The 141,477-nt window shown below is 42.2% G+C and overlaps 9 protein-coding genes across 12 annotated transcripts; 5 read left to right on the top strand and 4 right to left on the bottom strand.

The window, feature by feature from the left end:
• Positions 1–1,253: 1,253 nt before the first annotated feature.
• Positions 1,254–14,455, bottom strand: polr2a (RNA polymerase II subunit A). Its single transcript, XM_062444336.1, has 28 exons — positions 14,138–14,455; positions 13,200–13,332; positions 12,956–13,092; positions 12,659–12,832; positions 12,222–12,503; positions 11,929–12,090; positions 11,564–11,784; positions 11,319–11,451; positions 11,071–11,195; positions 10,703–10,913; positions 10,407–10,616; positions 10,151–10,319; positions 9,938–10,032; positions 9,608–9,811; positions 9,098–9,504; positions 8,657–8,828; positions 8,448–8,553; positions 7,809–8,014; positions 7,458–7,721; positions 7,161–7,368; positions 6,972–7,072; positions 6,779–6,883; positions 6,501–6,683; positions 6,190–6,393; positions 5,893–6,079; positions 5,644–5,757; positions 5,399–5,548; positions 1,254–5,050 (listed from the first exon to the last, which is right to left on the bottom strand). The coding sequence occupies exons 1-28, from the start codon at positions 14,222–14,224 to the stop codon at positions 3,900–3,902; spliced, it is 5,901 nt and encodes a 1,966-aa protein (XP_062300320.1). The 5' UTR covers positions 14,225–14,455; the 3' UTR covers positions 1,254–3,899.
• A 13,167-nt stretch (positions 14,456–27,622) lies between these two features.
• On the top strand, positions 27,623–42,588 carry zbtb4 (zinc finger and BTB domain containing 4). The gene is made up of 2 exons (XM_062444289.1): positions 27,623–27,731; positions 33,859–42,588. The coding sequence occupies exon 2, from the start codon at positions 33,875–33,877 to the stop codon at positions 39,383–39,385; it is 5,511 nt and encodes a 1,836-aa protein (XP_062300273.1). The 5' UTR covers positions 27,623–27,731; positions 33,859–33,874; the 3' UTR covers positions 39,386–42,588.
• A 1,557-nt stretch (positions 42,589–44,145) lies between these two features.
• shbg (sex hormone-binding globulin) lies at positions 44,146–49,142 on the top strand. The gene is made up of 8 exons (XM_062444290.1): positions 44,146–44,392; positions 45,313–45,410; positions 45,854–46,043; positions 46,318–46,479; positions 47,644–47,800; positions 47,998–48,134; positions 48,331–48,532; positions 48,696–49,142. Exons 1-8 carry the CDS (start codon positions 44,291–44,293, stop codon positions 48,827–48,829), a joined length of 1,182 nt encoding a protein of 393 aa, XP_062300274.1. The 5' UTR covers positions 44,146–44,290; the 3' UTR covers positions 48,830–49,142.
• Positions 49,143–51,536: 2,394 nt separating this feature from the next.
• Positions 51,537–71,593, top strand: neurl4 (neuralized E3 ubiquitin protein ligase 4). 3 transcript variants are annotated; one of them, XM_062445083.1, is made up of 29 exons: positions 51,549–51,713; positions 57,111–57,630; positions 57,722–57,787; positions 57,879–58,369; positions 59,527–59,638; positions 59,796–59,884; positions 59,997–60,069; positions 60,365–60,638; positions 61,041–61,222; positions 61,356–61,441; positions 61,533–61,695; positions 61,798–62,008; positions 62,316–62,392; positions 62,540–62,618; positions 62,777–62,946; positions 63,067–63,195; positions 64,461–64,606; positions 64,760–64,978; positions 65,591–65,689; positions 65,808–65,960; positions 66,077–66,244; positions 66,457–66,615; positions 66,748–66,927; positions 67,197–67,290; positions 67,399–67,506; positions 67,600–67,744; positions 67,847–67,959; positions 68,395–68,554; positions 69,238–71,593. In XM_062445083.1, exons 1-29 carry the CDS (start codon positions 51,549–51,551, stop codon positions 69,440–69,442), a joined length of 4,836 nt encoding a protein of 1,611 aa, XP_062301067.1. In that variant the 3' UTR covers positions 69,443–71,593. The 3 variants fall into 3 exon arrangements, with proteins under 3 accessions (XP_062301068.1, XP_062301067.1, XP_062301066.1); XM_062445082.1 differs by having other exon boundaries at positions 63,067–63,219; XM_062445084.1 differs by having other exon boundaries at positions 51,537–51,713; positions 66,457–66,927.
• A 35-nt stretch (positions 71,594–71,628) lies between these two features.
• On the bottom strand, positions 71,629–92,077 carry hdlbpb (high density lipoprotein binding protein b). The gene is made up of 28 exons (XM_062444789.1): positions 92,039–92,077; positions 88,604–88,683; positions 87,363–87,464; positions 86,723–86,874; positions 86,188–86,403; positions 84,573–84,779; positions 84,246–84,461; positions 82,070–82,276; positions 81,875–81,982; positions 81,471–81,575; positions 80,999–81,077; positions 80,373–80,512; positions 80,164–80,268; positions 79,930–80,043; positions 79,755–79,841; positions 79,453–79,584; positions 78,909–79,127; positions 78,515–78,736; positions 78,201–78,419; positions 77,815–77,956; positions 77,428–77,555; positions 77,189–77,293; positions 76,828–76,962; positions 76,384–76,527; positions 76,029–76,208; positions 75,812–75,928; positions 75,248–75,409; positions 71,629–75,134 (listed from the first exon to the last, which is right to left on the bottom strand). The coding sequence occupies exons 3-28, from the start codon at positions 87,436–87,438 to the stop codon at positions 75,042–75,044; spliced, it is 3,810 nt and encodes a 1,269-aa protein (XP_062300773.1). The 5' UTR covers positions 87,439–87,464; positions 88,604–88,683; positions 92,039–92,077; the 3' UTR covers positions 71,629–75,041.
• Positions 92,078–95,281: 3,204 nt separating this feature from the next.
• On the top strand, positions 95,282–113,500 carry arhgef15b (Rho guanine nucleotide exchange factor 15b). 2 transcript variants are annotated; one of them, XM_062445127.1, is made up of 16 exons: positions 95,282–95,555; positions 101,135–101,679; positions 103,901–104,923; positions 105,037–105,091; positions 105,381–105,448; positions 106,006–106,292; positions 107,282–107,442; positions 107,715–107,867; positions 108,212–108,341; positions 108,972–109,046; positions 109,351–109,443; positions 109,591–109,745; positions 111,008–111,175; positions 111,721–111,806; positions 111,885–111,989; positions 112,458–113,500. In XM_062445127.1, exons 2-16 carry the CDS (start codon positions 101,247–101,249, stop codon positions 112,625–112,627), a joined length of 3,162 nt encoding a protein of 1,053 aa, XP_062301111.1. In that variant the 5' UTR covers positions 95,282–95,555; positions 101,135–101,246; the 3' UTR covers positions 112,628–113,500. The 2 variants fall into 2 exon arrangements, with proteins under 2 accessions (XP_062301111.1, XP_062301110.1); XM_062445126.1 differs by having other exon boundaries at positions 111,721–111,989.
• Positions 113,501–113,725: 225 nt separating this feature from the next.
• On the bottom strand, positions 113,726–121,416 carry LOC134005542 (uncharacterized). Its single transcript, XM_062444467.1, has 17 exons — positions 121,394–121,416; positions 120,710–120,833; positions 120,423–120,563; positions 120,283–120,348; positions 120,039–120,209; positions 119,857–119,953; positions 119,575–119,783; positions 118,953–119,312; positions 118,750–118,867; positions 118,468–118,673; positions 118,268–118,385; positions 118,020–118,192; positions 117,819–117,901; positions 117,623–117,738; positions 117,391–117,540; positions 115,820–115,908; positions 113,726–114,493 (listed from the first exon to the last, which is right to left on the bottom strand). The coding sequence occupies exons 1-17, from the start codon at positions 121,414–121,416 to the stop codon at positions 113,726–113,728; spliced, it is 3,012 nt and encodes a 1,003-aa protein (XP_062300451.1).
• Positions 121,417–121,846: 430 nt separating this feature from the next.
• LOC134005541 (uncharacterized) lies at positions 121,847–125,768 on the top strand. Its single transcript, XM_062444464.1, has 18 exons — positions 121,847–121,869; positions 121,955–122,010; positions 122,129–122,176; positions 122,378–122,505; positions 122,618–122,758; positions 122,829–122,900; positions 123,009–123,179; positions 123,263–123,359; positions 123,439–123,653; positions 123,740–123,890; positions 123,961–124,169; positions 124,263–124,380; positions 124,458–124,663; positions 124,744–124,861; positions 124,937–125,109; positions 125,211–125,277; positions 125,360–125,509; positions 125,596–125,768. The coding sequence occupies exons 1-18, from the start codon at positions 121,847–121,849 to the stop codon at positions 125,766–125,768; spliced, it is 2,316 nt and encodes a 771-aa protein (XP_062300448.1).
• A 552-nt stretch (positions 125,769–126,320) lies between these two features.
• On the bottom strand, positions 126,321–131,927 carry LOC134005540 (uncharacterized). The gene is made up of 19 exons (XM_062444463.1): positions 131,905–131,927; positions 131,775–131,827; positions 131,607–131,696; positions 131,310–131,437; positions 131,023–131,163; positions 130,883–130,948; positions 130,638–130,808; positions 130,455–130,551; positions 130,156–130,364; positions 129,713–129,863; positions 129,435–129,643; positions 129,224–129,341; positions 128,939–129,144; positions 128,741–128,858; positions 128,493–128,665; positions 128,325–128,391; positions 128,099–128,242; positions 127,873–128,013; positions 126,321–126,409 (listed from the first exon to the last, which is right to left on the bottom strand). The coding sequence occupies exons 1-19, from the start codon at positions 131,925–131,927 to the stop codon at positions 126,321–126,323; spliced, it is 2,394 nt and encodes a 797-aa protein (XP_062300447.1).
• Positions 131,928–141,477: the final 9,550 nt, after the last annotated feature.

Below are 141,477 nucleotides of genomic sequence, written 5' to 3'. Positions count from 1 at the left end.
CCAAATGAAGATTTTTCTCTCTAAACTTCTCACATGGTTTCAATTCAATACATGTTCAAATGATCCAATATTTCCAAAGAGAAAAAGTGAAAAGAACCTTGTGTTTTCTTCTTTTTCTCTCACATTATTCATCTCATGACCCCTCAAATTTTTCTGGTGACCCTTTGGAGGGGTCCCACCCCTAGGTTGGGAACCACTGGATTAAACTAGCTAACTGAATATAAAGTAGTGTAAACTAGCTCCACCTCCAGCAGCTACAACAGTAACACACTGCTCTAACGCTGATGTTTCACTATTAATAATCTAATGATGTTATATATAATAATATATCAGTCAGAGGGACCAAACCACTACTAAGAGAATTAAATGATTTACCCTTAATAAAGGAGACTGGATTCGAAATAACAAGATTCAGGTTGAATTTATTTTGCTTGTACAAACGGAGCGTTTCACCAATGCAACAACAAGAGTTACAGAAGAAAAGGCTCCTCGTGGAGCGTGATCAGAGAGGCTTTATGCTGAATGATCCCAGCCCCCTCTCACAACTGGCAGGCACAGGTGGCACGTAACAGTTTCTCAGTTCCCGTAATCAGGCAAAAATCTCCCTGCCTCTTGACCTTTTCGCACCTTCTCCTTTTTGCTACAGTAATTTCAGTTATTAGGTAAAATAAGAAGTATCAAATGTCAAGAACAGTCATGTAAAAATAGGAACACACTGCATGTTTCAAGACATCTGAATTACATCATTACCCTAATTTTTATAACAACTTTAACTAAATCAAACACTTATGTATTTACCAGTAAGTACTTTTACCTAAGTAGGGTTTTTCATGCAGGACTTTTACTTGTAATGGAGTATTCTTGAATTGCTGTATTGGTACTTTTATTGAAGTAAAAGATCTGAATACTTCTTCCACCACTGCAGAGGGATCTCGAGATGATAGACTATGTAGGAAAGCAGAAAAATATAAATATGCTTCATTAATTAAGATTCATTTTTCATAGTATTTTTTTCCATGCCTTGAATATTTACTTTTTTGTGACTTATCAGAGTTTTACCTCAAACACTTATCTGAAATCATATGAGACGAAATGATGGAACTGCAAGCAATTCTAATATCTGAAACATGACAGGAAGTCTGGGATTAGTGTAAAAAAAATATTTTTTAATAAAAAATTATTTTGTTGCACAAAGGCCAAAACTGAACAGAACACATCCTTACAGCTGTGACAAAAAACAAACAAGACCGACATGTAGTAAAACTTTTATTCATTTTTTCCAAGTCAAAAAACAAACAGAACAAAGATACAGAGAATGAGATAATGAATTGATTTCTATACAGTGGCAATTTTAAGTTAAACCTTCCTTTGCCCAGACACGTGAAGTCTTTCCTCAGTTTGAAAACCCTGTCTCGCCCTCGGACGCACACACACTCAAGACATTCATACCACCTGGGAGTCCTGATGTCCTGAATTGACTGGACAGCACACAGTTAAGACAACAGGATTGGGATGCAACCAAAGTGGACAAAATATCACAATGTCTTGGGGAGGGGGGGGGGGGGGGGGGGGGGCTTCAGTCCACCACAATATTTACTAAGTGCAATTACCAAACCTGCTTTATCTCAAAAGGCCAGCAGATGGCAGTCCTTTCAATTCAAGATCATTTTGGAAGCAACATTTGTTTCACAAAAATCTGACTAATCATTTGAACATTTTCAGAACATAAACCAAAAAGATTCCTGGTGGCATTTTTTTTTTTTTTTTATCTCCTCAGGACTCCCAGTCAGATCCAACACGCCTTCCCTCCCCCCCTCCCCACGATTCCCATAGTCACAGGTACATACACTGGTAGAAAAAAAAAAAAAAAAAAGAAACACTGATTTTAGAAATGAGGATCACTTGTGGATGAAGAGGGGAAGAGGAAGGAGACCCAGCTAGTCCACGAATTTCAAAAAACTGATCAAATGGAATGAGGAGGTGAAGGGGATAAAAAAATGTTTCCATTGTCATCAGGCGGACAGACGGTTCCCTCAAACAGTCCAACTAGGTAGAGTCATGTGAAAAAGCACCCATACTCAAAGCAAAGTTCACACTAATGTAGTGGGTAAGATTATTATTATTAGTCTTTTTATTTTTAATTCAGAGGCCAAAAGTTCTGTTTCTTTGGACAATCTCTGCTTAATAGAAAATGAAAAAGGTTCACAGGAGGACAAATGTTGCCCTCTGGTGTCCCGAGAAATTGAAAGCCTTAAAATTGAGCAATGAACTTCTTTTTTTTTTTTTTTTTTTTGCCCTTTAACTGAAGCGACGTCACGACCCCGGTGACAGCATGCAACATTTTCTACAAATGTTAGTAAAAAAAGAGCAGCGAGGCGTCGCCACGGCAACTCAGCTCAGACAGACTCCGTCCTCCACCCCTTCATCCACAGTATCTGAACATGAGCCTCCGGCAAACAGGTTTACGAAGTCACCAAAAGCAGAACAAGAGAAAAGCAAAAAAAAAAAAAAAGAATCTTAATTTTTTTCTCTATTCATATTCACACAGAATAGTAGTTTTCTTAAATAAATCGAATAGTCCAAATAAGGTAAAAACCTGCATACATGTCAGCTATCAGAAATGGGACGAATATTAACGAGAAGTGGGAGGGATTGGGGAAAAAATGTCAACCTAAAGCTTGATTAAAATGTATTAACATGTGCTACTCATGCAAACAATGACAAAAGCAGCAACGCCAAACTAGTATCCCTCGTCCACGTGCGCCCCATTTCCTCCTAGAATCAAAATTAAAGACAGAATAACCATTCTGACAGTTTTGTTTTTTTAATATAAATCTTTAAATTCCCAGTGTCAAGGGAAGATTATTATCTGGAAAAGTTTTTTTTCTTTCTTTTTTTTTTTTTTTTGCTTTTGATGCACAAGTCTCCAAAATGGTAAAGAGGACAAGAGGGTGCTGGTGGGTGTTTTTCATGACATCTTTCAGGTTTGTCTTTGGGGTGTGAAGGAGGAAGAGGGGAGGGGCGATGGGTACGTAACACTTATGTAGTTAAATGATGTTCGGAGTGAAATTTATCTTCCCTGCAAGCCAGTTTCTCTCTCTTTTCTATCGTGTGTGTGTATTTCTGCTCGTCATCCAGCTTTTTCTTCGTCCGCATAGTCCGAGCCAATCTTTTAAATAGGACAAACGCTTGTCTCATCCACGACAAAAAAAAAGAAAAAAAGTCAGCAACTGTACTTTTACAAAAGCAGCGAGAGGGGCTAACAAGATACACCTTGGTGAAATATGCAGTAAACAAAGTCTAAACCTTTCAACGCCTCCGTTTTCTTTACAGCTTATGCTTTAGTGATTTACAATCCATTTCTCAAAAAAAAGGCTTTTGGCAATATGTACGCTTTCCAAAAACAGCTATACACCCAACGTTTAGATTGAGAACAAGAGAGAGACTGGATGCAGTAAACTATAAAGTTAAAAAGGGACTGTTTTTCCCCCCCTCCCCTTTTGTGTTCACCACATCTTCCTCTCCTTTTCATTCCCTCTTGGGATTTTTCAGTTTTACTTCAACACCCCGTGTGGAAATTAAAAAACTATTTCAAAAGGCAGCCTTTTTTTTTTCCTCCTTCAGGCAAAGCAGTTCAAGTCTTTCACATAATAGTTTTAACTATTTCTCAGGGTCAAAAGGGGGCAACTGCCACAGATGGTCAAGACTGGGAGGTGGAGGGCGGTTACAGAAGTCCCAAAGTGGAGATTTCCCCAAAGAAACAAGGAAAATGATCACAAATGGGACCCCTGCGGCAAAGCTCCGCCACCTCCAGCTGTCCTTAAGTCGGCCCCTGTGAGGTGACGGGGTTTCTGCAGGCGCCTCCTCAGCTTCCTCCCCTTCTTCTCCTCCGTAGCTCATCAGTTGTTCTCCTCGTCGCTGTCGTCGGGACTGATGGTCGGGCTGTAGGTGGGTGAGGTGGGGCTGTACCCAGGGGAGGTTGGGCTGTACGTGGAACCTTTAGGACTAGTTGGCGAGTATGTAGGGGATGTGGGTGAGTACTTGGGGGAAGTTGGGGAGTAAGTGGGGGAGGTGGGGGAGTATTTGGGGCTGGTTGGGGTGTAGGTGGGGGAGGTGGGGGAGTAGGTAGGAGAGGTGGGGCTGTATTTGGGGGTGGTTGGGGAGTAGGTGGGGGAGGTGGGAGAGTACTTCGGCGATGTCGGGGAGTACTTTGGCGAGGTGGGGGAGTATTTGGGAGAGGTGGGGGTGTACTCCGGGGAGCTTGGGCTGTACGAGGGTGAAGTCGGGGTGTATTTGGGTGAGGTGGGGGAATAGGAAGGGGAGCTGGGGCTGTACGAAGGGGAGCTGGGTGTGTAGGTGGGCGACTGCGGGGTGTAACGTGGGCTGGAGGGCGAGTAGGATGGCGAGGTTGGGGAGTATGAGGGAGAGGTGGGGGAGTAGTTGGGGCTGGTCGGGGTGTAGTTGGGGGAGGTCGGGGAGTAAGAGGGCGATGTGGGAGAGTAGGAGGGGGAGGTGGGGGAGTAACTGGGTGAGGTGGGGGTGTAGTTCGGCGATGTCGGGCTGTAGCTCGGGCTTGTCGGCGAGTAAGAAGGAGAGGTGGGGGAATAGGAGGGGGAGGTGGGGGAGTAGGATGGAGACGTTGGAGAGTAAGAGGGGGAGGTGGGGGAGTAAGAAGGAGAAGTGGGCGAGTAGCTGGGTGAAGTCGGGCTGTAGCTGGGCGATGTGGGGCTGTAGCTCGGCGAGGTGGGGGAATAGGAAGGGGAGGTGGGGGAGTACGATGGGGAGGTGGGGGAGTAGGATGGAGACGTTGGGGAGTAAGATGGAGACGTCGGGGAGTAGGAGGGGGAGGTTGGGGAGTAGCTGGGGGAGGTGGGAGAGTAAGAGGGAGACGTTGGGCTGTAGTTGGGGCTGGTGGGGGAGTAGGAGGGGGAAGTGGGGGAGTAGGAGGGAGATGTCGGGGAGTAGCCGGGGCTCTGAGGGGTGTAGCCACCGGGGGACCGAGGCTCGTAGGCGGGTGAGGTGGGCGAGTAGTTGGGTGACATGGCTCCACCTGAAGAGGAAAACAGACAAATTCATTGATTAATGAAGAAGAAATGATTAAATATTTAACAATTCACCTTTATTTTCATTGGCATAAAGACATATTGTAAAGATCTATTAAATATCTCACTTTTGAATGATTAAATGCCCCAAGACTCTGCTACAAAATCCTCAAATATCACACAAAACTTAAGTGTTTTTGGTATTATTTTCTCCCTATTGTTATTTTTTGTACTTAGTTTGATTTTAACATGCAGATAAATAAAGTCCACATCACCCTGTTTAGTTGATTATTAGAATTATTAGGATTTTTGCTACTCAGCTGTAACCTAAAAGATAGATATCGGCAGCGTCTAACCTGGAGATGGGATGTAGGGGCTCGCAGGTCCCGGAGATCCTGGAGACCCAGGAGTGGGAGACCAGGCGGGGGAGTAGCCCGGAGAGAAGCCGCTCGCGTCTGAAGCTGCACTCGGGGAGAAACCCGCTGCTCCGGGGGTCATGCCGCTTCCTAGAGGACGAAAAGAAAGAAAGGGCGAAAGTCAGTGAATAAAATTAAATAACAGTAAAAGGAGAAGACCTGCGCAATCTTAGCGTGCAACTCACCGACACTGGGGGACCATGCGCCGTAGGCCGGTGTGGCTCCTGTGTTCCAGGGGGTCATGGCAGGGGACATACCACTCATGGGACTTGGTACGGTGCCAAAGAACATTCCAGTGGCTGGAAAAAGGATGGAGAGAGATTTTAAACATCAGCACAACAACATGTCTCTTACTGAATTTGCATGACGGCACATTATACCTAAATATACACAAAGATCTCTGCTTTAAATCTTTTACATATTTCTCCACTTACGTCCAGCCACGCTGATTCCAGGTATGTTCGTCGGGATCTCCATGCCGTATTTGCACTTCTCCGCATCCAGCAGAAGGTCAAAGCAACCTGTTCCAGCTGGGGCGAGCTGGCCAAGCATGATGTTCTCAGACACACCCTTCATGGGGTCACTTTCAGCGTGTGATGACGCCTCCATCAACACATCCACCTGGAGAAGGAAATGGGGAAACGTCCATTATTAAAGACCCCAAAACAAAAACATAACTATTGCCTTAAAAGGGGTATATAAAAGTTTCTGTTAAATGATTATCTTCTCACCGTCTCCTCAAAGGAACACTTCATGAGCGGTCCGGTATCTTGACGGTTGATGCCGTGACGGGTGATGGCCATCAGGTGACCGCGGCAAGTCATTGTGTCGCAGAGCAACGCCAAGTGACGGTAGTTGACGTAGGAACCGTCAAAGGAGATGACGTGGTACAACTCCCTCTCCAGAGCCTTTCGCACAGCCTCGATTCCCAGCACCTACAGGAGATGAGAAGTAAGAGGTGAGGAGAAATACTCTCATTCATGCTATTAAAATAAATAATTTTATATCCGGTTCATCACGAGCCATCGGAATTATTTTGTACCGTGAAGATCTCCACGATGTCGTTGGAAGTGGTCCTGACGGGGTCGACGTCCTTCTCGCTGAGGACCCTCATGAGGCTCACTCCGTCCGTCTCAAGGATCCACTCTTGCAGGGCCTTGAACTCACCGTCTTCCGTGATGATGATCTTCTTCTTATTGTCCGTCTGGGGCAAGTGCATGTACACCTAAAGGAGTGGAGATTCACCTTTAACTTCTCTATTTGTTCCTGATGATTGAGATGGTGTGAGATCAATAATGGTCCTGTAGGGGGAAAAGTTACCTTGCTGATCTGCTCTATGCCTTGCAGGGTCATGTCTGTCAGCATGTTCGACTCGATGCACCTCAGGAAAACATCGTCGTCCATTTTGTCCACCACCTCCTCATCCTAGCCGAGAAAAATCCACAGTTATTTATTATTAATGTGAAAATTGACTAAGGTAGTTTATGGTATTGATCTTAACATTACCACTCACCTCTTGGAACTTGTTTTCATCGCTGTTCATGATTCTGATTCGCAGAACGAGCTTCTCGGCGTTGTCGTCATTGAAGATACAGTTCAAGTCATCTCCAAAACCTTGTAGAGAGAACAATAGGGACATTGAGCAAAAGCACATTGTGTCTCTGTCAAAAGCACTAAAAGAGAATATGTGAGCGCAGCCGACCTGAGTTGATCTTCTCCGCGATCTGCTCCATAGTCAGCTTGCGATCGGTCATGTGTTTGCGATCGAGCTCGATGCGCAGCAGCCATGGGGAAATGCGAGTCACGTCGAAGTCCGGCATCTCGTAGTAGACGTTGACCCACTCCTGATCCTCGGCCACCACTGTGTTCTGGGGGTTCGGGTCGTAGTAGATGGCGGTGTTGGCCGTCACCTGAGAGAAAAAGGTTTGTTTTTAGTCGCCTGTCTTAAAGACGGAGAAAATTCAGTTGTTTCTGTGAGTTATTGTATCGATTTTGACACCTTTCGCAGTGTGGTGTGCTCCAGTCGACAGAGGATGTCCTTGGCCCTCTCAGCGTCACGTGCCGCCTGACCCAGCAGGAAAACAGTCAGCGAGGGGGTCTTGGGCCTCTTGGAGATGTTGATCAACTCTTTGAGACGGGGCACACCAAGTGTTACGTTCTTGGCTGACACACCGGCGTAGTGGAAAGTGTTCAGTGTCATCTGGGTGGCGGGCTCTCCCAGCGACTGAGCAGCCAAAGCGCCAACCATTTCACCTGGATGGGCCTGAGAAAAGAGCAGGAAGTGTGAAATTAACAGAAAAATCCCCCACCACAGATCTTATCCATGTCTAGTTGAGGTTTGACGACTTACAATGGACTGGTTGAACTTGGTCTCAATCTCTCCCAGCAGCCAGTCGAAAGCCTCTGTGGAAAGGCGGAACTCCTCCGTCATGCGTTTGGAGCAGAGCGTGGAGCGAAGGTGGATGTTGAAGAGCAAAGTGGCGTTCGCCTGGGCCTGCCTGCTAAGGGGGTCTTCGCCGTTCACGATCACCAGCTTCTTACTCAGGTCGTGAACACCTGAGGAGCCACAGAGAGAATTTATCAGAGATTAATGAGGTTTCATGAATGTACAGTATATTATGTCTAAATAAAATCTAAAACATGCAAAATTTTACAGAATTGAAATCGATCCAGATTTATAATTGCTGTACTCATGACACTGCGTAATGTGATCATTTCTGCTCTCTAAAAAAGATTTTCACTGGGACTTGGTCTGTTCTACTTGTTATATAACAGGTGTGGATTCACCTTCGTCAGGCGGCTTTAGAGAGCTTTAGAGAGCGCAGAGGCCAGGTCATGACCTCTTAGCTATAATTCTACAGTACACTTTGTCCACATGCTTCTACAAAATCCTTTGACTAAGAATATGACTGGAGGAAACTCGTTGAAGGGCAACTTCACTGTACAAGCCAAGTTCACAGCACTGAGGTGTGTTTATTTCTTAGCTTACCTTCAACCACTCTTAGAGGATTGAGGTCTGTCGGGGTTCGAGTGTTGATGCGGAAGATCTTCTGAGCATTCCAGATCATTCTGGCCAAGTTGCACGGCAGCACCACCTGCAAGCGAGGAGGATGATTGTAATACATGAGTAATTTAGGTTTGTGAGAGACAGACGAAGACGCTTTTTTGAATGTGTCTTGCAGATGTGACCACACGCACCTTACTGTCCCCAGTGGGGAAGATGGCTCGGAGGATCTCTCTGTCCTCTCTCATCTTCTCAAACTCCTTCTCCAAAGAACCCTGAACGTGGGCGTTGGTCAGCACGTCTTTTACCACGTCTTCCTGCAGTGTTCGCCTCAACGCTCGCTCATTGGTGCAGTCGAACTTAAACCTGGATAGGTTATTGGAGAGGATGAGACATTTAAGTCGCTGATTCTAGTAAATTAATCACAGTTGTTTAACCACAATGTTTGGTGCTTGAATTCTGCTGCAATGATCACAAATTTGTAGGAACTGGAAGGCAGACATCAATGCAAATTATCTCAATAAATTAAGGTTATTTTGGCTACAATGTGCTACAGCCAAATATCACTAAGCTCAGGAACTACTCGTGGTCATTAAAACACTTTTAGGAAATAAAAATGCGGGTGTGTCTCTTACTTCTTTTCAAAAGCTTTGTGTGAGGGTTTGACTGTCGCCAGGTTTTGGAACTCAACGTTCTCTCCCGCAAGGCCGTCCTCCCCGTAGCGCAGCTGGACCACCTGGTTGATGGAGTTACGCACCGTTCCGTCGTACTTCACCATCACAGACTCCATAGACTTGATCAGACGACGCTGGATGTAACCTGTCTCGGCAGTCTTGACAGCTGTGTCGATGAGACCCTCTCTGCCTCCCATGGCGTGGAAGAAGAACTCCGTTGGAGTCAGACCGGCCAGGTAGGAGTTCTCTACGAAGCCTCTGCTCTCAGGGCCGTAATCATCCTTGATGAAGTGAGGCAGTGTGCGGTGTTTGAAGCCAAAGGGGATTCGTTTACCCTCCACGTTCTGCTGCCCCACTACGGCAATAACCTGAACGAGGAGTGAAGATCGGAGGTAAAGGATGTCAGGGTCAATATAACCATTCTTCATTCATCTACTGTGAGGTAATAATAGCTAGGTGGACCCTTGTTACCTGTGAGATGTTAATCTTTGACCCCTTAGAACCGGCCACCACCATGGACTTGAAGTTGTTGTACTCTGATAGAGACTTCTGGGCAGAGGATCCCGTTTTGTCACGGGCGTCGTTCAGGATACGATTCACCTGGTTCTCAAAGGTCTGCCTCAGGGTGTTACCAGGGGTTGGCTCCAGCTCGTTGTTATGGGCTTTCTCGATAACCTGGTGAAAAGAGGGTAAAGGAGATTTAAACATTTTTCTATATTATACTTCCTATGAAAAATTTGTAAAAATTGGAGTGTGTTAGCCTGAGAGTTTATGAGATGTTTGCTACTACTTTATACTTACTTCTATCACATCCTGTTTGGCTTTCTTGATGGTATTCTGGATGTCAAGGTAAGTCTTTGCGTCAGCAATGGAGTCACCAATACCAATGGAATGACCTGAAGAAAATATCAAAATAGTAAATATTAACCAACCGTATAAATTAAATTTAGGAAAACTATAACTGTTGCCTGATGTCTGTCATTCAATACTACCAGAATATATCAAATATCTTACCCTCAATGAGCAGCCAGTTGTTGACCACAGTCTGAATGTTGGAGTAGAAGAGCCTGGTGATGTCATGACCCATCTCCAGGTAGGAAATGTGGACAAGGGAGCCAGCTGAGGTTCCCAGAGACTTCTTACACAAGATGCCCATGATCAACTCACCGTTTTCCACTATGACCTGTGTGAAAGAGTTGAATGTGAGATCACCTGCAATGTATTAAATTTTCATTCTTTAATCTTAAAATAATTACTCTAGGCTTAGTACCTTTGTGTCTCCGGGTGAGATGTGTTTGTAAGGGCCGCTGTCTTCCTCGTCAGGGTGGGTGCTGTGCGTTCGGATGACGTTGATGTGTCCGGGAATGATGAGGCTGAAGATCTGCTTGCCTGTCCACAGGGGACGGGGCTTGAGGATGGCCGGCTGCGGCATTTTCCCATCCCAGGTGGAGAGGAACATGAGGAGGTTCATCACTTCACCCTGTGGTGGAGAATGTGATGAAAGTTTAGCACAGAATAACCAAAAATAACACTACATTCATGTGATTAGTATTTTAAATATCTTACCCTCTCTAAGAAGACGTCTCTTTTGGTAAATTTACGCACAGCTGTGAGGGTGTCCTGCACAATACCCATAACGGGCCTGTTGGACTGGGGTGTGACAATCATACGCGGCACCATGGCCAACTCCTGAATTTCTGCCCTTGTCTCAAGGGACTGAGGCAGGTGGAGGTTCATCTCATCCCCGTCAAAGTCAGCATTGTATGGGGTGGTGACACTGGAGGGAGATGAGAAGATGAAATGTTAGAGCTGCTACACTATTACAATCTGCTTAATTTGACACTGACAAGAATCCGAGTCAGAAAAATAACTATGATATTAGTTACAGGAAACACATGCATACAAGCAAGCATGGTTGGGTCACTATTTGATACCTGAGGTTGAGTCGAAATGTAGACCAGGGCAGAATTCGAACTCTGTGCCCCATCATGGACATTTTATGTAGTGTGGGCTGTCGGTTGAAGATGACGATGTCCCCATCACACATATGCCTTTCCACCTAAAAGAACAAAACCATCAGTTTTAGTCATGATAAAAACAACATTTTAATCACAATTTCACAGGATATATTCTTGTTCGAAGCATATTGTTCTAAAGCTATTTGTATTTTTTTTTATCTTGCCTTGTAGCCAATCTGCAAATGAAGGTCACTTGGTTTGGGGTGAAATCGCAGATCAATTCTGTCTCCGTTGTCACGAATGATGTATTTGGCTCCAGGGTACTGGCTGTTGCCTCTTCGTACGAGCTCTTGCAATCTAATAAATCATGAGAATAAATAAGGTGAAATCAAATTTGATGCAAATGGTTTTTAGTATACAGCTTTTTACACTTCACATAAAGTTTAATCGTATAATTTCTCTGTCGTACCTGTCAATGTTAAAGGGTGTGACGATTTCTGGGAAGGTCATGTTGGCTGCGATTGATCGTGGTACGCCGACTTGGTCGATTTGTAGGTTGGGGTCTGGGGTGATGACAGTTCGGGCAGAGAAGTCCACACGCTTTCCCATCAGGTTACCTCGGACTCGGCCTTCCTTCCCCTTTAGACGCTGTTTTATGGATTTGAGAGGGCGGCCAGACTTTTGCATTGCCTGGAAAAAGGAAACATTACCACAATTTAAGTAAAATGAAACATATTGATATAATTGATATGCATGTATATGAGTGTTACAATTGCCTTTTCTTATCAATCACACATAAGTATAGTTATGATTATAATATATTCATAAACACACCCTTGGCAGGCCTGGCAATTCATTGTCCACCATGGTGGCAACATGAAACTGAAGCAGTTTGACGTCCTCTGCTATGACGTGAGCTGCTGCACCACTCTGCTCGTTTCTTCTCAGTTGGTTGTTGATCTTGACAATGTCAGCCAGTTTGTGTGTCAAGTCATCCTTTAAAACAAAATAAATAATTATTTGTCATCAAGTATAGATCTAATTTTTAAACAGTTTGAAACATGCGTAGCAAACCATGTAGGTTAACAACGCAACTAAACATTAAGTCTGGGGTCATATCGTCTTACCTGGTTGCGAGCAGAGCCCTGCATGACTACAGCAGGCCTCACAGCCAGCGGAGGCACAGGCAACACTGTTACGATCATCCATTCTGGTCGGGCGAACTTGGGGTCCATGCCCAAGATGACATCCTCTTCATCTGCGATGCGCTTGAAGATCTCATGCACACGTTCAGGGCTCAGCAGGATTTTCTTCTCCTGAGAATCCTCATTAACGTGCTTCCACTCGGCATACAGCTCCAAGCCAGAGCGTCTGATACGTGGCTGGTAGCGCCCACAACCACCATGACCCTGCGCAAGTGACAAAGTAGAACATGAAAGGAACAGTGTGAAAAGTGTAAAAACAGAAGAGTTATCTCACACTTGGTGGTGAATGAGAACTGAGCAGTGTCATGAATGTTGAGAGGTGAAATACTCAATAATTTGAACAAAACTTCTCCAAATACCTTCTCCTTGGTAATGTCCTCCTCAGTCTCCTGCTGTTCCATGCCAAATTTGTTGTCCATCTCCTCTCCCCCTTCACAGATATTTTTTCCTTTGCACAGCTCGTACACATGTGTCAAACGTTTCCTTGGCTGCCCTTTAGATTTTATCAGGATGTCTTTGATCTTTGGATTATTCTGGAGGTAACCGTAATGAAAGCAAATTAAGCACCAAAATCACATAAGTGCCTCGGCCGATATATCACACTTTTTCATCCTCATGTAATGTTTGTGTAAAAGTAATGTGCTAGATATACTTACCGAATCCACTAATAGCTTGGAGCAAAAGAAGCACACACACCGTAGAACCTTCATTATCTTTGTTACAAAGCCGACATGGAAAACTGGCTTTGCCAGTTCTATGTGCCCAAAGTGTCCTGGACACTCCGTCATGTTGCCTAAGGGAAGAACAGCCATATAAGTAATATTAAGTTATGACATGAGATAGCAGTCAACTAATCAATAATATTTTTTTATAATATGAAATGTTGACATAACATCATACCTGCACATGTCTGACATCTTCCACTTCGTTCTATGACCCCTTGTCTTGGGTCCATAAGGCCACCAAGTTTAGGACGCCCACCCTCTGTTGTTTCGGGGTATTTGATCCCCCCTTCAGTAACGGACATCCGTTTCTAAGGAAACAACAATAATATATGTAAGTTGATGCTACAATAACCAGCATGTGATCATCTACTATCAGTGCTAGAGCATACATTTCCATAAATGGTTTTAAATGTCAGTGCTGCATTTCCATAACTACATCCATCATCCACATAAGTGACTTCATCTAAATTTGCATTAACCATAAACCATAAATCAAGGCTAAAAAATATGAACACTGAGTTTTAAATAAATTTAGACAATTTAAGGTGTCCAAAAGTAACAGTATGTTGTTAAGGATCTAATTTAACGTCTGACCAGAAACGTTTAGGCTCTTAAAAAAGCGTCAGTAATTATTACACTATCAATCCCGGGGTAAAGAAAACATGCATTTCTGACTTTATTGAAATTACCTTTTATTCGTTTATTGTATCAGAAAACACACCAAAGCGTACAATAGTGGTAAAAATCAAACAAGCTGTGTCTGTAACGATTAGCCATAAAGTAACTTAACCAAGATTTCTACTTACTGATGGGCTTACAAGGTACATTGCATGAATAAAAAGGGGGTTTAATTCATGTGATAGCCTGTTGATAATGTTGTGCTTTAAGTTTTTCAAACTTCCTGTAACATGCTAGTTAGCTCAAGCTCCACCAGCCTGACAAAGCTAGGCTAGGCTAGGCTAGGCTAACAGCGATCATTTGTCTTTGTAAACAGAACCGTGTCTTTGCCACATATGTCAAAACTACAAGATTAGTCGAGAAGCTATAAGAGCTGTGTATGTGTGAATTAATTTTTTTAAAAATCCCCATTTCCCCCCCCAAAAGAAAACCTACAAGCTCATCTGGGCTGATGATGCCGAACTGAACTCTCTTGATCGTGCGCAATGGGCATGCGCTGTCGCCGGAGGGCGGTCCGTGCATCCTGTCTATTCAAAGAGACGCGTCCTTCCTCGGCACGCCGCTTTGTGAGCAGGAACAGCCTTTAAAATAGTCACCACGACTCTGGTCAGGCCGCCAACGGTGACCGGAAAGTCTCCGAAGGCGATATCCCAGGGGACCTCTGATGTCGGTTGCCTTTAAAACCAGTTTATTTATGTTTTGATCCTAAATAAGCTGGCCAACAACTGTTCCCTTCCCTTTTCCTGATCTACACTCCGGAGCGCTCTGAGCGCTTCTGAGCATGAATCCAGCCAACGCTTGGTTATATAGACTGAGTGCCTGCTACGGGGTCGCTAACACAAAAGGGCAGGGACTGACTGTGCGGAAGGTGGGACATGGATCTCTGTAGTAAAACGCTCATTGGCCATTCAAGGCGCTCTTATGAATAAATAATTATGTCTCACGTACAGCCAATGACAGAGCACGTTTATCTTGTCGACGAATCAAAAGTAAAGGCGGGTGTTGATTTAATCAGAACTCGTTCCTATTGGCTTTATAAAAACAGAGTAGGCGTTGCCAAGTATATTTTGCATGTAATGTTTAAATATCCAATCAGACTGCTCTCAATTGGTCCGCTTCATCATTAATATTAAGTAGTAGAACGACGACGACCAATGGCAACAAAGATATACACCTTATTAGAATAATTTCAACAAAACCCGCCCTTTTTTCCGACATTTGCCGATGGTTGCCGATGTGAGTTTCTTCCCTCAGAGCAAAAATAAAAAAAATCTCTGTCCTCCCGTTCGTCTCGCTGTGGATCAACCTGGGCTCTAAGAAAAGAGGCTCAGGGCTTGAGGCCTGTTCAGATCCTCGATGAAACAGATGAAAACTGTCGAAATACATGAGTTTTTCCACATCGAAACATTTTATAAGGGATTATTTTCCGAGTTCTAATAGATAGACGTCGACTTTTGGGGTCCCCGTCCGCTGATTTTTTTGGATCCACGGGACTTTGTCGAAAGCCTCGGACTCGCCTGCGAGTGGTGGCCGGACCAGTGGACTGAATTCCCCGCACGCTGTATAGGAAAGTCCGGGGGAAGCCTTGAGTGTATTCTTAATGGTTATTTTTCACCTGATTTTGATATTTTTTACATCTGCATGTCCTGTGTGTAATTTTCTATAGGATTGTATTGCTTGAGCTTTGTTATGTGTTTAATATTTCAGAGAAAATCTAATTTTATATCGTAGGCCACGTTTCGAAAGCAGCCCGAAATGACTAGTTTTTGGCGGTTTAACGTTGATTTAGCGTTAATCCGCTATTTAAACCATCAGCTTTTCACTTGAATCACTTAAAAAAATGTAAATATTAACAAGTAAAACACACCGACTGGCTACATTATTAATACTTACATTAACATTTCGCTTTCTTAGCAGTAAAGCTAAGTCATTTTGGTTAATTTTAGCACAAGATAGGAGCAAAACGACCATTTATTATTACCTATTATTTTAACACATAGCTGTATAATTGTTATTTATAATAATTGAAGCCTTTAGAGCAACATTTAATGAGTTAATGTGTTGCCTGTTTAATGCTAAGGCTAGCAGCATAGTGATTTAGCCGGGAGGACAAAACGTCCAACTTAGCTGCCTAAAAAGTTAATTATTATCTTTTTAACTCTCCTAATGTTGCGAGTAGACTAATATCTCAATGTTAAGGCTTTACAGTGTTATAATCTCACACTGGTGACTATAATAAAGGCTGTAATAAGCAACATAGTTGGACGGTGTTAGCGCTCAACATGGCGGTCTTTGCTGCTTCTTGTTGTGAAGAAAGATGGAGGCTGCTATATTCTTGATGGATAACTTAACCAGCCAACTAGCTACGCATTTCCATTAATGTCGAGCCGGTGAGTTAGAAATACTGACTGAGACTGGCATTATGATATCTTAAAACTATTTATTTTTCAATGTTTTACATTTTGGGGGTGTTAGGATATAAAGTGCGGACACTGCTGGGAAGTTTGCTGGCCTGTGTTTCAGTCGTCTTGACTCTTCGTCGCTGTCGAGAGTTGAAGCCATTTTGCTATCTAACTACGTGCATATTAGTGTCTTTTTTGATAGGATACACTCGCTATTTATTCTATTATATCACACAAACAGATGGATCTCTAGTGATTATGATTATATAAGCGGTTTTATGCCACACGTCTTTATTGTCTTATTTGTTTAGTTGAAGTTGAGGGTTGAGGTGATGTTAGTATTAATCTTGTTTTCAGAGACTAGGGGATGTCATTAGCTTTTGTTACACAATAGATTTATCCGGTTAGCTCCTGTTAGTTGTACCCAAAGTAAGGTTTGTTGATGGTTTAAGTGTAACATTAGCTAAATAGTTCACTTTGGCAATGTAGGATCCTTTTGAGAGGTATACATTCCCATTGTCTCATTCAAGCAGTGCTGTGGCATTTGTACAGGGTGCTCATGACCCCCTTTTTTTAAAAAATGTTTTGTTTCAGTGCTGTAAAAAAAGGAAAAAGTGGAAGTAAATGTTATATAGTGATTCACCCACCTCTACCTCTGTGCTATAATTGCTGTGATTGCATAATGTCAATCTGTTGTTGTGTGTATGCCATGTAATGACTCAATAACAACATTTTTGTCACTTTGTTAAAACATTTTTACTGCCTTTTAATTAAATAAAGACACTGAACTGAATATGATCTACTGTGGGATTGTTTTCTTTACTGGGATTTAAACCATGATTCATTTTTGTCCATGATTCATTTAATGCCAGCACATATCAATCATGTTAAGACAGCTCATATACACAGCTGAAGAGTTTCTGTCCCTTTACCAGCATGAACATGCTTTTTTGCCAACGTCTCTTGTTGCCAGGTCCAGCAGAGGAAAGCATCAGTCAAGCTCAGAGGCCAGGATAGATGCCACATCCGCAGTATCCTTACGGAGGCAAAACTATGTTCTGAAGTTTGAGGGGGAAAAGCTACATGCATGCCAGGTTTTTTAAACTCGTAGAAGAATAAGACAGTAAATCACTTTGTTCACCATGTGCCATGTAATACCATGACTATACAAAGGATTCATTATAGACCGGTTGGCTCCCTCCTCTGGCTCATATTGAGAATGATCAGCATTGCACAACCACATTTTCAATGCGGAAGGAGATTCCACCAGGATGTGAAACGCGCTCCCTCTACTGCTTCGAGGAGCTCAGTGCATTGAGGCCTGATGGTGTCAGGTATGTTGACTGGTAGTAATTCAACAAATGGCTGTAATGATTGTTAAATGTGATTGTTACAGCATTCTCCATGCATTGCCACAACTGTTAGTGTGATGGCAAAAACACTACAACACCTGCAATTAACACAAGTTATTTTAAACATTTAGACATAACATGCAACACGCATCTCTAAAATATAACTTGTAACAGATGAAACATACTCTACATTAAATTAATGAAATTTTCCTCCTTGACCAGCTACAACTGTAATATGATGCAAACCCTTACACAGGCAATGTGCACCAGGAGGTACATATATATATCATTTTTTATACCTTAATGGGGACAACATATCCTGGTTGAGATACAACTCATAAAATCTAAAATATACAAAATATTTTTACAATTATTTGTGGAAATGTTTACTTAGGTGCAAATGAGATAACTAATGAGGTAACGTCAAAGTAAATAAAAGGAATAATTTTCACATCTCAGGGTTAATATATTAATAATAATACCATAACACTAATATCCATGATGTATAGCAAATATTTAGAAGTATATTTTGCCACTTTATGTCACTTAACTTTGCTACTTTTACTGAAGTAAAGCATCTGATTCCTTCTTCCGCTATTGTATATTCACAATATAAACTTTATGTTTATGTGGTAAACTGCAAGAGCTGGTAAAGCCATCAAAGGTGTTACAGTAGGACCTCTTAATTTCAAGGTTTTGAATACTTTTTAATACAGTTTAATCATTTAATTTATTCAAGCAGCTTCATAAGTGTCTCTGTACAACTGACTTGTGTTTTCTTACCTTCTGATGAATTTAATTAGCTTAAATTTTCAGCTCTTTAGGTCATTCTTTCCATTCTTATTAGCACTTAAAATAGTTTAATCTAAATTCATGAAACTTGGATGAACCTTGTTAACACAATGGTGGTTTGACAGTTGGATATTTACGACATGACGGGACCAGCCAGCCTGCAAGCATCACAGTGATTTAGTATTTGTTAAAAAAAAAAAGTACAAGTTTAAACTGAGGATAAATACTTATTAGTTATATATTTCCTACTGTGGCAGTTCATATTCACTTGTTGGGACTAAAATGTTTCACCCGGCCTTTGGCAGTCTAGCAGTTTGCTTTTGTCGACTAGAGGCATTCATTCCTGGAAGGGGAAGGATTCGTGTATCTAGGGGGAGCTCTTGCCTGATGATGTTAGTATGTTTTCAGGGGTTGTTGGGGAATTAGGAGTGAGTGGAGGGGAGGAGAGGGGGGTCCGTAACACAATGAAGTAGAAAATCAAGGTGGGAGGGAGAGACAGCCGGGCAGATGGAGCAGACTATTTCTTCAATGTGATTTAAATTAAATAAAATAACATGAAACTATAGCAGGACTCTAATTGTTGGAGGAATAAAATCTGCATCGTCTTTACATGTATTCAGTCAGTGAGTCTTTGCACCTGAAACAATCCACCAAAAAACTAGAATACGCCAGCTTTATCTCAAACAATTAAGTCACTGTTTTTTGAGAATGGAGAGCTTTCTAAAAAAAAAAATTAAAAAAACCAAAGAAACATGTCCTGAGGCTGTGATGCGGTTATTTGGATAAAACAAACCTGCTGACCATAAAATGGAGATTTTGTGGGTCTTATAAAAGCTTGTGAATCAGATTTAAGTCACTTATTGCTGTAAAAAATAACAATCTGTGTGTACAGTAACAGTTTTAAGTTCTGCATCACGAAACTTTTAAAGTACATGTTTTCTAGTCATGGCGGATTTGCAGCTCTTGTGCCAAAATAGGAGTGAATGGTTGATTATTACATAAAGAAGGAGAGAAAAAAATCGTTTTAAGCTGTGTTTCCCCTTAAGTTATGCATCAGGATGTTGTTTTGTAATAAAAATGGGTGACGCAGGGTCGGAGGCATGCTCTCCGAGAGCCCATTGGAACAGGCCAGCCCATTTCTGTCCACAAGAGAATGTCCTGTTCTTTGGGTGTTTGTTTTGGCTAATGTCAGCCCCTGCCAAGCGTCTTCATCTTTCTTTTATCCTTCCTTTTATCATCCACACACCCTTTCAACCCTTCCAAATTCTCATCTATTGTGTTTTACACTGAGTTTTTTCCAGGCGGCTCATTTGCAGAAAATAGTAGACATAAGTAGGAATGTTGTGTCAGCTGGAGTATTACACTCAGAGGATACTACTGGAGTTTTTTGAAAGAGATCTACGTTTTGTTAAGGTTCTTTCAGCCTCTTCCTGGAACTATCTGGGTGCTAAATTAATTGCTCTTGATCCCACCTCGCGTTGCAATCGGCTTAGTGCTAATCTGGGGTTCTCGCAGTGCAGCCAAGTCTGGTCCGGGCAACGCCGCGGCACCGAGCTGTCCGCTGCTCTCTTCTCCCGAGGTTTTGACCTCTGGCGCTGTCGTTCACGCTCTCCTTTGCCGTACAACCTATTTTTTCCCTCCCTCCACTATCAGTGTTCTCACTCATTGTTCAGCTTATTTTGTTCACCGTGAATGAACCCTGCCTACCTCTTTTTGTATTCACATGGTTGCTTGTCCTCCCTCACAGAGCCGTCTCCCTGATTGTCTGAACTTCCCTCTTATAACACTTGAGCTTTCTTCTTCGTATTTCCACCAGGCCCTCTCTCTTTAGCTGTCTCTTCCTCCCTCCCCTGCTCCGCTCCCTTCATCCCCCTCTCTGGCACACTAAGCCACAGAGACGGCTACACGCTGCCTGCAGTGGCTCTACTTCGGCCCTACCGCTCGCCCTGCCTCTTTTCCTCTTTTCTCACTTTTTTGTGTGTGTTTAGTTTCTGTGCTGTGCTGCTGTTGTGTTTTCCCCTGGCATTATGCCATTGCCTCTGACCATCTGCCTCATTTTCTTTTTTTTTCTCCCCCTTGTTCCCTTTTCACCACTTTCCTTTCTGCTCTCCTTTGATGTCAGTGCAATTATTAGAGATTTATTCTTTTATTTTTTTGATCACAGGGTAAGTTTACCTCATGCTGCCCCCGCTCGAAACCCCTTTTATGATTTTTTGTGTGTGTGTGCTTTCTTTTTGGAAAAAACTTGCCTCAGTTCCCTTGTCTTTCCGGGAGGCTCTGATTGAAGTGTCTGCGTGCTATTTAAAGAGACGTGCAGGAAAAGCAGGGTTGTTTACAGTGCCCTCAAAATACAGGCTGTCTAGAAACAGGAAGTACCATCGCCCCGAAGCGCAGCAGCACACAGCGTCAGCCAACATGCAGCCACTTCCTCCTCCTCCTCCTCCTCCTCACGGCCGAGCAGCAGCTCCAGCAAAACAAGCCTCACGCTTATCAGAGAATTATGCACCCCTCCCCTCCGCTGCCTGTCCTCCTGAATGGCGCACATACACAGCATGCTTTTCACCCCCTCCACCATGTCCTATCTCGCTTTCCCCCATTCTCTTATGTCTACAGTACCCCCCCCAAAACCCATTCCCCTCCCTCCCTCCCCGACTGTCTCTTTTCGCCAGTACAGCATGCCTGAGTAGCTGCCTGGAGATGAAGGAGCTAATTAATTTGATTTAGCCGTTCTCTCTCCCTGGCAGTGGAAAAACCAGCCTTCCGTCCCCCCATCCACACTGTATCAGGCACCCCTCCCGGATGATTTTCCACCTATCCTTTCCAGTCTCCTTTGGCAACGTCCAACACTCCGAACCCTCTCTTCCTCCTCTCCTTTGCTTCACCTCCCCCCCTCCCCTCCTCTCTTCTCCTGTTACACAACTATCTTTTGCCAGTGGTTTATTGCGTATCAAACTGATTGAATATTTCATGCCAACTGTTACTCTCTTGTGTGCCCTCCTAATTCCTTTTTTTAGCGTTTCATCTCTAAAGCGTGCCTCGGGGCAGTTTGTGTGACACAGCAGCGTTTCACAGCTCACACTAACATGCTTGTTAAAGCTCGATGGGTCTCGCTTCAGACAGTCCTGTAAGACTTTGCATAATGAAACTCCACTTCTGTCATTTGATACTCTAATGGATCCGCCCATTGAGTTTATATTAAACAAGTCTGCAGTAGTACTACTGTAAAATTGTCTACTCTAAAATAGTCAACATAACACTATTTGGGCCTTCTTGTGCTCTCATCTTGTGTTTGAGACATAATCCCAACTTTGCAGCATGCAGGTTGTGGACATCTGTTCAGGATAGTGTGTATGTGTGTGTGTGTGCATGTGTTGTGTAGTCCTTCTGTGTTGTCTTGCAGGCCAGGGGAAGGTGCAGCGCCGAACAGGTTCCACTGAAACTTAAAAAGGTGAGAACACCTGAACATTTTCTCAGCGGCTTCTTGTTAAGCTGCAGAGTTTTACACAAAGGGTCAAAGAGTGCATGTGTAAAGATTTTCTGTCCCATTTTCATGTGATCACAGGAAATCATGACAAAGGGCACTTGTTTTCTTGGGGTCACAAATATATTTTTGACACCAACAAAAGTCTGGCAGGAGTTCAAATCATTACACTGTTTTTTTTTTTTTTTAACATTTTGCTTTGTTATTTAGCTCAAAGCAACCTTAATCTCATCTACATTTAAAGAGCAACTCTGCTCTTTTAAATCTTTTATGACAGTAAAGCATTGTTGCTCTGACCTCTGGAATGAAAGTTTAAACTTTTCTGCAGTTTTGACCTGTGATCTTGTGCTCTGTCTTGTGTCCACATGAGAAAAGATGTTGCAGCACAACTCTATTTAAATTTTTATTGAGTATCAGTAAAACACATTTTATTGGATGGGGTTTTTTCTAATACTATATGATGCGTCAGGAAAAGATTTTTGAAGGTTCAAGGTTGGATTTTTTATTAGAAAATATATGAAAATGCGCTTTTGACTTATATCTGGCATATAAGAAAAGTCTGTGGAGAAATTCCGCAATACACGGCAGGACAGAAGATAACAACCCAGAAAAGCATGTCATCCGATCTTTAAAGGCTGCAGTTTAGCTAATAAATTCACTTCATGACTCATCTGGAGTAGATGAAAATTGATTATTGCTATTCATAGTGGGAGTCCTGGAAGACACACGGATGTGAAAGATTAAAAACATTTCTAGTGGTGGTTGTAATAAGAATTTGACATTACTCAACAGCTGCAGCAGGAAACCTTGTGAGAGTCCTGGACTGCGTTTGTATTGTGATGACCTGGTTAACATTTTAGACGAGACAGATATAGATTAAAGCATTTTCGTTTCACTGGGGTTGTGAAAATGTAACACCTCCACCTTAAGAAGCTGTTAAATATCAAGACACATGAGAACTGATTAGCATTAGATTTTTTTGTGAATGGGCACAGATGTGTGTATATAGCCTACATTTTGAGCGGTATCAATTTACAACATTTGTGTCTCATTATATACTTAGTTTCCTGAGAAGTCTGAGAAAGCGAGATTTGCTTGAAACATCACTTCTGCAGCACAAGTCCTTCATAGGGAGCTCATTTTCTGTTCCATATTGTTGGGCCGCTGCCTGACATTTTTTTTTATAAACAGTGGAGAAGTGTTAGCTAAGGACATGCTCCAGCACGCTCATCTTTCAGTATTTCTGGAGAGGTTTCATCCAATTACTCACTGTACCGCCCCTGTGTCTGTGAGACATTGCTGAGGGCTTAAAATCCCAGCTCGTGTGTGTGTGTGTGTGTGTGTGTCTGTGCGACTTCAAATGTAAACATGTGTCATGCTTATCTGTAGGTGTGCTTGCAGAAAACGCATGTGCTGTCATTTCCTACTGCCTTCCCGTCCAAACATTTCTGCACACATGTCGCAGAAACAGGAATTGCTGCGTCGTCTTCGTGAACCCACTGCTTCCTCTTTAAGAAACCACTGACATTTGAACCCCTCGAAAGCTGTTTGACTTCACACTTTGATCTCAGTCCAAGTCAGCTGGAGAGCAGGTTAGTCATCCCTTCTTTGAGATCATTGAGGATGTTTACCGACACTGGAGCATACCTCAGGATATATACACACACACACGTATCAGAATCCGTAACAATGCAGCCTGCATTTTAAAAAGAAAAGGACATAATGCAGACTCATGCACTGTGTTTGTCATTGTGTGGCTGTTAGTTTGCAGAAATATTGTATTTTTGGATGAAAAAGATGAAGGATCTATCAATTGAAAAACTGAAAAACGTGAGCTGAAGGAAATGCTTTTCCCATGTTGAAACAGCTGCTAAAACAGCTCAAAGCAGGCGTGACAGTATATTCTGGGAACTGACAAGGATGGTGAACTTTCCCTTTATCAGATATAAAATGACTGACTCGTTCATTTTTTCACTCGAACCACAAAGCACATTTAGTAGGTGAAAGTGGGAGCATTCAAATCCGATTAAAGGTACCCTGTGAAGTTTTCGTTGTTTGCAAACATGATTTTGCGTTTTATATTTAAAGCTTCTCACTCAAATCCATTGTGTGTCTCCTTAAGGCCATGATGAATGCATTAACTTTTTCAAAACATTTGGTTTTGTGTTTTGAAACCTCTTTTATTGGCGCATTGCAACACCACATTACTGCCGTCAACTGTTATTGTCCTCTGCAGAAGACAGGAATGTGTATCCCATCGCCTCCTGTGTGCATTCATATGTAATCTCATGCACATGCTAGTAGAGCACTAAAAATATACAATAAGAAAACATGAACTCTACAGTGCCCCAAGTGGTCAAAAAACTCCACAGGTCACCTTTAAAAGCACAATGTTATACTTTTACAAATTATCCTGACTTGAAAAGCGGTTGAGAGAGTTATTTATTGTCCTCTCTAAACTGTCAATTGCATTTCCAAACTCAAAAAAATACAGGCGTTATTCAGTCTGCCAAAGAAATGTAGGCTATTTATTCCAAAAACTTTTTAACACCTTATAAAGAAGACTCTTAGAATGAATCGTGAGCGTTTTTCTTTCTTTCTTTGGACAATAGTTTAATATTGGTGAGCTAATGGTTTGAATTTTCCACCAAGATGGCTTCCTTAGTTCCTCAATCTTTGTGTATTCAGACGTGTGTGTCGCTTGGTAGCACAGCGTGAAAAGCTATGATCACGTTTAGCCAAACATCCATGAATAGGGATGGCTGGACAACGGCGGTGCCTCTGAATACAGAGTTGGTGACTGGCTGCGGCCACGGGACAATGCTAACACACATGTGTGGATTGAGCGGCCACACTCCCAGAACACACACACACACACACTATTGTCTTTGCCAACGGGCAACCTGCTCCACTCACTCAGCCTCTGTTAAGTTTTGCGCCGTCTTTTCACACACATATAATTTTCTTCTAGTTTCAGTTTAACTTTCCTGTCCTCAAGCCACTCACTGCTGTCGTCATGTGTCCCGTCCACACACACCAGCATGCTTTGAAAACGTGCAGGAGTGCATGAGAGAGGACGCAGGGGGAGAGGGAGGGGAGAGAGAGCGAGAGAGAGAAAAAAAGTTTGTCCAACTCCAAGAGCCAGAGAGGTCACAGGAACAACACCCAATCCCAGAGCTGTTCCCATGGAGACAAGTGTGGCAGCGTACAATGAGGGTGAGAGAGAGTGATGAAAGAGAGGGAGAGAGGGAAAGGGCAGGGGAAGAGTAGGAGGAGGGCGGGTTGCTGGCGTCAAGGTTCAGTTGGTGTATACGAGGGGAGTAGGGAGGGAGGGAGGGAGGGGGGGGTGGGGTGGCAGCTCCTCTCAAAAGGACAGTGGGAAGTATGATGGTGTCGTAGAATAACAGTACCAGGACATTCTTCCACCCCTCCTCTCATTTCTTATCCATCTCGTTCCAGCTGAGAGAATACCTCCTGATGTAAGGCCGCTGAGTGGCTCGCGGCCGAAGGACGGAGAACAGAGGTATAGGGAATTTCCACTAGCCGTGACGTACGTTGCCGAAAGAGCGTAGGGAGTTTGTGTTGTTGAGACATTTTTTTGCGTGAATCAGAAGTGATATCCAGCTGCAGGCCGTGATGGTAGCGCGGTGACATTGTGTTGTTTTGGTGAGCGGGAAAATGAGGAGGTGGTGTGGGGGGGGGGTGGGGGGGGGGGGTTGGGGTGCTTTAGCCGTGCTGCAAAACAAAGCAGGAATATTGTCACTAGTAGTTTTAGTTTTGGCCGCAGTGTCAGACACAAGATACGCCCAGCGACCTAAAAGCAGTTAATTGACATGGCTGGCATTGTCGCTGATAGCACTTGAACCCTTTTAGTCGAGGGCATGAACAATCAAAGAGTGTCCCTGCCCTAGTTTCTGTCGCCGTCTGTCCACCTTTTTCTCCCTTTTTTTTTCCTTTTTAAAGGGCCACTCCACCGATTTTACACATAAAGATCAGTTTACTCTTCCATAGGGAGCCTGTGAAAACAGATGAAGAATGTCTTCTGTTGCTTCAGAGGAAGCTGTCAGAGGTCTGAGGAGAAAAGGCCATGTTCAGACAGACACCAGCGTTGCATGATGGCATTTTAGTGAACATGTCCGTGCCAACACAGAGTGCTTCAGCCAACTCCCCCCTCTCGCCTGAAAAAAAAAAGAAAAACACAGGGTTGTTTGGCATAAAAGTTGAACCTGGTTCACATTTTAATTGCAGATATCACGTTGCAAAGCAAAGAAAAAAAGACAACGCGTTTAGGACGACAACTGCTCTGCATGAAAACTACTCATTCATTTCAATGAGAGCGGCAACCGCACCAGGCCAATGCAGAGTGCTTTTGGGAAGAAAGAGGAACAAAAAGAAGTTGTTTATGTTTGACATAAAAAAGTTGAACCTGGCCCAACCTTTTCCGGTGTCATGTTTTGCAGACGCCATGTGGCAAAGCGCTATGTAAGCCAATACAAGATCAAATACGAGCAAGCGAGCGTTTCAGTTTGATTACTATGTAACACAAAAGGGCGGGGGGGTAATTCTACTGTTTATCCACCGAGCGTCGCAATGGAGGATAAGATGATTGTTATCGTGATAACCTTCCAGGGCTAAGTGAAGGTTAACAGATGCCAAAACACAGCAAAGTTGCAGTACTGTAAGGCAGGATTATACAGCAGCGATCATTTTATATTTCATTGTGTCGATCTCAAACTAAACGGTAGAACACTGGCGCTCACATTTTCAACTTATTTATCAGGAGAGTGCTTTTGAACTTATGTGATTGGCTAATGCAGTGCCTTGCCAGAAGACCCCGCATTTGCAAAAGTTAAGCCGGGTTTAACTTCTTTTTTTTTTTGTTGCAAGTAGACCGGACATTGGCATCCAACTGAGTCTGCAAACCGGCCTCATTCAAGTTGAATAAGTGGGCCTGAACACGGCCTAGTGTGGATATCTCTGCATGCGCTGTATCGATTTGCACCGTTCTTTTTTCCACCCGTCTCTCGCCTCTGCTACTCCGACTTTATCAAAGTACAGCACTCAGCCGCCGGAGTACCCCTTTAATTCCTCCATTTTTCCCTCAACTTCACTTGTTTCACAGAGTGCTCCCATCCGCCATTTGACTATGCCGCCAGTTTTGTCCTCTCACTCTGTCTCACTTTCCCGCTGCCTCTCCTCGCTCACGCTCCTCTCGCTCCCTCGCTGTCTGCCTGTCCGTCCGTCCTTGTGCCCAGGTTTTTTGAGTTGGCGTGGTTCCTGTTTGTTTTCAGCCATTTTGGGGACTTGCAGTGCTCGTAACAAACTGCTTAAATGGCGTCCTCTTGCTTGCTTGCTCTCCCACTCTGTCTCCCTCTGCCTCTCCCTCCCTCTCCCTATCACTGGGCTTTGTGTATATAAAGTAGTGTGTGTGTGTGCGTGTGTGTGTGCGTGTGTGTGTGTGTGTGTAGAGAGAGAGGGAGAGAGGAGAGAGGGAACAACACTTCCAAATAAAAAGAAGATTGGATTCAGTGGGGTGGGGGGTGGAAGGGGGAGAGTTGGCTGAGGAGGGGGGGTGCAGAGGTGGTGGTGGGGTTTGGTGAGGAGGGGGAGATTCACTTGCTGGGAAAAAAAGAGCAAAAACACTAAGAATCGTGTGTCAGAGGCAAAAACTGGAGTGAGAGAGAGAGAGAGCAAGAAAAAGGGGGAGAGCGACGAAGTTCGAGTGTGAGAATCGCTCCTGCCCTCTGTCTTCACACACTGCTGCCTGTATGTGTGTGTGTGTGTATGTGTGTGCGCCGCCTCTCCCTGCCTCTCTCTCTCTCTGCCTCTCTCTCTCTCTCTCTCTCTCTCTCTCGCTCTGCCTCTCACACACACACACTCAGACGTGCGCATACACAGACCAAGGGGGAGAGGGAGAGAGAGAGAGAGAGAGAGAGAGGGAGAGAGGGAGTGTGAGGGGAGAGAACACATCGCAGCAGAGATGCAGCAGGAGGTTTTCCGAGGTACGTTCTCTTGTATGCTTGCCTTCCTGAGAGACAGACAGAGAATAAGAGGGGAAGAGAGACTGAAATTTTGTTGTTTTCCTGCTTGTTTTTCTGCTTCACTCCGCTGCTGTGGCGGTGGTTGCTCCGCGCTTGAAGAGGAGGAAAAGGTTTTTATTTTAACCGTGCGTGTGTTTGGGGCGTGAGTGTAAGTGTGTGTGCGTGCATGTTAGTGTGTTTATGCAGTGTGGTGTGTGTTTGTGGAAGCATATTTATGTGTGTGTGTGTGTGTGTGCCTGAGCTGGGTCTGTCTGTGTGCGTGTGTGTGTGTGTGTGTATATGTGTGTGCGTGTGTGTATGTGTGTGTGTGTGTGTGTGTGTGTGCCAATAACAGGCCTCGTCTCCCTCATCCTCCCCTCTGTCGCTGGCGCACCACGCAGTTCTTTTTCAAGAGCGATGACTCGTTTTGAGATTGTGATGAAACTTTTAATTTATCAAAGCCTCTCGTGGTGTCTGTGATTCATCGCAGACACGGAGAAGGGGACGGCGGGGGGTTTGGGGAGGGGGGGGGAGGTGGAGGGGGGGGCCAGCACACGTCAGAACAGGCGTTACACATGATGTGTGCTTTGTTGTTGGGGTCTTAACATGGTGGGCCAGTCCACGACCCCTGTCCATCAACTTATTAACAACATTAGAAGAAGTGATTTTGAAGGGGGGAGAAAAAAAACTTGAATGTAGGTGATGGAAAACACCTCTAGTTCCACCGACCGGTTCTGTCTCTTATTTCGGTTTTGGGCCGCCCAGTTTGTCCTCCATTTTACCAGCCTGTTGTTTTGCTGGAGGTTGCCTCTCATAGAGCTGCAGAGGGCACATTGATGGCACCAACCCTGTTGTTGCTGCCCTAAGCTGTACTTCTTTTTTTTTTTTTTTCCAAAACAGCAGAGCATCTGCTGCCAACTACTCCACATTCCTTGTTTCCACGGATGCCAAGCCAAGCCCCTGTGCTCAATGTATGGAAAATATGATCCACAGTGCCACGGGGGTAGGGGTCATAGGTCAGACAGTAGGAAGTGTACTTTCTTGTTGCTCCGTGGTGTCACACTGATGATGTTGTCATAGCAGAGGGAAGCTCTTGTAGCTCTTATAGTTGCTCCTCTGTGTTTACGCCACACATAAGATAAATCAAGTCCGCTTATGTTTGCGTTTGGGCCTTTTTTTCTGCTATCGTGCAACTCTCACAGAGCGCAAGACCAAGTCATCTTGGCTTTCGGCCTTGTTTACATTCAGCAGTTTCTCTATAAGCCTCGAACTCAAAGGATGTTGCTGTGTGTTCAGGAAACTGGTGCAGCGCTTCATTTTGTCACCTTGCAGTATGTGGTGACCGCTGTAGCGTACCACTCTGGCTCAGCTGTGCTAATACTCAAATGTTTCTCAGTTGTTTCAGGCTGAGAACTCCAATGGGGCTTTCACACCACCTTCAATAAGGGCTGCGCGTGAAATTGAAAATGATTTGGGGGGAAATTACCTCAAAAAGGTCACTGGTGTAGTGTTACTGCTCTCTTGGGTTACTTTTTTTGGCTTTACTGTTTCCTAATGCCTCCCGTGATTCTGTTGCAGCGAGCAGAATTATGGGAATTACGTGCTGGGCTGAGAGCTAACAGACCGTGGAGAGTATGGCGTTTTAGACATGGGCAGGTTCGCTGGTGCGTGGAGCGGCATGCGAAAACACCACGATACGACAGTTTACACGTGGGGAGGGAGGTGGGGGGGCAGGGGACGAGGGGCATGCAGTCAGTCACGCTGAGGGGGATCTGAAAGACAAGGAAACCATGAAATGTGAACATGGGAGAGATGTGTTTGAAGTTACCCCTACCTCCCCCGCACACACCACCACAGCCACCGCTACCACCTCCGCTCAACCACTCCCCGACCCATACCAACCTCCCTTCCCCTCACCTCCTCCCTCCTTCCCTCTATCCCATCTGGCTGGCTCCTACACGCTCTCTTGGCCGGGGGGTTGTGGAGAGTTCAGTAGCGGTTCTTGCTAACGATGCCCCCCATCCCACCCACCCACCTACCCACACACACACACACACACACACACACTCACACCCTCCTCCTCACAGACCAACTGCTGCTCTGATAGTTGGGCCCCTCTGGCTGCCCCTCGCTGGGGAGAAAGCTCAACCGACACCTTCCTCTTCCCACATGCTCCTCGCCGCTGGCTCACCGGCTGGAACACCGAGGCCCCCCACATTCCGCCCCACAGGCACTCTTCATAACCCCTTGCACACAGTGATGGCATATCACTGTAAAACATACAGTCAACAGTTAATTCTGCTTCATCACAACTTTAATTTCATATTTTTTTGGCCATCATTCGGCTGTTCTAATAATTTTGCACTCACCATGTAAATGACTAAGATCTAGAGACACGATGACATCACTAAAAAATAAGTGCAATAAGAGGAAACCCGAGCAGTCAGGTGGTCAGACGGGTCAAACTTATTTAGAAGAGAAAAAAAACAAAGGCGAACAATAAAATAATTACCCAACCTGTCCGATCCCCACAGTGTACAGAACGACTTCCTGGCTCAGTTTATGATTTGCACTACTTCTCGTGACTGTGGGCGCACACACACACCGGTTTCCTGTGCAGCTCCTGCAATCCTGCACATTTCAGGTGTGCTCGCTGTTGTGTTCGCTGCCAAAATCAAGTGATTTAGATAATGTGGCTAAACTGTTGCTCGTTTACAACCTGCCGTCTGACCACTCGTGCTTTTTGCTTCCATCTGATTTTTCTGTGGCGACATCCCCGTGTTCCCAGATGTCAGCAATTACTTTAGTGAGCACAATTATATTATAACTGATAGAAACGAGGGACAAAATTATGAAAATTAGACGCAAGTTGTAATCAACTGGATTTATCCATTGATGCCAAGAGTACAGGGAAAGCAGAATTAACTTAGCTGGACTCAAGCATCAGTACAAATGTCAGCTGTTTACAATCACATCGAAATGTGAAAGCAAATTAAGTGGCACTAAAAGAGTATTAAAAATGTAATTTGCCATGATCAGAACTTTAATCCTCAATTAGGATAGGAGCAAATTGTTTACTTCACAGCCAAATAAATAGTTGGTTGCATGCATTTGCTTTTAAAACAACTGCATCATATCGACTAATTTAGGGATAGATTTTTGAGGTTTTTTCTTCGATATGGAAGACGTTGAAAAAAAAAAAAAAGAGCCTCGCTGTTGAATCTTAATGGTTATTTGTTTGCCAGCACAAGTACCAGTTTCAGTGTGGAATAAACAGATTGCTCAACGGCTGGTTCATGGCCTTGAGCTGGCATATCAGCCAAACTCCTCTGCCGTCCTGCCTTATGTTATGCAAGGCCACATTAGCAGTGATGCTCCTAGTGGCTGATTGTCCATTTAAATTCAGTGGATTACGAACTAATGGTTTCTAAGGTCGTAAAAAGTCATCCCTGTTTTTCAGATGGAAATGGAAAAAGTGTCTCAAAGTTAAATAGTAAAACTTCTGCTGTTTTGAACTGATCCCAAAAATTCAAGCAGTCACTATGTTAAGATGATCAAATCTGAAGATTATCCACTGTTGATTAGTTTCAAAAGGGAAACCGTGCAGAGAAAGGGAAACTAATATGCAAGTTAGTGCAATTTCTAAAGATTTAACTTTCAAAAGAGCAAAATTCCCAGAATCAAAAGCAGACAGTGTTTACTTTTGTCTCACATTTGTCATTCGATATGGAATACAAATTGAATCAGTGCATGGCTAAAAGTATGCCTCTGTTCCCCCTGCTTGTCACTGAGGAGTCGTTCTATGAAAGCCAATGCGTTTGGTATAGTATGTTTTGTGTTTACTTGAGTCTAGTTAGTAATTTGTCCTGCACCAGCTGAGCACCTGTTCGCACTGTGCGGTTTTCTAGTGCCACAAGCGTAAGTAGATGAACACTTCTTAGGCCAACCAACATGTTTGTTTGCGCAGAACATCCTGTTGCAGAGAGGTGTTGGAACAGGGTTGTTGTTTATTTAGATTTTGCTTTAGGGTCCTTGCCACATTCATGGGCACATTTGTTTGCCTATGAGTTATAGGAAAGGACGTATGTGTGCATCCACACATCTAAGCAAATAAAAAAGAGGTACAAGTGTTTTTATTTCTGCATGTCCTATGTGTTTGTGCACACACTTCTGTTTGTGTATGATTAAATCCAGCGCATTAAAAGCGTGTTTAAAGCTGCCTGTCACAGTCAGCCAGCGTGTCGTGCAGTCTCTGCTTTTGCAGCAGCTGTGTGCGTCACAGGGAGATAAAGAAAAATAGCGAGGGGGTGTCATACGCATTTTCCTGTCCGCGGCGCAAGCATCAGATGAGATGGTGAAATTTTTAGCCTAAGCACTGTCTCTCAGTGTGTCCGCCCACTTGTAGCAGGCTGGCGCTTGCCATAAGGGATTTCCTGCACAACATCTATCGCTCAGCAAATGTGAGTGACAATGAAGGCCTCTTTCAATACAGAGCGGCAAAATATTGCAAGCCTGGCGAGACAGGATTGTGCATCTTTGTTTTTAGCCACAGGTTGTCATGAACTGGTTGTCCCAGTGCACCCAACAGCATGTGTCACTGCCTGCACTAAGTACGTCATCAACAGACACTCCTGTCCTCCTTTTTCTTTCTTTTGACTACACTTAATTTCACCTGTACCCTCAATCTCAGCTTTTTTGATGTTGGTTTTGATGTCATTTCCAGGTGGGCCCATCCATGTCGAACTACTTTGTTTATACCTGTGTTTCTTGCCTGCGGGCATGTATGCGTGTATATACAGTACTGTGTACACATGAATGTTTGTTTGTCTGAGTGTACGTGCGTGGTTGTGTGTTTGCATGTGTGCTGGTTGTTCTTATGTGTGTTAGTGTTTGCCTGGGCTCCTGTCTGTCTGACGGTGCAGTGTGTCTGACTGTTCCTGTTTCAAATCCCCCCCCCCCTCCTCTTCCTCTCTCTTTTCTGTCTCTTGCTCTCTCACTAACCCTCACTCTTTTTCTCTCTCTCCCTTATTCTATCACCCTTTCAGCCTCCCTCATCCTCACCCTCTCTCTCTCTCTCTCTTTCTCTCTCTCCCTCCTCTTCCCTCTGCAATAACAGTGCTGACCTAGTTTCTGCCTGTTCAGGGCTGCCTGTGGAATTTTACAGCGGCCTGCCTTCCTGGCTGCCTTGCTGCTTGAAAACGCAGGCAGAAAAGCATGACTGAGGATTTTTCTTCTCGTCACATCATTATGGCCTTATACTGTCTCCATTCTCCCCACCAATCTGCAGACCCAAATAAATAGCCCCATTTTAAATAAGTAATAACAGAAAATTGCCTATCGCATGTGATACTGCAGCTGTAATATTTACGGAGAAATTGCAGGACGACTGCATCCGCTACCATGGCAGTTGAATTAGAATGGAAATGAGAATAGCCTGTCGCTCATCTCCTACAGCTTAGCTGAGATTGTACCGGATGCAGAGGGCGGAAAAACACCCCTTCTCTGTGCACATGCATGCAATCTCCCTCCCTTCTCCTCTTCCCCTCTTTCCTTGCCTCCTGCCTTTGCCTTCACAAATAAATGGTTAGAGTCATGCCCAGCAAACACTAGCCACTGCCAGGAATGGCTAACAAGGCTCTTGCTCAAATAGCAAGAGAGCGGGACTATTTTTACGTGCATTAGGGCCATGGATCTAAGTCAACACACTATTCTGAGGAAATCTTGATTAAATCTGAACGCCTTCCAATTAGGCATAGGGAACGTTGTGTCACAGCCGAGAGAGAGATGGATCTCTGGAATGCCTTTCTGAAGGCTTGGCTGTGGCACGCTGAAATCTAAACCAGCACTGCCGCAGATTCATTCCTTCCCCCTACCCTCTCCCTCCGTTCACTCACCATTCCTGGCTGAGCTGTTAGAGTTCAGCATTGCTGGGGCATTTAGTTTTCTCCTCAGTTTCTCTAAAGTGTTCCATGAGCGTCATGGACTGCGACTGCAAAAGCTCTGAGTGTAAAGTTAATTCTTTACTTTCGTGTCGATGTAAATGTGCGTGTCGTACTTTTATCTTTTGTTGTTCATAATGCTGATTCGTCTTTTCTGATTTCTCTTTCAGATTTCGGGGGCTGGTCATGGTGTCCGGTGAGAAGGTGTGGGACCCCCTCCATGCGGGCCTTATTCAGCCACGTCTGAGTGAACAACACCTGGCTGCTGGGATAACTACCCTCTGCAACCTCACACATACTGCAACTAAGGACACCACGTGCCACCAGAGTCAGCAGTTGTCAACTTTGTCTTCCCCGCTGCTGTCATTAGTGGCTCGAGACACTCTTCAGCCATTCAGGGCCTTGTCACCATTACACACTCCTGTCAATTTCTGCAGCTCAAACAAGATCAAAGGGCTACGCAAACCAGTCCGCTGTCTTGGAGTGGCCTCTCAGCCTGAGGAAGAGGAGGAGGAAGGGGAAGCTGAGCAGCTTGAGATGAAGGGTAAAAGGCATGGAGGCCGAGGAGAGGCCATAATGGAGGACAGGCTGGAGGACATGGCTGATGGACCTAAAAATGCAAAAATCACCCTAAGCTTCCCACTTAGTGCTGGACCCCTGCCAGCCTCTCTGACGTCTCCAAATCACTGTCGTAGCTCCTCTTCGTCCTCCCCTTCCCCCCACCGGCGACGACCATCCTCTAAGAGCTCAGATGAGGGGTCACTGTGGAAACTGGATGCTACCATGGACGTAAAGCACAGACCTTTTAAGGCCCAGAGGCACGACAGCTCTCCGTCCTCTTCACCCTCCTCCTCCTCATCTCCCATGACTGTTCATGCACTTATCAGGAAGGATATTAAATCCCCGCCTCCTCTCAAGTGCTCCAAACTCAATCCAGAGACTCAGTTTCACAAGTCGCCCCCAAGATCCTCCAGCGGGTCTTTAGGGGGCTGTTATGGTGGTGATGGATGGGATGAAAGGCACAGGGTGACCAACGGTACAGCCTCGCCCTCTCAAACTGCCCAGATCCTCTTCAGTCTGGGCACATCGGCCTATCAGAGAGGCGGGGATGCAGAGAGGAGAGAGAAAATAACAGGAAGACCAGCTGGGAAGGTGGGAAGCCCTCATGGACCAAGTCTCCACCCACCCACCCTCCACCTCCCTCCCCCGCTACCACCACCTCCTCCTCCCCCATCTGAGGGCCTCACTGCCCCCCCTCATTCGTCCTCTTACTCCCCTACTGACAGCCTGAAGCCCGAGCTGATTTGCGGGGTGTGCCATCGACTCTTCAGCTCAGCCTCCTCGCTAACGGTCCACATGCGGCTGCATCGTGGCAGCCGCGCCCTCAGCTGCCGTTTCTGTGGCAAAGTCTTCATCCACAGCAAGAGACTGCAATCCCACGAGGCCTCCTGCAGGGTGCCAGGCCTGCCCTCCAACAGCCCTCCATCTCTCAGTGTGCATCCAAAGGAGGAGCCGCTGGAGGAGGGTGAGGTGAGAGTGGAGGGGGGGATGATTGTGGGAGAAACAGACATCAGTAAGGCGCGGCCAGGGAAGAAAGCACGGAGCCTACTGGCACGTATCCAAGGTGATGATGCAGCAGCCACTGAGCTACTGGCAAGTGATGAGAACCATTTTGTGAAGGTGGTAGATGGCAATGTCATTTACTTCTGCTCTGTGTGTGAGCGTTCCTACATGACCCTATCCAGCCTCAAGCGTCACTCAAATGTGCACTCGTGGCGCCGCAAATATCCATGCCATTTTTGCGACAAGGTCTTTGCCCTGGCTGAGTACCGCACAAAGCACGAGGTGTGGCACACGGGAGAACGCCGCTACCAGTGCATCTTCTGCTGGGATGCCTTCGCTACCTACTACAATCTCAAAACACACCAGAAGGCTATTCACGGCATTAACCCCAGCCTCATCTCCAGTGAAAAGACAGCTAATGGAGGTTATAAGCAGAAGGCTAATGCCCTCAAGCTTTACCGTCTTCTCCCCATGCGCTCCCAGAAGAGACCCTACAAGACATACAGTGACAGTTTGCATAATTGCCTGCTTATGCCGCCAACTGAAACACCTTCCGTATCACTGCCTGGCCTGGGCTGTGGTCTGGGACCTGAAGACCTACAAAGCCTCATCAGTGGGTCCCACCCTCAGAGTGTAAAGCCTGACCCAGATGCCTTCCCTGATGGCTTCCCTGTTTCTGGGGCTTCTGAGCACAGGGACCATTCCCCATTAACACCCCTCTCCCAAACAGAAGTGCCCCAAGTTCGAAAACATGAAAGTGAGGCCAGTGAGTTAGAGCAGGGTAGAAGCAGTGGCAGCTTCAAAATGTCTAGTAGCAGCAAAACCAAAACTCCTAAGACTGGGAGTGCCACAGACACAAGCATGCCGTCTGTGATAACATATGGCCATACAAAACCCTCTGTCATAGTTCATGGAACAGCAGTGTCATCCTCCGTCATTGTGCATAGCAACCAGGTCTCCTCCGGAAGTGAGAAAAGCCCAATGAACAGCTTGTCCTCTGAAACCAGCAGCAGTCAGACTTCACATAAGGGCATTCCCAGGTCAATCAAAAAACAAAGAGACAGTTCAGACAACCACAAAAAGAGATCCAGAGACAGTTCAGATACAACAGAGGAGGGCTCAAGAGGTAGACAAGATGCAGAGACAAGCAGATCATTTCACAAATCACGCAGGTCCCACGGCAAGAGTGACAACTCCAACTCAAAGCAGCTCTCAACATCTGTAGGGTCACAGGTCAAAGAGGCAGGGCCACTGTGCCAGATTACTGTACGTATTGGTGAGGAAGCCATAGTAAAACGTAGCATCTCTGAGACAGACCTCAGGAGAGACAAGGGCCTTTCCCCCCCAAAAAACAAGAGAAGCGAAGCATCGTCTGTGCGGGAAGCCAAGGAACTCCGCCACTCTCACTCCCACCACCATCACCATAAACACCGCGTCCACCACAGAGCCAGCATGGAAGCAGAGACTGATGACAAAGAAGTAGATTGTGAGGAGGAGGATGAGGAAGAAGAAGAGGATGAGGTTGGGAAAAGGAGCTCAAAATCTCCTGATGAAGTGAGGGAGTACTACTTCCGTCGACAGGTGCGTGAACAAGACAGTGACCATGACACAGAGGACAATTTATGGCGGCCTTACTATTCGTACAAGCCTAAGAAAAAGGCCCAAGCACATCTGCAGAGGGTCAAGAGCTGGCAGAGAAAACTGAAGTACAAGCGATCCATCCGACTGAAGAGGAGAGCAGAGAGGCTTAAAAACCGTGTGAATAAAGAGACAGAGAAATCACAAGATGAGGAAGAGGATGGGAAGCTTGAGGAGGCTGGACAACTGTCTAAAGCCAACACGGAAAAGGGGGAGGGGAAAAAGAAAAAATATCTCTGTGCCCCTTTAAAGGACAAAAACAAAGAAGCCGAAAAACATGTTAAGGAGGCCTGTCATGAGGTTTCCACCCCTCCTCTGCACTCTCCAAAGCCTCCTCTGTCTACCTCAGTGGCTCCTACGGGAATAAAGAGGCGGCCGTGGACTAATGGGAATGCAGCAGAGTGTGGTACATGTGGCCGCTGGTTCTCAAGCCCCAGGAAGCGAGACAAACACGAGCTAAGCCATCTGCTGGAGTTTGTATGCCTCTTCTGCCGAGCCACTTTCCCTTCAAGGGATAAATTGGAAGATCACCAGAGAGCCCAGCATCCCAAGCCTACTGAGGCACCCTCTGTGCCCCCTAAAATGGCCCATGGCGAACAAGTGGAAGGGGTCGGGGTCAAATCTGTGCCAGAGATAGCGAAGTATGATGAAGAAAAAGTGGGCTTACTAGGGAGAAATTCTAGTCCAAGTCGCCTAAGCAGGAGAGCATTATCACGGCACACCTGTCCACAGTGTCATAAGGTGTGCAAGACGTCTTCAGCACTAACCCGCCATATCCGACGCCATGAGTTAAGCAGTTCCCCAGAGAGGGAAAAGGAAGATAAAGACTCAGAGCAAAAAACAGCAGAGACAGTTGTTAAGACTGTTAGCAGAGACCTACAGACTGAAAATGGACAGGTTCCCAGTGCTCTGTCTGTTTCGGTTATTAGTTATTCAACACCAGACCCGCCCAGCGACTGTTTGGCATCACAGCAGCATGAAGACCATCTCAGTGAACCGACAGATGAACATCAGATGTCAGAATCCAGTGACAAAACTGAACTGACAGAGCTCACATATCCAGCTCCTGAGAGAGAGCCGAGTCCAAAAATTGCAGACCCTCCATCAGAAACCCCAGTTAACCTTACACCCAATAAACCCGAATTCACGCCTGCCGCACCCTCTACTCTCCAGAGCGTGTTAGTCATGAATGGACCTGAATGTCTGGACTACCGCACCCCCAGCAAAAAGAACTTAGACAGCCAGATCCACAGAATACCCAGCCCTGTGCACATCGTGGCATCCACCAACACCTCTCCAAATATGCCCATGACATCACAGACCAGAATAACCACTGCTGCTCCTCCTGTTTCCATGACAACAGTTCCCAGCTCCGAGGGGGGATTCATGAAACGGGATGGGGTCATTATGGACAGGGAGAGGCAGGGTGGGAGTGGTGTATTTCTGCATGCAGGTTATGAGGAACCACCGCTGGTCCAAGATCTCAGAGTTCCATCCCTGTCCAGGAGCCCCTCTCCCAACGAAGCACAAGACCTGACCATGTCCTCTATACTAGCGAGAGAGAGGGAGATAGAGAGGCAAAGAGAGAAGGAGAGGGAGCTCGAGAGACAGAGAGAAAGGGAGAGGGACAAAGAAATGGCAAAAGAGAGAGAAAAAGAGATTGAGAGGGCTCAACAAATGAGTAGAGTTGCACATGCCCCTGAGGACCAGATTGCTCTGTTGGTCCCCAAAGAGGAGCCCTTGAGCCCTGTGCCGTCCCCCCAGCATATCCCCACTCAAACCACTATGAATGGACCTTCCTCACACAGGCACACTCCTAAGTCCCCCTGCCGGTCCCCCACAACTATTGGACTCTTAGCTCAAGCCAACCGCCAGGTTCACTCCAGTTCACAAGGACTCGACAGACTCACACTGCCCACTGGAGCAGCTGGGGCCGGTGACCGCCCCTCTGCCCACGCTCTGCTTCTCCCCCGAGCCCCACAACCACCTGAGCCAGAGCACCAGGACATTGTTTCTTCCAGAGGTCCCCAGCAGGGGGAGGTCACACCAGTGGGTTTCCCTGCCCAGGACTATCCCCTACCCCTTCTTGTGCCGGACAGTTATCACTCTGGTAAGAAGCAGGAAGAAAGCCTGCTCATGTCCTCCTATCCTGCTGGAGCTCATCACTTCGGCCCGCTGGGAAAGGTGATGGTCCCTAATGGCGGGGACTTGGCCAAGCTGCCATTCTATCCAGACCCTTACCAGCTGCTCTATGGACCCCAGCTTTTGGCCTACCCCTATAACTTGGCGGCTCTTCCTGTGGCTCTGAATATGATGGCACCTGGAGGGGACAAAGTGGAGCCTCTGCCCTTCCTCCCCGCCATCTTCAACTACACAGCCGCTGCTGGGCCCTACATGAGCGCAGCGCCTCATCCCCTCGTGGCCAATCCCAGCCTCTACAGCAGCAGCAGCGGCAGCGGCAAGAAGCAACGAGACAGCAGCAGCGGCAAACCATAGGACCCAGAAGCACTACAAGGAATATATATTTTAAAGGGGACGGCCTGGCCTGTTTAGGATGGGAGCGGGAGGGGGTGTGTGATCACTGGGTCACTGAGTACACTTGCACAGTACCCCTGCCTCTCTTTTATTCAGTAGAGATCAGAGCTAGGCATTTAATCAGGAGAGGGTGTGAAGGGAGGAGAAGGAGCAAAGAAACGGGGAGGAAAGGCTGATGTTATAGTGACGTATCATTACTCCCCTCTCTTTACTCTCCACTCACCTTTCTCCATGTCTCCTGTTTTGCTGTAGTGTGTCGTAGATCTAGAGCTTGATTAATCGTCCTCTCTGACCCATTATATTATCTATAATATAAGAATAAGAACTGCTAACAGGGTGTGTGTTGTGTGAAAAATTAGTTCAGTCTGCTTCCCTTTATAGTCGCCCCATAATGAGGATAAACGCTCTTCTGGGAAGGTTTGTGTGGGCAAGGATAAGGGATGAGAGTCCTTACTCGACACAGTTGGAGGTGGAGCATTAAGCAACTCAAAACCTGTGTGTGTGTGTGTTTGTATGAGCGAATGAGAATACAGGCGTATCCTGTTGTCAAGCTGTCCATGAAGGTTATATATGAGCATGTATATGCACAGTATGTAAGGATTTGTGCATGCAGAGGTGGGCATATGCAGGTGTTACTGCATATGGGTGAAAGTGAGTGTGTCTGTGTGTGTGTGTGTGTGTGTGTGTTATACTGTGTGTGTGTATGTGAGTTTATGTGTGTGTGCGCTTTGAATGGTGGGGTATGTGCATGAATGGCTAAGATCATTCCGTGTGAGACGCACACAGCATTCCTGCTCTAGTTGGAATACCTACTGTAGGTCAGTGTGTAGAAGTGCATTTAGAAGCGATTCCTCATATCCAAATCATTAAGAAGTCAAAGCTATAGCTAGACACAAGTCTATGACAATGACAGATCATCTGAGCTTCTAATGTCTCGACTCACCTGGCGACTTTGTGGCCAGATGACACTGTAGGATTTGTATAGCATTCACTATAGTTTATACCTTATGTGCACAAAATAGAGAAGTAGTGGTCACTTAAAGGGGACACTTGTAGCTGCTTTGGATATGTAGCTGGCCACTGGGTAAGGATTGCAGGCTGGTAGACCATTGCACTTCCGTTCTTCATCTCATTTCCTTCACATGAGAAAGGAAAAAGAATAAAAACCAGTCAGCCTTCATCTTGAGTAGCTTTTTCCTCTTTGATTAGAGGAGGAAAAGGCTCCAGTTTCCTAAGCCAGGAAGAAGAAAGTGACAGCAAGGAAGGAAAAATAAAAATGGATTCAGGGTATTGAGTTAATTCTGGATAGGGAAAGAAATATATGGGCACAAAACTGTAGGTCTTTGAGTCAAAACCCCCTACAGAAAGGACTTTGGGGACAAAAACATCCCTTTCAACAGCTGAGAGAAGATTGGAAATGGCCCGAACTATTTCCATTCCTTCCCTGTGTCATTTGCAAAGAGGTAGAAAAAGGCTGTGTTTAGCAGCCAGAGAGGTGGCCGGAAATCCCCGGATGCCCTCCTCGGGCTTTGTTGTTATGTGTTATCACTATATGTTTGTTTTGTTCAACTATGTTGTTGTTTATGTTGTTTAGCCCTCTTACCAGATGGAAGTGGCTTCAGTGAAAAAAGGGGGAGTAAACTTAAAAACATGAATGTAAATTTAGTCATGAGGTTAATGAAGTACAGCTGCATTAATGGTAGAGTTGGTTTCAGTTCCTTTTTGTTTCTGTTTTGACACAAATAACCTGTTAAAGAACCGTATAACGTCTGGTATGCATATATACAGTAGTCCTAGGAACATGTCAGTAAACTTGGGTTCTGTATCCACAAAGCATGAGCAACACTTGCTTCCTAACCGTTTATATCCTCAGCAAATCTGGCATTGTGCGCACAGCTTTTGTTTCTGTTTCCTTCTATATTTTCTGGCCTCTTAATCTTCCATATCTCTGTTAATATTTTTTTTATTAATCATAGACCGCAGTTTTGGAAAAAAATCCACAGAACTTGCCGCCACATTTTAAGCCTCACAGTCACTACTTGGGAGCTGCTCAGTTCTCCCTCCCTCCCTCAAGCATACACTCGCGCACTGCATCTCCTACGAATGAAGTACATATGTGTCAGTCTGTGTGCACATGTGTGTGTCTGTGTGTGTGTGTGTGTGTGTGTGTGTGTGTGTGGGTGTTTTTGTGATGGTACTGAGGCGCCTTTTGGTCCGAGCAGAAGTGTAAAAACACAGCGTGACTGACTGCAGGGGTGCACAGGCATCCCCTTGGGTGTGGTTACAAGCCTTTGGCGTGTGTGCGTACGTGCTGTGTGTATGAGAGCGAGTGACTGTGTGAATAAGAAAACCAAAATAAATCTGCCTAAGCAGCATATCCCTTGGCAGTATACGGGCCACCTGTTATTATTTTTGTTCTTTGACACTTTTCTGTGGGTTAGTTTCAGTGTAAAAAAGCCTTGCTGTCTCCAATACACTATGTCAAGCCATTCCTGTAGATGGACATGTTTGTGTTTTTGGACCATTTCTTATGCCATAGTTTGCCATCACGGTTATCATACAGACCAAAAGCATGCAAATCGACGTATTGTAGTGACTGGACTGGAATCTGGTGGTAATATACAACTATTTACTGTATGTTTTAGTTTAAATGAATGTGCCTCTGCTTTGATATTTAAAATAATTATCTATAGTAAGATGTGGATCTGCCAGATTTCAACTGTTAAGGTGCCTTGTTATGGCATAAGAAATTTGATTAGTAAACAAACGTTTTCTTGAGAAATGACAATATGATTTGGAGATAGATCTCATGGCTTTGTTTGCTATGAAGCTGTTCATAGATGTAGAGGTGTGGCTAAACTGTTTTGGTATCGTGTACATGTCTAGGATAATACTGTGCCATATAGAGCCCACAAAATATGTTAATGTTATTTTTAAAAGATGTTTTAATGTTGCCTGATGACTTTGTCTTTAGATTTGATACAAAGGCTTGTAGCCACAGCTCTCCCAAAGTCTGTAGTCTCCTTTTCCAACATTCTTCTTCTTCTCTCTCTCCCTCCCTCTCGCTCTCTCTCTCTCTGTCTCTCTCTTCCCTCGTTTCTGTCTCCCTTTCTTTCTCTTTGCTGCAATCAAACAAAATAAAGTATTAACCTGATGACCCAATGAAATAAGCTCTAGTCTGGTCTCATGTTTTTTTTTTTTTAAATGATGTCTCTATTAATCTTTGATCCAGAGATCTTAATATGAACCATGTGGTTAAAGTTGGCGGATGCCTGATGTCACATTGGTTGTTTTTCATGTGCATCTAAAATTATGTGAATCAGTAAAAGCGGACACATTTATTAGATCCTTTGCACTTTTTTTCATTGTGTGATACTGATGCAATTGACTTATATTATGCATTCTTTTAAAATCTTCTCTGTGTCCCCTGCTAAAAGGTTTTAGGTATCTTTGATGTTTTAGCTCCATTGTGTTTCTTTGTTAAGTACTTTTATCCACAGCACATACATTCTTTTTCTCAATCAAACCATAAAAACACAATGAAAGTCCTGAAAGTTTGTTGTTGACATGTGAACCAGAAGCTTTAATAAGCACTTTCCCACTAGTGACACTCTGTGGTTCAAACAGGAAAAGTCAGTTTGGTGACTCATATTTTTACTCTCAATTTATGATGTCACAGATGAAATTATGGATATGAGCGACAAGATCTTAGAAATTTATTAGATTTACTCAAAAGCATTTACCAGAAAAGTTAGCGTTCATTTAAAAAAAGGTGCATTCATGGCCTTGGGGATAGTTGTGATTTAAAGTCACAGTGCTCTCCTGCAAATAATTGATAGTTATCCAGGATAACAAAACACCGAATCAGTTAGTCTTTTTTACAGCAGACATTTTGACTTATTGTAATTGGGGCAGGGGTCTCAGGATTAACATTAACAATGACAGTGGTGAAAATGTGGCATGTTGACATGACTGCTGCAAATGCATATACTCAATGACAGTAAATATCACACTGTGAGTGCACACATGAGGAGAGTCATTACGGTTTTATGTTTTAATGTAATTTGACATTTACAGATAAACTTCTAAATCCTCACCAACTGAATGATACTTATACTGTGTGTGTGTACGTGCGTGCGTATGTGCATGCTTTCCCCAGTACTTCCCAGTTATCACAGCCTTCCAGGAAGGAGGCTGTAACACAGGAATGCAGCCAGCAGAAGAGAAAAGAAGAGTTTTGTTACTTGAACCACAGTTGCCTTCTCATCTCTCTCCCTTTCACTCTACACTCCAACACACAAACACACACTGAGTCATGGTCAGCAGTGGTGAATCAAGGTTCCTGTGTAATAGGTAAACACAACCCAGTGGTCTGGCTAAGGTCACTCACCCTGCCTGCAGCTGTGTCCATGCTACATAAATCACCCCAAACTCAGGGGATTGACAGATTGACAATGGAAATGTACACTTTTTTTCCATTTTTGTGCTGAAATCCAAATTATTATTATTATTATGACAGTCGCTCTGTGGCAACTTTTTTTTTCCTTTCACTCTTCCCCCATGCTGTTTCCACGCTGCCCACTCTTGTGTTTTTTCACCTACATTTTCGCAAACATACTGTTAGTCACAAACGCCCAGCCATCAAGTGCTCCCTCTTGGGGATCGATAACCTGCGCTGACCAGGGCATATTTGCCCTGTGTTGAACCCAGGACAGTGTGCCAGCACACATCGCTTCTTCACATACTGTTAAAAGAGCTTCTCCACTCCCTGTCCCGACACCTCAGGGTAGCTTGGAGTCGGCAGACCACCCAAGGGCTCAGGAGACTTCACACTGGGAGGCCTGAGTGGGTGAATGCACTTGAAGGATGGCCATGTTTTGGAAAGCAATGTCAGGTGGACTGCTGCTCACTTTGAGCCTCACTCTGCTGGGGTGGGGAGCCGAGGGGCAGGGGAACGGACGGGATAAGGTATGTTCACATGTCATGTAAGGATCATAATGCCTGGAGTGAATAGGGTACTAAAGTGTCTAAAATGCTCTTATTAAGCTCTATCTGATAGCATAAAGAGAATCTATGAGCCAAATAAAAAATAAAGACCTAAAAAGAGTAGAAACCCTAAGATAAATATGGCTTATAATCTCTGTACTTTTTGTAGCTTTAATTGAGTTACTACATCTCGGTAGAAGTATGAATGGTTCCTGTGACTATGTAATATGGTAACATTAGGAAAAGGTTACACAGTTCATAAGTAGTAGGAAATATCTGACTCAGAGCTTCTGCAGTACTTTAAAAAGTTAATTCTGTGTTTTATAGATTTTTTAAAAATGGAGTGAAACATGACAGCCAAAAATGAGCCAGTAAAAAACTGGATCAACTCATACTGTATGCAATTCAGGTGCCAGTTAAAAAGGGATATTCCAGCATTCCTTGATAAATAAATACATATTTCAACTTGGGACTTTGTCTTTTTGTGGAAGTCAGTGTCATAACAACATCTGTTTTCACTCCACTGAATATTTTTTTCCTATCAAGATTGATGTTTGTATTAGGTTTGAGATTGACATTATTCAGTCAATATTAAAGGATATACTGTAGCTGGATGCAGCATGATTCTCTTTTTAAATGATGTGCAATTGATTAAGGTCTTAATTAAATCTTAAGAATGTAAGTAAACCACACTACCATTGGTATAATTAATTAGTAATTTAATAATATTCATCACTGAGTTTAATGGGATATTTAGAGTTTAATGGGATTTGAGTCTTTCATCAATCAAGATTTTTTTATAAGAAAAATACCACCAAAAACAAACAAAAAAAGAAGGGTTTGATGGATGTGACAAGTGCCAAATGAACCACTGAAGTAATGATGAACCCTATGTCTCCCAGAAAGAAATATCAGGCGGGGCCATCTTTAACCTTGGACAGGACAGAGACATCTGGAGGCCGCTGATCGACATAACAGTCAACCTCACTGAGGTCAGGAGGTAGGCTCAGTCAGTAGGAGCAAAACTACTGCGTTGTGAAGGTTTCACATCAAATGGTCACTGAAAATCTGCTGTCATAGAGGCAAAAGGGGCTTCTGGATGAAAATTAAAACAAGACACAGTAATTTAATATTTTTTTGTTGTTTTTTTTTATTTTAAATAAAACTTTCAGTACAGATATACTTCAGGAGAATATGTGGAAGCTGGCAACTCTTAGTGAGGGACATAATTAGGACTTTTAACTTTTAATAAAAACATTTGATGGGTTTTCTCCAACTGCAGGCCTCGAGAACAATCAATACCCTTCCCTTCACTGTCAGTTAACCTAGGCTTGATACACTGTTGGCTTGCGTTAGTATTTAAAAAGCAACCCTAGAAAAAGTCAACAAAATTAACAGAATTGTCTTCTTTCCCATTTTAATTCACAACTATTCTATTTTCAGTATTAAGTCATCATTTCAGCTGCGGACGTATGACCCAGAAGGTGTAGTCTTCTATGGGGACACCAAAAAAGGGAAGGACTGGTTTGTTTTGTCACTAAAAGACGGAAGACCTCAGATGCAGATCAGCAGAAAAGACATGCTTGTCAGTGTGGCAGGTGGCCCCAAGCTCAACGATGGGAAATGGCACACAGTGAGTTTCCAGTGCAGTTGATCCCCTGTCACATATTTAGAGTAAATCAGGTGACAACATCTTGAAATAGACTACATCATTGGAATAGGGTGTTGAAACAAGATTTTTTTTTGTACTGGAAACAAGTGGCTTTACAGTTGTGGATGGATCATTTTCTTACATTAAATACACTAAATGTACTTTATAATATTGCAAATTGATGAGATTGTATCACAAGGAAGGAACATTAGATCTGAATTCATCTTGTGTTTCTTGTGCTTCTGATGCCACCAAGCTGGAGGTGAGCAACGATGGGAATTTTGTAATTTTAGAGGTGGATGGCTCCAATGGGCTGGTGGTGAGCCTGGCGTCCAAAGACATGGAGGAGGTCATTGTAGGTGAACTCCGACTGGCCCTCGGCGGGATCCTGATCGACGAGAAGAAGATGGCTGTTCAGGTATAGCTTGTGTGTTCGATGCATTCCCCTAAGTTATTTTGTGATGATTGGCTCCACATTTCATCAGCCTGCTTCCTCTACGGTACGTGCCTCAGATTTAAAGGGGCACTCCATCATAATGTGGAGTTCAGTTTACCCGTTCAGTCATCATCTCTGCTGCTCTGGAGGGAGCTTTTTACATTTTTAAGCCTGGTGATGTCATTTCAAATTTGGGGTGTGGAGTTTAAAAGAGGTGGGTATCGAGGATCTAGTTAATGATCCTGGTGCATTATGGGAAATGTAGTGTTTTAAAAAAAAAAAGACTCATACTAAAGACTTACAGTCAGGATATTTTGTTTCTGCCCTCTAATCTCGTTTGAGTGCCTCGCTTTATGGAAGCGCACTGCTAAATCGCTGGAGTGCCCTTTTAAACAATTATTTCCTACATTTCCCAGAATGACTGTCGGAAACCACCACAAACATGGGCTTGTTGGCCAGTACAAGTAGAGAGGTGGAGAGAGCAGCAGTAATGGTAATGTTCATTTTGATGAAAGGCTAAAATTACATCAGCACGAGTCTGGTGCATTGCATTATGGTTAATCGAGGCTGTACTGTCAGTGGAGAGGTCAGTATCTCTGCGTCTTCTGTTATGGACTTTTCTCTGCATGATTGTTAAATATCAACTCTAAATTATGAGTCTGAAAAGCAAGTTGTTCATCTTGAGGGACTGGTATAAAAACTATAACATATCTGCTTGTATTTGGTCACTTATTCTTGTTAATAAGCTAGACATAAAACCATAAAATGGTCCCAAAGATTGATTTTTTGTTTGTTAGTTTTCTACCAGTCAGGTTTGCTGATATGTTGAAGGAGCTTGTGGGTGCATTTTCTCTTTAAGCAGATGATAATGGAACTGTAACAATATGTATATACGGTTGTTTTTTAAAATCTCTTTGTCTTTCTTTTCATGTATATTTACATGTTTCTGGTTGTTTTCCTTGTTTATTGCACTTATTTTTAAATGGTATCATGTTGCCTACAACTTGGTGCCAAAGTAAATGCCATTTTGCACAAGTTCACAGAAGCATGAACAACATCTCGAACATTTCTGAACCAATCACAGGTGGGAACTCTTCCTGTTTGCTGTTCACTCCACTAAATGCATTGTTCCCTTCTTCACTGCAGTTTGTGCCACACATGGACGGTTGTGTGCGGGGAGGCAGCTGGCTGAACTTAAGCCTCCCCTGGGAGGCAGACGTGGACGAGCTCTGGCCTTGCTTTCAAAACATCCAACCTGGCAGCTTCTTCCCTGGCACTGGATTGGCCATTTTCAACACCTCAGGTAGGAATATGGAGCACCTGATTATACAAGTGATGGGCAAGGGCAGACACGCCGTTATTTAATACATCTTGGATAACAATATTATGCCCCTCTATGTTCATCGACAATAAGTAGGAGTGCTTTTTACTGGATTGTTAACAAGTCACTTTAACACAGACTCTATTAATGATGTGAATTATGCTTTTGTCCCTTTACAGTTTTCCCCATTGAGGAATTGAATGGGGTGAATATTGAATTGTGGGGAGATTTCAGTCAGCTGGATGGGACCATTTTGAGCATCAGGGCTCCTGGGCAAGGGTTGCTGTTCACTTTAGTGGCCAATAATAACACAAAGGTATGCACATAAATCAAGTCAAACTGAATTTGCAAATAATACCTAGCATCTGTTTAAAGCTGCTTATGGCACCGCAAGAGTGCACTACATGGCTAACATGAACATTTGCTTCATGTTATCCCCATCATAAATACACACATTTATCACACTTTATCCACAGATTCAGGTCTCTTCTATTTCTTTCTTGAATTTGCAGGAGGTTACATTCAACTGCAGAGATGGTGAAGTCCGTATCAGAAACACTTTCAAGAGACTGGTGATAAGCTGGCAGACAGGTTATATACGCTTAATTCGAGATGGATCAAGGACCAATCAGATAATGCCTTCCAATCAAGTGAGCCAACTTGGTTATTTGGCCCCATGGAGAGAGGGCCATATTGCCTTTGGTGGTCTCCTAGGTGAGATTAAACAGCAGTGATCTACAGTGCTTAAAAATGATTTATACAGTTTTGAAAATTGTGGGAAACATCTTTAAGTTTAAGTTCCAACATTACGGTCACACATAAAGAACAGACACATCACCAGTTGAGGTTACTTGTGTTGTCTGGTTTCATTTTGCAGGTGAAGGCGAGGACAACATCGGCTCCCAGTTCTTGACAGGCTGTCTGGAGAAGATCCAGGTCCAACAGAAGGATTTGGACCTGGATTTAGCTCTCAAACACACGGCAATGTCCTCTCACAGCTGTCCAGCATAAACGACTGAAGTCTGCATATACTGTATGTGAACTATTTGGCAGTCGGTACATTTATTATTTTGCTTCTAGGTCAAAATGACATAAAAATGCAAAGTATGTAAAGAATAGAGACTGAATTGTGCAGGCTTCTAAAACACATTCTGTTGTCAAATGTGGTATTTGTACCAGTTACCCTCTAAAATATGAACAATTTACAATAAAATATTAATGTTTAATAAATGTCTCTCCCACTATACAACAGAATAGCTGAGTGATATTCTGACTTTGATGTGTGCAACAATATGTTTTATGAATAAAATAGGATTGCTTTTAATATGTCTTTCCGTCATTATGAATTTTATTGCTGTATTTAATGTAATATAAAGGGTAATAGCTTTTTGACGAGACTCAAATAACCTGTCTGAACACTAATGATAAACACCAGACTGGGCATAGACTGAGAGAGATTTAAGACATGGTTTTTGCTCCCTCTAGTGGATTTTTGAAGGTAATGTTAGAGTCATATGTGTATGATGCCATCAAATCAATAAAACATTGAGTAGGAGCAAGGAAAACCGCCACATAGCAGGAACATTTTTTCTCTTCATTTAATATTTATTAAGTCAAAATCAATTGCATGTAGCCTACATGTGTCATTCCCTGAGCTGAGAGTGGATAGAAAAAAATAGATAAGCAGAAAAAAGTATGTTTTCATCAAATGGCCGAACATATGACATTTTTTGAGTTGTAAAAATGAGTAAAATTATGGATGGTTTTAGATTTAACCTTGTGGATGGAAAGACATTTAAGATATTGTGTGTTGATGTATAAAGTAGTGGGCTTTATGATTAGAGAACTAAGTCTAAAAAAGTTTGTTTTCCCTTTATTGTATAAATTTAAGTAGCTACATGTATAAGGTAATTATATAAATAATACATTTCCATAATACATTCAGACTAAACAGTACAAAACAAAACAAGAAAAAGAATGCAAGAAACAGAAACGAAACATGTTCATTTACAAAAACTATATAAATTCATTCTTGACATAAATCAGTCAATCAGGCATTTTTGTCCTTCATGCAAGGTTCATTAAAAAAAAAGAAGCATATATGAATAAACTGTATTCAGTGGGTGCAGCATTACATATTTAGAAGACAGAAATAGGCTTAAAATAAGTATTTAGCCTTTGTACGACCTTAACATTTAAGTTGAATTGGCTCTTCAAATGATATTATCATTTCTAAAAAAAATAATTATTAACAATTGTACAGCTTAAATGTATTCTTGTATTGACTCATTGTCTGTGTTAAAAATACAAGTGTAGGGCATGGATGTAGTATAAGATCTTATCATACAACCATGGTGCTTTGCAGTTTTTAGTATTTTCTCAAAAAATGTATTAAACAGATCACATATTACAAAACAACTTCAAACCAGGGGGCAAAGACACAATATGAACAACCGATCAATAACACACAGTGAAGCTCAAACATCCAACTGAAGGAACAAGAAGAAAAACACATTTTAGTGGTGAGAGGCTTTATTAGAGTCAAAGTAGCTTAATTTCAAATAATTCAACACTTCATTCTGCTTAACTTTGACCCATTGACCTCGTTCATACACACTTTTTGTGCCAGTGGTAGCAAAACCACAATGCATTAATTAGTGTAAAAAAGGAGATGGCAGGCATCTTGGCTGAGTCAATCAACAGCATCAGACAAAAGTGGACCAGGTACAAAACCTTATCAAATGTTATGGCTTTGAAACTTGTTTATTTTATGTTTAACGTTTTTAGTTTGATATGCTATAAACATTTGACTAATTTAAGCAATAGCAACAAGCTGCAACACTGTTGATCAGGAAGTGCTCGTTTGAGGACGTTGGGGATTTATTATCATTTGTGCAGAGGGAAAATATAAATGTACGGAAATAAATAGTTTTATACATTATACATAATTTATTACATTATTTGTGTTATAGGCTACAGTAAAATAAACCCATTGACGCCATATGAGGACTTTCTTCTCACCAAAAACTACTTCCTGTTCAAAGCAATGCAGTTGTTGTGCTTATCAGGTCCTACTCATCCCAAATATATAGAAGCAATTAAAAATGCATACAAACAAAAGTATGTCATGAGGTTAAAATATGTCTGGAGGGGATCTTTAGCAAGCAGGACTACTAAATAGTTTTATGAATGTGAAATTAGCAACAAAAAAAAAGAAAATAAGATCTATTCGAAAAAGTATGTTTATATATTTTTTCATCAAAATCACCAAAGATAACATATTTAAAAGAAAAACAACAGTGGTGCTGTTTTGTTCAATCGTGTCGATACACTTAATTGTTTTATTTATTTATTCAAACATGTTAAAATCACACAATAAAATATATAGAGAGTGAAATATAACAATATAGAAATGACAGCAACATTTTTTAGATAAAAAACAAAATAATAACCACTAAATGTTTGAAAGGGTGTAGGATGAAGAAAGGAACTTTTTTTAGTTCAAACCCCTTTTTCAAAATCCTGAACCCTTTTTTGCGCTTTAACCATAAAATCAAGTAAAAAAACAAACAAAAAAACATTCAAAACAACACAAGAGAATAAAGAAACAGTGACGAAAACAAACAAACAAAAAAGATGATTACATGCTCTGTCACAGAAAACTACAGGTTGCCATGACGTTACTGTCGCAAAGTTCCGAGTGTCGTGAAGAACTGGCCGCCCACTGAAGATGGCGGCGGAGCTGCATCCGCGGAGCGGAAAGCTGATCGGCCTGTCCAACTCCAACCGAACCGCCCGGCGCAACCAGCCAGTCCAGGAGTTCAACCATGGCCTGGTGCTTAGCAAGGAGCCGCTGAGGGACCGGGATGTCTTCACCGTCCGTATCGACAAGAAGGTAAACAGCAGCGGGCCCGGGGTGAGAGCAGCGGCACCGGAGGGACGGGCCGGGGGTCTCCTCTCTACCCGCAGTCAGGGAGCTGCTCTCTGCCTCTCAGGGCGGCTCTCACGACTTGACAGTCACCATAGTGTTTCCGGAGAGACTTGCATAGACACACGGTCATATATTTATCAGACAGACGGATAAATAACGGGGGCTGCTCCGGTGTTTAACGATCACTGACGGCAACCCGCCCGTGTTGCCTTGGTACCGCCGGTTAGCCTCTGCTAGCTAGCTGGGTTAGCTTCTCTGGTGCTGCAGCCGTGTGTGTTTTTATGCACTGTTACAGGAGATGTTACACTGGGTTTATACATATCGGTCCGTTTGGTGTAGTTTTAAAGGAGTGTGTGACGCTTTGTGGCTGTCTGTCAGGGCTGGTTAATAATACTGCAGTGCACTCAGCAGACTGGGCTATCAAACATCACACTGACACACATTAAACACTCAGAAAAGCTCTGTGCAAGCATTTAAAGACACACAGTGCTTTCTTTCATGAGTGTCATTTATGATATCTGTCTTTGCAATAAAGACTGATCCATTTAACCATCCACATAAATCTTAGTAGATCCAAGCAGAAAGCAACATTCATCTAAATTATATTACACTGCCCTGCTATTGTAATACATGAGGGTGAATATGAGGAATAACTCAGTAATTACTGGTGTACCCTATGCTAATATGAAGTCACTCATTGCAGGGATAAAACATTAACCTTTAGTGATTTCCGGAGGGAAATCCAGGGGAAGAAACACAGGAGGAGTGTAGGTAAGAGTACAGAAACCGAGCCAAGATAGTAAAAATAACTATAAATAAAAGTATAGATAAAATAAACAACTGAGCTGCACTTGATTTCTGTTCACATTAACATATGTGCAGTCTGTCAATGCATAGTCTCAGTCTACAAGTGTATATAAATGTACATATACAAATATGAGTGAATGAGTCCACGCGGGATTCAGCAGTTAATTAGATAGTTAAAGTCACAGTGCAGGTCTTAAAGGTCTCATATGGGGGGTCAAAGCCTTGTTTGTGGAGCCTGACGGCTACCAGCACACAAAGGACTGGTCAGGGCGCCTCTTGGTGTGCTGAGGAAGGATGAGACTGTGGCTTGAATATGCTCCTCGTCTTCGTTAGGTCATCATAGAGGGGTTGGGAGGGGTTGTCCAGGGTAGACCAGCTCCAGCTTCCTCATCCTCCCCTCTGCAACCACCTCCAGATTATCCAGTTAGCTAGCCCTCCTCACCAGTTTTTAAATACTGTTTTTTTCCATCACTTTTAAAAAAAAAAAACTTTTTTCAACTTATACAATCTCTTAACACTACTACTTCTGTTATTAGACTGTTGCTGTTGATCCTTCAGGATCTTGTAGCGTTAGATATTAAAATGTTGGAAGTTGTGTCTTTTTAAATATGAATATTCCTCCTGAATTTCATTTTTTTTATTATGAATTTGTTGTTTTCATGTAAATTTCTCCCTTGTGTTTTTCTGTGTCAGTTTGTGGTTATGTGACACTTGCCTCTAAGTATCATATCAATATCGTGCACGGTGTTTGCACAGTGGCTGTTATCAGCGTTTGGAGAGCTTGTCTGTTGTAATGGCTTCTGCCTCTGCAGTCTGCCGCCCGACCGGGTTCGTCAACATGGCAGCTTTGGAGCCTGTGCCAACGCCAACTGGGCCACACACACACCCTCTGTAAATGACAGTGTGTCCAGGCCAAGACGCAGAGCCAGGTTATTCAGAGAATCTGCCATGTGTGCCAGTAAAGCTTAAAACAACATGTGCTTTAAATGCACCTTCTGTATGTAAATGATTATCTGTCTCTTACGGCGCTCTCAGCTAGATAAGGGCTCTTCATAAACAGACTACACGCTCCGTCGTGACATGCATCGCCTGTCTGGAAATCAATACTTTTCCATCACAGAGCGCCCAGATTGGCATGACTGCCCATCCTGTCTATACTAGCATCCTATAAGCTACAGAGAGGAAGTGGATAATGGGAGCGAAAGAACAAACTGATTTATTGGAAACCAGTTTAACTAGAGAAAGACACTGTCAGAGGTTTAGGGTTTGTTATTTAAGAGTTGGCTTGACTGTGGTTTAAAGGTCAGAAGTGCTCCAGAGGAAGAACATGCATAATTAAGGCTGCAACTACAGATCATTTTCATTATCAATTATAATCTGAATTTGTTGTTTGGTCTAGAAAATGGTTTAAAATATCAATCACTGCTTCATGAAGCTCGACATCAACCTAAACTGTTTTTTTTTTTTTAGTCCCAACCAACAGTCCACAACTCAAAGATATTCAGTTAATTCATAAAAGCCTGAAGAAACATTTACATTTAAGCACCTGGAACCAGAGAAATGTTTTCATTACAAAATGACTCGAAAAGATTAATCGACCATCAAAATCTGCCTAATCGATCACTCGACTATAAAATTATTGTCACATATCGTCCACATTAGTCAGAACCATGATTTAACTTTAAGCTGGAGATGCATTACAGTCTACATTTGGATAATATTAGTCACAACACCAATTTTGTTCCATTATTAGTTTTGATTGATTAGTTTTGTCAATATTTCTCAATAATAATCAATCACAGCAGTCAAATTAAAGTCATAAATAAACTAAAGTAAATACTAGGGCTGGGCAATATATTGATATTATATCGATATTGTGATATTTTATAGATATCGTCTTTGATTTTGAATATCGTGATATGGAATAAGTGTTGTTCTTTTTCATGCTTTTAAAGGCTTAATTAGAGTAAAAATGTAATGTTCTGCCTTTATTCACTTTGTCATTATATCCAAATTACTGATGATTATTTATCAAAAATATCATTGCGTGAATATATTAAAAAATATATATATCAAAATATCGATGTGTTTGATCAAAAATATTGTGATATTTGATTCTGCCCTTATTGCCCAGCCCTAGTAAAAACATTATGATTGACACGTGTGAGTAGCTCATTAATATCTGTATTAGTTGATATCTGTATCAGCCTTTTTACACTAATCTCATATTTAAATGAACTGAAGATGAGTATTTATAGTTAATTATGTAGCAGTTCTGTCAAAGGCAGGCACTTAAATTTGAGTAGGACTGTTTTAAAATATTCATCTTAACTCTTGTTATTTTCTTTATGTTGTATGTGGGGTTTTTTTTAGCACTTTGAGATTCAATGCGAATGAAAAGTGCCGCTCAAACTCAGTGTTTTTTTTTTCTTTCTGTTTTTTCAAATATTTATGTTTTGCTTATTATTGGAGAGAGTTTGTTGCTCCGTCCTCTCCCGGCGAGTCAGACAAACAAAGCTCAGTCTCCCTTTTTAATAAGATAGCAGACACCAGCTGGGGCAGACAGGAAGATACCAACTAGGATTGAACCGGTGAATTTATGATAACATGATACTAAACCCCCCCCCACCCCCAACGCTGTTGTGTTAAGTCTTTGTGTGTTATGATTTGTGCACTTCAGACCCTCCTTTTTTTAATACTTGAAACAACATGTAGTTCATTTTTCGTTGCTTTTAAAAGATGTCCAGTTGTGTGATTGTATCCTGCAGTTTTTTGGTCTTCTGAAGAGAGAGAGAGAGAGCGAGTGAGACACCCACAAGCGGCTGTTACATAAGAGAAGGAGCGAGGGAGAGAAGGAGATGTCTGTCTCTTCCACGCAGCGACCCGGTCAGGCTGAGTTACTACTAAATCTGTTAACCCAGATACTCCGGCTGCCGTAGCACACTGCCTTACATAGCACCTGCCTCAGAGCTGAGGAGGACACCAGAGTAGCAGAGAGGAGAGAGGACGAGAGGAGAAGAGGCAAACGGGACAATTTGTTTTAAAATAATAATTATTAGGATCTGAGAGGATTTGTTTTCCCTGTCATCACGGAGAGGAGCTGCAGACAAAAAAAACAACACATCCCAGGAGTTGGTAGTGCTTGAATGTTATGCTCAAGGTCACTTCATCTGTGTGGACGTGTGCCAACTTGAGCTGAAGTCCCATGGAGAGCAGTAGGAAAAAAAGAAAAAGGGAGAGAGATGGAAGATTGAGCTCAAAAGCTTTGGGATAGCTTTTTTAGCCACGTCACTTCTCTCCTCCACCTCCTCCTCGAGGGGATGAACTGCATCGCTTTCTGCTGGATGGCGTTCTCCGGGGGCGGCAGGCGGAGCGCGGCGAGCCGGGAGATCGCTCCCCAGCGCGGGGATGACGACCACCGCTGGGGTGCCGGGCCTGCGGTGGCGACCGTCCGCACGGCTGAAGCGTTCCCTAGAAAGACGACGAGGAGTCCTCCCCAGCTGCGGCGACTCTGCTCTGTGGCTGACGCTGCAGTTTGTCATCCACACGGGGAGGTGAAACTCGGATGAGAGAGAAAGAGAGAGAGGGAAAACAATGTACCGCCAGGGATCAATAAAGTATCACATTAGTGTGAGCGTGTGTTGAGTTTAGTGTTTCTGGGAGGAAGTGGAGAAGTCGGGGCCGCTCGTTATGCGATCTGCCTCCAATGTCATGAAAAAGTTGGAGGTTTTGCAGCAGGACAGTTGTGTGACGGAGGCTTTAATCATCACAGCTGGGTGACACACAGGCAGCTAAAGGACAAAAATGTGATAATATCCTGCTGATGTCATGGCAACCTGACTTAAAATATATAATATAAAGTGTAGCAATAATATGTGATATATGATAATCTGCATTTGTTCTTAAATTAATCTCTTATCCTGTACCTGACCTAAATATAGAACAGGATTTGCACACAACTACTTTTTTTCTTTGTGTTTCTTTGTTTCTGTTCTTCTTCGTGATATTAACTTCTTAATCTTCTTTCATGCTGCTCGAGACGCGGCTACTGTCAACTCTTTTATTTCTTTCCTGCTCCCGTGTGTGTTCACTCTGTCCTGCTTTTATTGTCAAAGACGCGCTCCCTGAGCTGCGTTCTTCACTGACAGAAAGACTAAAAATAACATGATGGATCACACAACAAGGCACAGCTTTGTTTTCCATCGAAATCTACGGGCCGGTTTTAGCACAGCGCTTCGTCTAGATAACAGACGCTCCCACGTCACAGTTTTTAGATGCTCCCACACGGACTCTTTTTGATCAGAGGAACAGCTGCTAACAACTGTTTGTTACTATTTCCTCTCCCGGGAGTTGTTGTTAGAGTCTCTGAATTTTATATAGTCCTAAAAAAACTCTTTTAATTGACAAATGCAGGACATAAATTCAGATTCTGATACCTTGTGAAGTCCATGATGTGTCATTTCAGACTCAATGCTGAATTTTTGCTAAAAGTATAAATGCTTAAACAGTTGATTGTGTATATTTCAAATGACTTTACCCCCCGTTTCCTCTCAGGTGAACTCGTGGAGCGGCTCCATCGAGATCGGCGTGACGGCACTGGACCCCGCAGCGCTGGACTTCCCCAGCAGTGCCACAGGCCTCAAGGGCGGCTCCTGGATTGTGTCGGGCTGCTCGGTGCTACGTGACGGCCGCTCGGTCCTGGAGGAGTACGGCCGCGACCTCGACCAGCTAGCCGAGGGCGACCGCGTAGGCATTCAGCGCAGCTCCCGCGGGGAGCTCCACCTCTGGGTTAACGGTCAGGACTGCGGTGCAGCCGCCAGCGGCCTGCCGCCCAAACTCTGGGCTGTGGTGGACCTGTACGGCAAGTGCACTCAGGTGACGGTGGTGAGCTGCGAGCCGCCACCGCCCTCCTCAGAGAGAGAGACAATAGAGCGGGACGAGGAGGTAGATGAGGAGGAAGAGGAGGAGGAGGAAGAGGAGGAAGAGGTGGTGGTGTGTGGGGTTCGGGAGGACGCGGGGATCACGGCACTGATGAATGTGGCAGCAATGAATGGAATGATGAATGGAGATGAAGGTAGGGAACATTTTTTATCGGTTCTGTGTTTCTGTCTATATTTTTGGTTTCGGAAGCTGTTTTCACCTGTTTTCACTCGTCTCTCCGTCAGTGCCTGAGCTCAGCTGCAGTCACAGCAGACCAGACAAGTTCCCCAACAACCTGGAGCCCGACACAGGTAAGAGAATCTACCTCAGCCTGTAAGATGATGGACTTTGTGCAACATGACCAGTATTGATAAACCTTCTCCTCTTCCTGTCTCTCCTCAGTTCTAACGGAGCACCAGCTCTTTGACGTGTTCAACAACGCAATAGTATCTTTTTACCGCTCAGAGGACGAAGGCGGAGGGGAGGATGGTGGAGGTGGAGGAGGCACAGGAGGAGGAGGAGGAGGAGGAGGAAGTGCAGGAAATGACTCCTCTTCCAGAAATGACAGAGGGAGCAGCAGCAGTGGAGGAGGCACAATCAGCACAGACAGCGGGACGGGGACGACAGGAGGAGGAGGCGGAGGAGGAGCTAGTAGCGGCGGTGGAGAAAGCGGGAATACTAACAACAGCCCCGCTGGTAACGGAGGCGGGGGGCTCGGCGTGGTGACAGGGGGCATGACCACCAACGACGCGCTGCTGTTCCACGAGAAGTGCGGCACGCTGATCAAACTGAGCAACAACAACAAGACGGCGGAGCGGAGGAGACCGCTGGACGAGTTCAACAACGGCGTGGTGATGACCAACCGGCCGCTCCGACACAACGAGATGTTCGAGGTGATTAAAAATACACAAATCAACCCCGGGACGTTTGTTCACACGTAAATAATGTGACAGCTGACGAGATGTGATGACTAATCTGTAGGCCTGTCACGATAACTACTTTTGTTGGACGATATATTGTCTCAGAAATAATCGCGATAAACGATATTATTGTCATTTGAAGAAGATATAATGATAATATAATACCACAATAATGCAAAGAGAGGGCAGGGGGTTGGGATTGGAGAGTGGGCGCTATGCCTCTGTAAAAACACAGACTGCCATTATAGGTCAGGACTGAATTATTTACCTTTAATTCCATATAAGTGGCACCGCTCGCTTCTGACGTCTCCACTCAGGACGTACACAGTGAGGAATGGAGGTAACTACTCACTTAGCCAATGTGACATTAATAGCCTCTTAACTGCTAATGTGAAGTATGGCAATATTGAGGTGTAAAAAAAAGATCAAGTTCATGTCCGTGTATCATACGATATGTCCATATATAGACACGATGATAATTACGTTATCGACTTATCGTACAATAACGTAATTATTGTGACAGGTCTACTCATCTGCACTGTCGCTGATGGTTGAGCCTATTCAACAGAATTAAATATGACAACATTTCCGACTAAGTATGATACCTTCATTTCAATATTTTGACAAAATATTTTGGATGAATCCGAAGAATTTTTAGCTTTTTTTTCAATGATAAATTACTTACTGAATAATCAATTTATATCATTTTTGTCGAATCCTTTTTCTATGTACCATCTTATTGATTAATCAACTTTAAATATTTGAGAAAAATGATTAGTAATGGCCAAGCAGGTAAAGGCTTAGAAAGTTAAAATGTTTTATGAAATCAAATACAGTACCAGTCAAAAGTTTGGACACACTTTCTCATTAAAGCAAATGGGAAGGTGTGTCCAAACTTTTGACTTGTACTGTATGTATCTCTTAACTGTATTCCAGCATGTAAAAGATGACATTTAAGCTTCAGTATCATAATAAAATACCAAAAAATAACTAGATAGTATTATATTGATATCTTGTTTCCCAGCTGTTATATCCAACAAAGCTTCAAATGTACACACTTATTTACAAGAATTGAATTGAAGGTAAAAAATAGAAAAACATGATAAAGTTAGCTTCTTCTGTATTTTCAGATCCGTATTGATAAGCTAGTGGACAAGTGGTCAGGCTCCATAGAGATCGGTGTGACCACACATAACCCCAACAACCTGGACTATCCTGCAACTATGACCAATCTGCGCTCAGGTAACACACACACACACACACACACACACACACACACACACACACACACACACACACACACACACATACATACATACATACATACATGCTTAAAAACTGTATTAAACAAAAGAAAAAGTGCTCATAGTGAAATGAATATGATGTTTTGTTTTATTAGGTACAATCATGATGAGTGGCTGTGGGATATTAACCAATGGGAAAGGAACCCGAAGGGAATACTGCGAATTTAGCCTTGATGAACTCCAGGTCCGTGACCACACTCATAAACATGAATCATTCTGTCACCTACTGTGCCAGTAAATGTGTCATCATGTTCTCCATCATCTACAATCATCCTTTTTTCTTTTTTTTTTTATAGGAAGGAGATCACATAGGGTTGATGCGCAAAGCCAGTGGAGCTCTGCATTTCTACATCAATGGCATCGACCAAGGTGAGACACATCGAGGGCCGACATCAGTGGGAGGATGTAGTAACTGCATCGTAGTGAATGCATACAGCTACACCAGGAAATCCCTCCTCTGCTCTTAATGTCATCATTCTTTGCACATATTTGTTTTTAGTCTTTTAGAATACTGCTTTTAATTTGATTATTATGAACTATTTCATACATATCATCAATACTTTGAAACACAAAAAGGACACAAGAAGTCTGGTAATTAAGACTAGAGGATGTGTGATTCAAGTATTTCTGTTTCCAGCTGTTAACCTCTTCCTGTCCTCTCCAGGTGTTGCAGCAGCCCAGACCCCCGCCGTTGTCTACGGGGTGGTTGACCTCTACGGTATGGCCGTCAAAGTCACCATAGTCCACAACCACAACCATAGTGACCGCCTCAGACGCAACAATGCCATCATGAGGGCTCTGTCGCCCGACGTTGGTCGGCCCAGGCCCTCTCTCTCCCTCACTCCAGACTCTGAGGGGCCTGATAGACTGCTCTTCCACCACAATTGTGGCCAGAAGGCCGCCATCATCAGTGACGGCAGGACGGCGCTGCGGCCACAGTGAGTCCAGATCCTCTGTGCTGGGTTACGTTGTGCTAGTCTTTGCCCTGAATTCATTAAAGGTGCTCCTTCTGCTGGTACTCAGCCAGGGGCAAAAGTATTGGACTGTTTGACCTGATGTTGACACTAGATGAAAAGTCAGGGGATCACCGAAGTAATTATATTCAACTTACGTTTTATTAGATATATAATAAAAACAAAAGGTATGTAATTTGAAGGCAATCACCCTCTGGCATAGCTAATAAACACTGTTTGTTGCAATGAAATTAATACTCAGCTTTAGCATTATGAGGTATAGATTAGTATGTTATCTTAATGTTGATGTCAGTGTAAAAAATAACAGTGATGAATAGGCAGCATTTTATTCACACCACACTGATGTACTCAATGTATCTCCCACAGTGCGACCGATGACTTCAACCACGGTGTGGTCCTGAGCAGCAGGCCACTGCGCTCCAACGAGGTGTTCCAGGTTCGTATTGACAAGATGGTGGACAAATGGGCAGGTTCCATCGAAATCGGTGTCACGACGCACAACCCCGCCTACCTACAGCTGCCCTCCACCATGACTAACTTGCGCTCAGGTAAAAAAAAACAAAAAAAACTGAATTTTGTATGTAAATGTAGGTACAGTTTGACCTACTAAGCTTTATTTCAGTTGTAACATCCCTCACAAACAAGAAAATAAAGTAATGTTTTCTGTGTTATGTTTTCCAGGGACGTGGATGATGACGGGGAACGGTGTGATGCACAATGGAACAACGATACTGGATGAGTACGGACACAACTTGGACCGACTCAAAGTGAGTGAAATTAGTTTTTATTGCTCTGTTATTGCTTTGTGGCTTCTACCCATCATCCTCTTACCTTCGATGGTCTCTTTCCGTCCTGCAGGCAGGTGACACAGTAGGCGTAGTGCGGAAAGAAGATGGCAGTCTCCACTTCTTTGTAAACGGTGTGGCTCAGGGCCCGGCGGCCTGGAACGTCCCCCCCAGCGTCTACGCCGTGGTCGACCTCTATGGTCAGGCTGCTCAGGCCACCATCATGGATGACATGGGTGAGAGAGAGAGGCAGAATAAAGGTTCTATTTTTAGTTTTAACTTTAGAGGAAAAGATGGGACACTAATTATTTCCCCTCTTCTGCCTCTCCTCCAATTAGTTGACCTCCCCCCTCTCCCAGAGGACAGCTCAGAGGGCCCCACAGCCATGTCCCCCGGCAGCCCCTGCTCCATAGCCGGCATCTGCACGACCACCGACCTGCGTTTTCACCAGCTTCACGGCACCAACGCCGTCATCACCAACGGGGGGCGCACCGCTCTGCGTCAGAACTGCCGCAGCGAGTTCAATGACGCTATAGTCATTTCCAACAGGTGACGAATTAAATGACAAACAACTTTTAGCAACAAACAACATTTCCTTTCGTGGGTCATAAAACGTAACAACAGGCACGTTAACTGTGGCTGGAGACAGTATATCTGTAGGCGCACCCTTGTCTTGAGTTGTGTCGCTAGTAAAGTTTGTTGAAAGTGTTTAAAGCTTTTAATCATCCAAAGTGTGACTTGAGACATGTTTAGAGGACTAAAATGAGTATTGAGGATACAAATGGGGCATGTTTTTATTTTTATCAGTATTGTGGTCATCAGACATGGATATTGAAATGTGACCTCCTTGTTGCAGGTGCCTTCGAGATGGAGAGCTGTTTGAAATCATTATCCAGAAGATGGTGGACCGCTGGTCGGGTTCAATAGAAGCAGGTGAGACGTCTCTATTGTGTCCACTTGGAATAAAAACATTATCCAAATGATGAGGTTTTGTTAGCAAGCTTTGTTACCAAACATTTATCTATTTGTATTGTATGTGTTATCACTACTGATGTACTCATTCCCTCTCTTTGTGTTCAGGAGTGACGGCCATCAGGCCAGAGGAGCTCGAGTTTCCCAACACGATGACTGATATTGACTACGATACTTGGATGCTCAGGTAGTGAACTATTTAAAGACGAAGCTGTTTGTATAGTTTTATTTTTAAAAACTCTAAACCTATTACAGACAAAATCTTTAAGTGTATCTGTTAATGGACTTTGGAGGGGCAGGATCAAAGTTTGCACCTTTTTGAGAAATCCTTTTTTTTTTTCTCAGTGGGACAGCCATCATGCAGGATGGCAACACAATGCGCAATAACTACGGCTGTGACCTGGACTCTCTGACAACGGGCTCACGAATTGGCATGATGCGCTCAGCTACTGGCGACCTCCACTATTACATCAACGGCGTGGATCAAGGTGTCGCCTGTTCCGGTCTTCCACCAGGTAAAGAAAAGTAACTTCTAGTCAGAAGGTTTGACTGTAACCACACAGCTGTTGAAATACGACTATCTTGAGTTAGGAGTCTGTGATAAATGTGTCTTTGTGTCTCTCTCTTTCGGTCAGAAGTGTTTGCTGTGATCGACCTGTATGGTCAGTGCGTTCAGGTGTCCATCACCAGCTCCTCAGGCCCGCTGGACAACAGCCTGTGTACCAGCAACATCACTGAGAAGAGCTTCCCCATCCACTCACCAGGTACACATCATGGTCCGTACACAGGTCAGCTCTAGAAAGCGCAGAAAACCATACAGTCAAATCATTTTCACATCCAGAAGTTTAAAGATTGCATGAAAAGTCTTTAAAATAACTTAAAGGTAGAGTCTGGAATTCTGGAGAAAGATTGTTCAACATACTTTTTGTCAAATTCAGTGAATATCTACTCCCGGCCCGCCAGCTGTCTATTCCGTGTGCGCTGTAAAATAATCAGGTGTTCATACACTGCGCCGGCTCTATAAATGTGCATGTAAACAGAGAGGCTCAGAGCGAGACATACAACACTACTCCGGCCAATCAGCAGCAGGGAGCATTCATTCTCGAGCACAAGACGAGAGGAAACCATCAGAGCAGCTGTCTGTGTCAGGACATGACTCCTGTCTCCAGCATCTGTTGATTGGTAGGGGAGGGCTGGTGAAGTGAAGAAGGAGAAAGGCCAATTCACACTGAAAGTTTTTCTCATGGTACAGATACGCTTCCATTTGATTAATTTTATCAATCCACACTGAATCAGAGACAGTCTCACTAAGACCCCCTGTGTTTTTTATGTTCTGAGTCTTTTTCTTTCACACTTAGTGAAGCATAATTATAACAGGCAGCCGTTTAAATGACACAAATATCACGCTGTTAATGTGTTATGAACTTATTAACCACATTAATTAATCAATAAATACAAACACTGTTGATTTCTTCCAGTGCATAGATTGACTATGAGAGCGTCTGAAGGACTTAAAATGAATAAATTAAATGGAAAATTGAATGGTAAAGTAAATTAATAGGATAATTTATACAAAGGTAAATAAATACAGAAGCTTATTAATTAATTCGTTTATTGAGACATCAATGTCTTTATTTATTTTTTTATTTTGGCAGTTTCAGTCCTCCATACAGCTGACGCATCACTATGGATTCTGCCGTGTTTCTCTGGTCGTTGTCTTGGAAATGTTTTGTCAGTAATTGGCCATGAATTTGGGAGGCGGAGCTTCTTAAGGAGCATGAAGGGAGGGGTGTATTTGTTTGGGTGTTTAGTTCAAATATCAACAATCTTTCTCCAGAATGACTGAGCCTACCTTTAATGTAGTTTCTGAAATAAAAATTCATATAAATTGATATAAATGTGTCTTAAAGAATAAATGTCTTAAAGGTAAAAAGGAGAAGAAAAAACAAGTAAAAAAACATAAAATGTCACGAATAGATTGCCTTTAAATTCCCCTCTCTATATTTCTTCTTTTTATTTATGTGTGTAGTAGCAGGTGTTGCCCATCGGCTCCACAGTAAACATGGTAAGAACGTGGTGCTGCTGGGTGAGGGCTGCCAGGCTGTCAGAGTTGGAGGTTATGCTCACGGAATCATGTTCAGTGCTAAAGAGCTGAAAGTGGACGAGATGTTTGAGGTGAGAGATGATTTTTTTTTTTTTTTTTTTTAAATAATGTGGCTCAATAAACTCTTTAAATGTTCTTTAATACAGTTTTATTTATGCTTCTACCCACTAGCATTTTCTTGTTTCTCTCTCCTGATTATTTTTCCTCCGTGTGCCTCCCTGCAGGTGAGGATTGATGAAGTGGATGAGCAGTGGTGCGGTTCGCTGCATATCGGTCTAACCACACTTGCACCTCCGGAGCTGCCGTCCTGCCCGCTGTCAGGCCTCTCCCCCTCCCTCCCGCAGCTTCGCACCAAGGTCACCTGGCTGCTCTGCGGTTCCGAGGTCCGTCGCAACGGTGTGCTGCAGCGCCAGAACTACGGCTGCTCACTGGACCGGCTGACGGTGAGCTGCTGCATTCCCTGCTCTCAGAGCTGCAGACTGAGCTTCGAAAGAGACACACATCACCCGAATTCTGGCAGCTTTTCATGGATACTTGTTAGATTTTAAATCAATTAAAGATGTTATAGAGTGTTTTAAGCACAGGTGTGTGGCAGCAGCAGAGTCTCTGTAAATGAATACACACACTTTTATTTTGTATGAGTCTATACCTGCATAGTAAGCATTTTAATGTCAGTATCTGTGAACTCAATCTTCCTTTTTGCCAAAATGAAATAGATTAAACATTTAAATTAACAACTTTAAAATGTTATTAATGTTATGAGATACACATGAAAGATTCTCAATGAACTGAACAAAGCCACTTCTTCTATATAGTTTATTGTAGTTTATTACACAGCATACAAGTATAATTATAGTTTATTTTTAAGCAGAAAATCAATACAGAGTTGTAGTACTCACCTTTTTTACAGTCTCAGTATTAAATAAGTGTTGTGTTCTCCTTTAAGGCAGAAATGTTTTTGAATTTTAAATGATGTGATAAATCGTCAACATGGATATTTGCTCTTTCTAATCTCTGAACACCACACAAACGTTAAGACTGTGCTTATTTTTTAGGTTGGGAACCGTGTAGGTGTAAAGAGGCTCAGCGACGACACCATGCACATTTTTATTGACGGAGAAGATATGGGACCTGCTGCTACTGCAGTCGCCAAGGTACACACTCCTCTCTATCTGACTCTCTCTCACACACACACATACACACATAATACACAAAAACACGCCTTCATACTTATAATTAACACCTCTCTCTCTCTTTTGCTCCTCCTTGCAGAATGTGTATGCAGTTTTGGACCTGTATGGGCGGATAACAGCGGTGTCCATCGTCAGCTCCTCCATGATGGAGGACATGGAGAGCGTCAAGGCGCCCTCTCTCTCCTCAGACAGCTGCAGCGAAGGAGAGGAGGACAGCACTCCTGTCAGAGAGGTAGGAGCACAGGATGTTTAAAAAGCCTTTCTCTCTCTTTTAATCAACAGGGAGTTTTTTTTTCTGAATTTTTCCGAGAAACTCTTCACATTCATGTCGCCTCTTGCTGCTTCCAGGTGGAGAGCGAGCCATGTGCGCTGGTGCCCACCGTCATGGCGTTCCTGGAAAACCACGGCAAGAACATCCAGCTGTCCAACCAGAACCTGACAGCAGCCAGAGTGTCGAGCTACAACCAGGGTCTGCTGGTCACCGCCCTGCCGCTCGCTCGCCAGCAGCTGTTCCAGGTAATACACTGCACGGTTTGGTACTACAGCTGGCTACATTAGCTGCATTTTAACTGCGTTCTTTAGAATTAAAAAATAATAACAATAATAAAGTACGAAGAAGTTTGTTTTCTTTTCATCTTCTTAATGTAAATTAACCTTAACCAAGAAAATAAAACAACTTAAGGATATTTTAGGGTTGCATCTGTGATCAGCCTGTCTTTGGTCACCAGTTTCAGATCGACCGTCTGAACCCGTCATGGACGTCGTCACTGTCGTTAGGGGTGATCGGTCATTCCCCCGACCGCCTCAACTTCCCCTCCACAGCGTGCTGTCTGAAACGCTCCGCCTGGCTGCTGCAGAGGGACTCCATCTTCCACAACTCCTTAAAGGTATCTTATTTCTTATTTTTCCTCATTTTTAATTGTTCCACCTTAAATCCTCCAAACTCTCCTTTTTTTGACTCTCCTTTTTTTATTCCTGTTCAATCAACTGTTTTCTTTCTCCTTTCCTGTCCTCCTCAGATATGTGAGAACTATGGTCCTAACCTGGACACTTGTCCCGAGGGGACGGTGTTGGGTCTGCTGGTGGACGCCAACAGTTGTCTCCATCTCTATGTCAACGGCATGGACCAGGGAGTAGCGGCGCAGGACATCCCTTCACCCTGTTACCCCTTCATTGACCTCTACGGCCAGTGTGAACAGGTCCGCACACACACACTCCAACACAAGATCATGCTAATACATGCAAAATTTAAGAATACAGACGTTAAACTCTTATTCTTTGTAATTAAATTCTTAATTACTACTGTGGAGGTACTATTGCTTGTTTGGTGCATGTTTCAACTGAAATTATTTACCTTATCATGAAAATAGTCATTAAATAGAAATGAGCTTAAACCTAAACTAAATTTAATTAAACCAAATCTAAAACCCAGGATGATACACTAATAAATGTTGTGTCATCATGGCAGGTTACTATAGTAACCAATAATGTACCAGCTGTGGGTGGAGAGAGTGGTGAGACCCGCTGTCAGGGCGACATGGAAAAGGCGGACATGGTTGACGGTAAGAAGCCGACTGTTTATCTTTGTGTTTATTTTCATCCTTTTATATATAGTCTGTGCTAGTTTTTTTTAAAGTTTGGTCTGACGTTGTCGCTGTTTTAACATGCAGGAATCAAAGAGAGTGTGTGCTGGACGCCGCCTCCAGAGGTCAACCCCAACAAGACCTGCGAGTACCAGGCGCTGTGCTCCCGTTTCAAGGACCTGCTCACATTACCTGGTGAGTTTGACTCCAGCCTGTCAGACACTATCTCGCTCAGATTTAAAAATCATGCAGCAAACACTGATCCCCATCTTCTCTGTCGTTCATCAGATGGTTACTTCAACGAAGACGCGAAGTACAACCTGTGTTACTGCGAGTCCTGCCACAAGCTGCGGGGCGACGAGGCTTATTACAAGAGAGGAGAGCCGCCTCGTGACTACGCCCTGCCCTTCGGATGGTGCCGCTTCGCCCTCAGGTGAGACGACGACATCATTTCTCAATCTCTCTTTTAATCTGTGATCAACATCCGAACAGCCTACGTTCATTTACACACGTTTATGTGTGCATGTCTGTGCAGGATCAAGTCCCACTGTGAGGTTTCTAATGCACTGAAGAAGTGGCACATTGCGTACCACGGCACTAGTGTAGGAGCCCTGCGACGTGCCCTGGACCACAGCCAGCTGCTGCCTGGTAGGAAGATTAACGATTCCTTTTTATAAACATGTTCACTGTGTCTCTCTGGAAACATGAGACGGCTGATAATGTAAGAGCAAAACTGTGCAGATTGTCAACCGCTGAGGTGCAGGGATGTTTTTAATTTAGTCTCTCAGAAACCTTCGACATCCTGAAGCTGTTTGGAAACCTAAAATTTGACGTAGTTTAAGACAGATCTGACTTTTCTGTCAGAAGTGGTGGTGATTTCATTACATGACAGAGCAATATTTCTATCCTTATTAAAACAAACAAAAAAACTGAAGTTATGCTTTAAACTTGCAGAAGGCTACAGTGTGAGACTCTTAAACACATTCCAGCAAACAAAAATGCACTGAAGTTCATTCTGCTGTAAGACAAGAGCATCTGCTAAATACATGAAACTGTAATTATTTGTACAATTTGTCGTTGCAGGGACGTCGTCCATCTTCTCCGTATCTCCGGTGAAGGCAGAGGGGCCTAACGGTTACAGTGAGCCAGAGGAGAACAGCGCCCCCGGCAGGGAGGTTCCCAGAGTGCGGCTCTCCCCCACCATGCGCTACTCCGGCTTGGAGATCTTTGCCCCCAAAGTGCAGTAAGTCCAGCTGACTCACAAAGTCACTGAGGCATGAGGCACATTTGCATATAAAAGGGTTTTAATTAGGGTGCAAAAAGTTGTGAAAAAGAGGCGGCTGATGGAAACTGATTTTTTCTTTTTTTACACACCTTGACCCTGGAGGTCAGGGGCTCATTTATTAAAAACACAAGTTCCTTCCGAGCTGAGAAGCTGCAATGAAAATCAACAATGTATTAGAGTTTCTGGTCCTGTTTTCTTGTCATTTTGATAAATCCAAAATCTAAGACGATATCTAGCCTCATATCACAACATTGATCAAATATTGATATATTTCCCAGCCCTATTACCAAGTAATGCCTCACCTACCTGTGGAGAACATTTTTAAAAGACAGTACAAGCGGTTTTCAATGCTGGACAATAAGTCATGTAAACAAATGCTGAAACATTTATTTAGTTAATTGAAAAGACAACTGACAGAAATAATTTATTACAATTTGGATAATTGGATTTTTAAGATGTTTTTCACAATTTTTGGCATTTAAGAGACAAATAATTGGTCATTTAAAAAAAAAAAAAGACTAATTATTCAAATGTTATTTTTAATATCACTGCCAAACATTTTCCAAATCATATTAGTAATTTATAGATTGATGCCTCATAATTTACAGCACTTACTGATAAGTCTCCCGGTCTTCATGCAGATTTCGGGACCCCCGCTCTCACCGATGCCACCAGGCCCAGGTGGGATTCCAGGTGTGCGTGCGTCCGGGCTCCTACAAAGTGGGACCGCAGACGCTCGGCAACAGCGAGCCCCTCGACCCTCGCTTCAGCAACTCAGAGATCGAGTGGATCACGAAAGAGCAGGGCGGCACGCTCCTCTACGGACTGCTCATCCGGGTCGAGTGAAAGGAGCGACAAAAGAGGCAATCGGGTGGAAGTGAGGAGGGTCCCGGGTACGAGCACCCTGTGGCACTCCTCGTACTTTTACTAAACTTGACAACCAAATCCAACCCCTGCCTTTGAGCAAGAGACTCTGGAATCCAGCTGTTCCTACTGTGGATTGTTGACAATTCAGCATTTCAGATTTTGTTTATTTTGTTGGTTTTGGTTGTGTGCTCTTGGACTCTTTTAATGGGCGGGGGCTACGGCGGTTTCAAAGAAGAACAGACACTGCCTGCACTTTATGTTTCGGACACTCGTGGGCGATTTTTAAACTAACTTCTCATCGACACGACACGTTTGTTCATTTGCTGCAATTCAATTTTTTTCCACCTTTTTTTTTTTTTTTCTTCTTCCCAACATCTCATTTTCTTCCACACTCACAAACCGCTTTTTTTTCCTGAAGCTTTTGGCACTTGTTTTAACACTAAGCACCTCAGCTTTTTATTTTGGGAGGAGCTGTCCCCTGCCAATCTGCACGTTAATGAACTGTCATTTAAAAAAGACTGAACTGTGGGTCAGAAAAAAAGAAAAAAAAAGAGAAATCTGTGATAAAAGAGTGACAATGTTTTCACAAAAATACAAAAGACAGAAAAGACACTTGAATCTTCGAATGAATCCAAGAGTGTCTTGTGATTGTGACTTCTTTAAAAGGGGGGGAGGGGGACATTTTAAAACTGGAGGAAGAGAAATGTTTACACATGTACCATTGTATGTTGCTGTCCTCTCTGCGTCTCCACGTTATCAGTCCGGCTTCTTTATCAGTCCTGTTTGTGTGTCTGTTTCGGCCCGGCTCATTTCTGACTCCTCTTATCAATGAGAAACATTCACAGAAAGTTTAAAAGTGTCGTGAAAACTGGAAAGTTTGACAGAAAAATGGGACTTACAACAAAACCTCCTGCACCTTTTGAAAAGCTAAAAATTGAGATACTGAAAAACAAACGATGAACCAGCTGATAGCTTGTGTGTGTTACAACCGAAATGAGATATTTAAAATATGTATAGTTACTTCTAGACTCGGCGCGTTGTGATACACCAACTGTTGCTGGCTCGAGCACAAAGATTTAGAAGAGTACTTTGACATTTTTGGGGATAAGCTTGTTCGCTTTTTTGCTGGGAGATAATAAGATTAACACAGCTCCTTTGATAACCTAAATATGAAGTTGCAGCCAAGACATAAGCTAGTCCGGCACATAACCTCAGTAAAACGATGAATCGTCGTTTTCACACACTTAACGTAACTCTCCGCCAGAAAAAGGATTAAGCGTATATCTCCAAAATGTCTGATGTTTTACTTTTAAGTGTTTTACATGGACTGAAGCCAAAAGTTTCAAGTGGTTTTCCACATCACTCCCGCTGTTTCGCTTCCCCCACATCGTTTACACTCGCACACACCTCCGCTCTCCGATCCATCCATTCGTCACGTCTGACTGTGTTTACCTGGCAGGGCCTCCAGAGCCAACACTGAGGAGTCATCTGCGTCACCACGCTGGTGTTTACATGTGAATGTTATTAATTAGGGCTCTGCAGTTTTCTAATTTAGACATTATTGATTTTCATTTGTCCAAAAAAAAAAGTTTATACAAGGGTTTTATTTCATCCAAAAACATCCACCATAATGATTGATTGTATGTGAACAGCTTTCCAAAGTTTTATTTTTTTTTTGGTGATCGTTCTCAATCCTGTTGCCAATTTGACAAACCTGCTAAAAATCATGAAACCCCAACATTTTTTTCAAGGCACAGTTTTGATGAGTCAAACTCAAATTTACAATTTTAAAAAAAAAGAAGAAAAAAAGCTCAGTCACCTTCAACGAGCAGCTGTGATCTGTCTGAAGAAAGATCTGTGGGGTTTGGCAAAGGAAAAACTTCCAATCAAAAATGTGAAAAATATTATTATATGGGTTATTTATGGCCCAGTGCTGCTTTGTACAATTTAATTTGTATTGTTTTCTCTTTTTTTGTTTTCTGTATGTTGCATTGTACAGGCTGTTACATAACAAATCATATCTTCCTGATTTATAAAAAATAAAAATAAACTGAGAGACAGTATGCACAGAAGGATGGTTAAACTGTGTGTGTTTTTTGGGGGTGGGGGGTAAACAACAATAAAATGCCATGAAGAAAAGACAAAACCTAGTGGTACTTCTGGTTCCTTTTTTTTGTCAAATTTTATTTAGAGTAGGAAAAAAAAGTCCGGTCACTGACATGTTATTGCAGTGTTGCATACTTACTCAATCACACCTTTTTCAAAATGCTGTAGACTTATTACTCATTAAGGCCAATAGTGGGTATTTTCATAGCTTTTACAGAAATAGTGGCTGCTTCCGGGGCAGCTCTGTCCTGCCATTTTAAGATCAAACAACAAACATGAAGTAACTTCAAAAATGCAGCTACTCAACTCAGCCAAGATTTCCATAACTAAAAAATAGACAAATGACTGGGTATGCTGTCCCACAAACAAATAACGATGCCATAATTGTAGTGAAGTAAAGTAAGGTAGCACTGACATACATCTGCTGTATGATCCTGTTGGGTTGCATAGTCGGTTTTTTGTTCACTAATCAGCTGTAAAGACTCATTTTTGCACCAGCTTGAAATTTTAGATTGGACCCTGAGTTTCTTTTCTTTCTTTTTTTTAAATTAATTTTCTATTTTTGTTCTAATGTCCACTGACTTAATAGCTGTTTACTCTGGTTCTGAGCTCTTCACGGCCCTTTAGCTTCATTTTGAAAAGTAGTTTGACATTTTGGGAAATACTCCTTTTATTACTTTCTTGCTGAGAGATAGATGAGAAGACAGGTATCATTAATAATGGCCTCAGCACAACAACAGAGGCTATCAGAAACATCTATCACACAGCTATCAGCTGCTAGAAACATGATTAGAAATGATCAACATTTGCCAGAGTCCGGCGCATGCGCCTTCAGTTGTTGCCAGGCTTTTTGTTTTTTTTACTTTAATCCGAGAAAACCCACTCTACTCGGCCTCTGATTGGCTAGAACTCGCCGCCTTCGTTAGTCGGCGTTACATTACGTTGTGGTACGTTACGTCCAGCAAATAAGTATATCGGAGCGGCGCAGATGTAGCCAAGGTTAATTATAAACGTTCGTTTTGCTCCGAACAAGTATTGTACATCATGCACAGATCTCAAAATTGCCTTGAAGATACAACTTACATACGTTTTTTTGTGTGTAAGTTTTGACGTTACTTTGAGTAAGGAACGCTGTTACTGAACGCCAGAGTAAATAAGGAGTGCTGAGGTCACAACAGGGAATAGCTAGCCTGGTTGTGTCTAAAGTGGGAAAAATAACCATGGAATTATCTTGATAATTTAAACCGTAAACAAACAACAACAAAAGAACAACAAAAATGTCAGAACAAGTTTGTAGTTTTTTAGTTGGAGTTACTAACTATTAATGGTACTATTTCTCCACTAACAGTTTATCCATCGGCCCAATGTTTTCACTACGTAGCATCTCCTCTGGTTGCCTAGCAACACACAGCGCCAAGATAGAATGGAGTATATCCGGTTTGTCCTGTAAACTTTAAATTGTATTTTTTATGTTTCCTCTACTTCCTTTCTTTTGTACAAATATGGTACAGCATGTTCATTAGTAATTTAGAAGTCTTTGTGCTTTGAGATATAACCAGGCTAGCTTTTTACCCTGCTTCAAGTCTTTATGCTAAGCTAGGAAAATCAGCTCCTGGCTTTAGTCCTACTGTGGTGTCAATTTTCTCATCTAAATCTGTTATGAAAATATATATATTTCCCAAAAGGTACTGTGTTTTTTAAGACACGAGACAGGCATGAGGAAGCTTTGACTAGACTGATCGAAATCTGGGCCAAGAGTATGGATTAGCAAACAGGATTTGTGTCATTTTAAGTCTCAGAACTGGAAAAACAAAGGGGGCCGACAAAGGTTTTTACTACTAAAAAACATGTGAAACACTTGCAAAAGAAAAAACCCAAAAAACAAATAAGTGCAGCTGTTCATGTGAGTTTGATTTTTTTGGGAGTGGAGGTCAGATTTTAAAACAGCATTTTGTGTATGTTGACAGAAATGATCCAGTGTTCATAAAGAGCTGCAAGGTTAAAAACCTTCCAGAAGAGCTAGCTCTGGAAACAGCTCTGAGAAGAGAGACAAACAGACAAAGACAATGGATGTAAAAGTTTGGTTCAGCTTCATTCAAATATACATCTTAACTTCCACCCACACACACATACATACATACATACATACAGTCTTCCAAATATGCCAGAAACCAACAACAACAACAAAAAATCCCACACAATTTAAAAAAATAGCGAAAAATTCTTTGTACACTTACACATAACTACTGGTAACATGTTCCCGAACCCTGACGTACAACATTCACTCCCAAACATAAGGTTGTAAGCATCAAGCTACAGTGAGTGCTTTTATAAAAAAAACCCCTCATGATCACAGTAGTTCAAATAAAATGGCTCCTTTCTTTGAATAAATAAAACAGTGACACAAAAAAAAAAACGACCTTCGTAACAAAAAATCAGTGCAGGACTTCCATTTCTTTTTAAAATCATCATTTTAAAAAGAAAGAAACAACAAACAAACCAGAAAGTTGACTACAGCAGCTCCCAGCTCTGAAATAAATAAAATCGGGATTTACAAAACTTTTCCTGAATCCACGCACGCACACACACACACACACACACACACACACACACACACACACACACACACACACACACACACACACTCACGCAGCCCATTTCCTCACCTGCTGCACCACATTAGTGACATTAGCGTGAAAGGTGAGCCAACAAGAAACTTCCTTGTAAAAACCATAGGAAAAGAACCTTAAAAGATGTCATAGTTTACAAACTCTTCTTACACAGTAAAACACAGATCCCCCTCCCCTCCCACCCCACCCCATTTTTTTTAAAGTTTAAAAATCCAAGATTTTACTTGGATACACAACCCTCACCTCCCTGAAAGCGTCTTACTTCAGTTGTCCAAAGATTTTTCCACTGGTGCTCTCTGACTTCTCTTCCCCTGACTCAGCAGACTCTGAAGAGTTGAAACATTTCTAATGTACTGCAGTGGGGTGCTCGTTTGATTTTGTGAGGGGGAGAGGAGGAGGTGGGGGGGTTTGGCAGTCAGAGGAGGAAAAAAAAGGGGGGGGGGGGGTGGAGGGGCAGTTTTTGAAATGTTTCAGCGAGACCGGCAGGGGTGGTGTAACCGAGAGGCAGAGCGGGACAGCGATACTACGAAGAGAGAGCACTCGACGTTCTTTTTTTTTTGTTTTTTTGTTAACCTTTTCTCTCACGTGTGGAGGGAGGAGACGGACGAGGACAAAAGAAGGGATAGTTCTCCCGAAAATTTGTTGTGGCTGGTTGTGGGAGGACGCTAAGAAGGAGTCCACAGAAAAAAGAGAGACAAAGGGAAGTCACTAAATGGGGGGGGGGGGAGAGGGTAGGTGAGCAGCAATTTGATTAGAGATTTGTTTTGTCTCTCATCATCTACTTTACACAAGTTTGTTGTTTTTTTTAGCTTTTTCTTTAAATTTCGTCAAGGTGAGCGGCTTCAGAATTTCTTGGGGCCCCAGGCGGATGTTTGCTTCGGGGCCACGCCTGTCCCAAATGTGGGGAAATCCTCTGCGCTGCTCATGTCAGGAGCCTGGAACAAGCAGACGTAAAGGGGTTGATTATGACAGGAAAGGAAAGAGTTAAATGATGAATACTAAATAAATAAAATATGATGTGTGCCTTTCTTAGAGTTGTCTGTCCCACCTTGTTCCCTGCTGCGTTCCAGGGGGCGTCCCGCACCACAAAGCCCTTAGCTGGACCCCCACTACCATCGTCCAATCCTCCTGCTCCTCCTCCCCCTCCTCCATAACGTGACGGAGGCTTCATGTACGCAGCCAGGGTCTCGGTCTCTGTCACACTGAGCATCTAAGAGAGGTGGAGAGAAGAAAACTGATCTTGAAACAGGTTTTGCACGCTTCCTTTTGCTCTGCTGTTACCAACACGTGTAAACTGTGATCGTTGGTGGGTCCGTCTTCATTGTGAACTGAGTTATAATGACTGTAGCTTTTTAACTTTAGTTATTTTACTTAAGTGAGGAGTTTGTTAACTCTTAATTCTAGAAACTGCACCAATTTTTCTTATAAAAAGGAAGACTTAACCTGCATCCCTTTTCTGGCTTTGTCATAGTGCCGAGTCTGATTGTGTGAGATGTTTATAAATGCACTGGACGGAGCCAAGGGACAGACGGCTGCTGAGGATTTTGTGTTACTACACTCATCGTTTGCCTGTGAATGCACTGTGAGCAGATCTACGTCACTGTGAACTCACATATTCTTCCTCCAGGTTGAGCAGGTGGTCGATGGCGTTGTCTACGGTTTCAGGAAGGCCCATCACCGTCACTTTGTCGGGCTCATCAGAGCCCGGCTGAGGGAACCGGATATCCACCTGAACAAGACGTGAACAGGTTAAAATAAGAGTGGAAGCTGGTGAAAACTGAATTTAAACAGAAACAAACTCCTCTGTCTTCACTGGTGTCGCGTCTAACCTTGAACTCCTCCATCAGCTTGCGAATGGCTTTGCCACGGGCGCCGATGATGCGAGCGTGGGTCCTCGGGTCCAGGTGAACGTCCTGGCTCACCATCTCCTGCAACTCGGCCACCAGCTGCTGGATGGCCTGACGCGCCTCCTCCACGTTACGCTCGTACCCCGAGATCACGATCAGATCCTGGGAGGAGGGAGCGAGGACGGAAAGACAGAGAGTTCACCGGCAGGTTAGAAAGCAGGAAATAATCTGAGAATTTTATATCAAATTCTCATGATGAAGTCCGTTACTGAAGATAAAATACGTCCCGGTTTGATCCCACATCAGCTGCTTACAATTTAAAAGTCAACCCACACACCTGCTGCTCGTCTCCTTTGTCGGGGAACTGGATGCTGACGTCGTGGTCTTTCCTGATCTGAGAGATGACAGCTCCCTTGCGGCCGATGATCTTGGGATGAAACTTTGGCTCTACGGACATGGTTACCTTGAAGCTCCGCAGGGCCTGAGAGGAGACGGAGCAGCAAGGTTCAGTGTCATCTCAAATATCTTCACACTATCAAATATCACTTTACATATGATCTGTGTATTCACGATTTTTAGGTGTTGCACGAGAAAGAGGAAGTGTCAGTGTAGCTGTGAACTTTGTAGCTGGTTGTTCAGTTCTTTAGTTTAGATCTCCACAGCAACAAACAACAAGCAGAACAAAAGAAAAAGCTTCAGGTCTGTAATTGGGAAGCCACGTAGCAACTACTAGGAAGCAAGAGGAGCTTAATTTTTGATAACTAAACATGCATGTTTGTACCCTGTCCTCCTGCTCGGCCTGCAGTTCTTTGACCCTCTCCAGGAGACCCTGCTTGGCTCGCTCTACGTGGGCAACCAGGCCCGTCACCTTGATCACATCCAGCTGTTTCTCTGGCTGTGGCACCCAGATGTTCACCTGCATGTGCAAAACCACGAAACACTCAAACGTTGCCATTTTGAGTAAATCTTCTTTTCACTCAAAACATTATGAAAATATAAAAATATATAAGTTAAATAAATGCATATAAGTTTATCACAGCTGATGAGTAAAAAGGTTGTATCCTTTACCCAATTTTGACCAGCATTATTAAATGTAATTTAGCCAGCAGATGGCACCAGAGAGCCACAAAGCATCAGCTAACCTCATACTCCTCCATCATCTTCCTGATTCCACTGCCCTTCTGACCAATGATGTAGCGATGCAGCTCGTAAGACACCTCCACATCCTCCGTTATGGGCACCAGCGCCTAGAGGAGGAGGAGGTGGTGACACGATGAGTGGAGATGAGATGAAATGTGACACAGATGACAGGAGACAGAAAAAAGTGTAATCAAATTAAATGTTCTAAATAAAGAATATACAGAAGTTGAATGGCGCTTACCAGCAGTGCGGCTTTAGCCAGTTCACACTTCTCTGCTCGCCCAGAGATGACAATGGTGTCACACTTGCGGGGGACAAACTCTGCCTCTGGACTAACTTCTCCATTCTCATGTGGTGAAGCCTCCTGGCCTGTAATAATACCACAAAAATGTATTAAAACACCTCCTTTCTCTTGTGTCTTTTCTACACAAAAACATCATTTTGGATACAATTTGTACCCAAAATATTAACCAGTTAGCAGTTGACATAAACCTTGTAGACAAGCTGATAGAAAAGATAAACGTGAGTACTAATTTCTACTTAACGCTACTTTTAGAAGAATTTGTTTTGCGCTCTTCTTGTCGTAAATAGATGCAGCCACATTTCTCTTGTGTGTTGTGTTTCTGACCTGCGGAGCTGTCGTCTCTCTCGGGGAACTTGATTTGGACTTCGTGCTCCCTGGTGATGTACTGGATGCGGCAACCTTTAGGCCCCATGATAGCACGGTGGTGACGCTGAGGGATTGCCACCTCCACGCTCACCTGGGACTCCTGTACAAGAGAGGAGGAGGCAGCTGGGTAACACACTCAACAACACAACACTAAATGTCCCTGCTCGTATCGAAAATTTTAAATGTAGCTGGTGCTGACAGCGTTTCTCTGACCTTAAGAATAATTTAAATCTTATCATTTGATTTAGCTTCAACATGCCTGAGACCATTTCTCTCTGGATAAAACTCATCTCAACAAAAACACATTTTCTTATGACACATATTTGACTTTATAGGTTTTTTACCAGGTCCTCGATAATCTCCTGGATGCGTTTCTTTGCGGCGTCCACGCAGTCTTTGGCTCCCTTCAGTGTGACCCGCTGACTGTTGGCTCCCGTACGAGGGAAGCTCACCGCCACACCACCGTACTCCTCCCCCAGCTCGCGGAGCACCTGACCTCTCCGGCACACGAAGTGGCGGTGGTGGCGGACGTCCACTACCATGCTGTCCTCCACCACGTCGTCCTGGAGAGGGAGACGACAGAAAAGTAGTAAGAGGGGAATATTTGAGCTGAGAAAGAATATAAGAATGTTACCACTTTATTTGGGGATGTAATTACCAAGTTTTTGACCAGGCTCTCCAGCTCCTTCTGGGCCAGAAGAACAGCTTCTTCTTTCCCTACGATGGTGATCAGTTCCTGCTCTGTGTCATCCGGCGACGGGAAGATGATGCGGGCCCCCGTCTTGTCCCGTACACGGCGAATATTGGTCCCACCACGACCTATCAGGAATTTATGGTACTCTGGCTTGGCCTGCAGCTCAGCTGTGAAATTGTTGACTTGCTATAAAAGGACAAGGAGGAGGAAGTAGGACAGGAAAGGGGTGTAAGTAATTGCCCTCGGCTTCCCTTTTTTCTTCCAAGTAACTTCCTTATTCTCATCTTTGTCTTAATTCACTCCTAAATCCATCCATAGTTACCAATCTTCAAAACTTTCTCTCCCCCCTCCCACCAACCTTTTCTTCAGCCAGCTGCAGCAGCTGTTTCTTGGCTTTCTCCACCTCGCCGGCGGGCCCTCTGATGGTGACCTTGTCCGAACCGGAGCCCTCGGAGGGGAAATGGATGTGGACGCCGCCACAGTCTTCCATGACGGAGCGCACCAGGCAGCCCTTGGAGCCGATCAGAGAGTTGTGCAGCTTGGCTGGTATGGTGACCTCCGCCTCCTTAATGTTGGCCTGCAGGGATGAAGACAGAGAGAGTTTGTAATTATTGGTTACATCAAAATCAAACTAAGAAGGTTAATTCTTCAGTAGTTTCACAAAAAAAATCTGACATTTAATTGGTTCCACCAATTAGGTTTTACGCTTTAAATTAAGTAAGTAAATTAAGCATAAAAATATCAAGTTGTATTTTACTGCTAAATGTCTGAATATTTTCTATCACATCTTTTTGATTAATTACATTTTCAGGGGGGCAAACAAGGTGAAGTGAAAAAATGTTGTTATCTTCCCAGCAACTGTAGGCACCAAAAAAAGAAAAAAAAGACTAAAGATCTCTCACCAGTTCCCTCTGGATGGCGAGGATTCGGTCTCTGGCTGCCTCACTGTTGCTCTTCTTGCCTGTGATGACGATCATCTCAGAGTTACTGTTCTCTGTTGGCAGGTCTATCTTAGTGTTGGTCTCTTCACGGATCTGGCGGCACGAACAAAATCTCTTATTATCCATCTTTGACATAAAGTCACATTTTTTCTGGAGACAATATCTTAGAGCTGCCACGGTAACGATGAGGATTTGATACTAAGTTATAAGCTTAAGAATGCAAAATCTCATTCACATTTTCAAATAAGTCTTTAAGGTCTCACCTTTTTGATGTTGGCGCCGCCCTTACCAATGATGTTTTTGTGAAACTGCTTGAAGATGGGAACAGAAAGTGAGAAGCTATTCTCAATCTGCAGGAAAAAAAGAGGGAAAGGGACGCTGTGAAGTCGACAGTAATCATGTGTGATACAGATGATGAAACTCAGCGGTGGATCATACCAGGTCAGCAATGATTTTCTGGAGGAACTTGGCACATTTCTCCACCTCGTTCTTCGGCCCTCTCAGCTGGACGATGTCACTCTTCTGCGCCGGGTCGGGGAAATTGATAATAACCTGGAGGTTGATTAGATAATACTCATCATATTAGATTAGAACTGAACCATAAGAAATTATTTAACAATGATAAAGAGGTGTGATATGATACAGTAAGCATCATGGAAAACATTTATTCACCTCGGGGAACTTGTCTCGAACTTCTTTGATCTTTTCTCCCTTCTGGCCGATGATTGTCCGGTGGAACTTCTGCTCTACGATCAGGTCTTTGGTGCGCTCGTTTTCCTGGAAGCAGTAAAAAAAAAAAGGGAATAAATGTAAGTGATAACAAGTCTTTCTGCTACTGTGTACAGAGCTTTTTTTTGGCTAGATTTTGATCCGATTCTCACCATTCTCTGAACCATCTCGAGGAGTTCTCTGCGAGCCAGCTGGACGCCCTTTGGGTCCCCCTCGATCCGGACGAGGCCACTTCGCTCTGAGTCCTGGGGGATTCTTACCGACACTTTGTACTGCTCCTTGATCCGATTGACTGTTGGGAGGGTGAACGGAGAAGACTGGGTCACATTTTCAAAGATATGTTTTTTGAGAATCAAAAATTAACCATCTGTCGGCTCTAAAAAGTTCAAAAGTAGGTTTGTCTTTCGTGGAGCACACTGGCTGCATTCAGACAGTTGAAAAGAAATCTAATATTGATCAGTTTCATGGTTGAAAAGAAAGTATCAAAATGTAGAAATTTGCCTCTGGATCGAATCAATTTCTTTGATTTTTTTATGTTTTTTACAATTACACTTACAAGTTTAACTGCTTAAAGCATTTTAGGAGCACAGAACTTGATGCAGCATCTCTGAACTGATTGTCTGCCACTCTACCACAAATTGTTCTGTCTGATCTACAACAATGTGTTCAGTAGATGATTTCCTCCAAAGCACGTTAAGCCATCGTAACTGCATTCAGACTTTAAACCACAGCAGAGGTTTTTTTTCTGTTGAGATCAGAAAAACTGAAGTGTACTCACTGTTTGCTCCGTTCTTTCCGATGAGGTGTCTGTGGAAACGCTGGTCTATGATGACTTCGGTGTAATCCATCCTCACCAGCTGGACACACAGAGGGACAGAGGGAGACGTTAGACCGATACGTTTGTCAGTGTAATTTTAAACATGGAGTCCAAAGAAAAAAACAATCCTGCATATTACAACGCTTAAATCAGGTCAAATCTTTACTGTATCTCTCTCAGCTTTTCAAGTGTATTTAATGACAGACAAACATCAGAAATAAACTTATAACTCTCCACTGAAGAACAGCAACACATTTCAAGCACAATAACAGAGGTTACAACAATTGGATTACTACAACTACCTTAAAATAAATCATTAAATCTTCACAAGATTAACAGAAACGTGATGATTTAACAGTTGTAACACAGCAGCTACACTGAAACTCAACTCAGATGTAAGATCAGCTGTGTTTGTGTGTGTGTGTACACTTACCAGGTCCTTGATGATCTCTTGTATCTGGGCCTGAGCCAGCTCCACCTCCTCTGTCGGCCCTTCAAGACTGATGCGCTCCTCGCCGTCTGTAAACTCTATGTGAACCTACACACAAACAAACACACACACACACACACCAATGAATCAGAACCAATCAAAGACCCACCTCTCCTCTCCCACCTTGTCGTGAGCATACGTAAGTCCTCTTACATGTGTATTCATGGTCCTATTATACAAGACACAAGATCCGACACACTACTGTAATATATTCTTTATCCTGCATGCTCAAAGTATTTCCTGTCATATTGCAGGAGCAAGAATGTGGGATTTGTGTATCTCTGGTTTCTAACTCAGCCCATCAGTGCTGGTATTCCTCCATCCCTCTCATCATCCCCTCCTCTTACTCGTGGCAGCTGCTGAGTGATCCGCCCGATGTTCTGTCCTTTCTTGCCGATGATGAAGCGATGCAGCCAAGCCGGCGCTGTCACCTCCACCACCATCACACTCTTAGCCTGCGCAGCGACAAAAGGTTTTAATTATGGTTTGAAAACGTTAGAGCAATTGTTTGACATTATTTTCCTCCTCCTCCTCCTCCTCACCTTGGCGTAGACTTGCGTGAGCGCCGGTCCCAGCTTGTCAGGCTCCCCTCTGAGGATGATGGTCTCTGAGCCCGAGTCCAGAGGAGGCATCTCTACGGACACCCCCGTGGTCTCCAGGATCTCCTGCAGGGTGTTTCCCTTTGGGCCTATGATGTACTTGTGCTGCGACTTCTTCACCTCCACAGAGATGGTGGTGGTCTTCCTCTTCTGCAGGGTAGAAAAAGGAGAAGATTAGAAGTGATGAGCGGCGCGGAAAGGATGTCCGTGGTTAAGAGGGATGAAGCGTAGTGAGGGATGGGCAGGAACACGAAAGGAGACAGAAAGAGGGATGAGATACAGGAAACGGGATGGACAGAACAGATTGAGTTGGCGTGAATAGATCGGAAACGGACGACTGAGTGACAGAAAGACAAGAGGAAATAATTGGAAAGAGGCGAGCAGTGAAAGAGAAGAAAAGACACTGAGAAGAAAAAGAATAGAGAGGAAAATAATACATTTGTTTTTGCCTCTCATGCATATGCACTAAATGACATTAGCATTCTCATCCTGTTGTTCTCTGGTGAAATCCAATTTTCTCTCCACATTATCTCCGGCTTGCCTATCACAAGCTATCATCTGGTATACACAAAAAGAAACACACACTTCCTCTCCAGGTTACATCCATCCATCTTTTATAGTTTTTTGTACACTTGTGTGAGAAGACATTGGTGTGTGTTTGAGAATATGGTGAACATAAAGGCTCATCCTCCCAAAAATATGTCATCACATATTATTTATGTGTAAAACAGTAACTTTAACATATTTTATCAAAGATGAAGCTTTAAATCCTGAAAGTAGAGTAAACGAGTGATCAAAGAGAGACTGTGGTAAAAACCAGAGAACCACAAATTTAATATCTGCAGCCGGAGACGTTGTGGGCGCCCCACGTTTCCTCAATGTCTAAAATGCAAATCCAAATCTGGCACAGACAAACTGCTGTAGTAAATTACGGGATAAGAGACGCAAGTCCTTAGTAAACAAAAAGAAGAATGGTGGGTAAGGATCTTAACAAACAAGTCAGCCTCCGTCTTTGTGGTTCTTGTCCTGCTTTTCGTACTCTTTTTAGATTTTTTTGCTTTGAACTTTTGATGAAAAGGGCGAATATGTATTGTTATAATCAGCATCATTACTATAATAATAGAGATCAAACACATTTTCAGGACTTGTTAAAGGGGATAAATAATGCACTTTTTTTCTATATTTCTATTCTGCGGCTCAACTGGAACATATTTGCATGACTTACAGTTCACAAAACTCCTTATTATCGAATACTGGCTCTTTATGCCCTTCAGTTCAGCCTCAGTCTGAAACAGGCTGTTTTAGCTCATGTCTCTTTAAGGCCCGCCTCTCTGTTCTGTTCTGATTGGTTAGCTCCCAGAAGCTTCATTCATTATAACAGCTTCATAAACATTTCACTTCTTTTTCTCATTCTGTACTCTAACATGTGAATGGACAAGGTGAAAATCGCGTTGAAAAACCTTTGCGACAAATGCTACTGATGGCTGTTTGTGGGCATGTGCAAACAGTCAGACGTCATCAAGAGGAGGAAGTAGCGTTCAGGGCAGGTTGACGCCCTCAATTTTGACTTGCAGGTACCACTTTTACAGTCTTTCCCCTCAATTTTTAGAAGTTTGTCAATGTCTAACACTGACATCCATTAACAGTATTAAAAAAAAATTCGATATATCATAAAAATGTCCCCATTTAAACAAATCAATAGGAAAGCAATGTGATTAATGCAAAACAACTGAAATAATACATGACAGCAAATGGATCATTACCCAAGTGGATGAGAGAGAAATCCTGATAATTATACCAAACAGAAGTCATCAGATAAGCTGCACCAAAGCTTCTGTGCCCTGACTGCAAACGTTTGATCATTCTCTGTTCTTCATTTTTTTACTCAGATAACAGAAATAAGCTGTATCTGGATTTAAGACTCCTGTTGTGCACGTGGAGATAAAAGCGCTGTTTCTAAAGCAGAGGCTCGAACCATTAATCACTTTAAAATGAATCAATTTAACGTTATAAATCATTTCTACACTCATGAGGTTTTAAAAACGGGGTTATATGATCTTGTCTCGACTTTGTTTTTCCTCTAATTGAGCGTCAAGAAATTGTTCTCGAGTGAACTCACCTTGTCGTCGTAGATTGCTCGGATACGGTTGAGCGCCAGGGCTACTGCCTCTTTCTCCCCGGTGATGACGATCTCGTCCTTGGGCAGGCTGGGTGGAGGGATGCTGATGCGGGCGCCCGTCTCCTGGCTCAGCTCCTGCACCAGCCGGTTGTGGGCGCCGGCGATGAAGGGGTGGAAGACCTTCTCCAGGGACAGACGCTCCACCGCACGCTTGTCCTGGTGAATGTGAGAAGGAAGTCAATCAAACAATAGGATAAGTAAATATTGGTTTTATAGTTTATATTTTTTAGAAATCACACCAAATATTTAACGCCCCCTTCAGCTGACCTGTTCAGCAGAGATCAGCAGGATTTCATGGCGAGCCTTCTCAATACCCTCCTTGGTGCCGGTGATGCGGATGTTGGCGCTGGGGTCGTCAGGACGTGGAATAGCGATCTTGGTGGCGGTCTTCAGCTCCAGCTCTTGCATCTTCTCACCGTTCTTACCGATGACGAAGCGATGGTGCTCCTTGGGGATGGCGACTGTAGCAGAAGCCTGGGTGGGGGCAGGAGGAAGTTTTGGAAGTTTCTAAAGAGTTATATCTGCATTGTTACACACTGAAAACTGGCAGTAAATCATTGGATTAGGGCACATTATCTTGCCTGAACTGATGTGATAAGCATTATATAGATCTCTCTACGGATTTAAGGTTCAGACATATCTGTAAAAATCCACAATTTCTGATGGTGAAGCTTCAGTTTCCACTCTTGTTAGTTATCTAGTTTCTCACATTTCTAGTTCGCTGAGGACAATAATTGGATTGAACTCAACAGTAACAAAGAAATATGTATATATGTTTTACTTCTATTCATACTCAGTAAGAAAACAAACACAAAACAAAACAAAGGTGTTCGACCTTGTGAGGAGGACAAAGAGTTTCTCTGCACTATTGTATCAATAACTGCAGCTCAGCTAAACAGGTGGACCTGGAAATCAGCATGTTTGTTGCTGAGGCCCAGAAAAAGCCCCCCTGGGAGCTGACGGTCACTTTCCAGCTAAACTTTTTTTTATCCCAAAGCGGCCTGAATGCACAGATAAGATTTTTCTATCTAACAATATTTGTGTATCTCCTAACTTTTCATTTTGCCCTGGGATTGAAAAACAGCAAACACAGAGAAAGGTGACGGATTGTCACAATAAAAATAGTTTGTCTAAAAAGCCGAAGTGATGACGATGTTCTTTACTACTACCTAGTAAGAAAAAAACTTTGGTCAGTGATGTTTTTAATGTTACTCCCATTCAAGTCAAAAATCTTGTGTTGAGATTTTCATTTCAGTCATTTAAAGGGGCGCCAACTTTCAAAGCCTGTGAAAAGATGAGTAATGTCTTCTGCAGCTCTAGAAAGAGCTCAATAATTATAAACGTTAACCCTGATGATGTCATGAGGGTTATTTCTGCTTGGGGTTTTAACAGACAGTCTGCATTACAAAAAGGAGATGTGAGGTTTGAAAAAGGTGCCAAAATAGGGTGCAGGGGGTCTGCTTAAAGGCAAAAAACATATATATACCTGGTGAGGTTACAAAATACAAAGAATTCATAAATATAAATTATTCAACATCAGCACATGCTGCGCTTGAAGCTATATAACCTCATACATTGTGTTCAATAAAGAAACAAAAAGGGCAAAAAGTCATTTTGCTCTTGCTGACAATCACTCACGTCTGACTGCAACTTTGCAAAAAATGCTTACAAAAGTGAATCAGAGCTTCAAACCAAAATAACAAGGTTCTGTTTTCCATTTTATCTTCTAGAGTATAATGAGATGTACTACACTTAATTTTGCCTGTTTAACCTTTCTTTAGCTTTAGTCAAGAAAACACCCCTGCTGGGCGTTCGTTATCCCTCATCTCCACAGTTTCAACGTTAAACAAACTATAAGCACCAACAGCCGCGGTGAACATACCTGTGTCTGCAGGCGAGCTACGATTTCCTTGCGAGCCTTCATGACAGAGTCCAGTTTGCCCGTGACCATGATGGACAGGCCCTGGTCTTTGGCTAGAGACAGCTCAATGTGGGCTCCGGTCCGCTGCATGATGTCCAAGCACACCTTGGCCTCCTCGCCCTCCCCGAACTGGCTGTTATCCTTGTAGCGACGTTCCTCCAGGGGCACATGGAACACCTGGAGACAGAAGAGGTTAGAGGGGAGGTTCAAATTTCGGGCAGTGTGTCTCCTTTGCTCATCTTCCCAGAACAGGTGCATTTTATTGACCAGTACTGCTGCAGCAAAAATAGCCTGGGGAAAAATTCAGTTACAGTCCCCAACACTTTGTCTCAAGAGTCTGAACAGTATATGTGTGTTTACATTTTTAACCTTCATAGTTGTTGTCAATACAAACTGCTTTCAATAGGTGTGTGTACTTTTCTAAATAGAAGTGTCTGTTTGTGTTTGTGTGTGTGTGTGTGTGTGTGTGTGTGTGTGTAGTTGGTGGCTGACTTACCTGGGTGATGACAGAAGCTTTGATGGGCCTGATCCTGCCCCCCCACGCTGGAGCCGGCTCCCCGGCCTTCTCCCCCGGTGCCCCCTTCTCCGGCAGCGGAGGGAAGGCCTCCAGGTAGGTGGGGATGTAGGCCTCATCCTCTGGGACACAGCCTGCACAGGAGAGATAGACGAGAGACGACAAGAGGTAAAGATGAAGGATAGAGCAGCCAGTGACGATATTAAGATTACCAACAAGTTTTTATCCGTGACCCATCAGGGAACTAAACTGCTGCATATCAGGCTAATATAAGTACAACCTTAACCTGTACATGTGGAATATAACTGAGTGCATGTACTAACTCTGCTTTTATATCTCTGTTTTACACTATTTATTGTTTTATTCATCATTCAGACTGTAATGTGTCTACTTGTCTGTAGTTTTATGTTACTCTTCGCAACAATGGAGACACTTAATTTCGTTGTACATTGTGCACTGACAATTAATTAATTGAAGGAAGGAAAAAACTTAGAAAATCATAACTGTACTGAACAAAAAGGCACACAGGGAAAGTTCTTCACCTGATCTCTTGGGTTAATATGCATAGTATTGGCTTGGACTAGCAAAAAACCTTCCTAATTGAGGTAAAAACAGCCATTACCTGTAAGCTCCTGGTCCTTGAGGCCACTGCGATGCTCTGCAAAGCTCTCCGGGGTCAACACTGCCACTGAGCTCATAGTTCAAGACTTATTCCGCTATTCCACTAAGACAAGGGGAGATGGGGAAGGATGGCGTGTGAATAAATTAGCAATAAATGGAACATTAGAGGAAGAAATTAGCTTTTGTACCTGCATAAAACACAACACATAACTTGATGATAAACCTGTTTTTAAAAAAAAGAAGCCCATTTCAAAGTGCGTCTCTACCATTGTTCCTCTTCACTCACTTGACTGCACCGTTGTATACTCCCCAGGATCTCTTTCCCAGAAGGACCAGGCGTTGCCTCTGTGGCATTGCTACAATGCACCGACGGCACTACGCTACACCTGAGCTGCTCCAATTAACACTTCACAAGTCTCACACAAACACAAGGTGCCAGGAAGCCTCAGGGACAGGGTTATCATAAGTCATACGCTAGACGGAGCAGCGCTGGACTACAAACAACCACGGCTGACATTCCTTGTGATACAAAATCACAGGATCTTTTTCTGCTTACATTGTAACGGCGGGACTCCCCTGAGCGTGTGTAAAATGGAAATCCAAAGGAAAAACAAAACCTACAAATCCTTGAACTTATCCTCTGACTCTGTGTACTACTTCAACTTTGTTAACATGAAGACAGTCTTGAGGTTTAGGGAGGATATTGCAGTTTTTTGGCTGCAATTAAACTGTAAGAATTTTCATGAGGCTTATAAAAATGTGTCCTCAAATGACCTATTAATAAAATAAAGCAGGTTTTAGTCTATTACATCTTTTACTTTGGTTGATCTTTTGACAGTCAAGATGGCTTTCTTTTTCACTCTGGGGGGAAAAACAGACTCGCGAGTACATCCCCTCACTGTGCGACTGTGCTTCTGGCTGAGCACAACAGTGACTTTCTGTTATTATCTAATATCTGTGAAATGTTCCAGTGGGATCAATGTTACTTTGTGCTCTCAGTGCGTATTCACACACATCATAAGTGCCATGTGAAATCTGCATGTGAGACACTGCCTAACCCCCCCCTCTCCTTCTTTAAAAGTCAAGAAAAAAGAAAGGCACAAGATGCATCTCAATGAATAAGAAGTGAGCCATGTGGGAAATATAGACGTATGCAGTGATGCTGTGTTTAAGCTGTGTAGGAGCAGATCGAGCAGAAGTAGATTAGTCTAATAACGTTGTGTAAAGTGAGACCGGGCTTACCTGCAAAAGGTCAATTGCCAGAGAGTCCGTCCAGTTAGCGGCTACCGTAAGCGCTTCAGTGTGAGTGTGTTTTTCAGCTCCTGGGTTAAAGGAAGGATAAATTAAAAACAAAAGACTGAAAGTGAACACTGTCAATCAAACAAAAAGCTGCACAGCACAGAAGCCGGGTTAATACTGTAAACAACAGAGCTGCACTGCACCTTATACTGCTTGGATCTGATTCACTCTCTTCCCTTTTTCCCCCCTCCCCTCTCCACATCTCCTCTGCACATCGTCCCTCCTTCACAATCACACGAATTCAACAGCGCAGAATAAACTGTGAGCGACGATAACTTTTACTTGGTGATCATAAAACATAACGCATCTGCCTTTTTTTCTCTCTCTTCCTCGTGTGCCAGTTCAGCCCCTGATGCCTTCTATTGAGATCACGGAGGGAAAATTACAAACCTCGAGCAGCCAGTTGGTTTGTTTGTCGTCACAAACTCATGCTGTGCAGCTAAAGATTGTTCACTTTGTTTTAAATTCAAGCAAAAATGCAAAAGTTTGCACAGATACTGAACATGTCAGGCTGACGTTTGAGGAAATGTGTCTTAAATGATGCACAAGACATCCAGAATATTTGTATTGTATTTGTTGAAACTGTGCAGCTGCAAAAAAGTAAGTTGTTTTAAGATGGAATATTTCACTCAATGTAAATAGCACCTCATTCAGTGCAGAATTATAATATAAAGTGTATAATTATTATACACTGAATGTACTGTAATATTATTTTATGAATTAAACAACCTTGAAAAGATACTTAAGAGGAAACAAATGAGGTAATGGTGAAATTTAAATTTACTTCAAATGTACTTTAAATACTAAATACAAGCACATGTTTAACATACTTGAGTATTCTCTATTTTGTACTACTGCGTGTTAAACTTAAAATTCACTACATTTCAGAGGCAAATATTATACTTTTATAGATTACAGTATCACACCATAATACCCTTATACAATGCTTTGTTACAGATTAAACTACCAAACAGTGAGTGAAGAAGCTCAAATTTGCTTCAACTCAACCAAGTGGAGCTGCTTACACATTAATACATCAGTAATAATGACTGAAATTATAATATAAGGTAACACTGATTGGGTTCTCCTTCTAGTTTGAATACTTTGAAGTACATTTTTCTGATAATACTTAGTTACCATTTTAAATGTAGGGCTTTTAGTTTAAATAAAATATTTTAAGCTGTACTGTTGTTATTAGTTAAAGTCTTCCTCCACTCAAAAATGTGTTTGTCTTCTTGTTCCTTCAGTAGAAAGTTTGAGCTTCACTGTGCAGGATGTCGCATGTGCAGAGTTTGACACTTGTAGTTGTTTTTACATTGAGTTCCTCTGTGCTCATTTTTAAGGGGCAGGCCTACGAGCAGGATTTGTGACCTCACAACTAGTGTGGAACTAATCATGGTCCAAATTCAGCTTACACATAGTGCTAATGCAATAACCTCAGTATTGTAATACCACTATGGATGACAAGCAACCACCTCAACTGCGCAATGTATTGAATGTGTGGTTATTCCCCGGTCCACACCTGGAGCTAAGCCCTCATATCGGAGCCAGGCTCAGAGTGAGCTGACCTGGGGTCGGTGCTGATGCTCGATATCTTAAAAACAGCGTCTGAATGAATCTTTTCTCTCCATTATGTTTAAACTCTCCCAAGTCACTGTGCTGCCAAGCAGGCTGCCATTTAACCTGTTACTTAAAGCAGCAATCATTCAATCTAAAGGCACATCCAACCAAACTTGATTTTCACAAAAAAACTAAAGCTGCATGCCACACCATTGAGCCACCGCCACTGAGTCACAATAGAGGAAATTCCTTCACTGTGACAGCCCGACTTACACAAGTCTGATATGGAAACTTGTCCTGTGTACATACACACTGAAAACTGACTTCAAAGTAACTTAGTAGGCAACTTGTGTCCTGCAAGTAAACTTTATTTAATTAAACATATTTGCATAATTCACTTCTCTCCAAATTTAGTTTATAGCCAGAGTTTATAGTTTATAGCCAAATTTAGTTCATAGCCTCTACCCCTCTGGCTATTTAGTTTATAGCCAGAGGGGTAGAGGGGTCATATATACAGTCACCGAAAACTTCATTAGGTACACCTGTGTAATTTAATTCAATCCAATACAACAACTCTGCTTTAAATTCTACTTTTATGAAGTTTATATAGTTTCAGTTTTTGTTAACATTGACGAAAAGGTGATAATTCTGCTTTATGTTTATTACTGTGGTGGTACTAAGTGGTGGTGACGCACTGGGGTGCATTATATTGACTGATGTTCCTAATATTTTGCCCCCCTAATGTATGTTAATGGATGGACAAAATATTAGAGACACCATTCAGTATAATGCACCAATGTACCATCATCCACTATGACCTCAATAATAAACAAAGTAAAATTATCACTTTTTATGAGAATATTAAAAAAAAAAACTGAAAATATATCAACTTTATAAATGTAGAATTTATATCAGAGCTGTTGCATTGGATCTCATTAGATTGCACAGGTGTACCTAACAAAGAGTCCAGTGAGTGAATATAGAGAAACATCCAATGTTCTTGTACCTCTCTCTTATAAGGCTTCTTATCTGTGTACCAAAGGGCTAATAAGAGGGGCTGTAGAGTGGGCTGCCTTGTCCTTATACTTATTTGAAGCTGCTTAGAAAAGGTATTATTAGTGCAAAGTGAAGAAACTAAGGCTGTGTATAGTAATCTGATCCAGTGGATGTAATTTTGAGGATTTTAGCAAGATGTTTTGTAGAAATAACGGTTATATATAATAGCTTATATATAAGTTATTATTTAGAGTATTTTATATACACATTTTATAACATGGAGCTTTAATGGATGTATCTGGTCGCTGGTTAAGGGGTTAAATAAATAAATGGCGTTATTATTATTATTATTGTCCTATTGTGGAGCATCACCAGCTAACTTAATGTTGGACAAGCACATGGACAGATAGGGTTGAAAAGCGAGAAGGAAAGCAAGGAGGAAAGACACAAAGAGCACTTGGCTCATTTAGCAACGCAGTTAAAGATGCTAACCTGCAAGCGACTGTGGCTCTCAAAGCGGCCGTGTTACCGATACAGCTACACGGCTAAAGTAACCTCTGCTAGCGTCGTGCCCCGACCTCAGCCGGGGATGATTAGGCGCAAGGACTTTCTGATAATCGGCTAAAAAAAACAAGCCAGGCGGACAGATAACCAGCTCCAGCGCGCTAGCTGTGGTACGCTAACCTTGCTAACCCACCGGCTGCCTCCCGGTAAAGAGGCGCACCGGCTTTTTATCGCTACCGTACACCGGACTCTGACTTTCACCCGCCGTCTTCACGTTTAAATAAAAAAAATAAAATTAAAATAAATAAGAAATCCTACCTTATAGAGAGAAAGTGTAGCAGAGGGTGTGTGTTTGACAGGTGATGGTGTAAACACAGATGTGATTGGTCTAGGAGCATTTCCTCTGCTGGCGGAGCGATACGTGAATGCGCTGAGACTCACCGAGCATAAACGCCGATTGCCGCAGTATCTTTGCGCAGCAGGAGCATCCAAGTTAAATAGATCCGCGTCATGTTGATACCTCTCTCCTCGCTTTGAGGTTAAATTCTGCTGTTATAGTTTCACATGCGGTGTCTTTGAATCATAATTGATAGGTGACTAAATATGTCAAAGTTTCAGCTCCTGTAAAGTCTCACACCAAACTGACCGGGTCTACTTCTCATTCATAAGGGCCCGTTTTATGCTCCACAGTCATCTGCACACATCACACTTAACTTAAAGTTATATGCAGCCTAGATATTATAAAAGCCTATTTTAATCAGATAAAAATATAATATAACAATAGTTATATAATAATATAAAAGTTAATAATAATAATTAAAAAACAATAATAATAATTACTTTATTTGTATAAATGATGTTTGTATAGAAGGTGGAATATAAGAATATACATAACAACAGAGATAGTACATAGCAAAAGTAGCTGAAAAATTGATTTTAAAACAATAGTTATGCTTAATAGTTATATTTATAGGTTATGCCTAATAAAGTTATAATCAAAATTGAATTGAATGATATCAAAGTGCTTAAAAGTTATATAATGATATGATATAATTTTGATTTTATAAATCAATTTATTAAAGTACATCAACATTATGAAATAGCAGGGTTGAATTTTGAATTATTAGCTCAGAGTCATGAAATGGTAATTAAAAATTATGATAGTAAATCAAAATTATGATATTGTTAGTCCATTATGTGAGATCATGTCATAATTGTGAAATAGTAAAGGTCTAAATTTGAAAATAGTCCGTTTTTCTATGTTTATGATGTTTAACTTTTCATTTTCTAGTGATAATTGATTCTTATACCACCATTTACATTCCTATATATCTTTTTCCACCATTCGTATGGCAATAGAAACAATAAAACGTCTAAAAATTCATCACTTATAAGTGAATAATAATATAGTTTCAACAATTTAATGGACACATGATGTTTGTTCCACATGAGGGCGCTAGGTGGAGGTAGTCGGACATTAAGGTAAAATACAGAGGTGAGAGGAGGGACACATGCAGGAGCCAATCACCTCCCTCTGTGCACCTGTTTCGGCATGTAGTAATCCTCAAGACAGGTGGATTCATGTTCTGAATGTGATCATTTAACTGCTTCAGTAAAAATAATGAGAATCTGTCCTAAGTGCAACAATTCAGACTGGGCTTGTTTTAGAGCAAACTTTAAAGTAAATTGGTATAGTATTTTATATAACAGTACACAAATAAATACACAAAATACATATAGATTGTTTACAGGTTTCTGTGATGTCAATTTATTAGAAACATGCGTCAAGTCCAGATTACTCACACCGGAAGTGACGGAATTGCGGCATTTTGGCCTTCAAAATAAGAGTGCTTGGCCTAATATACAAAGCAAAATCATCAAAGCAAGATCTTTGGTTGAAAAAAAGTGCACAATATACTATCATGTAAAATAGGATACAGATACAATATCTTACAAGAGTAAAAGAGACAAGTTAAGAATAAAACAGACATGATGTTTAAAATGACATTTAAAGAATATAGCAAATTGTTAAACAATTAGGCCAAAAGGACTTGTAAAATAAAAAGTCAAGATCCATGGTATGTATGTATGTATTAGAATTTTAGTCAAATAATTGTAGAGATATACAGAAGAACTGTAGGAAAAACCAACATGAAGTGTCTTAGTAAGGTGTTTGGCCACCACATGCTGCCAGAACAGCTTCAGTGCTCCTGAGCATTGATTCTACAGTGCCTGAGCTCTGACTGAAGCTCTATTTGTTGTGACCCTTCTCTCTAAGGGGACAAATGGGTCCAAACCATGCCAGCAAAATGACCCCTACTGTATGGGTCAAGTATTCAGGCCTGCACGCCACACATGTATTTGCCCAGTTATTGAGAATATGTTGAAGGATGATCATCTGACCATAACCGTTTTTTCTCCACTGAGCTCTCAGATTTGCTTTCATTTTTGTAATGAGGGGTTTATGCACTCCAACCTACTTTAATATCACTCAATATGTAACTGTGAGCAGACTGTTCTAGCTGACAGCCTGATCACGTCCTGCATTGATCTTCTCAGTCACTTGAGGAGGAGTTGCATTTCAGTTTTTCCTAATCCTAATGCACAAGCACCACAATTATCAAATGTGTACTGCAGACCACACTTTCTGACCTTATGTCTTTCCCATAGGTCTCAACGCAGATGTCACTTTAGTCACTGCTCCTAATGAAAAACCAACCAGTTGAACAGTCTTTGTGACTCCTTCAAAGTTGCTAAGATCTATTCTTCTTGCCAACTTGATACAACATCAGAATCAAATGGGCCTGCTCAGCGTTTTTATACCTGCCACAGGGCATGTTTGGTTATTATTTACTTAACTGTACCAACTTAAAATACATGAGATGGGTAAAATATTAGGAACACCATTAAATATAATGCACCCCAGTACGTCACCACCACCTAGTGTGACCTCAATAATAAACATAAAGTAGAATTATCACTTTTTCTGACAATTTTAACAAAAACTGAAAATATATAAACTTGTAGAATGTAGAATTTATAGCAGAGCTGTTGTATTGGATTGAATTAAATTGCACAGGCTAAAAGCTCACCTATTCAGACTTGCATACCCCACTTAACATGAACTGCACTTCCTCACCTTACTCTGTTTTGCCTGTCTTTTATCTGTTTTATTTCTTATTGTTTTGTTTATTGTTTACTGTTTTGTTTATTAATTGTACGGTGTCCTCGAGTGCCCAGAGAGGCGCCTTCAAATAAAATGTATTATTATTATTATTATTATTATTATTATGAAGTGGACAGTGACTGTTTATAGGCTTTAGTTTGTTCGTTTTTAGCTGTATTTCCCACATTCACTCATACGCTCGCTCACTCACTCATACGCTAACTCACTGATTCAGCCATTCATTCATTCATTAAGTCAGTCGTGACACTCGGGTTTTATTTTTGAAAGCCCGTACCGGAACCTGTGGCCGTGTTTCCATGGTAACTTGTCGGACGGTTGGGGCTGTGCTGCCTCCCGTCCTCTCCTCTCACACAAGCCGCCGGTAACAAAGAAGATACAACAACAGAGCGAGGATGGGGGCGAGGACAACCAGCTACTTATAATAAACAGTACGAGACTTGAGTCGTTTTTTACGTGTACGGTGTATTTTTAAACCCGTTTTTTCTCAGTTTCCTGTTGGACGAGTGAAGTTTTTAGTGCGCTAACTCAACATATAGCTGCGGACCTATTTTAACCTACAGTAAAAGGGTTTCTCTTTTCAAAGCTAACTATGTTGGACTGCCAACACCAGAGAGCCAAATGACTCCAGACATGTCTGAATAATTTCTGGTGAGTTTCCTCTACTATATTTTATAATTCCTTACAGATTTATTCAGTATTTGTAGTTTTGTGGCAGCGGTTTTGGGTTGAAATGGACCGTCGAGACTGGAAGCACCTGTTCTCGACATTGTGAAATCGCTTTAATACTTTTAAAAGGTTGTATTAGATTACAGTGACTCTGCTCTTAATGTAAAAGCAAATACTTCAACCCCAGTGGTGTTGATATGTGGTAGAATAGTTGGACATTATTATATATATACACCAACATTTATCAGTACCTGGACTGTCTATTAGCCTACTTGAAATGGTGACACACATAAAACTATTATAAGCCAGCTTTGATTTGAGGCATTTCATGAATGGGCTTTACACAACAGCTAATAGCTTTAATGTTTTATTATAGTGGAAAATTTGTGTTTATTATTATTAAAATTGACATATATAGTAGGTTTAATGGCAGCTCAAGTTGTGATATTTCATTATAGCTCTGTCTTATCACAGCCAAAGCATGCCACACATTGCTACACATATTTACATAAACATCCCCTTTAACAAACCAACCATATATCCTTATTATTCATGCATTCCCCCGTGTGTGTGTGTGTGTGTGTGTGTGTGTGTTTTCCTCACCGACGCACCTTTTCCGTTTTCTCTTCCTGGCCAGCGTGGAGCTCACACACTCATCACATGTATTATACTGGATGATGCTAGCCCACTCTTAAAGTCCCCCCTACCCATTTCTATACACACTATAACCCCCATTAGTCTGCTCCAGTCCAGAGCAGATGGCGTACTGTACACACACACACACACTGGGAAGCATTGTGTTAATGGGGGTCTTCTTTAAGCACTTAAGGATTGTTCTCAAGCTGGTCTGATGTGAGGGATAACACCATATCTGACATAGATTGGTTCCACCAGGACAAATACCATTACTGGGATGAATGAGTGGCCCACTGACCCAGCCTGTGCATGTGTTCGGGGGGTCTGGTGGACACTGGAGATCATAGCTATTGAACTAACCAGGTCAATACAGCAAAAGGGAGACAAAAGAGGTGAATGGTGGAAGAAAGTCAGAGTGTAGTCCGTCTCATTGGATCTATAAGTGCATTCACACACACACACACACACTCTCACAATGTTTTATCCCCCGCTGTCTAGATGAGAGCTTTGTGAGCGAACACACCCTCGTATTAGCGGTTTGGATGTCGCTTCTGTGTACAATGATAATAACCAGAGGGCCAAAACTGAAACCTAAAAAGACCCAACATTACACTCCCACAAACATTTCTATGGTGACGTCATGGTTTCTGATGTCTGAGGTTATAAAACAAGTCAGAAAAATGTCTCCACTCTCCAGATAGGAAAGTTTTGATTTTGAAGCAAAATGGGCAGGGGGGGGGGGGGCTTGAGTTGTTAACATTTCACTTAGTACACTCCAGTGTTTCCCACATAATTTTGAGAGGCTATGTTGGTAGGGTCTCAGTCTGAACCTCTTGGGGGGGTCCGGTTGCATGCATTTTGTACATTTTTAAGTCAAATGCATCATTCTGGTACACAATTTTTTTTGTGCTTTAGTAATTTAACTATTGTTTGCACGGTGATTACACACCAAAAAGGTCACACCCACAATCCACAGGAAAGAAATTGTCCATGTGTGTCCATATTTCAGATGTGAAACCAAGAAAGCAGAAGTGATTATCTAATTACACTATTATTATCTTCTCGTCTTATATCTCGTTTGAAAATACGTTGATTTATCTTAAAAACTTAATATACCGTTCAGCCTTAAAACAACATAACATTTTGAAGAGTGTACTGATGTGTTCAGCTCACTGTGAAACTGTGGCTGCACAAATTAGACTCTGGCAGGCCGGTACAGGCTATATAATTGATGGGAAACACTGCACTCATTATATTTGGGTTCATACATAGTTGTTAATTTACTAAAAACATCTTAATAACTTTGTAACCTTCACATACTGTTCATATTCTGACTCATAATTAGTCTTTATACTAATTCACATTCATAAACTCAACATCAGTCATTATTAAATGTTTGATTAATACTTAATGAAGCTGTGAGAGAGAAAAAAAGACATTCACAGTCACTATTTTATGACCGAGGAGGATGAAGAATACAACAAGTCTGGCTTAAAGAATAGTAGAAGAGTATAGGGTGTTTTTACAGCTCTCAAATGTAAGAAATGGGTCAAATTTGACCCTCAACAGTATGTAAGATGTAAGGGTTAACATTTATTTAACTGACACACTATTTTAGGGTAAAACTTTACTTCACAGGTCCTTTAATCTAAAATCAAATTCCTGGAAATGTTTGATGCAATCTGCAGGTATTTAACAGTTTTCTAAGTTACACAGGACAGACAGGTGGGTCAGAGCATCGCTGTCCTCAACTCAGAGACATTTTACCCCTTCAGGACAAAACTTGAATCCTTTGAATGTCTCATTCTTATGAGCTGGCTGTGCAGCTTGTGTTCAAACTGGTCCGACTTGCTGGTTCACTTACTCAGTAACAAAGTCCTACTGGTTACATTATTGACTTTGGAGAGCAGCCGTGTGGGAAAAAACTCAACAACACATTATTGTTGGTTGCTGCCTGTGGTGTCTGTGTTTACCTGCCGCTGGCGACACCAAAACAAATAAAAATAAAGGTCATCTGCTGCGGTCACAACATTTAATCTCTCACAGATCACTTCATGTGTGTCCAACACTCAAACACAATACAGAAAAAAGTCATGCTTCATATTTAAAGTGATCACTAATAATTATTTCATTATGTTTAATCTTTTAAATACATTTCCTCAATTAATTGATTTTTGACTTTTGACCCCTTCAAATTGTTCAACCAAAGGGTCGATATTGCTGCAAGGATCAGTCGAGTGACACAAAAGTATTCTGCAGCTATGCTGATTAGGGCTGAAACGATTACAAAAAATGATCGAGGCAGTTTTTCTTCAATCGAAGCTTCGTTTATTTCTCGTTTGTATGACCTGTTCTGCTTGTGTTTTACACGGATGGTTATTACTGACGCACATCGCGTCACTCGCTAGATCGCGGAGCAGTTTACTAGAGAGTAAAAAACTACAAAGTGTGTGCGCCATCTAGTCGGGGGCGACACGGGGCGCGTGCGCGCACGCACGCACACACACACACACACACACACACACACACACACACACACACACACATACACCCAAACCGATCAGTTCTATCGTTTATTTGCCCGTCATGTCTTCTTTTTCTAACGTCACCGTGTGGATCATTAAGCTTGTTGTTAGTGAACTGTCAGTTTCTACCTGCTGAGAAGATCTCAGTCAGCCAGTCAGCAGTAGGAGATGAGGAGAGGAGCAGGGAGAGGTTGATCTCAGGTCACTGAAAGCCTGAGGTAGGAGGAGTGGGGGAATCTACTGCACTTAATTTGTATGGTAGCCTAATGATGCAAAAATTAAAATCACTCACACTAAAAGTAATTCAATTCATGTATTTGTTTCAGAGGGCATTGAAGTTAAATGTAATAGATTATTGTCAGATACTTTTTCTAATTTTTACTATTGCTATTTAATAAGGCAAAATAATTTACTCGATTAATCGATAGAATAATCGATTACAAGAAACTGTCATATACAGAAGGATGCAGATACTGTCCAATCCAACTTTATTTGTTAAGCACTTTAAAACAACCACAGTGGACCAAAGTGCTGTACAGAAGAATAAATAAAAGACATAACAGCTCACATGAGGCATAAAATTATATTTAAAATACAAATAAAATAAATGAAGACATAAAACATGAGTAAAAATAATAGCCACACAATAAAAACAATCAAATCAAATCAATAAAGTCAACGTCTTTCTAGGTGTCAAAGGCAAAGGAGAAGAGATGGGTTTTAAGAAGAGATTTAAAAACAGTTTGAAACTGTTAAATTATCAAGTAATCGACAATAAACAAAAGATTAAAAGGATCACATGATGACTTCCAGGTTGGGAATGACCGGTTTAGTTGGACATTTATAATGAAAAGCTATTTTTTTAAAAGACTCATTTTCTGGCTAATCTAAACTAAATGATTGAGATGAAACCACTTCAATGAAATGTGTAATCGAATGTCATCTGCTCTATTTTCTGCCCAAGTCAGATGATGACTAACCCTTGTTTGGTTTGGTATTGCATCAGCTGTTGCTCTCTCATCTAAAAAAAAAAAAAGAAAACACATGGTGAGAAGAATGTGCAGCGTGGCCGTTTTGGTTTCCCTGGACGGAGGCTGGATTTCATTTATCATCATCATCGGTGCTTTTTATAGACACTCACAAGGCAAAACTGCACTTTAAATTGGATTCATTTGAATAACTAGAGAACCTTCAAACGTGTTTAATGTTTGAATTTTAAAAGGCTGAATCAGTGCTGATGTGAACAATAAAGTAAAACAGTTTCATTTTTAAAACTTTTTCAGGTAGTCGAGCTGAAAGGTGAAAACAAAAAACCACAAGGTGTTTGCAGCTAAGGTGGAGTCATTTTAATAGCTTCTGTCTATTGAAACTGTGGTTAACTATTGATTAGGTTGCTGTGTCATGACTCATATAATACTGAACAATGTGAAAGCAGGCTGAGCAGATATTACACATCCATTAACAGCAATTGAAAGACAAACTGAGATGTGTTTTTAAAAAGAAATTACAAGAAGACATCCGATAAAAAATGTAAATGATCATTCAATATGTAGATTGTTGTTTAATATCCTCGTTGAAATGGAAACCTCAAGTCAAATCCCTTTGATACTGCTGATGTTAGCAGCCATTAAAGTCATCAATAAATAAGAGTAAAGAGTAAAGAGTTCAGTGAACATTAGCACAGAATAATCAATGCTCTCTCAGAATTCAAAGGGAGCAGAATCTGGTTTTTCCCTTCACTGTGTAACCATGAAGTGCACTTAATGTGATTTGTCCATTTCAGCTACTATGCTGGCTTTAAAATATCTTGTCTTTTTAGCTGCTGTGTGTTTTATTTGCCATAAGTCAGTTAGCAAACTCCTAACAGACAGTACAAAGTTCATTTTTCCTCTGCGAGGGTTGTATTGTAGCACAGCGCTCAAAGTCTTATTTTAAGGATTATAGTGCAAAGGAAACAACGCGTGATTATGTGGTGTTTATTGCCTTGTTATGAACGACAGCTGCAGACAATGCCAAATGGCTATGGTGTTTTATAATTGTACGCTTTTATTACATAAGGGAAAGTAAAGATCTGACAGGAGGGAAGCGAAAGAAAGAGATTAACATGCAGCAAAGGTCACTGAATGGAGCCAGAGGTGTGCGATCACATGTTTGCTCTTGACCAAAATTTACAGGTTATGACTTTAAGGTTGATGTGAGTCATGAGCAGCTCAGCTAAAGATTGATTTTAATGTCTCTTGAGGAGGCCAGAGGATGTTAAAGTGTCCAGAATTTCACAATAAAAGCAAAAATTTGAGTCATTTTTAAGAAATAGACCTAGAAAATTGTTTTTATTTTATTAGAAATCGATTACCTTTAGTGACTTTTTATAATTTATACTCTTTCCTTTCTTCTTATCAGGTGGGGATGACATGCTCTCATTGACCTTTGCCCTCGAAGCCTGGCCTCTGATTGGTCAGGTTTGGGAGTGAAACACATCATAAGACAGCAACCCCACCCTCATCCAGCGACCATGTCTGTCCATGAAGCAGCTCTACGGCCCACGTCCCCGTTACCCCTCAAACCCGAGGCCAAAACGAGACCTGAGATCCCTCCAAAGCCTTCAACGCAAAGCAGTTCCCTCCCTCTCGGGGATGAAAATGGCGACGAGAGCCTCGCTGCTGGGAAGGTGAAGAGGATTGTGAACAAATTCAGCAAAAAGGAGGTCGCACCAAGTGAAGCGAATGAACTCCCTGCCAACGGTAGTGCCAAATTTAAGCCAAGCAAGCCGTTCAAAAGAGCCCCAACCATAAAGCCCAAGCCAAGCCGTGCCAGTCTACCACTTCAGCTGGGCAGAGAGCAGGCGCCTCCGCTGCCAGCGAAGAGGAGCCGCAACCCACAGAAGCAGAAAGAGAGCGTGGGGGGAGAGGAGGGGGACGGCATCAGTGTGGAAGGACGTCGATCAGGTACTGCGATCTCGAGATGTTGTTCTTAAACTTTCACTTTCATTCTGAAAGGTAGAAGTATCTTTATCTTCAGTTTGATCTCCTTTCCTGCAAACTACATGTCTTTTAATAATAATACAATTAAAGGCAAGACATGTTTATTTATGCAGCTTGAATTCAAAGTGCTTTAGAGGAAGATAATAACAGTAAAAACAAGACTGAAAGAGACGAGTAAATTAAAAGTATAGTTAAATTTAATTTAAAAAGTAAAGAAGCATTTACAGCATTTTAATTATAAGAGGATTACTGATTAAAGTGAATTAAGTCCTACAAAAACAATGGATATTTCTGAAAGGTAGAAGTATCTTTATGTTCGGGTTGATCTGTTTTCCTGCAAATTAAACTTATAATAATAATAAAGTTAAAGGCATGCCATGTTTATTCATGTTTATTACATACACAAGGAAATTCAAAGTGATTTAGAGGAAGATAAGAACAGTAAAAGTAAAACAGTAATTTGGCAAACATTAGGGAGCTGTGTCACGTGACTTCTTGAAAATGAAATTAAAAAGTTTTCCTGTTGGCTGTCATTCAGAAAAGAGACAACATTCAAAGTGACTTATTGCAGCTTTTAGCCAACAAAATAGAGATTAGACTAGATTACACTGAACAAAAACACACACTAAACCTACAGTGTAAATACAGTAACGCTCTAATGACTTTGGTTTATGATTAGATTCCAGTACTGATTATATTAGTGGACATTTGTTAGTGAACACATGTACAGACCTTCACATAGAGAAATAGAGCACAGATTGGTTTGAAAGTCAAATGTACGGCACACAGCACAGACAGGTGTGGTGGTGCTGCTGGTATAAACAGGTTCTGTCAGTCGGCTGATGGCCTGTGTGGGTGCACAAGAGAGAAAATACGTGTGTGTGCATGCTGCAGACAGAAATATGACAACACAAAGTGACGCTCACTCTGATTATTCCCAATAAGAAAAGATAAATGCATCATCTGATATCATCTCACTGTATCTTCCAGTTGTTTCTTGCTCTGCAACTGTAACTTAAAGCACAACGAACATCTGGATTATTGACATCAGGCGTCCTCTGCTGTGTCACGATGATCAGATTTCTGCCTGACTCGACAAAATGAAGAACCCAACAGAGGGACGCTCCATTGTTCGGCTCAAATAGGAAATTGTTTTGTTCCTCCCGAAGTTACGCACTCTTTATTATCACTTCCTTATTTTGGTTCCTCGTCAGCAAAAGGAAGAATTTAAATTAGGACATCAATACATCAGCACACTATCAGTATCGATCAATATCAGCCTTATAAAAGGAAGTAAACTCTTTACAGTCGAGGGCAGCAACCGATGAATATTTTCAATTTCTCATTATCTGTTAAGGAGTTATTTAAACTATAAAATGTCATAAAATTGTGATAAATACCCCCCAAAAAACACCCCAGGGATAAAGTGATTACAAATTATATTTATTATCTGACTAACAGTGAAAACCAAAATATACTCAACTTTTTAATGAGATAAAATAAAGAAAAACTGAAAAAAATCATCACATTTGAAAACATGAGTCACTCAATTTTTTGACATTTTTACTTCATATGTAAATTTAATTGATTATTTAAAGTATTTAATACTTGTTTGACTATTAAATAAGCAACATAATAAAATAATCATGGCCTTTTAATGAAAATCATGTCTAAAGCTTAATTTGGTTTGCAATTTTACTCACTCTAGGCTTTTAAAAATCAGTGCTTGTATTGGACGATGCAGAAAATATTTTATCATTTATACCTTCATCTTTTTTCTCCACTTCCTTTTGTCAATATTGGATTTTTATTTTCCCTCAAGGCGCTCCAAACTTTCCATGAATATTTGAAGACACCGCGTGGTAATGAACTGACTCGTCCGGTGTCTGCCATGTGGAGCTGTTACGAGGAGAGCAGATGGGGGGGGGGGGGGGGGGGGGGAGAGGGAGGAGAGGGAGGAGGGGTGGGAAAGCTTTTAATGAAAGTGAGCAGTCCTATCTGGGGATGCACATGCAGGAAAGACAGGAAACAGTGACGTAATGACGTGGAGGAAAAATGAAATTTTTTTTTGTATCAGCATTTGGAAAAACTTAAAAAATGTCAAAGAGGTTTGCTGTGATATACTTTCTTCCCTTTGTGTGAACAGTACAAATCAGTTAATCTGCGTTGTTTCTTTTTGACGCAGCGCCTGATGGAAAAGAGGTCGAGGTTCAGCTGAACGGAGGAGGGGAAGCAGAGGTGGAGCACAGACCAGACACGCCACTCAGTCCCTGCTGCGAGCCGAGCTGCAGCTGCGTGTGCCACTTCCAGCGGCCGGGCATGAAACTGATATGGGTGCCTGTCGACGTGGAAGATGGTGAGGAGGAGGAGGAGGAAGAGGAGGATGTGGAGGAGGATGTGGAGGAGGAGATGGAGGAGGAGGAGGATGTGACTGATGGGGAAGGGGACAGCTGGGAGGGGGAAGACAAGGAGGTGGAGAGGGGAGGGGAAGGGGACAGCGAGGCAGAGTATGAGGTGGACAGGACTTTGGCAGTCGATGAGGGTGTGATATCAAAACTAGACAAAGCAAAGTTCCACCACTCTCTGGGGGTTTTAATCAGCGAGGGTAACAGGAGGCGGTCGGACCCCGGTCCTCACGCCGTCCTCACCTCCCTCGCTGTCACTCGCTCTCAGTCTCCGCCTGTTCCCCCCAAACAGACTCAGTCCCACCACAAAGCCATCGACGAAGAAGAAAACATTTACGAGGCCACGCTTCCAGTGATTGACCGTACTCCCAGAAAGAGCTCGTCTGTGTGTAAGGAGCTCGATATTCCTCTGATCAAGGTGCGCAAACCGGCCCGCTGGTCTAAGCTGTCCAGCAGCTCCTCAGACCCGACTTCAGAGTTTGAGGTGGACGCAGGTTCAGTATCGAGCCCAGACATCATGCCACCTGCCATCCCGCCCCGCATGCCGGTGACTCAGGACAACCGCGTCCTCACACCGGTGCACCGGGGCGGCATACCTCTCCCGCAGCCAACGCGGGAGGAGTGGCGCATGTTGAGGCCTTCCTCTCCCAGCAGCTCCTCAACCGGTGGCCTGAGCCCCCAACGAGCCGTCACTCCACCCCCAACCAGCTCCCTCCAGCCTCAAAGAGCGCCACCTCCACCGCCAAAAATAGATCCCAGGAGGCTCAGCAGTGCATCACTGCAGTCCCTCACACAGAAGAAAGGTTTGTACTGAACAAACACCGTTATCAACACCTGAAATGACCTATGAGTGATTCACAGACTGTTCATTTTTGGCGTAATTGAAAGTGATGACACTATTTATTTGTCTTTTTAGATGGAGAGGAGAATGGAGGGAATGAAGGCGAGAAAGAGGACACAGAGGAAGAAACGTAAGTTATTTCTTTCTGACCTATTTGAAAATAGCACATTAAATTCATTGTTTCCTCATGTTTCCTCTAAAAAAATGTATCTGTGGTATTTGTATTTGCATCTTCAATTGTAAGAAATGTACTTGGGTGTGAAAAAGTTCACAATTGTTGGTTCTGTTTTTTGTTGACGATATTAGAAATATAAAATTGGAGGAAACGTAAACCGTGAAACTCAGACTCTTGTTGAACAGCTTTATTCCACATCAGGCTGCTTGACCCTTTTCTTCCCTCTCGCCTCTTTCTGTTTCAGACTTCCAGTCAGGAGCGGCTCCTTCAGGGGGGAGACTCCATTCAGCTGGAAGTCACGGCTGCAGGATGGTACGATACAAAAAACAGAAAAAGATCTCTCAGACCAGTGAAAGTATCACAGTGATAAAAATTGTGAAGGACACAGTTTTAGTGTGTTTACCATGTAGCACAATAATTTGATGATTTCAGTTATTTCTTTTTGAGAATTTTAGCATCAATTCATCCTCAATGGGATCAAATCTGATGGTATTTTGTCATTTCATCTGCACCTTACAGTTAATATGCTGTGTCCTACTTTCATGCTAAAATAAACAGTAAACAGTAGCAGCTCTTGTGTCCTGTTTATCATAGTATCCTGTTTTTGTCACCAGTCTAAAGATAGCATACATGTTAAGCTAACAGGACGCGAGGCACCAACAAACGTCAACAAACTTTGGATTTTTTAAAATAATTGTTTATTCTATATCTTCATATTTAAACTTATTTAACTCTTTCTGTGAACAAATTACATCGATTTTTAACTCACTGCATCATGTTTCTGACAGTCCAGACTTATTTGTCAGGGAGGACATGTTTACGTTTACACACCTTCTTATTCTTCTTATTTGTGACGTGCCTCTCCTCAGAGCCTCTGTACCAGACATACCGGGCCACTGTCATCACCAAGGAGATCCGACGCCAGACGGTTTGTCGTAATATCAGTAAGACTAGCGCGGACTATGCCATGGACTGGACCGCCCGCAAGCCCGGGACTGGGACTTTAACCGGAACTGGAACTGCGACTGGTAACGGAGCACCCAGAGCCAGCCCTGTGCCCACACCAGGCCAGAGCACCCTGTGGCAGGACCTCCCAGCCATACGGGAGAGTGGCGTGCTGGAGGAGCTCACTCCTGAAGAGTGCAAGTACCAAGAGGTGAGGGGTTAATGTGGGAGGCTAATGTAGGGAGGAGAGATCCCATCTATAGAAATCAATGAGGCGAGGAGAAGAGAAATGGGATAGGCTCCATCACATTTTTAATAACACCTTAAAGTAATAATGTGATGTTTTTATGTGAATGAAAGTCCATTCTGCATCAATGTATCACTCAGTGCTGTATAATTATATCGATTCATCCTCGCCTCGCCTCGTGAAAGCTTTTACAGTCACAGTTCTAACTTTCCAACATGAGGCAGAACTTTCCAAAGACAAAAATCCTTTTAATACAGGACGTGATGCATTCTAGTTTCCATTTCCAGCATCAGCACATTGTTTGGAGTTAATTGTAGCTGGTGCATGCAGCCAATGTCAGACTAAGATAATTTAAAAAAAGACACATCGCTTTGGAAAGGGTTGTAAACCAAGTTGTTATCTGATGTTTAATTAAGAATGAAAGAGGTGATGTATGTTTAAAATGTTTAAATAATTTTATCTGTGAGACAGATCATATTAAAAAGGGATTGCTATGTGTAATATGAATGACAACATCACATGGATTAATTTAAAACTGACCTATTCCTCTCTCATTGCATTTTCTTACAAAACATCTTTAAAAAGGTGTTAAATAACATCTAAACCAACTTGCAGTACAATAGTTTAAAAGTGAGTCTGTAGAAATACCTCATAAAAAATTTAACAACCAAGTTAAAGGAGGAAATTGAAAGGAGACTGATGAGGGGTTTTATCATTAGTATTATTATTATTTATTTATTTTTTAAATATAAAAATTATTATTATATTATCAATCACCTGAACTAAAAAAACAACCTTTATACAATCCTAAAAAACTTGGGACACGGGTCTCCCTATAAAAAAGTATTTCATCCAGCAGGTGGAATAATGTAACATACAGGATATCAACGCATATTGTGACTCGTGACAGTTTCATTTCCAGGCTGAACTTTGTATTGTCTGCTTCCTCGCAGAGTATGTTCGAGGTTCTGACATCGGAGTCCTCTTACCTTCGATCCCTGCGCGTTCTGACCGAGCACTTCCTGGAGAGCCGGGACCTGGATGAGACGTTGGTCATTATGGACAAGAAGACCCTCTTCTCCAACATCCTGAGGGTCCGCGAGGTCAGCGAGAGGTGAGAAATGGCAGGAAGGAAGGATGAAGGGAGATAAAGGAAAACGGAAATAGAAAAACGGTTTATGGCGTGAAGTGCCAGGAGGTCACTTGGTTACACACAAAGATAAGAGATGAATGGAGCGAAGGATCAACACACATTTAATGAGTCTTTTCCTGAATTGAAGCCATGAGACGGTCAATTAATGTGCTCAAAACAGGTCGACACAAAGTTAACATTCAGTTTTACACAGGTTTTTTTTGTAATGAAACCTTTGCTGTCTGACCCTGCAGGTTCTTAAAGGATCTGGAGGACCGCATATTTGTGACACATCTCTTCTCAGACATCTGCGACATTATCCATTACCACGCCCAGCATAACTTCCCCGCCTACATCGACTATGTCCGCAACCAGATCTACCAGGAGAAAATCTACACCAAGCTCATGTAGGCAACACCAATCAGTTTTTTTAATTAGATTTTAGTTCAGGAAGTTGGTGAGATTCGACTGTAAGCAAAGCAGGCTGCTTGGGCCTCAACTGTGATTTCTCGAAAGTGCACATTTTTCCCCCAGTTTCAGATTAAAAGATTTTCCAGCATTGAGTCACAACTTGAGAGTTTGGAAAAACCTTTCCCTCACATACATGTTGTCCTCATCCTCAATGTTTTGAAATACAGCAGGAAAACGTCCCCTCTTTTGTTTCTCTTCTACCACCACAGGAACATCACAGCTATTGAATTATACATATGTGTATAATTTACTGTGTGCTTATATGTGCATGTGTCTGCAGGAAGAACAATGTGCAGTTTGCAACTGTCATCACTCGTCTCCAAGAGTCTCCTCAGTGCCAGCGGCTGCCCTTCATGTCCTTCTTGCTGCTGCCCTTCCAGCGAATTACACGCATTAAAATGCTCATTGAGGTGAGCAGCATCATGGGAGTAGTAGCCAAATAATCCATAAGAATAAAGAATAAATAAAATGCTTAATGGCTTCAGTGGAAAAAAATAACACCTGCACACTGACTACAAACCGGTTACAGATAATTTATTCAACATTTTTGACCTACTTAAGATCTGATCTGTGTATTGTGTATTTATATGAATGTGTGGTTGTGGTTAGTGTGCAGGTGTTATCTTTCATTTGAAGGACTAGAAATGTGCCTGTTGTTGGTTTTTCCTCTCCTGTGAGCAGAGGTCAGAGTCACAGCAGTGTTACTGGAGCATGACCACAATGCAGTTAAGCTCTGCAACCTTTATATTTTTCTCAATTGTCTAAACAAAATTCCAGCGTACATTCAGAATAACTTACTAACCTATTTGTTGTCATGCGAGCAGCTATTGAAAGGCAATACTCTAGAGTTCATCACGCCGTGTTGCTTTGTGGAATGTCCTTATTCTCGCTTAATCCTCCTGGCAGTAAACTCTTGACCTGTGTGCAAACACACAGGGAGCACCTCGTCTCAACCTTGTTTGCATTTTGATGGAAAAATGTATCCTGTTGATGCCGTTTGTCCGTTTTCAGAAACAGAAAATTGTTGTTTGTTTTTCCAGAACATCCTGAAGAGAACAAAAGAAGGGACGAATGAGGAGCAGACAGCCTCCAAGTCTTTGGCTTCAGTCTCAAAGGTAAACCCCCCCCCCCCCCCCCCCCCCCCCCCCCCCCGCCCTCACTCTTTATCTCCGATTACAAACAAGTATAATTTGACTCATGGGGGCTTCGCATGCCTCTGGAAACTTGACATCATCCATTGTCCCAGTGAAGGATTTCCTATTGAATGAAACAGTGAGTCACAGTTTGCTGTTCTGTTTGTCAAAGGAATGAAACTGATACTCTCAGAGAGACACAGTCAGATTTGTATACTATGTGTGAAAAGACAGATAATCTCTTGACTCACATAAAAGTGTTTACTTCATCGTTTTATACACACAGATCATCAATGAGTGTAACACACAGGTGGGAAGGATGAGACAGATGGAGGAGTTGATCCTTATCTCTCAAACACTGGAGTTTGACAAGCTCAAGGTGAAATCACTGCATATGCAAACAAATCAAAGTGTGAAAAGTGATTTTTTTATTTGTTTGCATGCAGTTGGATATCAAATATTTGGACATTCATTAAAAAAAAAACAGAGATAAATGTTTCCCCCTCTGCTTCTCCACTCTCTCCAGGCCATCCCGATCATCTCCCAGACTCGATTCTTGGAGAAGAAGGGCGAGCTCCAGGAAATGTCCAAGGGAGGAACAATCTTTAACATGAGGGCCAAGTTCACTCCGATCTATCTCTTCCTGTTCAATGATCTGCTAATCATCGCTGCCAAGAAGGGGTGAGGCACAGTGGACTGATATCAGATACACACTGATTAAAAAGCAAATACTGCCATAATAAATATGCACTCACCAATATGGATTGTGCGGGATCGCTGAGGTCTAATAAATAGGTTGGCTGTGCTTCCTTCCTTATAAAACATTAACAAAACCAACATTTTAAAGTCCTGCATTTTTTTTTTACATCCATGTTTAGTAGCTGGCAGTCTTCTTCTTCCCCGGCTTTGCTGGTGCATTGCTGCATTTCTTGGAGCATTGCGGCCACCCGTAGATCACTGGAATAGAGTGAAACCACAGGCAGGACTGTGCACTCATTAAAAACTGCTCCAAAAAAACTCCACAACCTATCTTATAATTGTCCCCACTTCTGAAATATATTGAGAAAAAAATGATAATATTATTAGACAATTGTAACTACAATCACATTACTTGATTCATACTGTTGTTGATATTTTGTGGCTTTTCACAATGTTGCATTTTAATATATTTATTAACATTTTAGGGTAAAATGTCTCAGATTATGTTTATGCTTTATGTGAAGCAAATGCAGTTACACCCCCGCAGAGATCAGCCGGTGTAAAACATTGTCTAACAGCATGATGTCGTACACATCACTGCTTTCTGTCACACAGTGTTAGTTAACAATTTAACCAACACTGTTACACCATGTCCTGCACATTATATATGAGACAGAGCTGAATGGGTACAGCCCTATTCATAAGGGAAAAATCCCTGGAGATGGTGTGTGTGGGCGGGGGGTGCAGACTTATCTCACTGTTCAGTTCAGTTCAGAGCTTTATTGAAAATGGAAATTTGGTTTGCAGTGACAGTACAAAACAAGTTAACTGCATTGATTGCATGTTCAGCTGGATGTTTTATACCTCTTGAACTCTGTGCAGGTACAATCTCTGCAGCACTTTCTGTTTCACTGGGCTGGCCACACCACACAACACAAAAGTAATCACCACCCCGACTGTGTCATTGCTACTGAAATGACTCCAAAGTTCCTCAAATGTAGCAGGAAGTACACAGTGTTGTAGATCTGAGAGGAAATCTGAGGTTTATTTTAAATCCCATTGTTGACACACTGACATCGGATAAATATTAGCATACAACATGCATTTGATATTAAATAGAAGTCAGTGTTACATGTTTTAAACGGTTCAGCTCTTTAGTAAATTTAACTGTTCTAACAGCGAACACTTTACTACTTCACCCTAATGCACATTAAATCCAACTTCTCCTTCTTTTTCTTTCACAGCGCCGAGCGTTTCGTGGTACTTGACCATGCCCACCGCTCTCTGGTGCAGGTGCAGCCGCTAGAAGAGGGTGGGAGCAGCACTGGCACCTACGAGCACTGCCTCAACCTCACGCTATTGGAAAACCATCAGGGACGCATGATGGAGCGGCTGATCAAAGCTCCGTCCCAGTGAGTCGACCCTGTGTGAATGACCAACACTGATCATATGTCTCTTCAATCTGTGCAATAAAATAGAGACGTTCACTGTGTTTAACTGTTACGAAAACATATTACAAAGACAGACTAAAAGACAAAGAGCCATTAAGAGCAAATCACAGTTTTAAATCAGCTCTAATAAAATCTGAAAAAACTACCAGTGAATCAAACATCATTTATTTATTTATCATTGATTAAAGCTTGTATAGGCAGCATTAAAAAACAGCGCCTCCTGCTCTCATTGATACTGACCAGGAGCACAATTCTTTACAAACTTGGCAAAAACACCATAAGAAGTATTTTAAAGATGATGTAATCAGATAAAGCCTCCACACAAAATGGCTTTAAGCAGGATCTGACAGACTGGCAGGATTGTTTGCATGTCAACATCATACAAACAACAGAGATGCAACATAAGGCTTCACAGGTCGAGTGTGGACACTGCAGTGTTGTCACATAATATTTAGAGGCATTGTCACGCATCTATTTATTGTGCCAACTGTTTTTTGTGTCAACAGGTCAGACATGCACAGGTGGATGGCGGCTTTCCCCAACCCCACCAACCCTGATACAGATGAAGAAGAAGTTATTTATGAGGACTGGGGTGAGGACTCGTGCACCATTTTCTTTGACACAAATTATTTTATGTTCATAGTTACTTACTGTTATGTGTGTGTGTCAGACTGTCCCCAGATGCATTGTGTGGAGCAGTACATCGCGCAGCAGGCAGACGAACTCACCCTGGAGCCCACTGAGATCATCAACGTCATCCGCAAAACCAACGAGGGTAAGAATGTGATGTGTTTGTTGGGGTTTTTTTTCGACTCAAACTGGCCTCCACGTTCAAATTTAGATCAGAAGAAACATTTCCTCTTTTACACAACACACCTCTGCAACTGAAACCACACAGCAGTATAGATATCAATCTAGATTTGACTCAACTTTCCATTTGTCTATTGTAATCTTTATCGGTGTCCATCTATCTACGCTGGCTTAAGTTTAGAATGCGGCACAGACAGGTTTCTTAATAATAAAATAGAATGTGCCGAAATGACTTTGTATCATTAACATGCCCCCCCCACCCCCCAACTCCACACCCTGATCCTCATAACTTCCTCAATCCTCAACCCTGCACCGTAGCAGTTTATTGATTTGTTTTGACTTTCTTGCATGAACGAAACAGAAACCTCCAATGTTACCCCGTTTGTCATCCTACCTTTCTCCCCCCTCCTGTTCCCTCCTTTTTTCCCCTCAGGCTGGATTGAAGGGATCCGCCTGTCTGACGGTCAGAAGGGCTGGTTCCCTGCTCAAAACGTCCTAGAGATCACCAACGAGCACGTGAGGAGACGAAACCTGCGCGAGCGCTACAGAGTCATACAGGCTGCGAGTACTGTTGCCACCACCAAGACCCGCACCACTCAGTAGCATCAACGGACCGAGGATGTTTACATTTTAAAGACGCTACATGCAGCAGAAAAAATTAACTACTAAATTTCGTCATTCAGGGGCTTTATTGGTTAAGTGTCAGTTTCTAACCACCGGGAAATGAAAGGTAAAAGGAGAAGAGTTACCTGGAAGTGGACTAATCATCACGCTATTTATACTGCTGGATTACGTGTGTGTGTGTGTGCTGGGAACCTGAAGTGGATCATTCACTACTTGTGCTGAAAAAAATGAAAAAAAGACCATGTATGTACATATTTGCATTGAAACACACAGACAGCAGCATCGTGGAGCATCTTTTAATGACACCTGCGTGTTTCTCTATTGTTGTTAAACTGCAAATTGAGATGCCAATCATTCTAGTCATCATCTGACTAGATTTTACAAATGCCAGAGCTGCTGCACAGAAAAGAGAAGGGCATTCCTCTACACTCCTGGTGTCACCGTCATCGCATGCAAAGGCAAGTTAACCCCTCGTCACCAGAGTATTGGATACAACATAAACAAGAACACCCTGAAAACAAAACATCTTGACTGAAAGATGCAACAGTGTTAACATGTTAAAAAAATGAATATTTCTCACTAGAAATCAAAACAGGAAGTGCCTTTGATTGAACTCAAAACACACAGCAACACACCAAGACTCTTATCATGACCCCACATGAAGCACAAGAGCTTTAAAGTTGCATATAAGCATGTAAATGTGGGTTAAGCTATACTGTCGGTGAGAGTTCAAGCTCTCTGTTCAGTGGTTGTGTTGTTGGTCAGCTTGTGTGAAATAATGCTGTGGCTCCCCCTGCTGGTTGTTGTCAATGCAGACAGGGTATCTGGATACACTCGAAATGTACAATATGTTGTAAATATTAAGTCCTTCAAAACAGTAGTGTTGCTTTTAATAAATAAAAAAAGTGTGTCTTTGTAGCTAGCTGTGTGTTTTTTAAGGCTCCAAAAGAAATGCAAGATAGGTGTGTGGAAAATAAATTCTCATCTTAGAAAAATAAGGGGTTTTGGAGGTATATTTGGGCCAAACACAAACATTTTAGTTTAGTTTTAAGATGATCATCACACGATATCTAAAGCTCACACGTCTCCAAGGCTCAGGAGTACATGTAAAGCGTCTCCCTCCGATTCTGTGAGCTTTCCTCCCTTCACTCCTGACAATTGTCGAAAGACGCTCGATCTGCTCTTTACCAGCAAAGATGGCTGATACTCCTCATGAAGCTGATCAGTATTCCTGCTTTCCACAGACATAAACTCCATCCACCCTCCATCCTCCTTGACACAGCTAGAGCTGACGTAGCCGGTGTGGTTTGTGGCAGAATGAGCAGCAGGTATTAACACAGGTGAAGCCTCAGATCCTTGTTGGGTTTGGATCTCGAGTCCGTCCTCCTCCATCAGGCTAAAGTGACTCAAAAGTGTGTCAGCCGCCTCAAGCTCCGTATCAGACCAACATCTTTCCTTCTGTAACTCACTCACAAAACCGGCCGCCCTCGGATGTTCCACGTCACTGTAGAAAAACTTCTCTGACTCCTCAGCTGAGTTGGAGTCAGGGTGACCGCAGCCTGAGCTGGAGTCCCTGTTGTACTCTAGGGGCTCTTCACCACCCGAGGAGTCCACATTCAGAGCAGTAAGGCTCTCATCTCTTTGTAAAGGCTCATGGTGGTGCAGTTTTAGGAGGTTAGTGATGCGTGGCTGCGTTGTCGAGTGGATGATCTGTGCTCTCAAGGTGGAGCTGCCCAAGTCTCTGATGGAGTGTCTCTCAGATCTGAATGGGTCTGGACGGTTTGGTGGAGACACGCAGGTGGACATAACCGGTGGTGGAGTGTTGAGCTGGAAGCAATCAAAGGCCTGATGGAGAGACACAGGTTTTAATAGAAGGAAAACATTTTTTACACTCAATGGATTAAAAATATACAAATAATCAAACATAATCAATAAGCTGGAAGGATTTTGATGCCGTCACAAAAATACAATCATCAAAAGTCCCCGATAATGAAAAGTGAATCTCTGATTCTGTGTCCTGATTTTTTAAAACTCACCGCCTCCTCCTCTGTTCTTGGTCTCAATTTCCTACCATCCCCCGGGTCAGGGTCTTAACTCTGTCTGACAGGACTGAGCAGATCTTATTAAATGTCTTCGTCTGTCTGATCCCCTCCAGAAGCTATACTCCCCCTCATATCCACAGAGCACAAAGGGTAGGCTGGACCAGGGAACAAGGAACCCCACACAGATCTCAACCTGTGTTCATTACGGTCTCATAATCTGGATCCACTCTTGAACTGAACATGTCACATCAGGACCAATCAAGTATCTAAGACGATGCTTTGGCTATGGGTAGAGTTCAGATTACATTTAATTACTTTGTGCTCCTCTGATGTGGGACTGCAGTGCATCTTTCCACTGGTGGTCCTGAGTTCAATACTGACGTGCCTGTTTGATATACCTGTAATCCTAATTGTTTGCATTTATTTCTCAATTTAAAGTAACATCTAACAAGAATATTATAAGAGACGGAAATATCACAGTACTAACCTTGCAACTAACGATTATTTTGAGTATTGATGATGTACAGATGTCAGAAAATGGTATAATTTGGAACAGCTAATGGTAACATTCAAATTCCTCTTTTAAGATTTTTATGTAACTATCGATATATATAGGAAAGAAAATAATTAAATAAACCAGATTTAGGAAGCCAGATCAGTGGATATTGGGCATTGATTCTGAAAAAATAGCAATTGTTTAATTGGCGATTGATTTTCTGTCGATTTACTTATTGATTAAACTACTAATCACTGTAACAATAATCTAATAGAACATAGCTTTAAAAAAAGTGTTACTAACCATTACCAATATTATGCAGGTTAATGTTTTTGTATTGTGCAGGACTTAATTTATTCTAGTTTTGATCTTGGGACCTGATCCTGTGTGGTCTTGATTGAAGCCCAGGATTTTCGGGCGGGGAGCAAAATGAGCAAGGGTTTCCTGAAAATCATTTAATGTCTCTATAACACTGGAGTTTATCAAAGTGTGTGTGTGTGTGTGTGTGTGTGTGTGTGTGTGTGTGTGTGTGTGTGTGGGGGAGTTTTTTTTTAATTGGTCATCCAAGCATAACATCCACTGAACAACTGTGTACATGAACTTTCTGGATGCAGTCTTACAGCATGAACCCACCCTGAACTCGCTCACTGTGTTGGGGATCCTCCTGCCACAGTGCATGGTGGGGTCAGAGTAGAAGAGCTCTGCTGGGGTGATGGGAAGCACTGAAAAGACGACACAGAGTTATCACTAATTAAATCTGCATAGCCCAAACACTAAAAACCATTTAGATCAATCTGACTTACGTGTTTGTGTGTTCAAGCTTCTGTGATGGGGAGCAGAACCTGCAGACATGTAGAGGGGCAGGAATGAAGGGTGGTGAAGGGTCCTGTTGGATAGAGACAGGGCCGGCTGCCTGGGACTCTGGGGAGAAATCTTTCACCAGCACCGCGCATGGTAAACTTTGTGTACAACTATTGTAAATTTGGACATTTAGAAAACTTACAGGCGATGGCTCTTCATTGTAGTTCATGGTTTAGTTTTTGAACACGGAGAGAAGCAAAAGGAGGCACCGACTTCGCGTCTAAACGAAAAATTGAATATTCACCTGTGCAAACCAGCGAAGAGACAGCTAGCGCCCCCTGCTGGTTGTCTTAACATGTCAGTATTTAAATGTACAAGGGTTTTCATAGTTTGAGACCGTCGGCTCCCTTCAGACAACTCCTCCCCACCCCCACCTTTAGTTTACCTCAATTACTGGATGCCAAAGGGATCATTATGTTATTTGATCTCAAACACGCCACAGTTGGGCTAATAGTCTGATATTGCAGTTTCACATAACTTGACTGCAAATACGTAAGGTTTATCTGAAGGCATGTGTTTGATTCTGGTATTATTCCCCAAAACTACTGTACTGTATCTCTGAACTATCCCTTTACATGATCTTTTGAATGTTATGTTTCACTTGCGTTCATCAAGCCTCCCCAGAAACTGGAGCATCCCACTTTGAAAACCAATGTTAACTCAACCCCTGTAGCTGTACAAGATATTTTTTCCTATGAGTAAATGACTAAAGTGTCACTTCAGTGTAGTAAGACTAGTGCAAAACAGTAAATCTGGTCAAGAATTTAACATAATTGCGGATGCCACAGACTGAGACGCCAAGAAAATGTTCCAAATGAATATGCCTTAGTTTTGTTACATTACAAAAAAAAAAAAAAAAAAAAAAAAAAATAGTGTTAAAAGCAGATAAACAGGGGCCTGAAAACATGTTGCAAGGCAGTCTGTTGTAATTTTATCACCTGTTTGGTTTCCCCCCTTAAGCCACAGGCATTAATTTAGGCTCAAACTTCAGGGTTGATAGTGAAAGACTAAATTGGGTCATAGGATATTCCACCTTCAGTGCATCAACAGGTCCCTGCACTCAAGAAATTGTTGCTTTAACTCAACCTGAAAGACCATTTAGTAATCTTCACTCAAGTATTGTCCATGTGGTGTGACAAGTCAGAAACACATACAGAAACTACAGCACTTTTAAGAAACAGTTTTATTAACTTCAATTAACATTTAAAACTTGAAAGACTCCCTTCACATTATGCCAAATTTACTTTGGATTGTGAAGATCCTTTAGCTCCTGCAAAAGAGATGTTAAAGTTTCAACCAAGTCATTATTTGTTTTAAATATTAACATTGAAATAAGTTCTCACCTCTTCTGAAACCAAAAGGGGAATTATAAACTCCGTACACTTTGATGTAGTGAGCAGGTGAGTGGGAAGCAGGCTGCATTATGAAAGGTCTTGTGGTAGCAGATGTAGTTTCAACTGCTGCAGTGGGCTTGATGGTAGGACGCTGCAGACCTGGATAGACAGTAGAAATGCTTAACATTCATTATGATGAGCGATGATGGGGCATGTCTATTTGGTAAACCTCCTACTGTACCTTCTGTAGAGTGCGTATTGTGGATGTGGCCAATACCAGCCATGTCAGACTCAAACCTGTACACCTTGAAGAGACGATGGAGCCCAGCCAGAGGATATGTACACTGTATAATCACACTGCAACACAAGGACAATTAAGACAAATGCCATGTACTACAAGAAGTTTGTTAGTTAATGGAGGAAGTGAAGCCACACACCTCTCTGTAGCATTGTCAGAAACTTGCTTGCTCATATTGCTGTAGAAAATCTCATTTTGATATGTCACATTTTCTTTGTCAAGCTGGGGGCAAAAATGCAGATTGTGATTAGTGTAGATATGGCATTCAGATTAGTGACGGTTACTTGAGCAGACTAGTCAAATAATCTACAGGATTACTTTTTTTTAAAGTAAGGACTACCGTGACTCTGGATCCACAAGTATTGAGTGGGAAAGAGAAGAGTGCCCTGGTTCCGTTGACCTCTTTGGGTCCACAGTATTTGTCTATGAGGTTGACTCTAGCAGGGATCCCTCCACTTGGGACAACCAGAGACAAATCAGCCACCACAGTCATCCTCCCATCAGTTGAACACACTAGATGAAGAAAGCATTTTACATGTCAGCTATGTGGAAGACCTCATCCCCCCCATTACAGTAGAGATTTCTTACCAATGAGTTCAGTAGTCGTGAACGGACAAGTCTTGACAGCAGAACTCTGGACCTCGGATGTTTCATGATCCCGCACGAGGATCGCAAAAGTGCCAAAGAATCCCTTCAGAGTGAAGTCCTACAAAACACAGAGCGATCAGTTATTGATCTCAATTTTACCATTAGCATCTTACAGACACTTCCAGTCATCCTCATCTTACCTTGTACTCATAGCCTTCAGTGAAGAGCGGTACTTTAAGCAGCAGACTCTGGCTATCATTGCTCATGATGTAGCCACGTTGCTCTGCCAGTTCTGGTGTCAGAAGGTCCGAGCCGATACTGATGTCCCACAAGTAGTCAGAAGGTTGGTGGTCCAGTCTAAAGCTGATCCCAGACTCAGAACAGACCGCGTTGAAGGTTGGAGGAGCTGTCACATACAGACCAGTGAGTAACTGCACCATTTATAAACAGGATTGAGCAATCTTAAAAGGTTAGTGACTTACAGACGTCTGTTAATGCAGTGACTGATGTGAAGTGGTAATAAGGATCATTTTCAGGCTGAACAGTCAGTGTGTAGTTGATGGTCAACTGATGCTGCATAGCTGCGTCTTCTTTGGAGAACTAGGTGAGAAAATACAAATCCCAACTGATCAGGAGCAGGATGATGTTGTCATGTATAAGCCAGAATGAACTCTGAGACCTTTACCTGCTGTATGACGACAGGATCGTCAAAAGGCACCTTCAGAGTGTAGCTGTGGGTGTTGTTTGGTTGAACCACTTTTGAGATGGTGTAGGTGCTTGTATTTGTAAAGGGCAGTGCAAAGTCGTGTCCGTTGAGCTGAACAGCAACTAGCTCAACATCATCAGGGACATCTCCAAGGTAGACTGTGAACATACGTTCCTCAACCACTGTTCTGTTATTAGTAAAAACAGGGCGTGGCAGCAGAGGAGTGGTCAGCGTCCTGTGATAGCGGAGTCGGGCCTCCATATTATCGTCATCCACCAAGATTTGTTCCAAGTAAAGATTAAACATATAGAACTCATTGAGGTCACCAGTCACAAAGCTCTGCAAAAAACATGAAACACTGTTAGTGGTAATTTGCAATGTGGTTATCTGCTGAAAATACTAATCTTTATATTAATGCAGTGAAATTCTGGTCCACTAGTTCTGACAAAAAATGTCACCTGACCCCCAGCACACCCCTGATATTACAGGATGTGCTCATGCATAAATATACAAAGTTTGGAGAACATAACTGTTACAGAAGCAAGATGCTCTAAGCCAGTTTGTCTGCCCTATAAGAGACTTATCTTGTATTACGTCTTACCTTCCTGTATACTCCATCAGCATTATAGGGGATGCTGATATGGATGGTGCTGTTGTGAGTCTCCATAATGTAGCCTCTCTCCTCTGCAGCAGACTGCTCCAGAAGTTCACTGTTCAGTCCAATACTGACATTTGTGTTGTAAAAACTGGGACACGGTGACTCAGGAATGCCCCAAACCATGTAACCGCTGTCATCATACAACCCTTTGTCTGTTGGAGAAAAGGAAAAAAGTTAAGTCAAGTGAAAAGTAATCTACTGAAAATTAAAGACCGTATTACTGACGCATGGAGCAAGTAGCCACAAGTTCGACCATGAGGACAACCCAGCTTTGTCTGGAGAACAGGGTTGCATAGACCACCTCTACTGGCACACCATTCATCTGGAAAGAGACTCAAAATTAAAAACCTGGTTTTGAGACAAATATAGAAGGCATTTGTGCTCCAAATTCTGCATCAGTGACTTACCATAGTGCTATACGAGTCAGGTTGTCTATACGGTGCACGAAACACAAGCCTTCCATCCGTCAGGTCGAACACATAGCCCTGCTTGCGAGCTTCAGAGAGGTTCCTTGGCAGCAACTGCTCACCTTCTATCTGGAACATCACCTGCCAATCTGACGTGGTGGAGCTATGTGCCTGGACAAATTTAAAGTCATTCAAGTGGCTACTGCAAAAATTGAGAAATTAAGTCAGCTGATTTGACCCATACCAGTTTAAGTGTACCCCAGTCATCTTTTGTCCCAGATGGACAGGTGACATCACTCTTCACAGATACCTGCAGAGAAATAAGATCTTTTAAAAGATCTGAAATGAATCTGTCACCATTATACAAGATGCACCCAAGCTTACCTCCATGTAGTTGACCTCACAGGTAGCCTCTTTTGGAGACCAGGGGAGAGAGGGAGAGCAGGTCTTGTTCAAAGCATAAGTTTCCTTCTGTCCATCATGAGTTGTTACCAGGTTGAAGTTGAACGTGAACACTTCATCATCCTGAAAGACCCAAAAGGAAAATTTGTATAGAAATGAGGAACAGGGCGTCAAAGATTTTTTGCTTGAGTGTCCTGCAGCCATTCATACAGGCTAGTGAATGTAACGACACATGAATCCTGTAAACAACTTATTGGATTTGTACATACTTTGTTGTCAGTGTGACAGCTGAAGTAAGAGGCTCGGAGCTCCACATGAACCGGCTGAGGGAAAACACTGACAGTGTAGCCACACTCAGCTGCATACTGCTCAGTGATGGGATACACGCCTGTTCTGTCTGGATAAGACGTTACAACAGTTAAATTCCAAACCTGCTACTTCACAGTAAACTAAACTAGGACCAAACTAAGGAGTAAGACAAGACCAAAGCTACAATAGAAGATTGATAGGATGCAATGATCAGGCACTAGCTAGTGTAATCATGTAAAATATGGTTAGGTAAAAATGTAGCACTTAAATTCCACATGGCAAGTTCTAGATAGTGATGACCTAAAAACATTCACATAACAGCATGACAAAGCTGTGCAGGACCTACCAACAGCCTCAAATTGAGGGTCATTCCCAGTAAAGGAGAGCTCAACAGCCATCATAAAGTAGCGGTCATGACACTCCATATGAAGAGCTCCTGAAATGAATGAAGTTCAGGTTTATCAGGGTTATAATGATTGCAAGTGTGTGTTCAAACAGACATTTTATTTCTTACCAGCCGGAATGTCACATTTTGCAGCTGCAAGCACTGACAGAAGTAAGGTCACACTGTAAGACAAAAGTATATAAATTAATATATAAAAACCAACACTAATGAGTTGTAAATTACCCTTAAAGCAACTCACCTGAGGTAAGACCCTAAAGCCATAGCCACTGATGTGTTGGAAGTGTCTAAAGCTAGCCTGACTGCTAGCAAACTACACCTGCTAACCAACACAAGCTGACATGAACCACTTGCTGGTATATCCTGGCGAAGCTGGCAACACTGTGCTGACTCTTACAGCAGCTTTTATAGGTCTAGTTCAGGACTCATGAGTGCAGAAAGCAGGGCAACTCTAACCTCATTAGCTGCAACTGATTGAAAGATGGCTTGATTGTTAATGAGCTACACACTTGAGGGCCTCTGATTGGGCAGTGAAGAGCTGGACTTATAAAAGCTGTTGTAGCAAATGTCACAATGTGGTGTCAGTTTGGCCAGGATATACCAAGCAAGTGGTTCACGTCAGCTTTTGTTGGTTAGCAGGTGTAGTTTGCTAGCTGTCACGCTAGCTTTAGACACTTCCATCACATCAGTGGCTATGGCTTTAGGGTCTTACCTCAGGTAGGGTGCTTTGAGGGTAATTTACAACTCATTAGTGTTGATGCAGCAATCTTGCTTATGATTTTTATATACTTTTGTCTTGCAGTGTGACTTTACTTCTATCAGTATGGGCAATTGCAACATGTAATCACATTCCTGAAGGTAAGAATTAAATATCTGCTTAAATACACACCTGAAAACATTATAATCAAGAAACCCTGAACTATGTTCATTTCAGGAGCTATTTCTATGGAGTGTCGTAATCGTTATCTCATGATAGCTGTTGATCTCTCCTACACTGATGATAAAGTTCACTTTGAGGCTGTTGGTAAGTCCTGCACAGCTTCATCAATCACCAATCTGTCACTAAACTGACTAGCGGCTAGGAATTTATCAGTGAAGTTGAGACTGCATACTTTATTTCTGAATTGGTTGAAACACAAAGCATTTCACCAAATAAGGGGTGCAAAAACCGGGTTTGGAGTAAATACTTGAACACGTTAAGACTATAATGTGACTTATCTTCCAGATGAGACAGGTGTGTACCCCATCACTGAGCAGTATTCAGCTGAGTGTGGCTACACTGTCAGTGTCCTCCCTCTCCAGGGGCATGTGGAGCTCAGAGCCTCTTACTTCAGCTGTCACACTGATAACAAAGTATGACAGTTTTTGAATAATTATCCACAAAACCTAAATTCGAGAGAATCAACACTCTGCATGTCTGTGGTTGTAATTCTGAGTTGTCTGATGCAACAATTCTTCTCCCCAGGATGATGAAGAGTTCACATTCAACTTCAACCTGATTTTGATTTATGAGGGATTAAAAGAGATGTATGCTTTGAACGAGACATGTTCTCCCTCTCTCCCCTGGTCTCCCAGAGAGGTTACTTGTGAGGTCAACTATATGGAAGTAAGCTTGGATACATCTTAACATCTTACTCAATAGTTTCAGATGTTCCCTAATCCAGATTTCTCTGCAGGTGTCTGTGAAGAGTGATGTTGCCTGTCCAACTGGGACAAAAAAAGATGACTGGGATGCTGCTGTGCAAACTGTATGTTTTGATCTTTGCTTCTGGAGAATACTGACTAGAAAAACTCACTTTTAAGCATGTACAGTTGCTTTTCTTTAAATGTCAATATGCTGTGAACTCTCGCACCAGGCCTATACCTCAGCCACATCAGATTGGCAGGTGATGTTCCAGAAAGGAGACCAGGAGCTGATGCCCATGAACATCTCTGAAGCTCATGAGCAGAACTACGCATTTGACCTGACGGATGGGAGACTTATTTTTCGAACACCGTATGGACAACCTGACTCATTCAGCACTACGGTGAACTACTGATGCAGAATTTGGTGCACTAATGTTTTCATGTTTGTACCAAAAGCAGGTTTTGATTTCAAGTCTCTCTCCAGGTGAATGGTGTGCCAGTAGAGGTGGTCCATGCAACCCTGTTCTCCAAGCAAAGCTGGGTTGTCCTCATGGTTGACCTGGTTGCAGCTTGCTCCGTGTGTCAGTATTACAATCTAACCTTTGGTTTTACTTAAGTGACTAGAAATGGGTGAAGCTTTTTATATTGGTCTCTTAACAGATGAAGGATCATACAAGAATGGATACATGATGTGGGAGACTCCTGAGGTGCTGCACCCACTGGTGTCTGGTCAACATAACACTCATGTCAACATTGGATTTGACGGTGAACTTGTGGAAGAGGCAGTTGCAGAGGAGAGAGGCTACATTGTGGAGAAGCACAACAGCACAGTCTACATTAGCATCCCCTATAATGCTGAAGGAGGATACAGGAAGGTAAGTCATTGTTGTAGAAGCAGCACAATTTCTTGTGGCAAGTTTTATCAAGTTGCACTTGTCATGATCCCTTAAATCTTTTTCAGACCTGTGTGAGTGGTGACCTCAATGAGTACTTCATCTTTAATCTCTACTTGGAGCAAATCTCAGTGGATGAGGATCATATAGACACCAGACTGCACTTTCACAGGACACTGGCCACACCCCTGCTGCCTCGCCCTGTTTTTACTGAAAACAGTAGGTCTAGTCACAACTCACTCAAGTAGTCAATGGAACCACAACCTGAACTTTCTTTTTAAAATTTCAGAAACGGTAGTTGAGGAAAGTACATTCACGGTCTACCTCGGAGATGTCCCTGACGATGTCGTGCTAGTTGCTGTTCAGCTCAACGGACATGACTTTGCACTGCCCTTTACAAATACAAGCACCTACACCATCTCAAAAGTGGTTCAACCAAACAACACCCACAGCTACACTCTGAAGGTGCCTTTTGACAATCCTGTCGTCATACAGCAGGTAAAGGTCTCAGTTCTCAGAGGTCATGCTGGTTTATACATGGCAACGTCATCCTGCTTTGGTCAGTCAGGATTTGTATTTTCTCTCTCCTAGTTCTCCAAAGAAAATGCAGCTATGCAGCATCAGTTGACCATCAACTACACACTGACTGTTCAGCCTGAAAATGATCCTTATTACCACTTCACATCAGTCACTGCATTAACAGACGTCTGTAAGTCCCTAACCTTTTCAAGATTGATTAATCCTGTTTATAAATGGTGCAGTTACTCACTGGTCTGTATTTGACAGCTCCTCCAACCTTCGACGCAGTCTGTTCTGAGTCTGGGATCAGCTTTAGACTGGACCACCGACCTTCTGACTACTTGTGGGACATCAGCATTGGCTCGGACCTTTTGACACCAGAACTGGCAGAGCAACGTGGCTACATCATGAGCAATGATAGCCAGAGTCTGCTGCTTGAAGTACCGCTCTTCACTGAAGGCTATGAGTACAAGGTAAGATGAGGATGACTGGAAGTGTCTGTAAGATGCTAATGGTAAAATTGAGATCAATAACTGATCGCTCTGTTTCGTAGGACTTCACTCTGAAGGGATTCTTTGGCACTTTTGAGATCCTTGTGCGGGATCATGACACAGCTGAGGTCCAGAGTTCTGCTGCCAAGACTTGTCCGTTCACAACTACTGAACTCATTGGTAAGAACTGTCTTTACTGTAATGGGGGATGAGGTCTTCCACATAGCTGACATGTAAAATGCTTTCTTCATGTAGTGTGTTCACCTGACGGGAGGATGACTGTGGTGGCTCACTTGTCTCTGGTTGTCCCAAGTGGAGGGATCCCTGCTAGAGTCAACCTCATAGACAAATACTGTGGACCCAAAGAGGCCGACAGCACCAGGGCACTCTTCTCTTTTCCAGTCAACGCTTGTGGATCCAGAGTCATGGTAGTACCACTCATACTTGTATAAACACTTAATTCCACGTAAATGTATTTCCACCTGGCTACATGATGTGGCCGCACCTTAAATGTGCTTTTCCTCTCCAGCTCAGCAAAGAGTACGTAACCTATGAGAACGAAATCTTCTTCAGCAAGAAGATCCGTGCTGTGAAAAGTAAATCAGATCCCCGCATTGATACTGATAGGTGTGTATTTTCAACTAGATCTTGTCATTTGACCATCCTGAACAACTGTAGACATGAAAAATATTAATTCCTCTTGTTACAGGGTGACTATGAAGTGTACATATCCTCTGGCTGGGCTCCATCGCCTCTTCTCAGTGTACAGGTTTGAGTCTGACACTGCCGGTGTTGGCCGCATTCTGCATTCTGCACACTCAGGTGACGGTGGGTTAGGGGTAATGGTCCAACTACATGAATCATGTCACTCTACATGTCGTATGCTGAAAATCTGTCTGGTCATTATGATCTAGGTCCACAAAGTCCCACCATGGAGCCCACCACAGGGCTTCAAACTCCACTGTCCACTACCAGACGCACCAGAAGACCGGTTTCTATACGACCTGGGTATTACCCTCCCGCTCAGTACATCCAAGTATCTAGCTTTCTAAAGAACATCTCAAAGAAGGGTCAGTACTTCAGTTAAAATTTGGTCACACTTGACAGCAAGATGTTCATTAAAACGTGTTCTCTTCACAGGAGCCAAAGGATCCTCACAAGTCAAAATAAATACTGCCTCATATTGAAGCAATGTGATGTTTTAAATGAATATAAATAAAGTTGTCTTTTTAAAATGATCAGACTTGCTGTCTAATACTTGAACAAACCCACTTAACTCAAAACAGTGTATACACAAATTCCAAGTAATGCTGAGGTATCCTAAGGATTCAATTGCAAGGAAATTACTAGATTAACACCAGTTGTCAGCTATAAATCATGAATGAACTTGGTATTTCTTTACAGTGACCTTTCCTAAACCATGCCAGCAAAATTCCCCCACAGCATAACAAAGCCACTTGATCCTCTAATTGTTCAAGCATTCAGAGCTGTCTATTCTCAGTGTACACCTCATGCCCTTGCTGAATATGACTCATCTGACCATATCAGATTTGTTTCCTACAACTATGTAGAGTAGACCAATGGTCTTTGTAATGAGGGGTTAATGCACTACAGCCATAATTTCCCTCTATGTATCACTTTATGGACTGCTCTTGCTGACAGGTGACAGACCATCAATGCAGGATATGACCAGATTGAGGAAGAGTTGCACTTCAAGTTTTCCTGAGCCTGATGCAAAAGCATCACAATCAAATGTGTACTGTTAACCCTGTCTCTACCATAGATCTAAATACAGATGTCCCTTTCATAACTGTTCCTATTGAAACCACAGCTAGTTGAGTGGTCTTTGAGTAAAGCTCCTGTTGTCTTTGCCCCAACAATCAGCCCTCTTTCAAAGTCACTAAGATCTTACCATATTGACACAATCAGAATTAACTGAGTTTGCTTAGCATGTTCATACATGATTGGATGTTTAATTGTACCATGCAATGCACCTGTAGCATATGCATTTGTTTCTCCAGGTTTTTACTTTGTCATCTGTATCTGAAACTTTGAAGATTAATATCTTTAAAGGTTGTAAGAAATGTTTAAGTCTTAAATGTTGACAAACCTGTGAGTTTGTGGTCCAACTGATCAAGAGTGTTCCAGTAAGCTCTGATGAATCATCCACATTCTTGTGGTCTTTACAGGTACCTGGACAAAGTGACAACTCACCTGACATCTTGCAAATACTGCAAGACAACTCAACTGATCTCAGTTGAGTTGTATTCTCTTGGTTGGAACAAAACCTGCAGGCACAACCCTTTAATAGTTTGGACATGCCTGCCCTAGGAGTACTTTAAATATGCCTTATCAGTCACAAATAACCATTACATAGTTTGAAAGTATTTCCCTATGTCTGTCTCACTGACAAATTTAAATACATGGGTCTAATTTGACAGAACTAGATATATAAATGAGCCAAAACCAAGTCAGTTACTGTGCACATTAAGGGTTCAAGATTTAACTATATCTTCTTGGGTTGCCTGGAAACAATTTCCACCTACTGCTGCAGTATCTGAGCCTTACATTACCTTTTCACACCACATACTGAGGATGTTCACTTTTCACAAGTTAAAGTACAATGACACTGTCGTGTCATGGTGGTTATATGACTGGATACTTTACATAACATTTTGCACTCATTAAGACATCCAGATTTGCTCACTGCTTTATAGCCAATGATTCCTCTGAAGACCTCAAACAAGGATAATCCTAACCAAAAGTTACATTTTAGTCACATGCAAGAACATTTGGCCCTCAAGCTAAATTTAACCTGGTACTGTAGATCAATGATGTGCTATCATCATCAAGGTGTAAGACAGTCAGTAGTTAAATGGTCTCGTGTTGCAAATGTGAGCCTCAGCTGAAATTAGTTAGTATAACTTTCAGTTCTTAATTTCATTTGTTTGGATTTGAATGAAATACTAACCTTTGTCAATTTGTTCATGTGGTTTCAATTCAAATGTACCAAGACAAGTCTGATAATTTTAAAAGACAACTTTATTTATATTCATTTAAAACATCACATTTCTTCTATGAGGCAGTATTTTTTTTGACTTGAGAGGATCCCTTAGCTCCTGTGAAGAGAACACCAAGTTAAAAGTTGTACATCTTTCTTTCAAATGTTAGATTTTAACTGTAGTACTGACCTATCTTCAGGACATTCTTTAGAAAGCTGGGTATTTGGAAGTATGGAAGAGGTCGTATAGAAACAGGTCTTCTGGTGCGTCTGGTAGTGGACACTGGAGTTTGAAGCCCTGTGGTGGGCTCCATGGTGGGACTTTGCAGACCTAGATCATAATGACCAGACAGATTTTCAGCATGCGACATGTGGAGTGACATAGTTCATGTAGTTGGACCATTACCCCTACCCACCGTCACTAGCAAAACGCAGAATGCGGCCAACACCGGCAGTGTCAGACTCAAACCTGTACACTGAGAAGAGGCGATGGAGCCCAGCCAGAGGATATGTACACTTCATAGTCACCCTGTAACAAGAGGAATTAATATTTTTCATGTCTACAGTTGTTCAGGATGGTCAAATGACAAGATCTAGTTGAAAATACACACCTATCAGTACCAATGCTGGGATTTGATTTACTTTTCCCAGCACGGAACTTCTTGCTGAGGAAAATCTCATTCTGGTATGTTACGTACTCTTTGCTGAGCTGGAGAGGAAAAGCATATTTCAGGTGCAGCCACATCATGTAGCCAGGTGGAAATACATTTAAGTGGAATTAAGTGTTTATATAAGTATGAGTGGTACTACCATGACTCTGGATCCACAAGTGTTGACTGGAAAAGAGAAGAGTGCTCTGGTGCTGTCGGCCTCTTTGGGTCCACAGTATTTGTCTATGAGGTTGACTCTAGCAGGGATCCCTCCACTTGGGACGGCCAGAGACAAGTCAGCCACCACAGTCATCCTCCCGTCAGGGGAACACACTACATGAAGAAAGCATTTTACATGTCAGCTATGTGGAAGACCTCATCCCCCATTACAGTAAAGACCGTTCTTACCAATGAGTTCAGTAGTCATGAACGGACAAGTCTTGGCAGCAGAACTCTGGACCTCGGATGTTTCATGATCCCGCACAAGGATCTCAAAAGTGCCAAAGAATCCCTTCAGAGTGAAGTCCTACGAAACAGAGCGATCAGTTATTGATCTCAATTTTACCATTAGCATCTTACAGACACTTCCAGTCATCCTCATCTTACCTTGTACTCATAGCCTTCAGTGAAGAGCGGTACTTCAAGCAGCAGACTCTGGCTATCATTGGTCATGATGTAGCCACGCTGCTCTGCCAGTTCTGGTGTCAAAAGGTCCGAGCCGATGCTGATGTCCCACAAGTAGTCAGAAGGTCGGTGGTCCAGTCTAAAGCTGATCCCAGACTCAGAACAGACCGTGTCGAAGGTTGGAGGAGCTGTCACATACAGACCAGTAAGTAACTCTGCTCCATTTATAAACAGGATTAATCAATCTTGAAAAGGTTAGGGACTTACAGATGTCTGTTAATGCAGTGACTGATGTGAAGTGGTAATAAGGATCATTTTCAGGCTGAACAGTCAGTGTGTAGTTGATATTCAACTGATGCTGCATAGCTGCGTCTTCTTTGGAGAACTAGGAGAGAGAAAATACAAATCCTGACTGACCAAAGCAGGATGACATTGCCATGTATAAACCAGCATGACCTCTGAGAACTGAGACCTTTACCTGCTGTATGACGACAGGATCGTCAAAAGGCACCTTCAGAGTGTAGCTGTGGGTGTTGTTTGGTTGAACCACTTTTGAGATGGTGTAGGTGCTTGTATTTGTAAAGGGCAGTGCAAAGTCATGTCCGTTGAGCTGAACAGCAACCAGCTCGACATCGTCAGGGACATCTCCGAGGTAGACCGTGAACGTACTTTCCTCAACTACCGTTTCTGAAATTTTAAAAGAAAGTTCAGGTTGTGGTTCCATTGACTACTTGAGTGAGTTGTGACTAGACCTACTGTTTTCAGTAAAAACGGGGCGAGGCAGCAGGGGTGTGGCCAGTGTCCTGTGAAAGCGGAGTCTGGCCTCCACATTATCGTCATCCACAAAGATTTGTTCCAAGTAGAGATTAAACATATAGAACTCATGGAGGTCACCAGTCACAAAGCTCTGCAAAAAACATGAAACACTGTTGAGCTCAACATGAATAAATCCTAGGTTTCCCTCCTATACATAGTAATTTGCAATCTGGTTCTCATCTGCTGCAAATACTAATCTTTATATTAATGCAGTGAAATTCTGGTCCACTAGTTCTCACATTTTAAGATCACCTCATCCCCCTGGTATCACAGGATGTGCTCATGCATTAACTAAAGTTTAGAGAACATAACTGTTACAGAAGCAAGATGCTCTAAGCCAGTTTGTCTGCTTGACAAGACACTCATCTTGTGTTACATCTTACCTTCCTGTATCCTCCTTCAGCATTATAGGGGATGCTGATATGGATGGTGCTGTTGTGTGTCTCCATAATGTAGCCTCTCCCCTCTGCAGCAGACTGCTCCAGAAGTTCACTGTTCAGTCCAATACTGACATTTGTGTTGTAAAAACTGGGACACGGTGACTCAGGAATGCCCCAAACCATGTAGCCGCTGTCATCATACAACCCTTTGTCTGTTGGAGAGAAAAAATACCCACACATTTTCACCCATTAATAGTCAAGTGAAAAGTAATCTACTGAAAATTAAAGACCGTATTACTGACCCATGGAGCAAGCAGCCATAAGGTCAACCATGAGGACAACCCAGCTTTGTCTGGAGAACAGGGTTGCATAGACCACCTCTACTGGCACACCATTCATCTGGAAAGAGACTCAAAATTAAAAACATGCTTTTGAGACAAATATAGAAGGCATTTTTTGCTCCAAATTCTGCATCAGTGTCTTACCATAGTGCTGTATGAGTCAGGTTGTCCATACGGTGCACGAAACACAAGCCTTCCATCCGTCAGGTCGAACACATAGCCCTGCTTGCGAGCTTCAGAGAGGTTCCTTGGCAGCAACTGCTCACCTTCTATCTGGAACATCACCTGCCAATCTGACGTGGTGGAGCTATGTGCCTGGACAAATTTAAAGTCATTCAAGTGGCTACAACTGCAAAAATTAAGAAATTAAGTCAGCTGATTTGACATACAGGTTTGAGTGCATTCCTTTCATCCTTTGTCCCAGATGGACAGGTGACATCACTCTTCACAGATACCTGCAAAGAAATAAGATCTTTTAAAATATCTGAAATGAATCTGTCACCATTATACAAGATGCACCCAAGCTTACCTCCATGTAGTTGACCTCACAGGTAACCTCTTTTGGAGACCAGGGGAGAGAGGGAGAGCAGGTCTTGTTCAAAGCATAAGTTTCCTTCTGTCCATCATGAGTTGCTACCAGGTTGAAGTTGAACGTGAACGCTTCATCATCCTGAAAGACCCAGAAGGAAAATTTGTATAGAAATGAGGAACAGGGCATCAAAGAGTTTTTGCTTGAGTGTCCTGCAGACATTCACACAGGCTAGTGAACGTAACGACACATGAATCCTGTAAACAACTTATTGGATTTGTACATACTTTGTTGTCAGTGTGACAGCTGAAGTAAGAGGCTCGGAGCTCCACATGAACCGGATGAGGGAAAACACTGACAGTGTAGCCACACTGAGCTGCATACTGCTCAGTGATGGGGTACACGCCTGTTCTGTCTGGATAAGACGTTACATTAGTTATGCAACAGTTTATTCCAAACCAGCTTACGCACAGTAAAATAAACTAGGACCAAACTGAGTAAAGGGAAAAAAAGAAAAGAAATAAAAAGCAAGGTTATAATGTATAACCATGTGAAATATGGTTGGGTAGCTGTCCAGGACCTACCAACAGCCTCAAATTGAGGGTCATTCCCAGTAAAGGAGAGCTCAACAGTCATCATAAAGTAGCGGTCATGACACTCCATATGAAGAGCTCCTGAAATGAATGAAGTTCAGGTTTATCAGGGTTATGATGATTTCAAGTGTGTGTTCAAACAGACATTTTATTTCTTACCAGCAGGAATGTCACATTTTGCAGCTGCAAGCACTGACAGAAGTAAGGTCACACTGTAAGACAAAAGTATATACATTAATATGGAAAAACCAACACTAATGAGTTGTAAATTACCCTTGAAGCAACTTACCTGAGGTAAGACCCTAAAGCCATAGCCACTGATGTGTTGGAAGTGTCTAAAGCTAGCCTGACAGCTAACAAACTACACCTGCTAACCAACACAAGCTGAGGTGAACTACTTGCTTGGTATATCCTGGCCAAACTGGCACCACATTGTGAAATGTGCTACTACAGCTTTTATAAGTCCAGCTCTTCACTGACAAATCAGATGCCCTCAGGTGTTACACTCACATGTGTAGCTCATTAGCAATCAAGGTGCCTCAATTGTCTTTCAATTGGAGGAGGAGCATGTCAGTGTGTTTCTAGTGTGTCAGCTAGTTAGACATCAAGACCCCTAACTGGGACACCAGTGACTTCAGACATTATTATTAAGTATTTACTTCCAACTGTGCTTCTCCTGCTATGAAATGTTTATGGGTCAAAGACGTATAAGGTTTTCAAAGTAGCAAAAAAATAAAACAGCTAGTACAGTTCCCTAAAAGGCTTTTTTATGTTCATTGGAGTGTCACCTATGCCCTTCTATTAATTATTCTCAAGAATAAAATCAGTATTTAATTTTTATTGTGATTAATAAGAATATACCATAGAAAAATGTCATTCAGTGTAACACTAATTGTTGTTTTAACTAAAAGTATGTTATGTCCATTTATCACAATCATATGGTTCTATATTTATGTTTAGATTGTCAGAAATATAACTACCCAGAAAAAAATACATTATTTCATTTTGAACACCACATATTTGATGTGTCATTGGTACAACTCTAATTTTGTTGAAGGTTTTTAACAAACATTTACTGCCTTGCACTGATTTTTTTTTTTAATGTTAAATTCTTTTTTTACTACATCCTTTTTTTTTAAATTTGTTTTTGTCTCTGTGAGTCAAAAAAGACAAATTACTGTAATTAATTAAAAAATATTGGTGTTACACTGTATGACAATATTTCGTTACACCGTATGACATATCAAAATGTTTAACCAAAAATGTTGATTAAATGTGATGTGTCCTTTAGCAACAACAATAATGATCCTATAAACAATTATCTGCAGCAGCACCAGTATCTTTTTAAAGTTAAAAACTATAAAAATCAGGACAAAATGTTTAAGATGACTACATTATACAGATAATGTGCCTTGAAATACATTGAAATGCCATAAAATAGTTAAAAATGATAATATCCACTATTAATACAACAACTAAATACAACAAGTAAATATGAATTGCAACCAGGTGAAAAAGTGAAATTATTCAAATATTACAGAGAGATGTAGTCACCTGACCACATGGATGGAGGGTCTTCTAAGGGTCCTTTTCATGATGTCACACACTGTCACATGATCAGCATTAGAGTGCCTTTAAAGGCAAGTTATTCATGTTTTTAAATATTTAAAACATAAAATAAGTTGCCCATTATTCTATATATTGTTGCAAACACTTACATAATCATGCCATGGGTGTCAATTTATATATTAGGATGATTTTCTACATTTTAGAAACATTTTTGTCATTAGAATTTAACTCTGGACAGTTACACTGAATGACATTTTGAACCTTTAGAGCTCAATAACTCCCTTAATTTAATACTTTGACACAAACATTCTTCTGAGTCAAAAGAAGGGTAAGGGTTGAGTGTTTTAATATTATATTTATACGTATTTATCTTTTTATTTTAAATTAATGTTCCCCGGACACTAAATTTACATGTCTCATCTTTGACCCTTACATGTCCTGTTGTTAAAAAGGTTAATTAGAGCTAAATCGTCAGGTTGTGGTTTCTCTCCAGTCCACCTTCATTAGCACATGATGGTTGGCCCTGGTCTTTAAGTTGTTGTTTTTTTAAGTGCACCAAAAGTCTCTATTCTCCATTTCAGTAGGAGGTATTAGAAGTATGAAGATAATCAATAGACAATGCAAGTTTAAGTCATATTTAATGAACACCATACAAATCATAGAAATGAATACATTTTTACAAAAAGATTTTGTAAAAATTCATTATATTTTCTCATAAGCCTTTTCAAGGGTAAAGACCAGTTTAAGTAATGCACAAACAATGCAGTTAAATAATAAATAAATAAAACAAAATAGTGTTCATTTATTTCATTTACAGGTCCAATATGCAGAAACCCATGTGCAGAGCGTCAGTAGCAGTAGCATGGAGACAAGTGTCCATCGAATCCAGACTAAAGGGAGACGAGGTTAAACACCTTGATCCTGACACCAACTAAGATGACAGTAAAATATGTACATCACTGCCATAATTCATCTCTATTATATATAAAAACTCCACCTGGTCCAGTTTCAAAAGTAAGCAGAATACATAAAGTTTCACAGAAACACTGCACTACCTAAATGACGTTGTTGATGTCCCTCCAAATTCACCGTCCATTTTCTTTGACCTGGAGGCAAAATTATATATCATACATTTACATAAATATATATAAAAAGTCAGATGATGAATGATTTTAATACACAGACAAGCACCTGTTTTTGCAGCTTCCCTGTGAGTGTGTTTGACTGGCATAGGTGTAAGCTCCAGAGATGATTTCAAAGGCCGTTGGAAAGTGAGAATTTGGCCATCGTTTGCTGGGTAACGACACTGGATAGTCAGCCTACAACAGACAAGACGCACATCAACCTTCCTACATCTGATCCAAAGACAGACTGAGTTTCATGTAAATTTCTCACCTGTATGGAGAATCTCGGTGTATAACAGGTTCATCCAAAGGCAGGAAATCTTGAGGGTAGCTTATCTGGTTTTCATAAACCAGGAAGTTTCCCTCAGTCTACAGAAATATAATGAGATCAGAATATAGGCTAGAAAGTGTAGTTTCTGTGTGAATCTGGACTAATTCATGTGTCTCACAGTTACAGTCGTCCCGCAGGAGTTCAAGCTGAAGTTGAACAGGGCTCTGGCACTGTCTGTCTCAATGGGAACACAGCTGGGGTCCAACAGGGTGGTTCGGTTGGGTTGGGTAGGCGGGATGGTGCGAGTGGTGTCGACTACTGCCACCATCCTCCCGTGTGGCAGGCACGCTATCAAAAATACACTGAGTTTCATGATATTATAAACTAAATATAAGACAAAGACAAGGTGACCGAAAACCAATATTATCTTGTAGAAATAATCCTGAAGTAACAGCCATGCATGTTTACTTTTTAGACTTAAGTTTGAGCTTCTGCTGTGTACCTAGAAGTTCTCGGACAGGAAATCTGCATTTATGGACAAGCCGGTCTTGCACTTTCAGAGACTCTGAATCCACTACTGTCACTTCCAATCCAGCAACAAGACCCTGTAACGTCAGCTCCTTCATGAGAAAAAAATGAGATGCGTTTTATTTTAATGGTAATCTAAGTATCCGAGAGGAGTTAAAATACTCTTTGCATGAAGATGCTTTTTGATGCCTGAATAGGGTTTAATCCTTAATTTACTCTGAGGGCTCATTTACTGAATTGAACAGTAAGATTAGGAATTAGTTGAGTAAATGGGCGATTAAACGCAAGTATCTCTTAACAGTTTTTAAACCTCTAAATGGTCCCAAAGATGAAAATAAAAAAAGTAAACACTGACTGGTGTTAATGTAAAGCAAGATCTACACTGTCTTAATGAGGCAAAACATTCAGATTATCCACTGGAGTAAGATGAAAAAGGTTTTAAAAAATGTGCCAAAGAAAGATTGATGACCTCGTAGTTCATCCCTGGGCTGTCGAGTGGGATCTCCACAGTGAAGTGGTCCTCGTCCACCTCCACTATGAAACCCCCCCTCTCCACCAGCTCCCAGTCCAGCCCACGGGCTCCAAGGAAGAGCTCCCACTGCAGCTTGTCCTGGACCCCGTGGTGCAGCAACACCAGTAGGCTGCTCTCCGTGCACTTCCCCTCCAGCCTGGGTGAAGCTGGGGCTGCAGCCAGGTAGATGATGACTCGTCAGAGGGATAAATAAGTGAGGCTGACATTATGTTGTTTAGTTTTGAGATTTTTATACAGTTATTGGCCACAATAACTTACTGCTGGTTAGTGTGCATCTAGATTACAACTGGAACTCATGTTTAACTTCCAAACAGATATTTTATATTATTGTTGACCATTTTCAGAAGCATAATGTACTTTCACCTTGATTTCCTCACCTGCCACATGGTCATTGGTTATATTTCCTGCCAGTACAATATGAAGTATTGTATATTTTATATTTTTAAGATGTTCAGCAGTAATGTGACTTAATTACCTTTACTTAATAGTTGTTGGGCTGAAACATGCAAGAAACAAAAAAAAACCTCACCTGAGTACTTAACACTGTGCTGTATGGCTACGTGATGGTAAAACACCTCTCCACTGGGTGAGATGGACAGAATAAAGGTGAAAGAGAAGCTGTACGTCTTATGTCCACCACCTATATACTGGGATTAAACGGCAGCTTGTTTCAGACATGTATGAGCTTGTGCACATGCTAAAACTGCTCAACTTCAGCCAGTCTCACCTCTGGGATTATTTTTGGGTGTGAAAGAGAGAATTGGAGCAAGTAGGAGTGGCTCCCGTTGGGGTGGGACAATTTGGACACGATGAGGTCTGTGTCAGTCTGGTGGCTCAGGGTCCATGTTAAAAGGCCACCACCACCCTCTACTGTCACCTTCTTGAGGGAAACATCAGGTGCAAAGGAGCCTAAAGTGACAGAGAAAAGTTCCTCTGATTGGGCTGAATCTGTAGAGAGAAAGAGAGACTCAAACTGTAGCTTTATCCAAAACAGAACTGTAAATCTGAATTTCCCATTTTGGTAGTAAAACACATCCTTGAAAGAGTTCTTTGAATTTAAAGTTTTTATCCTTAAGAGTTTCATTATATCAAACCCAATTTTTGATCCTGCTTGAAGTCGACACAATGAAAAACCTGCAGTTATTGACTTTCTTCTTCTTCTTCTTTCTTCTTCTTGTCACAAGTAGCCACGGGTGTCACCAATTCAATCAGGACTGAAATAATGAAAACTGAAAGGATTAAAACTATAATATATACCCTAAAAAGGTCTATAAAAGCCTTACTGTGGGTGAGGACTGGCTTGTGTGGCATGAAAGGAGTCTTAAGGTGCCGGAAAGAGCGATGCTGCGTGAGAGGCCAGCGCCCATCCTGCCACTGACTCTTGAAGAACAAATCCACTGACACGGACCGCCTGTACTGTCCCCTCACAAGACGACTCTGGAAAAATCACCAGTGTCAATTTCTATTTCTTTCTGTTTATATTTTCATTTCTTTTTTATAAACAAAGTTCCTTAAAATGTATTGCTATCCATCCCTGTACGAGTAAGTAGAAACAATATAATTTCTGTTTGGAGCCAAGGTACAAATAAGGACATAACACGGACAATATATACAAAAAAAAGAAAAAGTGCAACTGTGAACAGAATACATGATAAAAAAATCAAATATTAACATTTACATTTCCAAAAGGGTCTCTACAAATTTCAGGGATAGTAAAGAATAGAATATTTCTGTTTACACAAACTTACACATTTTTGTGACTTTTCTCTAATTTTTGCACTTTTTTCTTGTGAAATACAAACTTCAGCTGTTTCAGATTCGGAAATCCTTCAAGTAAAAAATTCCTTTTAGGATGAGCTTAATTTCAGGGTCCACAAATCACTGCTATATAGGAGCAACTGTGTCCAGACAAACATACTTGCTTTGTAATATACATTAATTATCCAACAGTATATCTTATTAGTCTACCTTAATGTGTACACCTTGGGCTCCTGCAGGAATCCTGACCTCCACTCTCCCCTCCTGCAATCCAATTTTGTATCCCCTCTTCTTAATGTCAGACTCACTCAGAGTTTCGCCATTCACTCCGACCCCAAGGCCTCTATCCCTGAACTGCCCGTGAATTAGCGGAGGGAGGATGTACGGAACAGTCCACAACAGGTTGGACTCATCTGCTGTAGCCTCATCTGGAGGTGAGACACGGGAGAAGAGAGAGACACACTGCAGAGGAGAGCACATTTATTTAGCAGTTGCCAAACAATGTAATGCTAATAAACGGTACGAACTCAGAGAGCAGGCAACAGTGGTGTCAACAGCGTGGAAGTTGCTCTGGAGTTGGAACAGGACGGTTGCACTGACGATCTCTAAATCAACTCCCTTTTCCTGGGAGAAAGAAATGTAAAACAAGTGCATGCAGCATCCAGAAAAAAACAAATCTCTGACAATAAAGCAAATTATTAGATGACTCATGTATACGTATCTCATCTCAGCATAAACCATGCAGTCTCTGAGTACCTTGACAAAGTACGACAGAGGGGTGGAATAGTGACAGTGGAGGGTGAGACGAGAGCCACGCAGCGAGATGTGATAACCCAGAGCAGCTGCCTCTGTCAGGGACAAAACTCTGACCTCGGCTCTGTTGAACATCACAGCAATCACTGCAACATCTGCTCCCTGTTCAGCAATGACAAGTGTTTAATCAATGAAAAGTAAGGAGCCACGGAGCAAAACGACAGCAAGGTAACATAATCACAAATGTTATGTATTAAATGGTTACACCCTTGTAGCAACATTTTGTATGAGGACTATCCTTATTAAAATATAAATGTATGTACAGATATGGAAGTCATGTTATCAAGAACTTGCTTAATTCATGATGTCTAATTCTTGAGACCAAACAACTAATTGATGAATCAAGAAAAGAATAGACAAAAATGCATCTAAACAGCAGAAAAGTCAAATTTAAGACTATATGATATAAGTTGAAACAAGATCAAATTGAATCACCCAGTCTTACAGTACAGACAGGTGCTTGACTTTTGCCAATTACGAACCATCTCATTTTTGGATGTAGTGGGCAGGACAGGCAACTGGATGGACACCTAGAGAGGAAACAGACATGGATTGATACACTTTCACACATTTCTCAAATTTTCTGTCACAGCACATGTGAAAGGAAAAGTCAACCTAACAGGAGGTGTAGAAATCAGCTTTTCACCTCCATGTAGTTTTCTTCACAGACGATCTCTCTGGCGCTCCACTGCCCCTGTAGGGAGCATTGAAGCTGGAAAGGGTACCTGGCCACTGTCCCGTCCACCTGCCTGTTCACAAACCAGAGACGCAGGTGATAGTCTGAGCCCCTCTGCAGAGAAGAGGTGTGTGGTTATAAGAGAACAATCCTGCAACATATCAAAGCACAAAACTGTAGGAACGTCTACCTGGCTGTGGACGTGGCAGGCCAGGAAAGAGGCTTGGAACACCAGGTCTCCAATATCATTGATTAGGACGGTGTAGCCACACAGCGTGGCCTCCTGATCAGACAGGAAGTGGAGTCCGTACTGGTCTAGTGACAACAGAGGCTTACACTAACAGGTCGTCGACAACTATTTGTAACCACTTCCATGTATCTGCATCTTATCTGCTGCCCAATATACAGTATGGAGAACACGTACCTTCAAAATCAAAACGGATCTTCGAGCCAAGGAAGTTAGACTTGACAGAAAGCCAGAAGTGACGCTCAAGGCATTTGGTCTGAAACGTTCCTGAAATAACAGTGTCAATAATGGGATCATTTCCCAACTAAATCCTGAATGAGTGTATTAGCTGAGATTTGATTAATGATTTATTTTCTCTTTTTTTTTTTTTTTTTTACATTTATTCAACTATGCACCAGATGGTGACTTTCAGTATTTTCTATATTTCACTGCACCATATCACACTGTTGACCTCTATATCGTCTATATATTTTCAGACAGCAGCTCTCTGATGCAATATAATATTTCCCATGTGGAACCGTTTTTAATAGTCCTGAAATATAAAACTCTAAGAACTTAATACACTATATTGAAAGCAAAATCTTTTATAGGCATGGCTGAAGTAATATTCAGCGTTGTTATTTTTGCCTTAAGCCCCCAAAGCCCCTCCTGAAGGACCCCTGGAGTTCACTGGGCCTCATTGTTCCTGTTATGTGTTATGAATCTGTTAATAGCGGCAGTCCTCGTTACAGTTACATAACTACTGATCTTACCTGTCTGCACTGAGCTTCTGTCACACACAAATGAGCTGAGGAGCAACATCATGCTGCAAGAAGTACATATCAAAGTCACTACATGAACCATCAATTGAACTGTGTATTTACTTCTCCATCTGAAACTCACACAGTCACAAAATGGGGAAAAAATTCTTTCATTGTTAAAGAAGACGGCTGATATCTGTCTGAGGCGAGTTTCACGTTGTCAATCGTGTTTATATTTGTCAGACCTGTCGCCATTTTGACAATCTCACCTGCTAATTGAGAAGCTAATTGGCAGTGACGTCAGTTTACTTGATGGTCGCCTTCTGTATGAACACAGCTGAGATCGCCTGTAATCAAACTATAAGTAAATTAGCTAAAACTTAATATATAATTAATAGGAATTGAGTAAACTGCTAAGTTTGACGTGAAACCAAGTAAGGGGCTATAATGGATACAAATGTGATCTTACAGTGACACCTAGTGGTCTGAGTGTATACTTACACTGATTTTATAGCGCTATGAACTTACTCTACATGACCACAGAGCTGTAGACGGAATTTAAAGCCTGGTTTGGTTAGACAAATGAATAGGAAGCTTTCAGCCGTAGGGTCTTCTTGTTCTTACACTTATTTATTATTAATAAAGTGACTAAATGTGACAAAAAGTGTTCAATCAGAAGAAAAAAGTGATTGAAGCAGTAAGCAATGCAGTGTTGGGGAGTAATTAGTTACATGTAACAGTGTTACGTTATTTAATTATAAAATAAATGTAACTGAAATCCGTTACAGTCACTGAGAACAATGCGTAATTAAATTACAGTAATTTATGAAAATGTTGATGATTGCAAAGGGGCTACATCTGAAGAAATGTTTATTATACAAATGATATTGATAATTAAGTGTTGACTCTAAAGGGAAATTTTGAATTGAGGGACATCACTCCTGAGTAGCAGCAAAATAAATCCTCTAATGGAGTTTAAAAACTGATTGTGTCGACACATATTTCTTTGTAAAAAGTGACTAAATGTCCCAAAAAGTCTGGTCACTATCCAAGCAGTCAGAGTCCACACTGCCAGAATTGATACACTTGATACAAGGCTGAATGCCTTCAATGGTAGCTACGACCATGTACACTGCATTACATTTCATATTACCACATTCACCACCTGTGTTACACATACTGTACACAGTCTTTAACATTGAAGTGCTAAACTACATCAGTGTCTGCTTTTTCTCTTTTGAGGTCAGCAGTGCACCAGAAGTCAGGCAAGTTTTAGTCTGCTCATTAAAAACTGTCATTCATCATTTGTCAACCACAGTTTTATTTCTGTCTGCTTTTCCTGTGAAACATAAAACCATTCCCACAAACCCCATCAGCCTTCTTAAGAGATCAAGTGTGCTACACTTTGCAGTTTATTACTGCAGCCCTGCAAATAAATTCTATTTTTTATGAAGTTTATAATGCTCAGTTTTTGTTGAACCAGTTTCAGAAATGTGCAGATTCATGATTATTTTAGGCCGTTTGGGCATTCCTGCAGTTTGTTGCAGCTGCTGACATAAACCAATATTAGGGCTGTTTCACCTAATAAACTGACAAACTACAGT

This window comes from Scomber scombrus, chromosome 23 (genome assembly GCF_963691925.1).
Source record: "Scomber scombrus chromosome 23, fScoSco1.1, whole genome shotgun sequence".
Taxonomy (NCBI): Eukaryota; Metazoa; Chordata; class Actinopteri; order Scombriformes; family Scombridae; genus Scomber; species Scomber scombrus.
This window is presented reverse-complemented; position numbering and strand designations above follow the sequence as displayed.

Coding starts and splice junctions, on each gene's coding strand:
- polr2a (XM_062444336.1), bottom strand. CDS start 14,224: ATGCACGGACCGCCCTCCGGCGACAGCGCATGCCCATTGCGCACGATC. Junction 10,914..11,070: donor ACATTTCGACTCAACCTCAG/GTATCAAATAGT, acceptor ATCTCCCTCCAG/TGTCACCACCCCATACAATG. Junction 6,080..6,189: donor AGTGTTCCTTTGAGGAGACG/GTGAGAAGATAA, acceptor TTCCTTCTCCAG/GTGGATGTGTTGATGGAGGC.
- zbtb4 (XM_062444289.1), top strand. CDS start 33,875: ATGGTGTCCGGTGAGAAGGTGTGGGACCCCCTCCATGCGGGCCTTATT.
- shbg (XM_062444290.1), top strand. CDS start 44,291: ATGGCCATGTTTTGGAAAGCAATGTCAGGTGGACTGCTGCTCACTTTG. Junction 46,044..46,317: donor ACGATGGGAAATGGCACACA/GTGAGTTTCCAG, acceptor GATGCCACCAAG/CTGGAGGTGAGCAACGATGG. Junction 47,801..47,997: donor GGCCATTTTCAACACCTCAG/GTAGGAATATGG, acceptor GTCCCTTTACAG/TTTTCCCCATTGAGGAATTG.
- neurl4 (XM_062445084.1), top strand. CDS start 51,549: ATGGCGGCGGAGCTGCATCCGCGGAGCGGAAAGCTGATCGGCCTGTCC. Junction 57,631..57,721: donor AATGATGAATGGAGATGAAG/GTAGGGAACATT, acceptor TCTCTCCGTCAG/TGCCTGAGCTCAGCTGCAGT. Junction 61,223..61,355: donor CATGACTAACTTGCGCTCAG/GTAAAAAAAAAC, acceptor TATGTTTTCCAG/GGACGTGGATGATGACGGGG.
- hdlbpb (XM_062444789.1), bottom strand. CDS start 87,438: ATGAGCTCAGTGGCAGTGTTGACCCCGGAGAGCTTTGCAGAGCATCGC. Junction 82,277..84,245: donor GAGCAATCTACGACGACAAG/GTGAGTTCACTC, acceptor TCTACCCTGCAG/AAGAGGAAGACCACCACCAT. Junction 81,576..81,874: donor TCACTCAGCAGCTGCCACGA/GTAAGAGGAGGG, acceptor GTTTGTGTGTAG/GTTCACATAGAGTTTACAGA.
- arhgef15b (XM_062445126.1), top strand. CDS start 101,247: ATGTCTGTCCATGAAGCAGCTCTACGGCCCACGTCCCCGTTACCCCTC. Junction 107,443..107,714: donor GTCCGCGAGGTCAGCGAGAG/GTGAGAAATGGC, acceptor CTGACCCTGCAG/GTTCTTAAAGGATCTGGAGG. Junction 109,047..109,350: donor CTTTGGCTTCAGTCTCAAAG/GTAAACCCCCCC, acceptor TTATACACACAG/ATCATCAATGAGTGTAACAC.
- LOC134005542 (XM_062444467.1), bottom strand. CDS start 121,416: ATGGCTTTAGGGTCTTACCTCAG. Junction 120,564..120,709: donor GCTGTCACACTGACAACAAA/GTATGTACAAAT, acceptor TGGGTCTTTCAG/GATGATGAAGTGTTCACGTT. Junction 119,954..120,038: donor CTGACTCGTATAGCACTATG/GTAAGTCACTGA, acceptor GTCTCTTTCCAG/ATGAATGGTGTGCCAGTAGA.
- LOC134005541 (XM_062444464.1), top strand. CDS start 121,847: ATGGCTTTAGGGTCTTACCTCAG. Junction 123,360..123,438: donor GGTTGCAGCTTGCTCCGTGT/GTCAGTATTACA, acceptor GTCTCTTAACAG/ATGAAGGATCATACAAGAAT. Junction 123,891..123,960: donor CCCTGTTTTTACTGAAAACA/GTAGGTCTAGTC, acceptor TTAAAATTTCAG/AAACGGTAGTTGAGGAAAGT.
- LOC134005540 (XM_062444463.1), bottom strand. CDS start 131,927: ATGGCTTTAGGGTCTTACCTCAG. Junction 131,438..131,606: donor CCCTCAATTTGAGGCTGTTG/GTAGGTCCTGGA, acceptor CGTCTTATCCAG/ACAGAACAGGCGTGTACCCC. Junction 128,666..128,740: donor CATGACTACTGAACTCATTG/GTAAGAACGGTC, acceptor TTCTTCATGTAG/TGTGTTCCCCTGACGGGAGG.